This window comes from Drosophila kikkawai, chromosome 4 (assembly GCF_030179895.1).
Source record: "Drosophila kikkawai strain 14028-0561.14 chromosome 4, DkikHiC1v2, whole genome shotgun sequence".
NCBI classification, from domain to species: Eukaryota; Metazoa; Arthropoda; class Insecta; order Diptera; family Drosophilidae; genus Drosophila; species Drosophila kikkawai.
This window is the reverse complement of record NC_091732.1, coordinates 610,925-755,103: the sequence shown is the minus strand read 5'-3', so window position 1 is coordinate 755,103 and position 144,179 is coordinate 610,925. Positions and strand designations below refer to the sequence as shown.

The following is a 144,179-nucleotide window of genomic DNA, read 5'->3' as shown; positions in this document are numbered from 1 at the left end:
ATGAGCAATAGATTCAATGAAAATTTAAAATTAGTCCCATGGAAGATTTAATTCTCAGAATTGTTTTTTCATAACAGAAATGTTGAAAATTTTGGGAGTTTCAACTTTGGCGTCGAATTCCAAAGACATGGGCAATGGTCCACGATTGGGACTATTTTTTAGTAGTGCCGTGATGTATTGAGAGTAGGTCCTACCAAAAATAATAAAGGTAAGTCCAATTATATAGGCCACGTTATTCAAAATGTCGGCAAACATAGGTTTTTTGTATTCTTAGGTATACCGCGAAACCTGTAGGTGATGGAAAATAATTTTGTATGGGACTTTTACTCAGGAGCACCCAGATATCATGGAAAACTTGAAATGGTTCGTGGAAATTTCACAAAGTTTAATTTTGTGTTCCTGTGTAATTTACAAATTATTTTATTGATCTGGACTTATGTGATTGACCGGTGCTGTATTTTGGAACCAATACGTGTGTATGTCTATTTGTGCACTTGTCGTATGCAAGTGCAAAATAGCGGAGATAAGGAGAGGCGGAAAAAATTGCCAAATATTGGAGCGTCGACTTGCAGACGATTATGTATGTATGTACATATGTAACTGCAGCTCTATCCTGAGGGATAGCAAGGGAGCAAATAAACAAATATATGTACGAATTAAATCAATTTATAATTTTAGTAGCTGCGGACAGTTATTGTTGTAAATTTGTAAATATAAGTTTCGGAGTGAAGTGGACTGTATTTATAGTTTTTCTTTTTGTTTTAATTTTTTGTTATAAATATGTAGATATCTTTATGTGTACTCAGATGTTGAGGAAGTAGTCGGAGATCAGTAGTGTTGACTGTAGTGGAAATATATGTACGTGTGTACATATAAAAATGTAAATAAATGCAAGCGGAACACAGCGAACGTAAAGGAATTTAAAACAATTCGGAACTGAAAGTTTCACTGTGGCTTAGGCATTCATTTAAACAAACACTTTCGGAATTTTGGAACACGTAGATCTTGTATAGAAATTATTTGGAAATAATTTCTCGATTTGGAGAAATGTCAATGTTGACAGCGATCGTAGTCTTATGGAGGGGACTGTATTGAATATGTATGTAAATGTAAATAAATGCTAGCGGGAACATAGTTAACGAAGAGGAATTGAGAACTATTGGAATTAAATTCTCACTGTGGATATTGCATTTATTTAAACACACTTTTGGATTTCGGCACAGACATTTGACACAAATGTAGCAAATTTGGAAACCGAATTATTTTGAATTTGGAATTGGAAGTTATTATGCTGCCGTGTGTCGGATCAATCGTACTTAGGATTTGGACAGTAATCATACAGCGAAGTTAGACGAATTGAGCTTCGCAAAACCTAACTGTATGACCGGCAGCAATAATGTATTAAAACTTATCTTGTGCGGTGTTAAAGCCACCGGAGCTGCTGGTGGATGATATCCGGCTCGAAGGACCAAATGTTGGAGGGGGGCGGCTTTAAGCTGAAATGCACTCGATAAGAAAAACACGTAGAACTTTTCGTGGTTTTGCGCGACGTGCGTCGATGTCTTTATTGTAGAAGGTAAATTGGTACTAAATATACAAAGGAAACTAATGCTAGGGAGAGCGGATTGGAAGCTCTAGGACTGGAAGTTTGGAGGAAGAGGGAGAGAAAAGGAGAGCGTTCGGGATCACACTGCCTCCCGAAATTGAGCGCCTTTCTGGCGTGAACAGTCTTGCTTTTGAATATGCACCAGATATTAACTACTCTGCGCATGCAAAAATTGCTATCGGTGGAATGGACAAAGTATGTCAATATTGTCAGGCGTTTAAATTTCGGAATGAAACTGCCGGTATGTGCTGCGCAGGAGGAAAAGTCGTGCTGCAACCTCTATCTGCTCCGCCAGAACCTTTATTATCCCTTCTTGCTGGAAATTCAAATGACTCAAAATTGTTTTTGCGTAAAATACGCAAATTTAATTCTTGCTTCCAAATGACGCCATTTGGGGCCACTAAAATTTGTGATCTTGCATCCGATGGACGTAATTCTGAAACTAAATTTAAAATTCAAGGCCAGGTGTACCACAAAATTGGATCATTGATGCCAATGCCTGATGATAATCTGAAATTTCTTCAAATATATTTTATTGGTAATTGTGAAGAGCGCGTAACGACTCGGTGCCAGTATAATTTTATTGAACAAGCAGAGGAAGCGGTTTAGGAGTCTATAGCGAACAAACATAGTGACAGGAGATTTTTAAATATAAACATTACTGTTTAATATTTTACTTACGTCAGTAACTCTGTAATATGCTCATTGTTTTTCTATTGTTTCCTACAAATAATATACATGACAAAACAGTGTTTGCCGGGTCAACTATAATTAGTTCGGGCCCAGCAAAGCGGGTCGGGTCTGCTAGTTTTACTATATTTTACTGTATCAAAAGCAACGGTTATCACCAACCAATATTGATGTTTCCAAAATCTTTGTTTTTATAGATGTTTCTCCACACTGTTATGCGATTCTCTCAAAAACTGAGATGATTACCTTAAGTTGGTCCAAGCAATAGTTTATTTCAGTGACCTCATAAAACAATTTTTTACTTATGTTTGTAATGTAGTGCATTTATTGAAAAGGCGGGTTATTAAATCTCTTTTGTCTGACACATTTGCAGCAACGTGCTCCGCATTTATGGTTCATAAAAAAATAATAAATCAATAAATAATTTTTTAATAACTTAACAAATAGTAAGCTCTTGGTATTCACTTGACGACTCAATTACTGAAACTATTAGGGATGTACCGACAGACTTATCAGTTTGTATGGGAGGTGGATAAACATCGATGTTTTACTTTTAAACATCGATGTTTAAATATTTTTTTTGGCTTCAAGAAAAATCATATTGCTTTAAATAAAAAGGTTTTATGGAAGTTTCCCATTGCAGACATCTACTCCCTTTTCTGATGACTGGATGACTTGTAAGCGTTGCGATATCTATACTTTGGGTTTTGGGGAAATGAAACAGTTAAACCAGGTAACTATTATGCCTCTTTTTTATACCCTTGCAGGGTATTATAATTTCAGTCAGAAGTTTGCAACGCAGTGAAGGAGACGTTTCCGACCCTATAAAGTATATATATTCTTGATCAGCATCAACAGCCGAGTCGATCTAGCCATGTCCGTCTGTCCATCCGTCTGTCCGTCTGTCCGTCCGTCTGTCCGTTTCTACGCAAACTAGTCCCTCAGTTTTAAAGCTATCTGAATGAAACTTTGCATATAGTCTTCTATATACTCTCACTGCTATATATGTCGGAACGGGCCGGATCGGATGACTATATCATATAGCTGCCATACAAATGTTCGATATATTTTTCGAAAAAAAATTATAACATTGCTATTTTTAAATATTTTTGCACCATTTTTTAGATGTGGCCTTTATATATTATTTCTGAATTTTGGTCAAAATTTTATGAAAATCGGACGACTATATGATATAGCTGCCATAGGAACGATCGGGAAATTAATAGGAAACAAATTATAGCTTCGTTGTTTTTCAACGAATGTTTATCTACTCTGAGATATAAGCTTTTTTTTATTATTCTAGAATTTTGGTATAAATTTTATAAAAATCGGACAACTATATCATATAGCTGCCATAGAAGCGATTGGTAAATGTATAAAATATATAAAGCTGGGAATGTAAAACTGTAACTGTCAAACTGTAATGAAACTCTGTTTTGTGAGTGTTTTCAGCATTTAAATCTATAATATAAACCTCAAAACCAATCTGCAAGGGTATACAAACTTCGGCGTGCCGAAGTTAGCTTCCTTTCTTGTTTTTTTTAATATTCCCTAAATTCTTTTTATGCAATTTTTAGGTATTAAGATATTGCCTACCTGTGACAACCTAAAACCAAAGACAATAAAGCTATAAGATAAGTAACACCACACGATTTTTTTGCACACGAATTTTTCGTGGTGGCTTTTGAACTGGCTCCAGGCTCTCTTAAATTTTGTTCAAAAGCCAGCGAAGAGAGCGCTCTAGAGCCAGCCGTTCTCCTCTACGCATTCAGCGACGCCGCCGGGTGTTTGTGTGCAAACGGGCCTCAAGAAGGCCAATTTATTTTTTTATTTTAACATCTCTTTTATTTCATATATTTATTGATCTATGAATCTATTTTTTATAATTTATGAAATGAATTATATAATTGTAAATACATATAATTATGTATCAACTATTTTTATTATTTACAATACTTATTTAATAATTAAAATATATAATATACATACAGATTTATGTATTCTATATGTACGTACATATTATGTAAATTATCCATTTGTAGTATTCGACATGAAAATAAAATGTAGTTAAATGATTTTCTGGAATTCAAATTTGTTTTGATTTGCGCGCCCAAGAATTCGGGGTAAGAAAAGCGCGCCAACTGTTTTCTTTCCCCTTTTTGTTTCTCTTCTTGCGTTCGCTTAAAGCCTACAAGTTCATAGAGTGCCGATTTCTACGATTTTTTGTTATTTAAGGGGGGGTAAGGTATTTAATTTTTTTTTTCGTAAATTTTTTTTTATTTTTTATTTTGAAAGTTCAACATCTTAAGAATATTATGTCCAAGTTTTACATCGATCATAGGAATATTGACAAAGTTATGCGGAGTTGAACGAAGGTCGGTTGGTGTTCAATGCATGAGAATCGCAAAGTTTAAAGCGCTCTCCTGAAAAATGCCATTTTGAAAATCGGTGTACACGATAACTCAAAATCTACTGAACCAATCGGTTTGAAATTTGGAACATAACTTCTTTGGATAATTCTACAGGTATTCACGTGGAGTTTTTTTAATTTTTAATTTTCTTATATTTTTTATTTAAAAAATTAACTTAATTTTTTTGTCAAAAATCGGGATTTTGACTTCAAATTTTGATAAAAAATAGGGAAAAAATTTTAAAAATAAAAACTCTTCGTGAATACCTCGGGACACTTATCCTTTAACGAATGAGGTATAAATTTTTTAGATCGGATGATCCTGTGGACTGTTAGGATGTACACCGCAAAACAACTTTTTTTGGAGGCGACTCGGGAGATTCCCTATAACTTCTCTACCTCTAAATATTTTTCAATACAAAATTTATTAAAAATTATTCAAATGTTGTGTTATTATATGGTATTTAATTCATTAAGCTAACGTAAGCCATTCCGCCACAATAACTTTTTGAAAAGTGGCCTTTTTTGCACCGAATTAACCTTAACCCCCCCTTAAACGCTTTTCCATCGCCCAAAATTAATGCCGCTGCAACAGTGACATAAGTGGCAATAGAAGCCTGAATAAATTGTTGTAAATAGTGAAAAAATAAAAAAATTACAAATTATTTTTGTGTGCGTTGATTTGGAATTTTCCGCGCCAATTTTACATGCTGCTGCTGCTGCTGACTATTGCCACAGGTTTGAGTCTTTTTATATTGATTGATTTATTGAATGATAATGGCAGATAAAAAAAGAGCACAGATCAGCGGAAACAAGTGCAGCCTGCCCCACTGCCAAAAATCTAGGCGTGATTTTCCCGCCCTTAAATTGTTTAAGGGGGTCTTCTCATTCAAAAGCCGTTTTTTGGACCCTTTTTACAAAAATTCTTATTTGAAAACGCAAAAAATAATTGAAAACTTTTTTTATTTATTGTATTCAAAAATGTTCAAAGTAACTAAAAATGTTGTTCTTGCCTCGATACGGGTTGTTCAAAGAGTAATGAGACTTCAAACTTGGTGGTCGAAAAAAAGGTGTCGTCCTGGCGGCCACGATTCAGGGTCTCCAGAGCGTCCAAAATGAAAAATAAAAACGGGGTTATAATCAGAATAGATGTCATTTTCGGGTGACGGAACAGATTTTTTTTTTAATTTTTTAAAACAAAATGGCGGCTATTCAAAAAAAAATTTCGATTTCGGGCTTTTTTTTGTAGTTTAGTGTAAAAAAAAAATATTTAAAAAAATAAAAAAAAAATCTGTTCCGTCACCCGAGAATGGTGACAATTCTGCGTCGATTCCACTTTGTTTCATGAAAATTGGTTGAGTTGAACTGGAGATATCAAGGCCGCAAGTTCGAAAAACGTGGTTTCGAGATAAACGCGTTTGAAGTTTAAAAAAAAGCTCATTTTGCATAGATCTTGCTTCACAAAAAAGGCTGTATCTTCTAAAGTATTTCGAATTTCTAAAAATCCTTTTGGGGACATATACACACCATCCTAAGCTATAAATAAATGCAAAAAAAAATCGAAGAAAAAAAGTTGCCCAATGAGAAGACCCCCTTAAGTTCCCAGAAAAGGACCCAACAATTTTAATGAAATGGGCAGAAAAATGCCATTTTACTGAAGATTTTGTGGCTATGTAGCGCTGGTAGATCCATGTAGAAAAGACAGAGCAAGCGCCATCTATGGGTCAGTTGAGAAACGCGATTCGCTGGCTAAGAGAAGGCAGCATAGGTCAACAGGGCGAATTGTCAGATATGTTCTGGTGAGAGCGGGTTCCAGATCGGCTGTTAAGGGGTTTGGCGCCATGGGCGAGCGGCATCAGCGTTCTTTTCCATTTGAACCTTTCGCAGTGAAAGTAGTGATAATCCGGGAAAAATTAAAAGAGATCATTGCTGGCGAACGAGACTTGGGTGCAGCGTCTCCAAGCAAGCAAAGAGGCAACCTGATCCGATATTTGTTTTCGTTGGCCAAATCCTATAGATTAGGTGAGTTGGGGAAAGTGAAAAGTGACTCCGTTTCCGATTAGCCGATTTTTGTATAACTTATAGGAGTTTGGCAGCGGAAAAGAATAAAACTCAAGCTACGATATTGGTGGCCGACCAGCAGCCGAGCAAACAATGAGTTCGCATTGGAGCGACTCGGCGGCGGAGAGGGGGACCAGTGTCTGCGCAACTCACGTTCGGCGAAGAGCGTCGAGGGATCGCCCAAAAATCGGGAAAATAAGGCAACCGCGGCGGCCGCTGTTTACGTGATGTGTCCCTGCCCCTGATCTAATTTTTTTGCTGTGAAAATTATCGAAAATTTGATGTAAAAATTCCCGAAAATGTGCTGTGAAAACTCCCAGAAAAATGGAGAAATAATGAGAATTTGGAAGTGAGAAAAAGAGAAAAGAAAAGGAGGTTTAACCTCACATAACTGGCCAAAGGGAAAAGAGAGAGAAAAAAAAGGAGGAGGGAGAATATAATAGAAAAAATGTCTAATATTTGGCCGTATTGGTTTTCATTGTTTTATCCAAAATTGATTTTTGTTTAATTATTTTTTTCGTGGGTAATTTCGTCTCGTCAAAATGTGTTTGAGTTCGGCGCAAGTTTCCAATAATTAAAATTAGTTTGTTCGATAAAATTAACCTCTGAAAAAACAATCTTAGCAGGCGACTGATCCCATACAAAAGAAAAGGGGAAAAAGGTTGAAAGAAAGTGATCAAAAAGAATATCCCATGTCTCTGGAAAAAATGTAAATCTTTCCTTTCGCAGCAATTTCAGGTGTCCCCGAACAAAGCGCTTTCTTTGTTGGATGCTGAATAAAATTTGTTGGTGAGCGTTTAAACAAAAAAAAAGAGAAAAAAAATTGGTTTATTATTTTTAGTGGCTATTTTTGATTTTAAATTTTTTTTTGTCATTGGAGTGAGTTGTCTGGCTGAGAAAGAATAATAAAAAAAAAAAAAAATTCCAAAAAAAAGAGGGAACATAAAAATGCGTTGAAACTTGCCAAAAATAATTGAGATTTTTTTTGCTGTTCAGAAAACAGCGATAATATAACTGATTTAAAGTAATGAGCAATCGTTGAAGGCGAGCGCAGAACTCACTCAGCGAATACCGTATTGAGAGCGTTTGCTTGTACGCTAGCGGCTTATCGAGTCTTGAGCGAAACGAATTTTAATATAGAAAAAGAATATAAAAAAAATGTATGAAAATCAAAAGGCCATAAATTTGAAGGAAATTATTTAAATTAAGTTCAAATATATTAATTAAATTAAATAATATTAAAATTAAGAGAGATTAGGCATGCCGCATTTTAATTAGAATTTATATATTTATTTTATTGCACATTTTATAAATTTTAAGCTATTTATTCGATTTATTATATTTATTACATTTTGGTCTAATTATGTTTATACACTTCGCTCATAATTAATGTGGATTTGGATGGATATTTTAGGCGATGTTATTTTTGAGGATTTTATGTTTGTTAGCTCGTAAATAAATATGTTTATAATGTTTTAAATTGAGTGTTTGTCCTCGGCGGACATGAAACCCCCATAAAAACCAGAACCGCAAAGGGGCCGTTCTTAGAGAAAGGAGATGGAAAACGAACGGCCAATGGAAGGGTGGGCCGATGGCGCCTCATTAACAGCTGAGGTGGAAAAGCGGTAGACCCGATCGCAGGTGTATAGGGCTTTGAGCCCAGCAATAGCCCAAATGTGGGAGTGTGTGTTTCTCACCGGTTAGAGTGTTTTGTTATTGGTTTGTCGTAGCACGCAATCTGAGTGGGTATAGTAATCAAAGAGGCGTTGGTGGATTAGAGCAAAGATCCACACCATTTGCTGACGAGCCATAGCCGAGGAATATTTTTGCGTGCGCTCTAGTCCACCCGTAACATCCAGCCTTGTTATTGTTTATAGATGTTCGTTACATATATAAATAATTATTATTTATGATTATTATAATTATTCTGGCGCCCAATCGTGTGGCTGAAGTTTTCTTCAGTGCACCACCCACACACACCTACATCTACCAACATTTTAGTAGAAAAAAAAAAAAAAAAAAAAAAAAATTCACTTTTCCTTAGAGTAAAAGAAATATCGTTCCGACGTATTGTTTTTTATACTTGTCCCGCATTCACTTTTGTTTTTGCAGCAGTTCAATCAGGCGTTTGGAAAACGTTAGCCTAGACTCTAAGAAGTTGGGCAGCGGCCACGGCTGACGAGATGCAATTACAATATTTTTATTTATACTCTTATTTTTTGAGTACTTTAAATTTTGCATTCTGCCGCATAGGATTTATAGGCTTGCAGTTATTAATAACGGCTTGCCTAGCCACGTCAGATGTCGAATATTGGGTATTCATTCCGTCAAATATTGAAAAAAAATTAGTCCACGGTCGAACGCTTTGGATGCACTTAAAAGAACAATAATTTTTTTATAAAAAAGTTAAGTGACCACGTTCAAAGGCCAGCTAATATGATCAATAAAAGGGTAAATGGGCAAAGTCGTTCGGAACGCCGCTCGAGCAGACCGCTCGCGGACCACGATGTGCAATTCGGCTAATTATGTTGTTGTTGTTTTTTAGAGATAAGCGCAGCCCATATGCATGCCCTTTGTCAAACATATTTTTTTATCAATTCCTTTATACACTTGTCTGGTCGACGTCTCAATTTGGTTTTTTTTGCAGGGGAATCAGTCTCGCTAGAGGCAAACGATTTTTTCTGAGAAATTTTGTTTTCGATTTTTGTTTTGCGTTTGTTTTGTTTTTAGTAGTTCTCTTCAGCGCTTAGAATCTTGATTCGCTTTTAGTTCATGCTGATATAAAATAAATAAAACAGCTGGCTGTGCGTTTGAGGGCATTGAACTTTGAAACAAGAAACCCAAAAGAGGGAAAAAAAAGAAATTTAATTGTTTTTTTTAAGAATAGATTATAGTTTTATTTATTTATTACTATTATACGTATTAATTGTCTTCTTTCATTAGGATTATTTTGTGTTGAATGTACCATTGATTTATTTATTTATTATTTAATTGCCTTGCTATTAATATAACAAAAATGGCAGATCAGGAAAATGATTCGACTTCACCACCTCCAGAATGCGTTCTGTGTGGAAAAGAATTGACAGCTTCAACAGTTTTTCGAACCAAATGCTCCCACGAATTTCACAAAAATTGTATTGCAGTTTATGCTAAAAAGAAACCAACTTGTCCAACCTGCAGCACGGTTTGTTTTGAAAAGCCTGCTACGCCGAATACCAGATCACAAAGCAGACTTAATGTCGATAGTCCAGGAACCTCAGCCGGCTTGAACCAGTCGGTTAAACAGTCGTCAGATGCAAACATGGGGCAACCCGAATCAATTACAAGCGCTATATCTGAGGCTGTTCGAGCAATGCAAGGCGAGTTAATGGCCCAATTATCGAGGGAAATGGGACAACTGATTCGCTCAAGCATAGCAACGCAGTTGCAACCAATCAGTGACCAGCTATCTCAACGCGGAGGTCTGTTAGGCACCACCCAACCTTCTCCCAGTGGTTTTCCAGAGATAGAGATAGATGCTGCTCAAGGTTTTGGCCGTAGCCCCGGACCTGGACCAGGTTCACAGCGAAGTTTTGTCTCCGACTTAGCGCAGAGGCCAGATAAGGTTGCGCATATACTAAACGGTTGGAAGATTCGTTTTAGTGGAAATCAGGATGGGCTCAGCATCGATAATTTCATATACAGGGTTGAAGCTTTAACTCGTCAAACACTTGAAGGGAATTTCACTATTCTTTGCAGCAACGCGAACATGCTATTTGAGGGCAAGGCCAGAGATTTTTATTGGCGATTCCATAAAACAGCCCCAGTGCTAAGATGGGATCTGCTATGCCAAGCCTTTAGAAAGCAATTCAGGGATACCCGTACCGATGTGGGTATTAGGGAAGCCATTAGAGATCGCAAGCAAAGCGAGAAGGAGAGCTTCGATAGTTTTCACGATGCGATCATGCAGATGATGGATGGACTGGAAGTGCCTTTAGAGGAATTTACAGTGGTAGATATCCTGAAGAGGAATTTGAGACCAGAGATAAGGCATGAATTGCTTAACGTAGCCATTCATTCTGTAGATCGTTTGAGAGAAGTGTGCCGCCGACGTGAGAGTTTCCTAGACGATGTAAGGAAAAATCAAGGATACCAAAAAGTAGTTCCTTTTCGGAGGCAAGTGGCTGAGCTGGTAGAAGAAGAAAAATTCGAGGAGCCAGTTGAGTTTTCCGATGTGGACGAGGATGAGGAAGTTGGTGCTCTGGCTTTAATCTGCTGGAATTGCCATAGAGATGGCCATCGCCACCAAGATTGCCAGGAAAAGAGGAGAATTTTCTGTTGGGGTTGCGGGGCCAAGAATGTTTTAAAGACTTCCTGCGCTCGTTGCCAAAAAAACGGAAAACAGAGCACACAGTACCGTCAGCAACTGGGTGCTCAGAAGAACAAAGCCACCAACACAGAGCTGAGCCAATAAAATCGAAGGCGTCTATCCAAGGAAAAAACAATTCATTCATTTCGGGCGAGGAAACAAGGCAATTGAAGTGTTGGCCTCAACTTTGTAAGCAGCAGTTTTCTAATAATATTCCTAAGGCTCCATGTAGATCTAGATCGAGAAACGCAAGACGCATGAGATCTTATTGGAAAACCATAAAAACAATAAATACAATTAAATTCAAAGGAAATGATAAGCGACCCTATGCGGAGGTTCGACTTTTAGATAGAATAGTTATAGGACTTTTAGATACAGGTGCAGCAATCAGTGTGATAGGAGGAAATTTGGCTAAGCAGTTAATTCAAAGCAATCATCCGTTTAAACCAGTAGCGACTGCAGCGTGCACAGCTGATGGTAAAAGACAAGAAGTGCTTGGACGTTTTAGTACTCCAATCCAATATAAGGGAGTCGTCAAAGATTTGGATCTTAATATAATACCATCGCTGAGCCAAGACCTCTACTTAGGGATTGACTTTTGGTCCAAATTTGATTTGCTACCGTCTGCAATGCAAATTAATGAAATTGCGTCAGATTCACACGAACTATCTGGCGAGCAGAATTCGGTTTTGGAGAAAGTAATTGCTAAGTTTCCCTCATTTGCGGTGTCAGGACTTGGAAAAACAACTCTAATATCTCATTCAATAGACACAGGAGATGCTAAGCCAGTCAAACAGCGGCATTTTCCGGTGTCTCCGGCCATTGAAAAATTATTATATGCTGAGATAGACCGAATGCTGAAACTTGGGGTTATTGAGGAATCTGATAGTCCTTGGTCGTCTCCTGTGGTGTTAGTCCAGAAGCCTGGAAAGGTTAGACTCTGCCTCGATAGCAGAAAAGTCAACGCAGCCACCAAGAAAGATGCCTACCCCCTTCCGCAAATCGATGGAATACTAGGTAGACTTCCCAAAGCAGTCTATATTTCGAGTTTGGATTTAAAGGACGCTTATTGGCAGATTCCTTTGGAGCCCGGAAAACCTCTCTACCAGTACAAAGTGATGCCGTTTGGACTGACGAATGCATCCCAAACTATGACCCGTCTCATGGATAAAGTAATTCCAGCGGCATTGAGAAATGAGGTATTCGTATATCTGGATGACCTGCTGGTGGTATCAGATACCTTCGAAGGCCATATGAGGGTTTTAGGTTTGGTTGCTGACCAAATGCGAGCCGCTGGTTTAACGCTTAATGTTGGCAAAAGCAAGTTTTGTATGAAGTCGGTTAAGTATTTGGCCCACAGTGTGGGAGAAGGCGTCATTCGTACAGACCCTGAAAAAATATCAGCCATGAAGGACTTCCCATTACCAAAATCGTTGAAGGCTCTTCGAAGTTTTCTTGGCATGGTCGGATGGTATAGAAAATTTATCAACAATTTCGCTTCGGTGGCAGCTCCACTCACAGATCTGCTGAAGCCAAAGAAAAAGTTTGAAATGACACCTGAAGGCAAAGAATCCTTTGAAGCGCTAAAAGATATGCTTTGCTCAGCGCCAGTGCTTCGAAGCCCTGATTTTTCTAGACCTTTCTTTGTTCAATGTGATGCAAGTAAATCTGGGGTCGGTGGTGTCCTTGTTCAGGAAACAGACGAAGGCGATGAATATCCCATCGCATTCGTTTCGAAAAAGTTGAATAAGGCCCAAAGAAATTACTCAGTGACAGAACAAGAATGTTTAGCAGCCATAATTTGCATAAAAAGGTTCCGAGCGTATATTGAAGGCCATGATTTCACTGTGATTACGGATCACGCGTCTCTGAAATGGCTCATGTCTCAGACCGATTTGCACAGTCGTCTGGCGCGTTGGTCATTAAAGTTGCAAGGGTTTAGCTTTAAAATTGAGCACAGAAGTGGCAGGCTCAATGTGGTTCCCGATGCGTTATCGCGAGTGAATGAGGAGGAATTGGCAGCAATAGATGCCAGTCATGGGCTCTTGGTCGATTTGCAATCTGCAGCGTTTAAAGGTAGCGAATATATAGAACTACAGGAAAAAGTTAGCGCAAATAGCGATAAGTTTCCGGATCTGAGGGTTACTGATGGCTTATTGTATCGCAGGACTGATCATGCAACTGGGGATTTGCTTCACGATACTTTTGCATGGAAGTTGTGGATTCCAAGTGAATTAGTGCCTGAGATTTTAAAAAAAGCTCATGATGATCCGCTTGCGTCTCATGGCGGAGTGCACAAGACTCTAGAACGTATTCGCAGATATTATTTTTGGCCAGGATTAGTTTCGGATGTCAAGGAATATATAGGCAATTGTGATATCTGTAGAAAGACAAAGGCACCAAACAGAGTGCAACGGCCACCCATAGGAATTGCTCCCGAGTCGCAAAGATTTTTTCAGAGACTTTACATTGACTTTTTGGGCCCATATCCTCGATCCCGTTCGGGAAATGTGGGGATATTTATAGTTTTGGACCACTATTCAAAGTTTGTCTTTTTAAAAGCGGTGAAGAAAATGACTGCGGATTCGGTTGTCAAGTATTTGCAGCAAGAGTTATTTCATACTTTTGGGGTGCCGGAAACAATTGTATCCGATAATGGCTCCCAATTTAGGTCCGAGCCATTCCAAAAGTTGTTGAAGCAGTACCAAATTGCCCACAGCTTGACTGCTGTTTATGCTCCACAGGCAAATGCATCCGAAAGGGTGAATAGGTCGGTAATAAGCGCGATACGGTCATATATTAGAGAGGACCAGAAGGATTGGGACGAATACCTAAGCAGTATCTGTTGTGCCTTGCGGTCATCGGTACATTCGGGAATTGGCGCAACGCCCTATTACATGGTTTTTGGCCAGCATTTTATTTCGTCTGGTTCGACTTATAAGCTATTGAGGGCTCTAGGTATGCTGGAAGACCAAACAGCCAGGTTCACGCAGGAGGATTCGTTGGAATTGGTGCGTTCTAAGGCTCGAGAGGTTATGCAAAAACAAAATGAGAAAAATGAACGGCAGTATAATCTACGGTCTCGAGAGGTAGTATATCACGAAGGTCAGGAGGTCTATCGCAAAAACTTCAGGCAAAGCAATTTTCCAGGGGGCTATAGTGCTAAATTAGGCCCGCTATATCTCAAAGCCAGGATTCAGAAAAAGCTTGGGAATTCATGCTACGAACTAGAGGATCTGCAAGGTCGGTCCTTGGGACGCTATCACGCCAAAGACTTAAAGCAGTAGTCAGGCGTAGCTACCAGCTTTGTTGGGATCTGTTTTGGGATGTCAAACCCCATTCCAGATCTTGAGGGGGGGATTTTGTAGCGCTGGTAGATCCATGTAGAAAAGACAGAGCAAGCGCCATCTATGGGTCAGTTGAGAAACGCGATTCGCTGGCTAAGAGAAGGCAGCATAGGTCAACAGGGCGAATTGTCAGATATGTTCTGGTGAGAGCGGGTTCCAGATCGGCTGTTAAGGGGTTTGGCGCCATGGGCGAGCGGCATCAGCGTTCTTTTCCATTTGAACCTTTCGCAGTGAAAGTAGTGATAATCCGGGAAAAATTAAAAGAGATCATTGCTGGCGAACGAGACTTGGGTGCAGCGTCTCCAAGCAAGCAAAGAGGCAACCTGATCCGATATTTGTTTTCGTTGGCCAAATCCTATAGATTAGGTGAGTTGGGGAAAGTGAAAAGTGACTCCGTTTCCGATTAGCCGATTTTTGTATAACTTATAGGAGTTTGGCAGCGGAAAAGAATAAAACTCAAGCTACGATATTGGTGGCCGACCAGCAGCCGAGCAAACAATGAGTTCGCATTGGAGCGACTCGGCGGCGGAGAGGGGGACCACTGTCTGCGCAACTCACGGTCGGCGAAGAGCGTCGAGGGATCGCCCAAAAATCGGGAAAATAAGGCAACCGCGGCGGCCGCTGTTTACGTGATGTGTCCCTGCCCCTGATCTAATTTTTTTGCTGTGAAAATTATCGAAAATTTGATGTAAAAATTCCCGAAAATGTGCTGTGAAAACTCCCAGAAAAATGGAGAAATAATGAGAATTTGGAAGTGAGAAAAAGAGAAAAGAAAAGGAGGTTTAACCTCACATAACTGGCCAAAGGGAAAAGAGAGAGAAAAAAAAGGAGGAGGGAGAATATAATAGAAAAAATGTCTAATATTTGGCCGTATTGGTTTTCATTGTTTTATCCAAAATTGATTTTTGTTTAATTATTTTTTTCGTGGGTAATTTCGTCTCGTCAAAATGTGTTTGAGTTCGGCGCAAGTTTCCAATAATTAAAATTAGTTTGTTCGATAAAATTAACCTCTGAAAAAACAATCTTAGCAGGCGACTGATCCCATACAAAAGAAAAGGGGAAAAAGGTTGAAAGAAAGTGATCAAAAAGAATATCCCATGTCTCTGGAAAAAATGTAAATCTTTCCTTTCGCAGCAATTTCAGGTGTCCCCGAACAAAGCGCTTTCTTCGTTGGATGCTGAATAAAATTTGTTGGTGAGCGTTTAAACAAAAAAAAAGAGAAAAAAAATTGGTTTATTATTTTTAGTGGCTATTTTTGATTTTAAATTTTTTTTTGTCATTGGAGTGAGTTGTCTGGCTGAGAAAGAATAATAAGAAAAAAAAAAAATTCCAAAAAAAAGAGGGAACATAAAAATGCGTTGAAACTTGCCAAAAATAATTGAGATTTTTTTTGCTGTTCAGAAAACAGCGATAATATAACTGATTTAAAGTAATGAGCAATCGTTGAAGGCGAGCGCAGAACTCACTCAGCGAATACCGTATTGAGAGCGTTTGCTTGTACGCTAGCGGCTTATCGAGTCTTGAGCGAAACGAATTTTAATATAGAAAAAGAATATAAAAAAAATGTATGAAAATCAAAAGGCCATAAATTTGAAGGAAATTATTTAAATTAAGTTCAAATATATTAATTAAATTAAATAATATTAAAATTAAGAGAGATTAGGCATGCCGCATTTTAATTAGAATTTATATATTTATTTTATTGCACATTTTATAAATTTTAAGCTATTTATTCGATTTATTATATTTATTACATTTTGGTCTAATTATGTTTATACACTTCGCTCATAATTAATGTGGATTTGGATGGATATTTTAGGCGATGTTATTTTTGAGGATTTTATGTTTGTTAGCTCGTAAATAAATATGTTTATAATGTTTTAAATTGAGTGTTTGTCCTCGGCGGACATGAAACCCCCATAAAAACCAGAACCGCAAAGGGGCCGTTCTTAGAGAAAGGAGATGGAAAACGAACGGCCAATGGAAGGGTGGGCCGATGGCGCCTCATTAACAGCTGAGGTGGAAAAGCGGTAGACCCGATCGCAGGTGTATAGGGCTTTGAGCCCAGCAATAGCCCAAATGTGGGAGTGTGTGTTTCTCACCGGTTAGAGTGTTTTGTTATTGGTTTGTCGTAGCACGCAATCTGAGTGGGTATAGTAATCAAAGAGGCGTTGGTGGATCAGAGCAAAGATCCACACCATTTGCTGACGAGCCATAGCCGAGGAACATTTTTGCGTGCGCTCTAGTCCACCCGTAACATCCAGCCTTGTTATTGTTTATAGATGTTCGTTACAGCTAACACTTCATCACTGTTTTTATGCCAAGATCATTTCTGCCCAGATGACATTGGGATAAAATATCTGAGGCGAGGAACAATCCCGGATCGTAACCTAGTCAAAGAGAACAGTTACGATGTTGAAATTGATTTCAATGCTGTAAGCTCGCCTCCACGAAAAAGACCCCGCTCACAGTCACCTGCTGAAATTTGTCGCCAGTGCCATAAAAGCACAAAAACACTAAAATGTTTCCAAAAAAAATACGTAGCTTTTAAAAAATTAGCTGATGATAGGCAAAACAGAATAAAAATGCTGCAAAAAGAAAATTCGAATTTAAAACGAAAGGTGATTAGCTTGGAAGTAAAATAAAAAAAAAACCTACTTTCTGAAATTGAGAAAATGAATCTAACTGGAAACGAAAAAATGTTGGCAAAAATGCTTCTTAAAGAAAAAAAGGGAACAAATATGAGATGGAATGATTCCGAAAAGTTGTTTGCTCAGAGCATTTATTACAGGTCGACTTCAACATATATGTTTTTAAGGCACTCTTTGGAATTAAATCTTCCTAGTCCCTCGACTTTACAAAAGTGGAACAGCATAAAAAAAGAAGGAAGCTAACTTCGGCACGCCGAAGTTTATATACCCTTGCAGATATTAATTCATTACATTTCACCTATATTATTATGTTTACAGTTTGACAGTTACAGTTTTGCATTCCCAGCTTTACATTTTCTCTAAATTTACCGATCGTTTCTATGGCAGCTATAAGATATAGTTGTCCGATTTTTATGAATTTTATACCAAAATTCTAGAATAATAAAGAAAGCTTATATCTCAGAGTAGATAAAAATACGTTGAAAAACAACGAAGTTATAATTTTTTTCCTATTAATTTCCGGATCGTTCCTATGGCAGCTATATGATATAGTCGTCCGATTTTCATAAAATTTTTACCAAAATTCAGAAATAATATAATAATATAATAAATGGTCATATGTAAAAAATAGTGCAAATATGTTGAAAAACAGCCAAGTTATAATTTTTTTTCTAAAAATGTATCGAACATTTGTATGGCAACTATATGATATAGTCGTCCGATCCGGCCCGTTCCGACATATATAGCAGTGAGAGCATTTAGAAGACTATATGCAAAGTTTCATTCAGATAGCTTTAAAACTGAGGGACTAGTTTGCGTAGAAACAGACAGACAGACAGACAGACAGACAGACGGACAGACGGACATGGCTAGATCGGCTCGGCTGTTGATGCTGATCAAGAATATATATACTTTATAGGGTCGGAAACGTCTCCTTCACTGCGTTGCAAACTTCTGACTGGAATTATAATACCCTGCAAGGGTATAAAAATTACAGCCGGGAGACAACGAATGTTTGTACTCAGCCCTTAAAGATACTATTAAGGAAATAAAATGAAGGAAATGACTGAATCTGAAAAAGAATGCATAATAGCTTGTGATGAAGTTGCAATAAAAAAAAATTTAACATATAATTTCTCTGTTGACGTTATTGATGGCTTAGAGCATTTAATTGAACGCTCTAATAAAATTGGAAGCCACATTTGCGTTTTTGTTATACGGGGTATTTTTAAAAAATGGAAATTTATATTAAATTATTTTGTGCCTGAAACAAATATAAAAGGAGAATGCTTGAAAAGCCTTATTTATAAAAATATTGACATTGCTGAAAATATTGGGTTCAAAGTAAGAGGCGTTGTTTATGATCAAGGAGGTAATAATAGAAAATGTACCTCATTACTTGATGTCACTAATGATAAGCCTTACTTTATCTTCAATAATAAGAAATATTATATATTTTATGACATTCCGCATCTGTTTAAATCTTTAAGAAATAATTTACTAAAAGCCAATATTGAAACCCCTGACGGACTTGTTAATTTTGATGTTATACGAGAGGTATACGAACTAGAACAGGGATCAGTAACGAGAATGACTAAGTTAACAAGAAGTCACGTTAATCCAACTAGATTTGAGCTAATGCGGATATGTTTGGCAACCCAGACATTTAGTCACACTGTTGCAGCGGCAATTAAGGCTTGCAACAAAAACAAGCAACTCCATCGAAATAGTTATGAAGTGGCAGAGTCTACGGCTGCATTTGTCCAAAGAGTTAATGATTACTTTGATTGCTTGAATAGCAGAGTTTTAACTGACAAAAACCCATTGAAATGCGCACTTCAAATTGATAATGTCGTTTGGAATAAACTAAAAGAAATGTAGGAATACCTAAAGAACATAAAATACCAAGGAAATATAATATATTGTCTTGATGGCTTGCTCCAAACTACTGAAGCTAAGTTTGGACTCGTCAAAGATTTATTTAAAGACCACACGGATCACTTTTTCTTTTTAACTAGTCGAGTAAACCAGGATCCGCTTGAAAATATATTTGCGTGCGTTCGTGTAAAAGGTGGTAACTGTAGAAACCCTTCAGTAAATGAATTTAATATAATAATTGCCAAACTTATATCTTTGCACATTTTTAAATTTTCCCAACAGACGAATTGCGAATCAGATGATGATGTTATGTTGCCAGTAGAGTTTGATTCAATTATATATCAGCCTGGCACTGAAAAAAAAAGAAATACAGGAACAAGAATATTCTGTATCATTTTCAGAAATTGTACAAGACAATGAGAGGTACTTTAACCAAAATATAGATAATTTTTTGAGCAATGATGTACCTATTGAATTAACCCCGAGTAGATATTTCTGTGGATATATTGTAAAGGCATCCACTTGTGATAATTGCAGATCGTTACTCATAAAAGAAAACGAGCAATTAACAGCTCCATCTGAGCTTTTTATACATGAAAAAAACTACTCGAGTTCCTCAGACTTTGGAAAATTAAAAGCACCATCTGATATTTTTTTTTAATGTCTGTAAAATTCATATAAAAGTGTTTGAAAATATTTTTAAAAATAATAAAAAACAAGTTCAAATTAGAAAATTCATTGTGGAACAATGTATCAAATGCACAAATGAAAGTATAGAATACTCATTATGGTTTGATAAAAATAATGAATGTTAGGTGCATAAGATTGAACTTTTAAACAAACTTATAAAAGTTTTACTTTTTAAGCATTGCAAATGGACTGCGATAGCGGATAGACAGAAAAAACAAGCTAAGCTTAGCATTCTGTCTCATAAGTAAGAAAGAGCAAAGATTTTGATTATAAAGATAATATGTATGGGTAAACGGAGAAAAACAACTGCGGCCAAAAAATGCAAAGTTCTCTAAAGTTTTTGTTTTCAATAAAGTCACATTAAGAAATTTTCCAATTCATCAAATTTGAGAATTCGAATATTATGAAAACTTTTTTAGAATATGCCGATATTTTTCAAATTTGATGAATTTGAACATTTTTTAATGTGACTGTATTGAAAACAAAAACTTTAGAGAACTTTTTATTTTTTGGCCGCAGTTGTTTTTTCTGGAGAATTACGCAATATTGAATGTGGAGTAGGCCTATTGAGGAATACCACAATAAAAAAAACGCGCCAGAAAGTCTACCTCTATGGTGGTGTGGAAACGACTTAAGCCAATAAGTATTATAACATAAATATAAAGATATATATAGAATTTAAATATTGTATTACATACAAAAATAAATATGAAGGCATTCAAGCAAACTAAAATCAAAACAAACAAACGCATTGATATGCACTTGTATACAAATACAATCCATATTTGAGATCAAGTGTTTTTGCTGCCGCTACGCTACCATAGCCCAAGCGGTCACCAGCACAAAACATAAAAATTACATTTTTTGGTGCTTGCGCGCTGGCGCACACATATTCTCGCACACATACGCGCTTGCGTGTTCCCAGCAGACAAAAACTCCGTAAAAAATATTAAAAACTGAAGTTTTGCGGACCGCAGGCGGACAAAACGTCCGATTTTAGGCTCAAGATCGGTAGCAAAGTAAATTACATGTCCTGGGGTTTGTGGCACCAAAACCTCTCATTTTCGGAGCACGAACTAATAGCGTTTGCGGACGCTGTGGCGAGACCGGAAACAGTACCGATAGCAACCCCTTTACGATACCCGAAAAAGGATCGTTTGCTGACCTGTGGCAATACCGCAGGAAGTACTGTTTGCGGACCTTTTGACGATGCGTTTCAGATACGTTTTTAATATCTATTTCCAACTACATTTTTTTAGAATTTCGGGTTTTTTAAATGTAAATAAAACATACATTTATTTATGTTCATTATTTTTTATTATTTATCATTATTTAACTTAAAAAATAAACATTTTACTTAAGATTTGTTAATTTCCTTAAAACTAATAATACTTAATACTAATACAAACCGTCCTGTGCATTCTGCTTTTGTGTCTGCTTGCATCCTCCAACGGAAATTTGTTTATAAGAGCGGCTGTAAAAATATAAATTATTATAAGTATATACGTATTGAAAAATATACGAAAAATATACATACCTTTGACGGATGACGTTATAAGCATCCCTCGAATGCACATTTTGGACTCTGTCCCAAACCAGGACCATTGGCGCGCCACTTCGTCGGAAATTAAGTCTCGCCAGCATAAATAAATATAAATCTAGTCAATATTAGTTCATTAGTATGAGATTGTACATATTAATCAATTTAAATTTAACACTTACCGATGAAAACACGTGCGTCTTGTAAAAAACTGTTCACTCACGTCCGCACAACTCGCCGGTCAAAAGGAAAAGAGTCGCAACGGGAAAAATTCCACAAACCAAAAGAGTTAAAAGATGGTGCAATAATATTTGCCTGTCGCTCATTTGCAGCGAAATAACAAAAAACAGGCAAGCGACAAAAAAAGGAAGGGGAAGAACCGTTCATAGAGTTCTAGAAATTTCGTTGGCGACAAGATTTTTAACGCGTGCAGTGCGTTTTAGTGTCCGTTAGCGGGACATTTGCGGCATTTGCACGGGTCCCAGTGTTAGCCCGTTTCAGTATCTGTTTTCGGACCAGGTTTCGACAATTAGGCAAACCTATTGCGGTAAGTCCGCTTTTTGGCCGCCCACTGTACGTTTCAGTGTCCGTTAGCAATACGTTTTCGGTACATTCACGGGGAACGCCACAGTTTTTCTTTTCGTCCGTTTGCGCGTCCGTTTTTGAGCATTCCCCGAACCTAATGCGGAAACTCAGATTCTTTGTTCGCATTTAATATTTTTAGCGGACATTTCTCGGATCCATCCGCACTGAGACCGCTCTTTGCCTGCTGGGATTCTTGCGTTTACTCATACAAGCATACGCATTCTATTTTTAGATTTTTACGCTCTCGACTTTGTGAGAGCAAGAGAACGCGATTGTCGTTGCCATCAAAAATGAAGCCCCATATTGCAAAACGAATGTATGGGCGTGAGGCATCTTGTTAATTGTATTGTCTTTGCTAAAACTATTTTGTTAGCTACAAAAGTGATTTCAGCGTCTAATTTTTTTCTTCAAAAAGTAATTTATTTTCTCTTTTGGAAGTATAATTTACCTACTATCAGGTGTAATTAAAAAACCTCAAATTTCATAACAATTCATTTTAAAGGTATGTTTGGTTATACAAAACAAAAAAACCGACAAATTCAAAGAGCATCAGGAAACTTGTCGCTACAAGGATTCGGGCACAGTTCAATTGGTCGAGACATGAGCAGTACATCTGACTACATGGTACCCAGAACGTGCCCGGATGTAGACACAACAGTATTCATGGGACCAAATGACTGGAAGTCAGGCCAGGACCATGCTCAATACCTCAATATATACACCGACGGCTCCAAGATGGATGGAGGAGTTGGAGCGGGCATATACTGTCCAGAACCTGAAATGAGGCTGTCGTATAAGCTACCAAGCTACTGCAGTATATTCCAGGCGAAAGTATTTGCCATCAGGAAGGCAGCAGAGCTTGCGCAGAGCATAAACCGTCCGCATGAGGCGGTCAATTTGTTCGTAGACAGTCAAGTGGCGATAGGATCCATGCAATCATCAGCGGTCAGTTCCAAAAATTTACTGGCAAGCAGGGAGTCACTAGATAGTCTGAGCACGACTAAGTCAGTGAGGATCTACTGGGTTCCCAGTAGTAGTAGTTTTGATTTAAGCCATTGAAGTTCCCCAAAGGCATCGCAGTTGATGATTTTGGTCCAGAAAATATCCATGGAGGTCGTAGTTATGTGTAGTGTAGTCGCTGCCCTTCCCCAGCCAAAAAAGTTATAGACTACTTTAGTGGTTTACAGTTTATGAATGTATCTATTATTTAAAGCAAATAACATGACGATAGGTAATCTATTTTTATGTAATTTTACCTGCAAGCCAATAAATTTTTATAAAAAATCACACAATTGATTTATATTGCAGATTCTGAATCCTTGGAAAATTTTTCTGTCGAATAATCGTTTTAGCGAACATGACATTTTCGATTTTTGCAACGCTAATTGTTCGAGAGGCGGTACTGTGCGTCGCACATTCATCACATTCATTTTACTTTGCAAAAATCATAACTTTTGAACAAAACAAGATAACTAAATAATTTAAACGCCATTTGACAGGTAATTGTTGTAAAATGTACATAGGTACTGGATTCAGAATCTGCAATAAAATCTATTTTGAGATTTTTTTTTGTAAAAGATATGAGCATTCAAAGTTGAACTTTCTTTCGTTTTTTGCATCCTACAAAAAAAAAATGGGTAAATTGGTCGATTTTAAGGTAATATTACAGAAAAACCATAAAACCAATGGTCATGGTTTTTACTTTAAATGATAGATACATTCATAAACTGTTAATTAACCCAAAAAACGGCACTTTGGTTTGGGCTTGTACAGGTAAATCGTTACCTGCAGGTGTCCATTTTTTTCACCTTTTTCTGCCTAAAGTAGTCTATAACTTCTGAAGCCAATGAAAGCCACCGACTACACTATGTCTACAAGTTACGTGGATCTTTCCTGGACCAGAATTAACTTTCATCGGCTGCGTCGAGCTGCGTCTGCGGAAATGCAACGACATAAACCAAAACTACTCAGGGTTAAATATACCAAAATACCGACACAATTTCAAACAAACCAAAAAATATATCAACTGTAGCTCGTGGCGGTTACACTTTGAATAAAAAAATATTTTTTTTTAGTTATCAAATTATTTTTATTTCAGCAAATACATAAAAATAAAAATAAAAAATTAAACAAAAAAAATATTTTTAAAAAATTGCCTTCATTGAAAAAAAATATTTTTTCACTTTGACAACCTATAAAAAGGCGAGTAAGTGGGCGTGGCACATTTTCCAGTACCTATGTAAATTTTACAACAATTACCTGTCAAATGGTGTTTAAATTATTTAGTTATCTTGTTTTGTTCAAAAGTGCTGATTTTTGCAAAGTAAAATGAGAAAAGGCGCTACTGTGCCACGGCTGCTTATTGACGACTTGAACGACGACGTTTCCGACGATTGACCCTTCGACGCACCGACTTTTATGCCCGAACTTGATCCCTCGACGACTATATTGACTACTTGACGACTTAACTCCAACTTGACGACCTTTTTTTCAAAGAAAAAGCTTAAAATAAAACTAAAAAATGTTAATTATTTTTTCCCACTGATGTTCTTCATATTGAAATTTACTTTCAAGTAATATATATCCGTAATGTTTTCAAAGCTATCACGGGGTAGCTTTGATTTAAACTCAATAATTGCAAGTTTAAAATTTTGAAGCCGATTTAAAAATTTTTCATTTAAAAAAATATATATTTTCAAGTTTTAAGTCCATTCTTTTCATTTCAATAATTTGAACCTTTTAATTTTTTTAAGGATATTCCTGTATCTATTTCTTATACCCAGAATTCTTTAAAAATATATTTACTGTTTGCAACACCAGTTAGATCTTTATACCCTTGCAGGGTATTATAATTTCAGTCAGAAGTTTGCAACGCAGTGAAGGAGACGTTTCCGACCCTATAAAGTATAAATATTCTTGATCAGCATCAACAGCCGAGTCGATCTAGCCATGTCCGTCTGTCTGTCTGTCCGTCTGTCTGTTTCTACGCAAACTAGTCCCTCAGTTTTAAAGCTATCTGAATGAATCTTTGCATATAGTCTTCTTATACTCTCACTGCTATATATGTCGGAACGGGCCGGATCGGACGACTATATCATATAGCTGCCATACAAATGTTCGATAAATTTTTAGAAAAATAATAATAACTTTGCTGTTTTTAAACATTTTTGCATAATTTTTTAGATATGGCCATTTTATATTATTTCAGAATTTTGGTAAAAATTTTATGAAAATCGGACGACTATATGATATAGCTGCCATAGAAGCGATCGGTAAATGTATAAAGCTGGGAATGTAAAACTGTAACTGTCAAACTGTAAACATAATAAGTATAGGTAAAATGTTATGAAACTCTGTTTAGTGTCTGTTTTCGGCATTATAATTTATAATATAAAGCCTAGTACTCTGACGAGAAAAATCCGCTGTATAAATTTAGACAGCGCCAAACTCCATATAAAAAAAACGGTGTCGAAAAAAGAAGAAGAAGAACTTTTAGCCACGTCGTTTTTTTCGGTACTCTGACGACGAAAATGAAGCCTGCGAAAATTGAATGGCGTTGCCAGATCAAAATAGTAAACAGCTGATATCGCGCTGTCTAAATAATTCATTTGATTTATTTAGACATCCCTAATGGAGGGAAAGTTAAAGGAAAAAGGTGGCATTGATAGGGGCTGTTAAGGGGAAGCCCATAATATGGAATTTAACCCACAAAGGACATTTTGATGCCATATTTATTAATATTTTAAATATTTTTTTTGCATATTTGTTTACAAACAGCTGTCCAGTGTGACCAAAGAAAATCCTTAAACGCCATAAAAAGTACATTTTCATGGCATTTCAGGATTTTCCTTAATTTTTGTTGGTCACACTAGCTCGGTAGCGAAGTAAACAGCGATTCCGCTGTCTAATTTAGACAGCTGGTTTTTCTCGTCAGAGTACTAGGCTTAACTATCAAAACCAATCTGCAAGGGTATACAAACTTCGGCGTGCCGAAGTTAGCTTCCTTTCTTGTTTTATTTCTATTCGCAAAGGTTTGGTGTATTAGCGAGTTCTAGGTGGTGGCCAATAATCAAAAGAACTTTTAAAACTTTGTCAGTAGTCTTGATAACTATTTGCAGCTGGGACACGCTCGGTCGCCTGTTATTTATAAGGGGAAAACAACAAGCCTTGAAAAAGGCGTCTGGTGGTCAAGGAAGCTGAAGTTTTATCATCATTTTTTGATGGTCAACTGTAAGCGTTCCAGGCTGCGGATAATAACTATGCCGGAAACTGGTTAGGAGGCGATGGTGACCAGGATAACTGGCTAGAGCTTTAAGGACACTGTTCAAAGCTGTGCCATTGAGGCTGTGGGTGGTCCATCGAGGGGTTCGCGTCCACGGAATGTTTCTAGTCTTATACAGCGGTCTGGTACTTTTGGTCGCTTATGAACGAAAAGTCTGGCATCGACGCGTAATACACTAAAAAATTATTCAAATTAATATTTTAAAAAATAATAAATTAATTCTAAAGAAAAACTTACCAAATATAATCAATTTTTTTAGACAAAAAAAAAACGAAATTATAAATATTTAAGATTTTTAGTTGCCTATAATTCGGAGCTCTGCAAAAAAATAATAAAAGATAATTTAAATTATAACGATTTTGTGGGTACACACTTGTTTCATTTCTTATTACTTCTTTCGTGCGAGGCATACACTGTTTTGCCAACGTATTGTTGACGGATATTGTTTTCTGAGAACTCACCACACCTGCGTGTGTGTTGGAAGGTAAAAAGGAATTGAAAAGGAATGACACAGCGTTTTTGAGTCGCAAGCAGATTGGTTGTGAAATCGAGTCTAGTTGAGGACTCCGATGATGGATTCGTCGTCATATGTATATATAAATAATAATAAAAATATTAATTTAATAATACTTACTTTCCTGTCTTTCCGCGACAAGTAAGCCGATTATTCGGATAACGCCGCCAATGTCAGAAATGCTGGCTTCCTTGAAAGCCATTGCTATAGAGTACCTCCATAAAATTCCAATACTCTGCAATTTGGCCTTGTTCGCCTCGCTAAAATCTATGAATTGTTGCTTCTTCATATTTTCCAGCACTTTCAATCCTCAAAAATCTTTTTAAAAAATTCTATTGCTTTTTGCGGAATTCTGTCAATGTACGTATTAATATTGGGATTCGGATTCACCTTTACATCCTCAAAAAATGTTTGCAATTGTGTATCAACTATATTGAAACGACGATATATCGTTCCAATGAGATGCAGATAATCTGGGATCATTGGTAACGTGAGAACCCGCTTACACTGTACATTGATTACATTTTGATTTAGACATTTCTCAGCGTGAATCACGTCTGTTAGGTCAATAGCGACCTGATCCGCGCTTAATTTTTTTCCATTTCCGTATACACGTACTGAAAAGAAACGGCTCAACTGGCCGTCCACGCTCGTCCCGGTTATTGCTAGAGCTTTATAATGATTTTCGACTGTAAAATGTAGATCGTCGAATATTATAAAAAATGGCTTAACAAATTCCTGTAAATTGCTAAATATTGACAGGAAGCCTTCGTCAAGCTCGCTTCTCTTTTCCGCTCTTTGTAGGCGATTTTCTTCATAGTCTGTGTTCATCAGGCTTTTATATAGATTTGTGATTCTAAGTTTTGAAAAATCAAAAGAATTCTGTGGAAAAAGTAAAAAATACCAAAATAAATGCCACGGATATGACAGGTGGGGAACTACGACCATACTGAATTGCCAAAAATCTACAAAGCGATGTCGTCTTTTAAAAAATTAATTCTTCGAAAAGATAAGGTTATTGTAACCAAGTTTAATGGCGATTTGGTCTCTAAAAGACCAAGAATGGACCTAGTGGGCAAGAAGGAACCGAAGCAGCAGGAGATGCTGCAGCTACAGCCGGAGCAGGAGGAACCGGAGCAGTGGTATCTGCGGTAGCCGCAGCCGGAGCTGGATCAGCAGGAGCCGGAGCAGGAGGATCTTTTTTTTGTGTACCGGCACTTACTGAAAGCCCACCAGTGCGGTAAGTGCTTTCAATTTCGACGCCACAACTGTGAGCAGGAGCTGGAGCGTCACAAAATGTGCGGGGAAGGGGAGCACCCATGCCCCTTCTGCCCAGTTGTGGCAAACAGCGACAAAGAGCTTCGCCGCCATAGATGCTCCAATTTGTTCTCAAAGAAAATGGAGTGGCCGGATACAAACTCACACAAATCTATTAACGGCAGCACTGTGGATTTTCAAGTTTTCGTCTTAGGAAACACCCGCACATGGGTAAAGACGAATTTAATGAATGAGCCGGAGGAACTAGCCCGTATTGTCCTGCCGGCGAAAAGGCGGTACTCCGGTAGCTTCACGGAATAATTTTAATTTTAATTAAAAAAAAAAAAACAAACAAAATTTCGCATTTTTTTATTGTTTTTTTTTTTTGGAGGGGATGCAGACACGCATTCATTAAATTAATTAGTTTACTTACGTTTTCGCCCATTTTTAAGAGTTTCGACGAATTTCGACGTATTTTTATACCCTTGCAGGGTATTATAATTTCAGTCAGAAGTTTGCAACGCAGTGAAGGAGACGTTTCCGACCCTATAAAGTATATATATTCTTGATCAGCATCAACAGCCGAGTCGATCTAGCCATGTCCGTCTGTCCGTCTGTCCGTCTGTCCGTCTGTCTGTCTGTCTGTCTGTCTGTCTGTCCGTCTGTCTGTTTCTACGCAAACTAGTCCCTCAGTTTTAAAGCTATCTGAATGAAACTTTGCATATAGTCTTCTATATGCTCTCACTGCTATATATGTCGGAACGGGCCGGATCGGACGACTATATCATATAGCTGCCATACAAATGTTCGATAAATTTTTAGAAAAAAAAATATAACTTGGCTGTTTTTCAACATATGTGCACTGTTTTTGACATATGACCATTTTATATTATTTCTGAATTTTGGTAAAAATTTTATGAAAATCGGACGACTATATCATATAGCTGCCATAGGAACGATCAGGAAATTAATAGAAAAAAAATTATAACTTCGTTGTTTTTCAAACTATTTTTTTCTACTCTGGGATATAAGCTTATTTTATTAGTTCAGAATTTTGGTATAAATTTTATGAAAATCGGACAACTATATCATATAGCTGCCATATAAACCGATCGGTAGGTGTAGGGAAAATGTAAAACTGGGAATGTAAAACTGTAACTGTCAAACTCTCAACATAATAAGTATAGGTAAAATGCAATGAAATAATATCTGCAAGGGTATACAAACTTCGGCGTGCCGAAGTTAGCTTCCTTTCTTGTTAAGTTTTAATATGTTTTTTGTTTTTACAGTGACGTTTTACGTTTCATGGAAAGGAAAAAATCCATTTAATTTACATAAATATTTAGAATTTTTGTTGTATTTTTTGTTTTCACAGTGACGTTTGACGTTTCATGACACACACAACATTTGAAGGATAAAGTTTTCATTTTTAAATTTTTTCCGATTTTTTATCAAAATTTGATACATTAATTTGTTAAATTAAAAATATAATAAAATTAGAACAACTTTCAAATAATAAATAAAAAAAAATTTTACGAAAAAAAAATTAAATACTAAAGTTTCGGAAAAATACTGTTACCGACGAAAAGATTAGCGCACTGCTTCAAGTCGGTAAGGAGGTACAATTCACTGCTTGAGGTCGGTAATACCGACTTGAAGCAGTGCGCTAATATTTTCGTCGGTAATACAGTATTTTTCCGAAACTAGCTACCGGAGTACCGGTATAGCCTTTTCGCCGGCAGGACAATACGGGCTAGTTCCTCCGGCTCATTCATTAAATTCGTCTTCACCCATGTGCGGGTGTTTCCTAAGACGAAAACTTGAAAAACCACAGTGCTGTCGTTAATAGATTTGTGTGAGTTTGTATCCGGCCACTCCATTTTCTTTGAGAACAAATTGGAGCATCTATGGCGGCGAAGCTCTTTGTCGCTGTTTGCCACAACTGGGCAGAAGGGGCATGGGTGCTCCCCTTCCCCGCACATTTTGTGACGCTCCAGCTCCTGCTCACAGTTGTGGCGTCGAAATTGAAAGCACTTACCGCACTGGTGGGCTTTCAGTAAGTGCCGGTACACAAAAAAAAGATCCTCCTGCTCCGGCTCCTGCTGATCCAGCTCCGGCTGCGGCTACCGCAGATACCACTGCTCCGGTTCCTCCTGCTCCGGCTGTAGCTGCAGCATCTCCTGCTGCTTCGGTTCCTTCTTGCCCACTAGGTCCATTCTTGGTCTTTTAGAGACCAAATCGCCATTAAACTTGGTTACAATAACCTTATCTTTTCGAAGAATTAATTTTTTAAAAGACGACATCGCTTTGTAGATTTTTGGCAATTCAGTATGGTCGTAGTTCCCCACCTGTCATTTCCGTGGCATTTATTTTGGTATTTTTTACTTTTTCCACAGAATTCTTTTGATTTTTCAAAACTTAGAATCACAAATCTATATAAAAGCCTGATGAACACAGACTATGAAGAAAATCGCCTACAAAGAGCGGAAAAGAGAAGCGAGCTTGACGAAGGTTTCCTGTCAATATTTAGCAATTTACAGGAATTTGTTAAGCCATTTTTTATAATATTCGACGATCTACATTTTACAGTCGAAAATCATTATAAAGCTCTAGCAATAACCGGGACGAGCGTGGACGGCCAGTTGAGCCGTTTCTTTTCAGTACGTGTATACGGAAATGGAAAAAAATTAAGCGCGGATCAGGTCGCTATTGACCTAACAGACGTGATTCACGCTGAGAAATGTCTAAATCAAAATGTAATCAATGTACAGTGTAAGCGGGTTCTCACGTTACCAATGATCCCAGATTATCTGCATCTCATTGGAACGATATATCGTCGTTTCAATATAGTTGATACACAATTGCAAACATTTTTTGAGGATGTAAAGGTGAATCCGAATCCCAATATTAATACGTACATTGACAGAATTCCGCAAAAAGCAATAGAATTTTTTAAAAAGATTTTTGTGGATTGAAAGTGCTGGAAAATATGAAGAAGCAACAATTCATAGATTTTAGCGAGGCGAACAAGGCCAAATTGCAGAGTATTGGAATTTTATGGAGGTACTCTATAGCAATGGCTTTCAAGGAAGCCAGCATTTCTGACATTGGCGGCGTTATCCGAATAATCGGCTTACTTGTCGCGGAAAGACAGGAAAGTAAGTATTATTAAATTAATATTTTTATTATTATTTATATATACATATGACGACGAATCCATCATCGGAGTCCTCAACTAGACTCGATTTCACAACCAATCTGCTTGCGACTCAAAAACGCTGTGTCATTCCTTTTCAATTCCTTTTTACCTTCCAACACACACGCAGGTGTGGTGAGTTCTCAGAAAACAATATCCGTCAACAATACGTTGGCAAAACAGTGTATGCCTCGCACGAAAGAAGTAATAAGAAATGAAACAAGTGTGTACCCACAAAATCGTTATAATTTAAATTATCTTTTATTATTTTTTTGCAGAGCTCCGAATTATAGGCAACTAAAAATCTTAAATATTTATAATTTCGTTTTTTTTTTTTGTCTAAAAAAATTGATTATATTTGGTAAGTTTTTCTTTAGAATTAATTTATTATTTTTTAAAATATTAATTTGAATAATTTTTTAGTGTATTACGCGTCGATGCCAGACTTTTCATAAGCGACCAAAAGTACCAGACCGCGCGTTCATAAGGATTTCTGGACGACAAAAAAACTTTTCCGCGAGCTGTGAATTAATTACTTATTCAAACTTTTGTGTTTTTTTTATATATTTGCTATATTCAAAAGCATCGTGGCATATTGTCTAACACTTGAAATCACGATTTATTATCTCATATATAAAACGAATAGAGAGGAAAAAATCCATTTAATTTAGATAAATATTAAAAAAATATGTATATATAAAAAATTAATTTTAATGGAATTAGTTACAAAGTTAATAAAATTGTATTTCTTTTAAAAACTTTCCCAAAATTCTTATTATCCTAAGCCCCCTATTTAGAGTTACACACAATAATACCTGATAAACCAGATCGCATTTGACAGACAAATGAATACTTTGTTAATATCGTGAGAGCCAAGCGCATTTTTACTTATAATGAAATTACATAGCAAATAAAATGTCTTAGTTTTTCCGCACAGTTCTTTTTTCGGGCAATTAAACTTTGAAAATATAATAACAATAACAGCTCAAAAAAGGTCAAATCAGAAGCTGGAAGGAATACGGAGACAAAGAAAGGAACAGTGGACTCGTCAGTTAGAAATACATTTTAAAATAAAGAAATACGACACAAAAGGCAACCAGAAAAAAGTGGAACAAATTTGTGGCATTCCTTGTATCCCCCAGAAACTTTTTCTTTTCTTCACTCTCCGCGTTTCTGTTGATTTTTCTTGCTCTATAGTGGTCCGATTTTCATAAAATTAAAACCCAAAATCTAAAATAATATAAATTGGCTATATCTAAAAAAGGCGCAAAAATGTTGAAAAACAGCTAATTAATAATTTTAAGTCCAAAAGGCTCATTTCGCGAAGTGTAGTAATCGTAATCGTCATTTTTTTAAATCGTGTACGTGTAGTAGCTAGATTTGGCTATATAGCTGAGATTTTTAGCTATATAGCTAAGACGGTTTTAGCTATATAGCTAAGTTTGCATCTCCAGTTTTGATTAAGCTATTTCAAGCAGTTTCGAGCAGTTCTTGATTTTCTTATTGGATACGGCAACCTTGTTTCGCAGTTAAAAAAAAAACGATTTTTAGCCTTCAGTGGTTCGGGAACAGGTAATTTTTTACTCTTAAAATTTTACTTTCTCGAATTTCTTTGTTTTACACTCTTTTTTTTAACCGAAAAGTCTTTGTTTAGTAAAAATATTTCTTAATCTTTTGTAAAAAAGAAATAATATTGAATTATTATTTATATATGATCAAGATATCCGCTGAAACATTTTTTTTTTAACTTTTAGTTGTTTTATATGTATAAATTGCTGCGTCCAATAAAATTAAAATAATAATATGTTGCTATGAATCCAAAACCTATATTGGTAGGAGTGGCAAAGACAACAGAGGGCCACAGCGATTGGCTAACAACCAAAACCTCCATTTCATCAAATCAATGGTGGCGCGAAGAGAGATCTGCTATTGAAAGAGAGGAAATTCTCTCTGAAGTTGTACTCTTTTTGAAGAGTGTGTTAGCTAAAGTTGAGTTCTCTTTTTTTGTGGTGGATTTGTATGCAGTACCAGGCCAAGTTGATTTAAATGGATTTAAAATGTCCTGGTGCTCGGGTGCGCGTGTCGGATCTTTCATGATGATTTTAAAAAATTTGGCTAAATCTCGAATATGATGACCATATCGCCAAAAAAATGTAAACAAAGCGAAAATCTTAAGATATGGTCCTTTTATTTATCGGTTTAAAATATAAACCGCAATGAACGCGCCGTAGTTGAAAATAGTGCCATATATGTATATTCATATTAACTTTAAATTAAATTAAATAATAACTTCAGAATATTCAATAATATTTTGAAAGTTAAATTAATTAAATTTAAACACACCACATTAAGTAAAAACTTTGAACAATGAAAGTTAGTCAGTGTTAGCCCATGTGACGCCGCATAATACAACTGGAGTTTACGAAGTGCCATATAAAGTTTATGTAAATAATATATTTAATGTAATAATAATAATATTTCTATAAGTAGCACAAACAAAACTTGTGCAAGCGGCTAGTCAAGAACAAAGTATGATATAGTACATATGGTATGTGTACACCGGAGCCATCTCATATTGAAAGAAAGGAAAGGACAAGCAAAGGTTAGTGCCAATATGATAACCGTAAACTGATATCTCTTGCCACGTTTGAGATTTTCGACCTGTCTCTGATTCATAGTTGTGCCGGTTGTTGTGCCCGAGCTGATGCTGCATACAAGCATTGGTCGCGACAGGTGCACTTGCCACGCGAGTATATCTCTTTAGTGAGCTAAGGGGCTCCGGGGCTGGGAGGAGAGAATTCGGAACTGGAATTGAAATTTGCGCTGTGCGTGTGGCACAGAAAAAAAAATTTAGGTATTTGAAGACAAAAATACGATGTCTTCGTAAACAGACTATGAAACGAGATATGTATGTAGATAGTGTCGATCAACGTTCGCAATCGGACTTAGAACACCTTATGTACCCTTAAAGTCCGGCTTTACCATATTTAGAGCCATTTCTTGGAATAAATCTCATACGATTTGTTCAAGTTTTTTATAATTTTGAACCTCTTCCATCGACAATAAATGATTGCCGACGACCTTGGTCTCAATGTATGAATATAAATAAGGGACCAGATACATATATATATATATATTAATATTTTGATTTTCAATTGGTTTTCTCTGTGTACTGGGAGCCAAGACATCTCATCAGTAGCTGGAAGAAAAAGGAGTTAAAGTTGTGCTGGAGTTGGTAGATCGTGTGTATGAGATGGCTTTCAAGACTGGACTGGTTTTTTGAGCACACGCATAAGTAGTATGTTATGTGCTGTTGTGTTCAAACATGTATTGCACATATGCATCTACATATACATTCGTACATATGTACATATATGCACTTGTTTACATTATTCTGCGCAATTACAATTGCGCCTAAAATTTAAGTTTTGCTTAGTATTTTGAGTAGGATTTTCATCCTTCTGCGGGCTTGCATAAGAAATGTCATTTTCCCATCTCGCAATCTAGTTTATCTCCCGTGTCCCCTAATGATATTGCAGCATACATATATGTATGTACATATGTATGTATAAGTATGTATGAATGTGTGTCTCTTTTGCTGTTTGTCGATTGTCCACTTGGTTTGATTTTGTTTACTTCTTGTTTTTGGTGTCACTGTTGAACGCCATAAATTCTGGGGGACCGTAAGGAGCAGAACGGTGCTGCATAATAAGCTCCACACGGTTACATCAAAGAGACAATCAAAGGCTGAGAAACAATGATACACTCACAAATTTTGCTTTGTCTTCTGCAGCCCCTAGGTTTCCTCGTGCTATAAAAGATGTGCAAACGGAAGAGAAAATATACGTTATTTCTAGTCGCATAATTTTCATCAATCGGTATTTGACGCGATGTTCGATATGCATACATATATGTTGTATAAATAAATGTAATAATAGTTTAAGATATTTTTTAGATATTGATAATTATGAGTAATTATAAATGCCGTATTTTTCGATTTTAAAAATGTATATTTTTTTTTAACTTGCCGATATTTTATGCCGATATATAATATCAGAGTTTTGCTTTTGACAATGCAATATAGATGATCGCCTAATACTTAAAATTTGATAAGGGACAAGGTCTTTGGTGTGTATTTTACATGTTCCTATTTTTTATACCATTACAGGGTATTATAATTTCAGTCAAAAGTTTGCAACGCAGTTATGTAAAGTATATATATACTTGATCAGCATCAACAGCCGAGTGTATCTAGCCATGTCCGTCTGTCCGTCTGTCTGTTTCTACGCAAACTATTCCCTCAGTTTTAAAGCTATCTGAATGAAACTTTGCGTATAGTCTTCTATATACTCTCATACACTCTAATTTAATAAAAATCGGACGACTATATCTTATAGTTGCCATAGGAACGATCGGGAAATTAGTAGAAAAAAATTAGAACTTCGTTGTTTTCTATCTTCTTTTAAATATGGGAAAAATTTTCCTCAAATTGAAGGTGAATTTTTTCTTACATTTAGAAAGATTTTTCTTGAATGTAGAAAAATTGAAGGTAAGTGCAATTGTTTGTTGTTGCTGCTGCTATTATTATTGTATATTAACAAAGGCGGCCAAAATGCTAACACTTTGGTGTTGCAAAAGAGACTTGCTCTTATTAAGTGTTGGCCGGCCACCGTCACCTCATGCCAGAGACGTTTGAACCAGTTGGGAATTGTATGCGCACGCGTGCGGAATTTGCCCAAAAAATCCGCCATAGTTTTACGAAAAGTTGACCAGCAAAACAAAGAAAATTTTCCCGTAATTTAAGAAAATTTGCCCGTAATTAAAGAAAGAAAATGAACGAAGCAAATCCGAAAATTTTGCCCTAAATTTGAGGAAAATATGTAAATTAACCCTAAAAAAGTGTATTTATGGGGGGTGTTTTTTGATTTTACGGTGCCTTGCCTTAAATTCATGAAAAACTTTTCTTAATTCCAGAAAAAATTTCTTAGTTTAAGGGCGATTTTCTTTTATGGCGATTTTTCTTAAATCTAGAAAAATATTTTTATGAGTGAATGAAACTTTGTTTTCTGTGTGTTTTCAGCACTTAAAGGTAGAATATAATATATATATCGGCGTGCCGAAGTTAGCTTCCTTTCTTGTTAATTTTTAAAATTACAAAAATGATCACCCAATATCGCAGACCTGCATGAGGCACAAATTTGTGCGCCAAAATGTTAAATTTGGATATTTATTAAATTTAGGTCAAGGGTCACATAATTGCTATTCTGGTCATTTCTTGATTTTTTCTCATAGTCATACATTTTATTTAAAATGTTTTAAAACGATATCAGGAATTAATCAATCAGCTTTGAAACTATTTTTCTAAGATCTCTGATAAAAAATATGTTATTAATTAAATTTCTACCTATAATTGTGGTTAAATTTTGCAGACTGGTTTTATCAATACCAATACCAAGTCAAAACAAGAAACGAAGCTAGCTTCGGAACGCCGAAGTTTGTATGTACTTGTACTTTGCAATACGATTCATTTTTATACATCTACTGATCCCGATTATTTAAAAAATTAATAAATTTAAAAATTAAATAAATAAAATCTGGAGTTATGCAAATTGACCATATCTAAAGTATATGAAAATATGATGAAAAGCAGCGAAGTTATCATATTTGTCTATTCATTTCCCGATTGTTCCTATGTCAGCTATATGATATAGTCGTTTGATCCGGGCCATTCATTGAGATAGCTCAAAAACTGAGAGACTAGTTTGCATAGAAACGGACAGACGGACATGGTTATATCGAGAATTCGAGAAATTGCGACTTTTCGTTATTTTGGTAAAAAAGACATAATAATGGGGGAATACTTTGACTTTTCCTAAACTTGAAGGAGGTAAGCAGTGTCCTATTTCAGGTTGCTTATCTAGTTCTCTGCCTGCGCAGAGCTGCCCTTACTCGCGAAAAAGACAGAAAAATAAGGAAGAAGTAAACATAAACATCTATATAGTATATAAATATAATATAAATTAAAGTTACCTAAAAACGCTATGCATCTGCTTCCAGATTTCCCAGTAACTGTTCCGATTGCTTCATTTGCATACGATACGATTACTTCTGTAATCTTTCCTAAGACCAGTTTCGGTATTCTCTTCTTCTTTATATACTATTAGTAAGTCGACACAAAAAGAAACATTTGGGAAAGCAATACAAGTTGCACTCACAAATAATTGATCAACGTCCAGAAAATGATGCGAATAAATTAAATATGTTTTTGAAGGTATATTTCGATGTTAAATTTTCGATATATCAAAGCTTTCGAGATGGTATGTACAATGCAAAGGGAAGAATATACATATATATTGCAATTTCAGTGGATTTCAAATTACTGAGCTTCTTTTTGTACAGTTTTGAAATGTATTATTTATTTATTTATTATATTCGATTTTATTAATAATTTAATTTACAGTTTTAAACATCAGATTGGAATCCTTAGCCAAGTCTGCGTTTGCATATGTACGTCTGTCTGTCTTCGGGGGAAAATGCGAACGTGAAAACATGTTTTTGGGGTAATAGTCAAGTCCGAGCCAGTGCAAGTAGCGTCGATCCGCCGGGGACGACATAGTAAGGCGACACAGTCGACGTCGACAGTCCGACCGGAATGCAGGCATGGAAAACTAGTTGTTATTGTCGACGCTGCGATTCTGCGTTTCTTTTTTGGTGTCGATGCAAAGGCAACAGAAAAAGAAAAAACAACAGCACACTTGAATTAACAACAGGTGAATGCGAATCAAAGAAATCAATAAAAATAAAACAAGAAAGGTGAGCTAGGAGGCGGTTAGGGGAGACAAGGAAGCCTGCTGCTGCTAAGCTAAGGAAACATCTGCAATCTGCTATCTAGCCGGTTTTTTAGCTGTTTGAATTTCTTTGTCTCTTTTAAAGAAGAAAACCTTTTTTCGATCAAGCACCGGATCGCTAAGCCGAACTGGAGGTTCCGGTTTTTAATACTAAACTCTATGGACTATTACTCGGTGAACGATACAAAACCGAAAATATTATTATAGATCATCAGCATAATGTGAAAATGTTATTTAGTTATGTCCGCTTGTCCGTTGTGTCGCTTCCCCCCTACGTTATTACTTGCCTGAATAAATCAGTGTTGCCAGATGCCAATTTGGCTTTCACCCTAAAACAAATCTCAAAAAGTTCAAATTTCTTAAAAAAAAAAACCAAGTGTTTTTAAATATGTCGTAGAAACACTTCGAAAATGAATAGAAAAAAATTATTGCTTCTCCGTTTTTCGAAATATTTTCATTATCTTTAAACCTTTTAATTATTTTAGAATTTCATATAACTTCAATAATAACGATAGAGAGAACAATTTAAATATGTGAATGTAAAACTGTTTATATAAATGTAATAGGCTGTTTAATTAACATTACTTTGCTGTTGTTCAGCACATATACAAGTAATTTATATTAAATTAGATTAGATCTTTAACATAGATATTTTATCTACGATAAATTATGAATTCCATATCTGATAAAAAGATAATCAAGGTAATTAACTTTTCAGCTTTCAATGTCCTTTTCTGTACGCTTTTTTTCAAAGTAATGAATGGTTTGTGTACATTGATCAATCGTTATTGCTCCAGAAGCAAGCAAATGTCATTGTTATCATGAAAGATTTCCTTTTTTGTTTCTTTTTTGAAGTCAAGTTTCAAGGGAAACAATCGCATCGTCTGTTGGGCAGAAAAAAGAATGGATTTCAAACAGAAGAATAGCTTCTGTGTTCGATTTTGATATTTGGCCTGATACTCTATTTACTGATCCATGGCTTGCGTATCTGTATCTATACAACACGCGTTTTATCAAATGAACATATGTATAATCTATGCTCTTTTTATGGATTTTCAAAGGATTTTGCCAATTATAAAATAATTATATTAAATATATAACTTTATAACGTATAACTATATAATATAAATAATTAAAACTATTTATCTCGCTAAGATATATGTATGTACATATGTAATCAATCGGCTCTAAAAGTATAAATGAATTATTTTTGCAAGCGCAATACTACTATTTACACTAACACGATCAAAAAGGAAATACAAGAAGACACAACTCAAAAAATACATAACTTCCAGCTCAAGTCAACGACTTCCACTGAGGATTGGCACTTCGCCGAGTAATGTGCTCTCCCAGAATCCGTAACTAAACGAAACAAGGGGAGAAACCCTCTCTGCCCCGCACTCTCTTCGCTCTTATTGTTAGCTATGTTTATGCGCAGACAATGTCATGTATATAACATAATATACAATAATTTTTATTATTACACCCATGCAGGGTATTATAATTTGACTTCGAAATTTGCAACGCAGGGAAGGAACCAATTCACCAAAAATAGCCGAGTCGATCTAGACACCTTCGTCAGTCCATCCGTTAGTCCGTCCAACCCTTCGATTCTACAACTCTTCTTTCAAACCGTTGGAATTTTTGTTTGCATTCCTGTCGGTTTATAAGAAGAAACACTTAAGCCTAGTACTCTGACGACGCTGTTTAATTCGTTACCGAGCTAGTGTGGCCAAAAAAATGAAGGAAAAACCATAAAACGTCATGAAAATGTACTTTTTATGGCGTTTAAGTATTTTCTTTGGACAGCTGTTTGTAAACAAATATTCAAAAAAATATTAAAAATATTAATAAATATGACATTAAAATGTCCTTTGTGGGTTAAATTCCTTTTTATGGGCTTCCCCTTGACAGCCCCTATCAATGCCACCTTTTTCCTTCAACTTTCCCTCCATTAGGGGTGTCTAAATAAATCAAATGAATTATTTAGACAACGCGATATCAGCTGTTTACTATCTTGATCTGGCAACGCCATTCAATTTTCGCAGGCTTCATTTTTACCGGAGTACCGGAAAAAACGACGAGGCTAAAAGTTCTTCTTCCTTTTTCGACACCGTTTTTTTATATGGAGTTTGGCCGCTGTTTAAATTTATACAGCGGATTTTTCCCGTCAGAGTACTAGGCTGTAAGATTGAACTTCTTTAAGCGTGGCACTACGTTATTTAATGCGTTTGCGAATAAAAAAAACTAACTAAAGATTTTGATCTGTAAAAAATGCAATCAAGGAAGAAATATTTTTAGAGTAAAAATATGTTCTCGTCTTTAGCTTCCAAATTCAATCCGTTCTAATTTATTTTGATCACTGTATAAAGTTTGTTTACAAAAAACATTTGGAAATAACTGTCAGTCATTTTCATGTAGTTTTTTTTTGTTTCTTTGGTCACACTGGTTCCCGAGGAGAATATATAGCGATGTAGCAAAAAATGTTTACAGCGGATTTATCCTAGTACCAGGCTTAAGCGTAAGGCTACATATATGCATATATACTAAATAAAGTTTTAATTTATAATTGAAAAACATTGTTTTTCGTGTCAAAAATATCGTACGAGAATATATTATATCTGCTGAACCAACGATCTGTATATGTATGTATAAGTAGATGTAGTGTAAACATGTTATAAGCGTTTTCGGGCGATATTTTATTTTATAATTATTTTAAAAAATGTTTTAAATTTAACCAAAATTCGAAGAAAAAATGGAATACAAAATATATAAAAAAAAATGAATAAATTTCTTCGCCTTGTTAACAAATTTTCATCATCATCACTTCTGAGATATAAAATTTTTTTACTTAGGTTTTATTTTTATACAAATTTTTGGTTTAATGTAATCAAAAAAAAAAAAAAAAAAAAAAAAACGATTCTTAATAATCTAATTGTATACTTAAACCATTGCAGTTGCAATTAGATTATTATTATTTTTTTATTACATCAAAACTAAAAAAGAACAAACGTATGCAATTATTTATAAAGAATCAAATCATTTTATTAAAGCGAAAAGAAAACACTCACATGAGATGCACAAAACATTTATAAATATAGATTATACAATAATTCGATTTTTGTTTTAAAAATGTGTACTTATAAGAATTGATACATTAATATCGCAAGATGTAATTTTAAATATTCAACTACAGAAACAACGTAAAATGAGTTTTAGCTCAAAAGACTGCCTTTGTGATCTCATATTTGGTACATTTTTATTTTTATGAAGACAAAACTACATATATTACATAATATAATATCTTTTATAAATTAACAATAATAGCATAGCTATAAAATGACTGATTTCTAATTATATGCTCATGTAATTATTCCACAGATTTTATAGAATTGGGCATTGCATAAACGCCATATTCGTAGAGATTCGACTCTGGCCGCGGTCCTGGTGCTCATCTATGTAGTTCCTGAACCGTCACACGCTCGACTCGCTCAGGCAAGTGCAACACATATGTGCTTGCAAATCACTCAGTTACCAACACATTAATGAAGAGTCTCTCGCATTTCGATTTTCCTGTCCGTGCGTTTTTATTATTTTGAGAAAAATATAGTAGTTGGTAATGCAGGTTATAATACAAGTTTTAGTTAAATCAATGTCATCCGACGCAGAGATATGTGTGCGGACAATATGCGAGAATGTGAGGGAATCTTTTAGAAATCGTACACTTCCTCAAGCTATGTTCCAGTCCCAAGTATATATGTATGTACATACAGATATACAAATAATGGCTAGGCATGTGCCCGGCAGATGTGACTCAGATGTTTGGTTTATAAGCTGCAATATTATTACCTCATTGTCAATCGTTTCATAAGTTTTTCGTGCGTCCAAGACTTGTGGATCCTGGCTTGTATGCCTTGCTGTTTCTATAAAATATATATATTCTTGATCAACATTAAGAGCCGAGTCGATCTAGCCATGTATGTCTGTCCGTCCATCTGCCCTAGTCTCTCAGCTTTAAAGACATTTGCAACTTTGCGGTTAGTCTTCCTTCTTTTTTCATTAGTATATCAGCCAAAGCGGGCCAGATCTTAAGACTATTATTATAAAGCTTATAATATCATTTCATACAATTTAAAATAATTTTTTTTAAATGTTCAAAATCGATGTATCAAATAATATTATAAAAATTAATTATTAATCATAAAATATTATAATATATGTTTATAAATGTTTTATATATCTTCTTCATTTGACGAAAATAAATCGATTCATAATAATCTAATTGCAAACTGCCAGGGTATACAAACGTCGTCACGCCGCTGTGAGCTTAATTTTTTGTAGCTGTATAAAACTGGAGGGGTCGTGATATTTAACCCCATTATCTGGTTTCCAATTCTCACTGGTCAAAGTCGAAGGACTTCTAATAAAACCTCATGCATATTAAATTTATTTATGTCTTGAGTGGCCAACCTTTCTTGTAATTCAATATCAATAAAAATCACCATATGGAGGCAAGGGCAAATGACTCCAGTATACAACATTTAAAATGAAATTGCACACACAAAATATTGGAAAAGTTAAGGATTATTTATACATCAGTCCTTTCGAGACCATTGTACAATTGAACCTATTTCTGATGGGATAGGAGAATGTCGTTGCCGTTTTCTTGTGTGATGATGAAGGGTTTGAATTAAATTAAACATTATTTGGACTTTGGAAACTCTATATATTATATGCATATTTTAGTACAACTTGAGTCGAGTTGAGTGTCGAGTATCAATAAAAATATAACAAGAAATTAAAAAAAAAAAATTTAATATATTAAAATGTGAAAATATCTATAGATTTTACTTTTAATGAGAGCATAAAAACTTCTTACCTCTTTTTTATTTGAGTCCATCGTCCCTTAAATACTGATAGGTATTCCCCCTAAGCGGATTAGCAGAGAGTATAGACTTTGTACAATCCAAAGACGTGTGAGACTGAGATGATGATGCGTGGGGGTTATGTCCAGCAAATCAGTATGGTATTAGGCACAGCTTTATATTTCTAGTTTTTGAAGCTCTTTCAGGAAATATCATAAGCCCTAGCAAAATTTCATTGCATTTACGTGTTGCTACAAGTTGACACAACAATAAGTACACACAACAGATGATGATGATAAACCAGGCAAGACTGACTCCCTAATAATAAGGGTGGGTTCCCAGTATTGTGTCGTGGAATTAACCCAAAATGCGGAGCGACAAGTGTAATAATCACCATATAAGGTTTGATGGCCTTTGACCTTCTGAAAGCTTGACATTTTGTTCTGAAAATATATAGAATATTTACGCGATAAGTCGATATTTTCTTTGAAATATTATGATGGAAAATTCTAAGCTAAGATGAGAAGGAAAGCTACAATTAGTTGTTAATTAGGAAAAACTATAATTAAACAAATTAACAAAAAACTTAAATGGGGCTAGTGACGTGGTAAGCAACGCCAAACGTTCGTTGGAACGACCAACAGATATGTTAAAAATACAAACTAACAATATTGACTAATAACTCCCATGCCTATTTTCCGATTTTACTCAAATTTTCAGAGGACCCCAGCCCAGGTCTCATTATTCATTATTAATATATTATTAATATAACTTAGTTACGATTTCACATTATTTGTAATAGCGAAAATGGAACTTTTTCTCAGTGCAACAGAAATAAATATTGTCACCAAATTTGGTAGCTCAAGCCCTAAAAGCCTCCGAGATCTATTACTTTGCTCGACATGGCTAAATCGACTCGGTGATGATGCTGATCACGAATACACGTACCTGTTTATTTTTGTTTGCTCTATAATATTGGCCGCAACTGTATGTACATATGCATTTAAAAGGACAATAATGTATTTCTATTTTCCTGGACAAGAGCAGAAAGTATAAATAATACATAAACCTGTCGGACGTCTGTACGGGACTGGTAAACGGAGCAGAAGCTGTAGTCCTTTTGTAAGCTCCTGCGGTGGAGTCGCCTTTTGTTTGCGGCTTTTTGACCAAACAAGTGCACCATCAACACAAACACAAAACAAACAATATACTTTTATAATCAAAGCGCATTCAGCAACAACAAAACCGAGTCATAGAGACACAAAGGCAGGCCCTAGCCCTCTCTTTGAACAGAGATTTCTAAGAGAACCAAAACCCCATTGATCCATTCACAATCCCTAGACCTAAAACCGAATGGATCTGCCAAATTTAAAATTTCCGAAATAAATATCTCATCAAAACCCAAGCCATACACTTTGTTAAAGCGCTGGAAAGCATTTCATAATATTTTAATATAAATATAAATATATATGCTTGTATTTAAACATTAATTTATGTTTGGATGTAGCTTCGTAATCTAAGGAAAATTGCCGACCCATTTGTGTAAAAAAAAAACTGTTTGCAGACGGAAGGAATACCTATTTAGTCTTTTAACAGTATTTTTACAGGCTACTACTAGAATGGAGTGGCCAACACGAAAAGACTGATAAAGGGTTAGACATGACCTCGTCTGGGTTAAAAAGATTAAGAATATGTATCGAATGCGTTTTGGAATGCGTTTTTCTGGCTATTTCACACATTTTCGGTATGCACTAAAAGATATACTAATGTTCCGATGATGCTTTAAAATTGTTAGAAGCCTAAATAGACTTAGGTAATATTTTCTTCGTTATAAGTCCGAATACTTTTATATTTCCATAAAATTGTGATATCCCAAGAATCAACATATTTGTTTGACAAACTCATATCAGCTATCTCAAATAGAACAAATAATTATATATGCCCAAGATTTAATTCGAATAGGCAATTCTTCATTAGCGCTATTCGTCTGTGAAACAATCTGCCACAAGATATAAGACATTTATGCTCGCAACTCAGTTTAAATCTCAAATTAAAGAATATTTAAAGTAAAATGAAAAGTATAGTATAACAAGCCAAAATTAGAAGAAAGTGTAGTAATAAGTAATAGTTATAGTTTTGTAGCATCGACCAGTTTTTTGTTAGCATTCGTAATTGCAGACTTGCCTTAAAAAGCCCACGCCAGCATACGTAGAAGCTTTTAAGCTTGGCTTATGACAAGTCTGATAGACTTGAATGCCAAACAACTGGTTAAAAACAACAAAAAGAACTATTGCCGATTTTCGGGGTTTGTTTTTGCCTTTATATCGAAGCTTATGATTCCCAACGAGTTTAAGCCTAGATTGAAGGTAAAGTACCAAGAAAATTAGCAATAGTTAGCAAGTGGTCTGATGAGTTGGGTAGCGCCAACGAAACGATCGTCACCACAGCTGCTACTTGTCTATTGACAAGTTCTTTTTGTTGTTTTTAGCTAAAGTCGAACCTTCGATTTTTATAAAATCGAAGCCGGCTATGACCTCAAGTCTGCAATTACGAATGCTAAAATAATATATATATTTGAAACTCTATGTGACAAGTGCTACAATTATAAGTGTAAACTTGCGCTAGGATAATAAACAAATAATTAAATAAAACAAGAAAAGAAGCTAACTTAGGCACGCCGAAGTTTGTATACCCTTAGATTGCAATTAGATCATTAAAAATGAAGCCATTCTGGTTAAATAATTAGAAAAAATATAAAAGACAATATATAAAAGTTGTAAACGCACACAAAACAGAGTTTCATAACATTTTACCTATACCTATTATGTTTACAGTTTGACAGTTACAGTTCACATTCCCAGCTTTACGTTTTCTCTACATCTACCGATCGCTTCTATGGCAGCTATATGATATAGTTGTCCGATTTTCATAAAATTTATACCAAAATGCTGAAATAATAACAAAAGCTCAAAAGTATATGAAAATACGTTGAACAACAACGAAGTTATAATTTCTTTCTATTAATATCCCGATCGTTCCTATGGCAGCTATAAGATATAGTCGTCCGATTTTAATTAAATTAACAACGAAATTCTGACATACTACAAAATGGCCATATCTCAAAAACTATTAAAAGGTGTTAAAAAACAGCCAAGTTATATTTTTTTTTTCTTAAAATTTATCGAACATTTGTATGGCAGCTATATGATATAGCCGTCCGGTTCCGACATATATAGCAGTAAGAGTATATAGAAGACTATATGCAAAGTTTCATTCAGATAGCTTTAAAACTGAGGGACTAGTTTGCGTAGAAACGGGCAGACGGACATGGCTAGATCGACTCGGCTGTTGATGCCTTCACTGCGTTGCAAACTTCTGACTGAAATTATAATACCCTGCAAGGGTATAAAAATGCTTTAAGTTAAGCTTAATTAGTCAAGGATTTATCGATTTAGTAAAAATGTATTGTAAAAATACATAATTTGCATATATGAATTAAATGTATTAAAAGAGATGAACAACAACCAAAAACTACATATATACTACATACATATATGTAGATCTAAACACTGTCTCCTTGCCGCCTCTCAAGAATAAATGATTGTTTCCCCGATTTGCTTTCAAATGAAACATTTTATTTATAATGATGACTTCCGCCGCTCTATCCGTTGCGGGCACATAGTCTTCGTTCAACCCCTTGTAGTTGCACAGAGTCGCAGAAAATATACAAATATTGACTCGGAACACTTACAAATAGCTTCCGCAAATTTCGCTTCAATGGATAGCGTGCTCAGCTCTCTCTTTTCAGGCCTTGTGCTCACATTTTCCCTTCACATGTAAATATCAATATTTATAGACACATACCACTCATACAATAAGATTTTAAAACATTACACCACACACTATTAAATAACAATTTTCAAAGATACATGGCAATGCGTCATGGGAAAACAATAAATAATAATAATAAATAACAACTATATTAGTTATCGCATGCAGGCGGAATAGGGGGTGGAAGCAATACATTTCTATACACATTGTTAAAACAATAATCCATTTGTGTTAGTAGGACCACGGACTTTGCAATTATATATTTTATTTCTCATTATTTCATTTATTTATGAAATATTAAATGTATAGCTAATAAAGCATTTAGCGGCAGTTGTTTGAATTTAAAAATTGAAAACATGTAAATGGTAGAAAGAACTTTGCTGTATAACATGTTATACCCTTGCAGGGTATTTTAATTATATGATATATTTTTTTATTTTTAAATTTCCCTATCCTTCTCATGGCAGCTATATTTGTTCCATCTCGTTCCGACTTATATACTGGTCAGAGGACTGTCTGCAAAATTTCGCTCAGGGCATTAATGGAGACGGACATGGTTAGATCGACTCGGCTGTTACTGCTGATCAAGAATCACAGCGTTGCAAACTTTTGCTTAAAATTTAATACTCTGGTATGAGCGTACAATAAAGCACCACAGTACAAATTTCGACTTATTCCGGGGGGCAACGTGGCTCTAGCTGCGAAAATCCGAATCGAACTGGGTGACGACATGGGACTCCAGGCTTTATGGGCTGAATCATTCTGCAGTAATCTATTGACTCAGGGCGAGATAAATTATCTTGATGTGCATAAACCATAAATGTAATATTCAATATTTTAACATTGTTGCATTAGTGTTTTATAATCATATTTCCTTAAAAAACGTGACCATTTTCCGAGTTGGTCCCAAGAAATTGTGTTAGTTAGCTAATAACTAAGACCCTAGGTATTCGGATATACATTCCGTATTTATCCATTTAGGTATTCTGTTTCATTTTGCAAAGTGGCAAGTAGTTCATGGTGCACGTCACTCGAAGGATTTTTTTTAAATTCCAGCGGTATACAATTGGTTTGAGAGTCGACCCCAAATTCATTTTTAATGCCAGCAGCACGTGCTCTTTGAGCAGCCACATTAAGGTTACTGCCTACCAATGGCTTGTATACATTGTCCAATGTATGTAATCAATACAATTGAAGGGTGTAAGGACACGGACCTCTATACAAATCGCAATATGGGGACGGACTGGCTGGGCTTTATATGGTTATTTGAAAACCTAAAAAATAAATATTTATTGACTCCACCCTTTTACACCGCGTGCCTACCATAACTGACTGACGAACATTTTTCATCTAACCGGAATTGATAACTTCGTTCAAATCTAATCCGCAAAGGTATACAAACTTTGGCCTTTAAAACTTAAATATATATTTAAAGGTAAAGATGGAACCTTGAAACTATCTTTGAAGATTACTCTACTTTTGCTGAACAGTCATTAAAGTTTAATTGAACAAACTTGTGTAAAATATATTTTTACAGGTAGATGAAGTCCCCACATTTCGAAAAATGTCAACGAAACGTAAATCGCTTCCAAATAAAGTTGACATCGACCACAATAAAACCAAAAGAAGAAAGGCAGGCCACACGACAGCCTTCGTTCGTAAAAGACATCATCTGTTTCCGAAAAGTAAAATAAATGCCTCCAATGTTAGCCCAATTGTTAATAATAATGAGGTGGATGGTATAAGGGACTGTGTGATCATGGTTTCGGGAAATCATTTCGATAAAACATACGTGGATATGGACTTGGACATGGACTCCAGAAGCTCTTCGAGGGTCTCCAGCTCAAGCTCAAGTCATTTGGATATGAGTACTAATGATATTACCATGGGCAATAACAGGAGCATAGAAAATATTGGAAATAATCGAAGGAAGAAATCAAGTCCAGCTATAGGAAATGAGGAAAACCAATTAAAAGTAACTGAAAATACTGATGAAGCTTGGGATACGGATCCAAAGACAGATACGAAATGGATTAAACTTGAGACTGACCTTAAGTGTTGCAATATTGAAGTTGTTTCAGAACACCAGCAGCTATTCCCTAAACCCAATATTCATAATAGTGCGGTAGACTCCATTGGAAGCTTCGATACAATACCTATTAATCTGGACGCAGGTCCATTATCAATCTATGGGAGCTCCACAAATGTCCCGGAATACACCACCGTCCAACAATCAAGCTATCTTCAAAGGTATGTATGCTCCAAATAAAACCGTTCATTATTTTCGCCAAGTGCACAGCCTCACTATAGTAGGAAATGTACCTATAATAAGAATGGAAGCTTACTTACCCTTGCAGTGGGCTACTTAATTTAATCTTAGTTTTAATTCATGACCAGCTTAAACAGTCCGCCTATCCGTTAACAACTCTCGGAGTTTTTGAATTATCATTGCTATTTGTTAACGTATTCGATCGTGAAATAATATTTTTAGCTTTATCACAATTGGAGAACTATATAAAAGTTAATTTTAAATTTAACAGATTTTACCAAAAAGGTTACACATATATCATTTATTGGTGTCTCTAGGCTTGATTGGCTTGAAGGCTGAAATCCATTAAATTTAAATGCCCCAATACATTTGTAAATGCTAAACTATCTTGTAAACAGTGACAATTTGCGTTGGATCCCCCTTTACCAACCAATAATCTATGTCCATTAAAAGTGTCTGCATTCCAGATTTCCGAAAGCGATTGCCAAATTTCCGGAAGGTCCTACGGCAAAGTATTTATTTATTCTGTGCACAGTTGTGCGCTCCTATAGCGTATTTTATTCTGGACAAATAGCAAAAGTATTTTTATATTTCTATACGTTTTATTTTAAAGTTTTTGCGAGAGAAATTTGGAGCAAGATGTGTGCTTCTTAGCTTTTTTGTTTGTTTTTTTAGATGCTGGATTTTTAAAATCCATGATTTAGTTTGAGTGTTTGTTTACCAGAATCCCTTGTTAACCTCGAGCCAGCTAAAACAGAACTCTTAATATGTACCCAGAAGAAATTCCTGCAGTAGCTACAACCAATTTCACAGTTAAAGTGCCCCAACCCAAAAACATGGGTTGATTTTACTGTAAACTACAGTAACGACGTAACGCGTTACGTCTTATGACTGCTCTACAGTAAATCCAACCACGATTCTGTCGTAAAAAGTACAGTTTCACTGTAAAAAACTGCAGGTTGGCCCACGATTACAGTATACAGTTCCGTTAAATACCTTTAACGAACAGTTTCTTGACTGCAGGGTTACTGTATTTGGCTGTAACAACAGTTTTGTACAGTTTCGTACAGTCAAAAATCCAACAACAAAATACATTGACTTACTTTACTGTAATTCAACCCACAAAAATAGAATATTCAACCTACGAAAATGTTTTCTGTATAGAAAGGTACATAAAATAATAAATATGCACTATTATCAAGTATTAATTCATTAACTGCCCTATTTAGCAATTGGGCAATATATATGTACCTATTTTATATTAATTAATTATGTTATTGATCTAAATTTACAGAGAATGTAGGCTGCCCTCTTCTGAAGAAAATCAAACACATGCCAAGGAATATTTCGATTTGGAGATGATTAAGAATTTTCAGTTAATACGAAGTCGATTACTTGGTCAGGTGAGTTTCCTAACAGCGGGTGGCTTCTTTATCAGTATAGGCGCCAGCAATTCGTCCCAGACGGTAGTGAAGATTTACAAGAGTTTTCAACAACAATACCCACGAATTTTGGGGCGTACATGAAGATCGTTCTCCCGCGCATGACGAAAATAGCGGTTACTTTTTTTTGGTCCGACTGCTCTTTCCGTTATATTCTGTGCCCATTCGTGGTATACAATAATAAAGTCGACTAAGCTAACATCTAATTCATTTTCAATTATATAGCATTTCATGCCAGCCATAGGATATCCTTTTTAGTTTTTTTACCTTCAAAATATCATACGAATTGGCATTAGTCACGTATTCAAAATACAGGTTTAAAAATCTATTCTGCAGTTATCAAAGGATTTTGAGCAGCCTAAAAGCATTTTTCTTTTAATAATAATACGTACAATGTTTACTTTACTTTGGCATTATATTTGGATTCTCTGAAACAAGTTTTATATTATTATTCATTCTTTCTTTTGTGTAGCCAGTGCCAGCTTTCAGTTTTTCATTCTTTCATTATAAGCATTTGAATGGCAGGTTGAATCGCCGTCTTTGTAGTCTTCCCGCCATTCAAAGGAACTAACAATGGGCTTTTCTTTTCCTTTTTTCCACAAGAGGCTCGTACATTTTCACTTCGCATTAAGTTTTCCCTTAGACAAATGTACACCCTTATGCATCGCTGTAGTCCCTATAAGTAATAGTTATTTTTTATTTAAATATATTAGGCTTAAGACAATTATATAGACATTTACTCTTTTACCCGGCATTGTTTGTTATTCTTTGTAGGATATAGGTTAAAAATAAAAGTTTTTTTTAATAAGCTTATGTTCTTACTGTTGATATTATGGATCGAATTGTTTTGGCCGTACTATAAATCGTCGATGGCCTCACTCGACACGGGAGTACTCGTACACTTCTCGTTGGTAGTAGCAGAGCATTGTAATGTGAGTTTATTTCGCTATAATAATAATAATGACATTTCGGATCTCAGCATCAGACTCCGGTCATTGAAGTTTTGAGTCCATCCATTTTTCCAAACACGTTTAGGGTATGAGTATGACCTAATTAAAAGGGTTAGATCTGTTTTCCTGTGGGTTTCAATTTGTATCGCTCCTACCACCAAAGCTGACTGACATATTCTTGTTATTGGGAAAACGTGAGCCAGCATATCCCCAGTAAAGACTGAAGCTGGATATGATAAATTTGGAACTTTCAGATTCAGGAACTCCCAGCTTAACGCAAATAATCGGCTTGGAAACACGCTAATGTGATGTTTATCTACCAAAATACTCTGGCTAACATAAGAAAGGTGGATGATTGACGATGATGTCAGAGATTCAAATGAAATCTGCATTTTTCGCTTCTAGGGTAGTTTCCACTAATAAAAAAAGGCAATCACAGCTCTCCGCCACAATGGAGATGCAGATATTATCTCTTTATCGTGCTTAGAAAAGTTCAAAGGTTTTGTCATTAAATGCATATTTTTCACACATATAGAAAAGTATAGTATCATGCTAATTGACTGTTCCTATATTCATATATTCATTTGGAGTGAATACTACACTTTTGAAAATAATAAAAATAAATAGGCCTTCAACAGGATTGTCATGAGGTTGAAATACTGTCTACACTTCCGGTTTTCAAATTTAATAGGAATTAAGATTATGAAGCTTATATGTATAATCCCAAGGCAGGCTGAGGTACACGTCCTAAATGACTACCTCTCCTGGCAGGTAAGGAGCCTCTTTAACAGGATTTGATAGCCAATGCTGTTGCTGGTATGTCAAAGTCCACTTTGCTTAGCTAATGACTCCTGAAAATGGCAAACAACAAATCTGTGGTGAAGTGCGTGTGCTTGTTGTATGCAATTAGCTTTAACGAGGTGCCGAGTGTCCGGTAACAAGGACAGTTGGGTCGTGTTAACATTTTAATTCCAACAAATTCAGCCGCTGTGAGGACGCTGTTAGTGTTATTTAATCTTGTTTCTATTCCCACAAAAAAAAAAATCCACGTAATTGCAATATTTTTATACCCTTATAGGGTATTATAATTTTAGTCGGTAGTTTGCAACGAAGTGAAGGAGACCTTTCCGACCCTTTAAAGTATATAATATATATTCTTGGTCAGCATAAACAGCCGAGTCGAACTAGCCAAGTCCGTCTGTCCGTTTCTACGCAAACTAGTCCCTCAGCTTTAAAGCTATCTGAATGAAACTTTGCATATAGTCTTCTGAATACTCTCACAGCTATATATGCCGGATCGGACGACTATACCATATAGCTGCCATACATATGATCGACCAATTAAAAAATAAAATTATAACTGAGCTGTTTTTCAACATATTTTAATAATTTTTGAGATATGACCATTTTTTATTGTTTCAAAATTTCGGTTTTAATTTTTTGAAAATCGTACGACTATATCATATAGCCACCATAGAAACAATAAGTAAATATGCAGAAAAATGTAAAGCTGCGAGTGTAAAACTGTAACTGTCAAACTGTAAATATATATACGGGTAAAATGTAATGAAACTTTTATTTTGTGTGTGTTTTCAGCATTTATATTTATAGTGTTTATTATATAAGTTATTTAAATCTAAAATATATTGTTTTGTACGATTACATTTTTTTTTTAATTTTATCAAAATCAAATTTAATTTATAATCTGTTTAATATACAACTTTTATATATTTCCTTTTATTTTGTTTCATTAATTTGACCAGAATGGAACGATTCTTAATGTTCCAATTGCAAACTGCGAGGGTATTCAAACTTTGGCGTACCGAAGTTAGCTTTCTTTTAAGAATTGTTTTTTATTAGTACTTACTTATAATTAACTTCGGTACACCGAAGTTTGTATACCCTTGCAGTTTACGATTGAGGTATTACGAATATATACTTGTACATTTCTTTATTATATAAGTTCATATTTATTTATACGTTAATCAACCAAATCAATAATTATAAAACGTAGGGACTAACACTAGCCCCGTTAAAAATCCCTGACTTTGTAGATATATTATAATCTTACCCGTCTGCCATATGTCCGGTCGTCCCTTAGTTTTCAAGTTATCTGTAGGAAACTTATCAGATAGTCTGATGGGCCGGATAGGGTGTTTATATCATATAGCTGCCATAAGAACGATCGAAAATTTTGTACAAAAAATTATAGATTGGCTAGTTTTTAACTTATTTTCAATTACTTTGAGACACATCCATTTTGTCCCATTCTAGAATTTCGTTTAAAATTTTTGAAAATCGGACGACCATATCTTATAGCTGTCATAGGAACGATCGGAAAATTAATAAAAATAAATTGTAATTTCGTTGTTGTTTAGCTCAATGTAATGAAATTGCCAATTATTATTTGAATACAAATTTAAGTAAATACATGTATATGTTGTTTAAATAAATATAATATAAATAAATACAAAATATAAATATACATGTTCTCTAACTTTTCTAGTAGAATGCCAAACAGTTATTTGTAATTAAAATATAAATTTATTCATAAGAAAGGACTTAAGATTAAAACCCAAATCGACGATCGACCGAATATAAATGAATCGATACTATACATGTTAAATTCTTCCAAACTATATTCCGAAGTAATTTCATAGATAAAAGAAGGAAAGGAAAAGAGTAAACATTGTAGAAGTATTGCTTTCAGAAATAATCTGAACTGGGAAACAACTTTCAAACTATTTTCAAGCGTATACCATTTTTTTTTTTTATTAAAGAATGTAATTTTAAAGAATTCTACAGTGGTAAGATTTCGTTCCGACCCTGTAGAATATACACATATATATTAGCCATGCCTCTCTATCTCTCTACTTGTATCAATATATTTCCAAAACGTATCATAAATATCATATATATATTTCGATTTTCTATGACGTTATTGTGGGCGTCGTGAGGGTGTCGAGAACAACACATCTTCCAGATAAATTGATCAGCCAGTTCATATTTTATATAGACGACAACACCCAAATGCCGAATGCTCATCCATAAATGTCATAAAATTCATAAATATTGTCGTAAAATGTTTCATTGTCTTCTTCGTCTAAGTGATTTAGGTCAACATAGTATATTTTTGATTATTGTGTGGGATTTTCCTATTTTATCCATCGATTCATCGGTCACATATGGTAGCATATATAGCAGAAGATTCAATATTTTCTAGTCTATTTTTTAATTGTTTTAATCAAAGTATAAATATATATTTTTTGATCATTCAAAATATATTTTTTAATAGTAAGGATTTATATTTGAATTATTCTTTGTTCTTCGATATTAATATAATAAGCTATATTTCCTTATTATTATTATTTTTAACATGACTCTCCAATCTATAAATATTAAAAGTACATATTTTCAAGTTTTAGCATAGATACATATTTCTATGTTTGGTATGTTTAATGTGGCGGCGCACCCAAAGAAAACCAAATAACAGAAAAATTATGCACGATCTGTGTGTTGGATGATACAATTCTCCAAAGCATATCTTTCAGTTTTACTGTCGTTTGAATTTGCTGCTTCTTCTGTGTTTTCATTCATAAATTTAAGATTTTTATAAATAGAATTTCTGTGTACTTCCTTCCTTTTTCTTATTCCCTCGCAATAGAACCATCGCCCTAATACGGTGCCTATACACAGATACTTTTCCGTCTCTCATTTGCACTTTTTTGTGTGTTGTGTCAAAGCTAATGCAACGATGCAAGGTTAGCACGATTTTAGAATATTAAATTATTTGAAGATACATTTTTAGATATATTTCCGGTGGGTAAAATATGTGAGATTAGATTGCCAATGCTTGCAGAATGTTTCAGCTTCGACGCGTACACAAGTGGGACTTAGGGCTTGAGAATATTGATAAATTATTTATTACTTTGTTGAATTTAACATCTCTAAAGTATTTTCAGTTGGATCCAGCTTATACTTTTAGGGATAAAGTTTAGCAATCAAATTTGTCAACGTATTTTTTTCTTCAAGATTTCGCGAACACGATTAAATTTACCACAACATTCACGAAATTTTGACCTCACATTTTCTATACCCTTGGATATATATATATTCTTGATCAGCATCAACAGCCGAGTCGATGTAGCCATATATATATTCTTGATCAGCATCAACATCCGAGTCGATCTAGCCATGTCCGTCTGTCTGTTTCGGCACGCCGAAGTTAGCTTCCTTTCTGGTTTTATTATGCCTTTCATTCTGTCCGTCTGTACTTTTCTATATGAAAATATAAATTAGTTAATAGTAATAAGAACAATGTATGGCTTCGCAGTTTTTCACAATATTTACAACGAGGTATAAAAATTGTTCATGATTTCGGGTTTTCGGCCTTGTTCATAATCAACAGATGAGTTGATCTCGCCATGTCCGTCCGTTAGCCTTATAAAGTATATAATATCTTGAGTAGCATCAACATCCGAGTCGATCTCGCCATTTTCGTCTGGAGCTATTTGAACAAAACTTTAAAGATAGTCTTCTGACTGTTCTCACTACTAAATTAATACGGCGAAAAGGTAGTTTTTGGAATGAAATCGAACAAGAAAGCAGCTAACTTCGGCACGCCGAAGAAGAGTGGATCATTATAAATCTATCCAATTCGTTCATATGAATTAAAAAAAAAACACAGAAGATTTATAAAATACATATATTTATACATAATTTGGTTTTAGTAAAATTTTAAAATCATAATTTTTAATTCTTAAAAAGGACTTTTTTTTAGATTTCAAATATCTAATATAATATAAATTATAAATATAAATGCTGAACAAAAACAAAGTAATAATAACTTTCATAACATTAACGTACACGATAAAAAAATAAACATTTTGGTTACGAAGTAGCGGAAGCATATTTTGGTCTTTTAAGATTTTTGTTCTTTATTCAAGAGTTTTTGAGTCCTAATTCAAGATTCAAAAGAGTTAAGTTTTAGCCCCGAAAAATCTTGATTTATTCTCGAGTTATATATTATTATATATTAATACTAAACATTCTTAGTACCACCAATTTTCCAATATATGTATATATTAATATGGTTATATATATATTTATGTATATAAATATATACATATATATAACATACATATGTTTGTATAAAGGATAATCAGAGACTCGTTGGCGTTGCGAATGTTTTCTACCATAAATAATTTTTAAACTATTATTGAGACACATATTGTTGTGTTTGTGCCTTCCTTAGAGTAATGGATGAAGATTGATGGGCGTTATATTGATGATGATGATCGTTATTACCCATTTTATTGGGGGTGCTTCCATTCAAAGGTTATGTTTGTGCCTTCCCCTTAAATATTTTTAGATCTGAGACACTTCCGGGGGGATTCTATAGGCCTCAGCCTCAGCCTCTCTTCATTTGTGACCCCATTGTGCTGGGAAACAATAAGAGAGATGAGGGAGAGAGAGCTGGGGGTTCGATACCATGGGCGCTACTTTGGCAACAAAAACACATCTCGACAATGAGCTTCTAATTTGAATGCTATTTTGTCTTTTGTTGTCACAGATTTAATCATCTATTTTACTTGTAAGGACATGTAGTCCTGGCCTGGCATTTTTCCCATCATTAGAGTCGCCATTGTTTTCATGGGGCTCAAATGAGAGCTTTATTCTCTTGCTATGATGGGCATAACAGAAGATTATTCAAATACGAACGAAATTTCTTTAAAAACTACAATATGTACATTATTTTTTAATGTTAAATGCTTTTTGATTTATAGTAAGGTTGGTAACTCATATTTCATGTAGTCTTTTCGATTTTGATCAAAGTAATTATAAACAAGAAAGGAAGCTAGCTGCGACTTACCAAAGTATGTGTACTATGATTCATTAAGAACATATATATTTTTTTTTCACGATTTAAAAAAAGCGCTTTTAAAATTGTATCATACCTTATGATGTACAACATATTTTTTACAAATCTCTTGTAAGTTTTTTATGCATTTGACCGATATGGATTAATCTTAATGATCATATTGTAAACTGCAAGGGTATACAAACTTTGGGGTGCCGAAGCTAGAAAGCTTCATGATTTCTCCGTTTAAGATGCTTTCCATAAAAATAACGAAAATACGGGTTTTCTGAAATTCGCCTTCGAATATTTTGAAATCAGTTTTAGAATATGGTAAATTCTTTAAATTTTTATTGATTGGATCTTTTTTTAAAGTAACTATATTTATGAATCCATTTCAGAGAACTTTCAAGCAATCCTTTCTAGGAACCTAAATTATATAATCTTATTATATTACATTTGCCAATTACCTTTAGCAAGGGGTCGAAAGTGTGGTAACCTATGATTTCACTGTCCAAATGGCAAGCAAATGACGACTTCAACGCGCTTGAACGATGGATCTCGGGGAGCGAAGGAGATCTGTCGGATGCAACTGCACGTGCAGCTCATTGAAATGGGGTTTTGGGAATACAAAAAAATACAAATAAAATTAATATTATATTGTACATGCTGGGGGTTGGCAGGGAGACTGCCACTCAGCTCCTGACTTCATTCTAATTACGACTACAAAAGCCGTCACAACGAGAAGAAAAAGCAACCCTCACCCAACCAATGCCCACCCGTGGCTGGCGTGGCTGAATGTCAAGTGCAAAAATGCCTTTTGGTCAAAGGTCGCGCGATTTATACGAGAGTTAAGATGGAAAGCAAGAGTAACAGCATTATTTTCTTGAATTCAGAAGGATATTTCATCTCGGACCGCCCATCGTTTGCTAGGTAATTGTTTTTTCCTTCTTGCACACGACAATTTGTAACTTTGTTCAGGCCTTCCCTGTCATATCCTCCCACAATACTGTGCCCTGCAGCCTGAGTTGGCGTCAATTCAATTATGAGTTATTTCACGGGACACGCACGAAGCTTCCACATGTCTGAATCCGTACCTACCATCGTAGTCGTTCAGGAAATTCTGCAATAGATTTGGGAAATTGCAAATTTAAATTGAAAGCCTGACTTTGAACAAAGAATAATTATAACCGGGGCTTCATTGTACATTTTTTTAAAGTCCTACAAGGTTTATAATGAAGCTTCCGAATGCTAACATTCAAAAGTTTGATTATGGCTGTTTTGTAAACAAACATACCTAAATCAGTCTTTAAAAATTCTATATTGTATTGCTTGTAGAAATGTTTGATTAACACCCAAAAACGACACTATTTTCGAAATAACTTTTCACGAATATACCTTCCTGAAATCGTGACGAAAGTGTCCTTATATTTTTATACCCTTGCAGGGTATTATAATTTCAGTCAGAAGTTTGCAACGCAGTGAAGGAGACGTTTCCGACCCTATAAAGTATATATATTATTGATCACCATCAACAGTCGAGTCGATCTAGCCATGTCCGTCTGTCCGTCTGTCTGTCTGTCTGTCTGTCCGTCTGTCTGTCTGTCCGTCTGTCTGTCTGTCCGTCTGTCTGTCTGTCTGTTTCTACGCAAACTAGTCCCTCAGTTTTAAAGCTATCTGAATGAAACTTTGCATATAGTCTTCTATATACTCTCACTGCTTTATATGTCGGAATGGGCCGGATCGGACGACTATATCATATAGCTGCCATACAAATGTTCGATAAATTTGTAGAAAAAAAATTATAACATTGCTGTTTTTCAATATTTTTGCACCATTTTTTAGATATGGCCATTCTATATTATTTCTGATGTTTGGTAAAAATTTTATGAAAATCGGACGATTATATGATATAGCTGCCATAGAAGCGATCGGGAAATGAATAGGAAAAAAAGTATAGCTTCGTTGTTTTTCAACGTATCTTTATCTACTCTGAGATATAGGCTTTTTTTATTGTTCTAGAATTTTGGTATAAATTTCAAAAAAATCGGACAAATATATCATATAGCTGCCATAGAAGCGATCGGTATATGTATAAAATATGTAAAGCTGGGAATGTAAAACTGTAACTGTCAAACTGTAAACATAATAAGTATAGGTAAAATGTAATAAAACTCTGTTTTGTGAGTGTTTTCAGCATTTAAATCTATAATATAAACATCAAAACCAATCTGCAAGGGTATACAAACTTCGGCGTGCCGAAGTTAGCTTCCTTTCTTGTTAAATTTAAAATATTTTTATAATACCAAATAAGTAATGTTTTTTAAAATTCTATCAAAACCAAACAAATATATGCTATATGACAAACTTCAGCGGTTAGCTTTCATTCTTGATTTTTGTAATGTTCGCCACAATGCCAACCAACAACAATATCACAAATAAATTGATGCCAGTAAAAGCGTAAAAAAGGTACATTTATAATTAATATAATTGAGTTGCCAAGCATTTGAATTTTACGCACTCTGGGTTCAGAAAAAATGTGCAGATTGCAGATCTGAGAAAAATTAGTTTTTCGTTATATTAATATATTTATTTTCGGGCAATATTATTTCTATCAACAACAAAATGTAACTTTTTATTAAAATCAATCCGGAAAGGAAACAAAGAAAAAGTTCCCACTGGGAAATCTCTTCCCAATGGGGTTTCAGAATATGTTTGTTTTTCGAAGAAGACCAGTATCGATTTTTATTTATTTCTTAGCAAACAAAACACTTATTTACCCATTAACAACAAAAGAGGTTAGCAAATTATTCATAGAAAACTTTTCCTTGAAGTCATCTTTCTGAGTACAAATTCCCCATCCCCAGTAGCCAGGAGGAGTTGGAGTCAAGTCAATGAAGCGATGGATGACACAGCGTGTCATCGGTGTAATTTGCAGCCTTGTCACTCCCTCTGCTCCTTACTTACTCTGCGGTGTACCTCTTGTTATTGGGGATATTAACGGCTTGTGTTACAGGCTTTCGGCGACAGGAGCTGAGCTGAGCAGCCGCTTGGGAATTCGGATTCGGATTCGGAATGTCTCAGCTGGTGGTTGTATCGAGGTTAAGGCATTGTGGTTACTTGAGTTTTTATCAGATTTTCTGAACAGGAACGGAGCGTGCCAATGAATTTTAATAGAAACAGCAATTGCAATTGTCAATCTTCTTCAGTGTCTCCTTTTGCCTAAGTTATATATTCTTTTCTTCTACCGTTTTCTTGACAGTTTGATAACAATTCTATATAAAGTTGGGAAAACATCGATATTAGAAACACAATCAATTTACCATGTATGTAAATACTCGAGAAAAAGTTAATTCAGCATGATGCATATATTGTTAAATGGCAAAAAGTTATAATATCCAAAGGAAATGTCCACCTGACTGCTTGGCAAGAGAAGAGTAATGTGCTTTGTGGGGTTAAAACAATTGTGTTTGCCGGCAACAAAACCATAAAGCCCATTTCAAGTCCTCTGCCCGTAAAGTCTGAGGACCCACCCCTGTCAATAATGTGGACTTTATAAAGAGGATATACTTGAAAACTCGACATTGTGTCGAGTTTGGTTTTGCGGCGTTAATGAGGTGCCTGAGCTGTGCCTTTGCAGATTTTTTCTGGGAGATAAGAGGTTTTCCAGCATAGAAAGCCTGAAATTTTTAATTGAAAAGATATTAGAATAACATTTTACCCTAGACGTAGACGGGGATGACTTATGCGATATCGTCGCGCAGAAGCGCCTTTTCTCATTTTTTGTTTCAAAAATCATAACTTTTTAACCAAATAAGATAGTCAAATAATATGATAGGTAATTGTTATAAAATCTACATATATATACAGCACAATTTGCCACGCCCACAAATTCGCCTTTTTATAGGGTATCAAAGTGAAAAAATCAATTTTTTCTTACAAAAATGAATACAAAAAATAAAAAATAAAAAATAAAAAAAAAAAATGTTTGTTTTATTTTTGTTAATTTAAATAAAAGTATTTTGAGCACTAAAAGAATTGTATTTTAATTTGGTGTAATTTTGACTACTATGCCTACATTGGGGAATTATTAATGGACTAAACACTTCTGGACTGTAATCACTAGATTCGATATCTTTTCGTGACTTTATATGCCGTAGAGACGCAACAAACAGGTCAGATGATGCAGCCAACATGTTGAATGGGTCATTTTTTGCAGATGCAGTTGCTATCATTTTTGGTAGATTCTGGTATATTTTACCCTGAGTTGTTTTGATTTTTTTTTTTTCATTTCCGCAGACGCAGCTTGACGCAATCGATAAATATTAATTCTGGTCCAGGAAAGATCAACGCAACTGTGTTAACTATATAATATTGTCGTCCGGTAATACAAAATAGACATATCTTAATGGAGAATAGAATATGTTGAAAAACAGCGAAATTATCATTTTTTTCGACAAATTTTCCGATTGTTTCTATATCTATATATATACCCGTGCAGTTTTTAATTAGATCAAAATTATATATTGTTATTTTTACAGGTTTATATTTTCAGCTTTTCATTTCTCTCTACATCTGCCAATCGTTCCTATGGCAGCCATATGATATTGTTGTCCGATCCGGCACTTTCCAACCTATATACTTGTGAGCCTAGTCAAAAGACTATCTATAAAGATATATTAAGATAGCTCCAACACTGAGGGATTATTTTGCGTTGAAACGGACAGACGGACATAGCTAGATCGACTCGGCTGTTGATGCCGATCAAGAATATATGTACTAACTAGGGTCGAAAATGTATTTTTCAAAGCGTAAAATTATAGCACCCTGAAAGGGTATAATATGTTTTCTATAAATAGTTAGTTAGTTTGTTTTTTAAAATGATATCGATTCTTAATGATCCAATTAAAAACTAAAAGGATGTACAAAGTTAGCTTCCTTTCTGGTTTTTTGTATCATGCAATTATAATAGACTACTAGAATATAAAAAGCGGCCGTAATGTGAGTCAAGCCTCTAAAATTTCGTTTCAGAGAAAACAGCCTGTGTGGACTAAAAAACGTTGCTTAAAACACATTTGAAATCTCAGATAAAAATATATCTGCTTAATAGGGGGAATTACCTTCTAATACCCCAAAACAATGCTGTCGAATAAGATGAAACAAATAAGAAAGGGAATATACAAATGAAGTACAATTTGATAATGAAAATAAACAAATAAATAAATAAAGTCTGACCATGCCTAGTCGGGTGGCTTCGCTGTAATAAGGGAGGCAGTGGAGGGCAACTGGGCTGACTCTGTCAAAGTAAACGAATTGAATAAATAAATAAGCAAAGACAACACAACATACGCCCAAAAATCAACAATACAAAACGAAGCGGGGGCAACGCAACGGCGAAGAGCAAACAAAATAAAATAACGGAATAAAACAATCAGGAAATTGTCCTTTGATCTTTTTTCCACCTTCTTCTCCCAGGCTTGAACGCAAAGCCTAATTTTTCCAGCGGTTTATAGAGCTTCCTTTGAAGCCCATTCACTACCCAAGTCATAACATGATACCCAAATAAAATCACCGAAAAAATTGTCAAATATAATCGAATGCGACCAATACGGTTAGGGTTCCAATGGCCAGTTAATGCACTATGATAGTTTAAGCCTAAAATTTCGAATGAATTTAGTGGTAACTTAATTTATTGATCTTATCTTATTTTCCTGTGCTACAAGCTATTCTTTGTACTAATATGATCAAAAAACGAATCTCTGTTCAGTTTTTTCATATATTTTCAAGGCAATTTCGCTTTACTACTTTTTTTTTTTGTCTACTTGGGTGTGAAATAAAAAGCACTTGGTATTTGGGTACCAAATGGTGGTTACTCGTTCAATAGATACTGCACACAAGTTCGTGGCATTATTACCAACACCCGACAGCATAAACCTTGTAAGGTCTTTAATGCCATTTGAAACGTCGAAAGAAGTACACATACGTTATTATCCTTTCTGGCTTTTTTTAAGACCCAAGTTGCGCCTCAGACATAGTCTCTTTGTATTCTTTATTATTACGAACGCCTTTGCCTCCAGCTGATAAATAAATAACGAATGTAAAGGAAACCAACAAACACCCTCTTAGAAAAAGCTAACCACTCTCATATACATACATATGTATGTATACACATGCTGGGTTCACCTGTACAAGATGCTGTCTCTTGACTGATTTAAAGGCTTCCAAAATAGGCAAGGAATATTTAATATACAAAGGAATATGCTCTTTAAATTTGAAGAGCAGAGTAATAGAGTATAGTTAGGCTAAGCTAAAATTGTGTTCTACAAATTTTCCGGACGGGCGGACAGACTTTGGGCTAGACGACCATGGCAAGACCGACACGGCTGTTGCTGCTGATCAAGAATTTCTATATATTCTTGATTAGCAACTCCAGCCGAGTTGATTTAGGCGTGTCCGTTCCATAGTCTTTCGTCCTTGTAAAACATTAGTATCTATGGTCTTTAAAGGGAAGGGCTAAAATGTTTTGTAGCGGCAAAATATATATTCTCTTGAAGTGCGACCGCTCTTTTCACTTGTTCTTCGGCATTTTTGGGGGGCAAATGCGGTCATACTGACAACCGCCTACAATATCTGAAAACACATTCATCTTTTATGCATTTTTTTGAAATAATATTTGGTCATTAGCGACTGCCAAGCATCCTGGCTTCGACTGATGTCTTGGATAGTTCCCAGTCGTTTAATATGACAGCAATGGAGCACCTGTATAAGGAACTCGGGTGACTGGATATGGGCTCTATAGTAAAGGTGCAAAAACAACGATGTATGGCATTCGCAAAGCGTCCATCTATAGCATAAAAGGCTAATTTGCATGTCGCAAATCATGGAAATAACTAAAAAGATCGTGGGGTACTTCAGACCTGAAATTTTGTTTTTTTGTCCCAAGGACGCAGTAATGTACACAAAACCTCGAGCTCCTCTGCACACGGCAAATGGGACTTTGCAGTGCCCATCAAAACAATGATTAGTGCATCCTTAGTGGTCAAAATTCGATCGATCGTTCGGTCGTTGTTAACAAAGAGCCGTTTGAAACTATTTGCCTCACGCTCTGTCTCACCGCTTTGCTTTCAAACCTTGTTTTACTCTCTCGGTACCGTGCTTAAGGGGTTATATACCTTTTTGAGCGAAAAAATTGAGGGAACTTTCGATTTTTTTTCAGGTGTGTAGCAATTATTTTATGACACTGAAGTTATTATTTATTGGTAGTACATGTTTTTATCGAAACAACAAGCGTTTGTTCTTGAAAAAATATAAATAATTTACGAAGTTATGGCGATTCTCTCGGAACCCTTTTTTTTATAGCGGTTTGCGGTGACCACGATGGAAGTCCAGCAGGTCAACGGAAATAAAAAAACCAAAAAATTTTTATTAGTATAGTATTATTTCCAGTTCGTGAACGATTATTTTCAAGAATATTTGGTTTTTTCTGCATACAGTAACGATTTTTCCAAAAAGTTGATTTTTCGAGTTCTAAAAATTTTATTAAAAAATTCTGATCTGCAAAATCAAAATTGGCGCATAGAAACTGAATCATTCACGAACTCGGCACAATCATTACGAATAATTTAAAAAAAATGAAGAAGATCGATCAAATAGTTCTTGTGCAATCGCGGTCACAGCAAAGGTACTTTTGGAAAAACACGACTTTGAGATAATCGCATTCAAAGTTTTACGTTGAGTATATGCAACTATTGAAGTCGCGCCTCAAAGCGCTGTTTTCCTATCGAACTATTATTCGGATCTCTATGAAAATTTGGGAAATACTTTAGGATTCAGCAAAAAAAATTTTTTCGTTTTTTTGAAAAAATAAAGTTATATAACGCCTTAATGTAACATAAGTCAAAGGCTTTTTGGAACCAAGAACCTGAATAAAGTTTTCCGAAGGTTTTTGATGCGCTAAACCCGAATCCGACCTCTGAAAATTTCTTATACGTCAGGTTTTTGAGATATTCCAATATAAAAGTGAAAAAACGTTGCCCATTTTAAATATATTTTCATATAATCTGAGATATGGCTATAGATCTATGAACATCTTTATCAGCTATGTACAAATGTACATAGGTATGTATATTCTCTATTTAGATTTTATTCACTGAAATGTCTGCCATTTAAGCTCCCCTTTAGGTTTAAATGTAGACCCCATTGAATATGCTTCTGGGTATACCTTGAATACGCCTCTGCGCCAGTACATACATATCTATGTACATCCATACATACATTGTCGAATGTCGTTGAAATAATTTTGGAAAACGGTAAAAGGAAGGTGGAATGGCATATGTACATACAAATGGATGTACATACATGATATTCACAAATACGTTCATACATATAAACCCATGCTCTCATTTTAATGAGTATGCGTGTATGTGTAAGTTACTAGCGTTCCGTAATTCTCCAACCGTAACGCAATGCTGCAAAATACAATGGGAAATAGAGTTTTGACGGAGACAATTGGCTGCTGAGACACACGAGCGTAACGTAGCGATAAACACAACCACCACTTGCGAGACATCGCTGCCGCTGCAGAAAAAGGGGCGGAGCTAGAACGTTTATATATAATTGTGTTGGTTGGACAATGCCCTTTCTTCCCATCATCGATTTCCGGAAGAAACAAAAAGGTTTTTGTTTCCTTCAGTATCTCTAGCTGGCGAGAAGGAGACAGCGAAACTGCAGTCGAAGAGCGAAAGAAAAACCAATGCCAGAGAGTAAGGTGAAAATATACATACATACGTTGCGAGAGCGAGACACTACCTCGTAATTCGTTAAACAATATGTATGCGAGCGAGGTGAGAACAATAAAATCCACGCCCACACACTTTTACGTCACTTGTGCCAACAACCAACCGCTCAGCGTCGAGCTTATGAGTTCACAGGGTGGAAAGAGAGAGCCGAGAGAAAGTCACGCAAAAGAGAATCGGGAAAACTGAAAACAGCTTCTCGTGCTGACGCCAGCTTTGCTCCAGCATCAGTTGCTCGCGATGCCTCGACGGGAAATGGCAAATGAAAATTCTACAACGGAAATAAGAAATTTCTGCTAAACGTTAAACTTCTTTTTAATTCTCTCATTAATTGAATTTGAAAAACAAAACAAAAGTGAAATGTTAAGCCCTTAACTGTACATGTATGTATGTATAAGTACACTTCACTCCGAACTACCTAATTCAGGGGCGTGGCGATGGGCGATTGGATAGCTCAATTGAAATAATTGGTTGCGCAAGAGAGAAAGCCGCCTTTTAGAAGAGAACCAAAAAATTCCCTTAGTGAGTTGAGGGCAAATGTAAATGCATACGTTAGTCCAGTGCATGTGAACTGTAAAAGGCGGTTTCGCCTCTGTTAAGAACGGTACTGCTATGGCAATCTTTCTTTAAGAGAGAGGTGACCATGGTTATCGTCGCCAAGAATGATGATAAGATCTTATCTATGTAGTTGCATCGTGGACCATGGACACCCGCTTGGGAGAGTTTTTATTCGCTCCAAAGAGTTTGCTTAAGTTACAGTTACGGATACCGATACGGATACGGATACGGATACGGGATACACGCGATTTGTCCATTGTCTCATCGCACTTCGTTGGCTCTCTGGCCAATCAGGCGCAGTGACTGATTTTCTGGGGCCACATCCCCCTTATGTTTAACATTTTGTGCTGGCAGCAAGATTGACTTACTTGTGTAATGGCGCAACATACATATGTATATGGTATATATATATATGTATGTATTCACTAAGATATATGTATATAAATATATATGTACCTTGTTTGTGGGAGTGAACGAAAACTTAACCTTTGAAATCAAGAAATTCTGTAAAAAACGTTTTTTGTATTACATTGTTAGCACTGCTAGAAGCTAATGATAACAGAACTACCGTGTCTACAATATACAATTAGCAGTTAAAATAGCAGTAAAACGTGTCGAACGGTGTTTTGGTACTACTGTGGTAAGCCCGGCATTATCTTTTAATTGAAATAAAAATAAATGAAAGTGCAAATAAAATTTTATTTTTAATTGAATTTGCTTTTTCATAATCTAGGTCCTTTAGGTCGTATTTTAGACTTTAAAACGAGCTTGAATGACACATAGTAGCGTACTTTCTTATTTTACTTTGCAAATCTGTATAATTCTTTTGAACCAAATTCGATAGTCAAATAACTTAAACCACATTAAATGTAAGGTAATTGTTATAAAATTAATATATGCATTGCACAAAGTGCCACGCCTGCCCATTCGCCTTTTTATAGGGTATCAAACGGGTCAGATAATGCAGTCAATATGTTGAATAGGCTTTCATTTCCAGTTGAAATTGATTTACTTCTAGGTATATTCTGGTAGTTTTCGGCAGCCGCTATTATTAGTGTAGTTGTTGGCTTTCATCGGCTTCAGCTTCTTGATTAATTTAGTCAGAGCAAAGTAAAAATAAGAAAGGAAGCTAAATTAGGCACACCGTAGTTTGTATACCCTTGCCGCTTTCAATTTGATCAATTTTCATACATTTTTTATATGTACCGACTTAAAATTACGTTTTACATTCACAACTTTAGATTTTTCTCCACACATCCCGATCGTTCCTACGATACTATACGATATAATCGTCCGATTTTCATAATATTAATACTGAAATTCTGAAATAATACAAAATGACCATTCTGGTTAGTTGAGTCAAGAAATATGCAATATTCAAGATTTTTTTTGACAAAGAATAAGACAGGTGCTTAAAACTCTTAAGGTATATTTCTGATATAATACCCTTTCAGGGTATTCTAATTTCAGTCAGTTTACCTCAGGTTTAAAGCTAGCTGAATGAAACTTTGCTATAGTCTTCTATATACTATCACTGCTATATATGTCGGAACGGGCCGGATCGGACGACTATATCATATAGCTGCCATAAAAATGTTTCATACATTCATACAAAAAAATTATAATTTGGCTGTTTTTTCAAAATTTTTGCATAATTTTTGAGACATGGCCGACTTATATTATTTCAAATTTGAAGTTTAAATTTTATGTAAATCGGACGACTATATCATTTAGCTGCCAAAGGAACGATCGAGAAATTAAGAGAAAAAAAATTAAAGCTTCGTTGTTTTTCAACGTATTTACATCTACTCTGAGATATGAGCTTTTTTTATTTTTCTAGAATTATGGTATAAATTTCATAAAAAGCGGAGAACTATATCATATAGCTGCCATAGAAGCGATCGGCGGATGTAGAGAAAATGTAAAGCTGGGAATGCAAAATTGTAACTGTCAAACTGAAAACATAATAAGTATAGGTAAAATGCGATGAAGTAATATTAGCAAGGGTATACAAACTTCGGCGTGCCGAATCTTTGCTTAAAGATGATTTAAAAAAATTGTATGCATTTCCGGATGCAGAACACAGGGCGCAATAGGCTAATGCACGAAACAGGAACCCCACTGGCAACTCTTCCAGAGGTCGAAAAAATCGTCTGATCTAGAACGACTAGATCGACTCGGCTGTTAATTAACTTTCAACCAATACATATTCTATTATAAAATTTTATTTTAAAGATTACATTTACTGATGTTTTTTTATGTTATATAATATAGTAGGACGGTTTTTAAAAAATTCTAAAATTGTTATATCTCAAAATAGATGAATTAAAAAAAAACATCGAAATCCAGTTTTTTCCATATATTTTTCTGAACTTTTCTCTGGCAGCTACATACATATATTCTCATTTAATGCATATTACTCTTTTATTTTCCTTATAGTCCCATTACGACGGCATGACAGACATTGAACAGCAACAACATTTACAAAATGTCCAAAGGTTACAGCATGAAAGTTGTTTTCAGGAGTTGCATAACCAGCTAAGCAATCAGTTTGGAGCGTCGGTTCGACTCCCAGCACCACCTCCCCATCAACATCAGGCTGGAGTTACTGCCGTGTCTTCCGGTAACTTGGTACCATTCCTTCCCGCCTTCTTGCAGCCACAACCAATACCTAGCCAAGCACAACAACAGCTGCTGCAGTTAATTCCGTCGGGACCTGGTCACACGCATTATGATCACCTGAGCGGACACAAAATAACCTCCATGACACCAACAATGTGGTCCACAGCAGCGGTGGCGGCGGCGGCTCATATACAGGCTGCTCTCGCGGCTGCAGCCGTTGCTGCGGCTTCGAATAATAATAACAAAAATATTACAAAAACTAATACTAATATTAATAATAATGAGCCAGCGGCAACAACCATTGATCTCGAGGGTGGAGGAGGAAACGATGGAAAACGAAGAGGTGGCAATGGTAATGGTTCATCGTCGTCCGCTATGTCAAGACCAGAATCGCCACAATATGAGAATCATCCGTATGCCATATCCATCTCCTACAGTCACAACACACCGCCCGAGTCACCTACGAACAATCGAGCTATCGAGTGTTCCAAGGTGCACAATCTCTGCGAATCAGAGTCTGAAATGATGGAGGCACCACTGAATCTAACTAAACCAAAGGGGTCACCATGCTCTTCGCCGACAAGTTGCCATCACCACAAGGAACATAGTCACCATCATCACTGTGAAAGTCTGCCAACAACAGCCTGCCTTGTGTCTAGTCCGCCATTAAGCTGGCAATCCCAAGGGCCAGGACATCATTTTAACGAGATCGAATCGTCTCTGATCAAAAGTCATGTATGTATTATCTCAAAATTACTTAAAAACCTTCCCTCAACGCTTATAGCCCAATTACATTGCTACATATTATCACATATTGAATATGTACGTGATTCCACAGAAACATCGACAATAATCGGCGACATGTGTTTGAGCTGATCCGGCTTTGTTTACATTTAAATGGGGGGCAATTTGCACATGATTTTTGATATTCTGAAGGTTGCGGAATTACTCCTCCACCTGCTTTTTGCGCTTGCGTCAGCCCGTCTCTCTAGCTCTCTGCTCTTTCACTCGCCTTCCTTTGCAAGTTCGTCCGCGGTTTCGTTACCGTATATGCCTTGGTGGCTGGGAACCCAGTAAATCCTTACTGACTTAGTCGTGCTCAAGCTATCTAGTTATTCCCTGTTTGCCAGTACATTTTTGGAACTGCCTGACTGTCTCCGAACAAATTGACCGCCTCATGTGGACGGTTTATGCTCCGCGCAAGCTATGCTGCTTTCCTGATGGCTAATACTTCCGCCTGGAATATACTGCAATGGCTTGGTAGCTTATACGACAGCCTCATTTCAGGGTCTGAACAGTATATGCCCGCTCTTACCCCTTCATCCATCTATTGAGCATGGTCCTGAGTTCCAGCACTAACCTTACAACATACAGACTACTCATTTCATACAACGAAAATGGACACCAAAATTTCTTAGCGACAGGCCCCAGAGCTGTTCGCGACGGGCGCCGAGCTTCGTGTGCGCTCGTTTTTTTTCGCTCTCTCGTTCTTATGCTCGCACACTGATTGCGAGAGTTCAGTCGCAGAGTGAGAAGGTTGCTCTGCGCTTGAACACTTCTTTATATGTATGCGTGTTCATGCATTCACGTACACGGGTGTATGTGTGCGATCATTTCATTTCTTTTGCTACTTTTCATACAAGGTACCCTAACAATATGGGCATATTCACTATTGGGTTAATGATAGAAATAAGAATGTTATTAATGTTAATTATAACATATAAAGAAGAGTTCAAGCGCAGAGCAACCTTCTCAAGATGCGCCACTCTGTGATTGAACTCTCGCAATCAGTGTGCAAGCATAAGAATGAGAGAACAGCCCTGGTTCCTGTCGCTAAGAAATTGTTGTGTCCATTTTCGTTGTATGAAATGAGTAGTCAATATGTTGTATGGTTAGTGATTCCAGTCATTTGGTCCCATGAATACCGTTGTGTTTACATCCGCGCACGTTCTTGCTATCATGTAGTTAGATGTATTGCTCATGTCTCGACCAATTGAAATGTGCCCGAATTCTTGTAGCGACAAGTTTCCTGATGCAACCAGACGTTGTGCCGCCTTTCCTGCTGTCAGTTGCATTTTGATATCTAGGGGATATATACCGATTATGGTTTCGAGTGCTTTGGTGAGGGTTGACCTCAACGCCCCTGATATCCAGAGCAGTGCTTGTCGCAGGGTTCTCTCCATAAGCTTATTATACGTTTTCTTCTCCATTGCTTGCCACCACACTAAGACTCCATACAGCAGAGTCGGACGCACCACCGATATGTAGACCAAATGCATTTGAGCGGGTGAGAGGCCCCATGTGCTGCATGTTCCATGTTCTTCGATGCGTATAGCGCTATGGTGGCCTTTTTCATCTACATTGGCCTTCCACGTCAGCTTGCAATGCCCAAGTATTTGACTTGTGTTTTCGGGGTCAGCTTGGTTTTGTTAATTTTTGGGGGGATCCATTGCGCCACCTTATATCTCTTGGTAAAGAGAAAAAGGTCCGTCTTATCCGCATCGATATTGAATCTTACCTTCTCCCTGAGCGAACTTTCTATGATTAAGCTGAGGGTCGATGCCCAGAATCCCGTGATAATAATGCTTATGTCATCCGCAAAAGCTGTTATCTTTGGTGCTTTCCTCTCGAATCTTTTGATTAGATCGTCTACCACTAGATTCCATAGGAGGGGCGATAGGACCCCACCTTGCGGCGTGCCTCTGTGCGCTTCTCTCACCATGGAAGCGGTGCCCCAATCTGATTGTACCCGCCGGCAACTTAGAAGATTTCTTATCCACAAGTTGATAGCGGGGGACGTGTTGGTCGCTTCTAGGCGATCCATTATAGCGTCCGTGCTAATGTTGTTGAATGTCCCGGATATGTCCACGAACACTACAAGTGCATATTCCTTATTGTGTAGGGCTCTCTCAATGCTGGCTACCAACGAATGCAGTGCCGTCTCCACTGATTTCCCCTTCATGTAGGCATGCTGGTTGGTCGACCGTAGTGTTCCTACATCGTTCCTGATGTATAAGTCCAGCAGCTTATCCAGCGTTTTAAGTAGAATGAAGCTTATCGGTCTGTAATCCTTGGGGCTCACATGGTTGCACTGTCCTGCTTTGGGCAGGAAAACAATCCGAGAGGTCCTCCATTGGATAGGGATATAGCCCGTGCTTAAACAAGCTGTATATATTGCGTAGAGCCATGGGTGATCACTACCTTGGTCACCTGCAGCATGGCTGGGAATATTCCATCTAGTCCTGGTGCTTTTATCCTCGCAAAGGAGTCTATAGCCCAGTGGATTCTACTAGAGGATATTAGATCTTTTGGAAGATGCTCTTCTTCAGTTGCTAGGTCCTGGTGCTTATTCGCATCGGGTACCTCAGTGCATCCTGGGAAATGCACATGCATTAGTGCTTTTAGGGCCTCTTCGCTGCCCTCAGTCCACTGTCCGTCGTCGCGTTTGAGCTGACTCTATATTGTTGGCTGCTTCGATAGCAGCTTCCGGAGTCTAGCCGTTTCCGGGGCAGTCTCTATATTGGAGCAGAAGTTTTTCCATGAGTTTCTCTGCGACTTGTGTATTTTCTTCTTGTAGTCCCTTAGTAGGACTTTGTATTCCTCATTGGTGATATCATCTTTCGCCTGCTTGTCGATTTTAAAGAATTCTTTGAGTTTGTTGCGTCGGAGTGAAAGGTCCTTATTCCACCAGGGTAGCCTGGTCCTCTTTCTCGTGTCCGATATAGGGCATGATGCGTGGTACGCATCTAGCACTTCTTCGGACAGGGTCTCTAGGGACTTGTCTATGTCTTCCGCGGACTCTAATATACCCCGAGAGGTCGGGAGCCGTGTCGCGATAGTCTCCTTGAACTTTCCCCAGTTAGTATTCCGAGGGTTCCTAAAGACTGATTATTTTGGAGAGTGTTCGAATGCGTATTGGAACCGTATGTATTTATGATCTGATTAGGATGGTTTCTCAAGGACTCTCCATTCTGATACCAAAGTACCTTGTCCCCTTACAATTGTAAGATCTAGCACGTTTGAGGAGGTGGGACCTACAAAGGTGTGTACGAAGGGTTGACTACTATGGTCGGACTCATCCAGCGTCATTCCCTGGGCGGCATCCACGATGGTTTACAGACCTAGGTCTTTCTCCACCACGCCTGCCTTCAGGGTGTGAGTATCCCCGGGATGGCGCTTTTTGAGGGGCAGGTATACGCTACCCATGCCCCACGCCATCTTCCCGCATCTTGGATAGAGGATGTCCTCTGCTCACTTGTTTATCTGAAGGACTGCACTTTGCCGCCCCTCCTTGGGTGATGGGGTCGCAACGTGCAGAACCTTCCAGTCCGCGATTGGTATATCTGGATTCTGTGGCTGCTACAGGTTCAGCGCCCGCTTGGATTGGATTGGATTGGATTTCGATGGGGAAGAATACCTTCGCCCGGTTCACCACCTCCATCTTGGCCCCCTCCCTCAGCGCCTCCAACTGGCAGACCGCTTGCGTTACTCACTTTCTCGTCGTGTCATTCAAGCACTCAGGATTTTGATCCCATTTAGCCAGCCAGCACCATCAAAGGTGGGCATGAGAGCTTCGGGATCTTCCTCCATCCGTGCAATGACTCAACGAGCCGCGCATGCACCATCTTCTACCGCGCCTTGGCCACCTTGCCGGCTTCATCGCTTCTGTTAATGAGGGCCACGATCAAGTGTCGTTTGGTCACCTCACTGATTTTGCGGTTTTTTTGTGCTTTTCCGCCATTTGGGAAGGGCCTGCCTCCTTAGGCCCGCGTTGCCGCTTGCTCTCCGCTGCGCCCATAGAGGCGCTTTCGGCTGAGCGTTGCCTTTTGTTGGCAAGCGTCTCCTCCACCTTGTTGGCGAATCCGCCAGTCGATCTCATGGGGGGGAGTTTGGCGAAGTGAACCCTCCCCTGAGCGATCTTCTCCTCGGCCCATGTAAACTTTACCTTATCCTCTGGGGATAGGGCGCTTTTTTTCTGGAGCCGATTCTGGATGCGGGGGGCAGCCTTGTACTGCGCCTTGGCCTTTATTCCCTCGCTTGATCGCTTTGGCTCGTCCCTGCGCTGGGAGCTGGTTTCGACGAGTGGAGAAGGCTTTCTTCCTTCTCTTTGGAGGCTGCACGCTCTCAAGGTCTGAGTCTGTAAAGACTCTGGCATGTTAGCGGCTTGACTTCCCATGCGTTGTTTTTTCGGCAGTAGCGTTGCAACTGACAGGACCTGCTCCCGTCACATCAGAGGTGTAACTGCTGGCGACACGCAGAGAGGATTGCTCCTCCCCCCCCCCCCCCCCCCCCCCTTGCCCGCCAGTGGTAGCGGTCTTCACCGACGTTTGGGCTGACATCCCAGCCTCGGTTTCTTTCTTTAAACCCTTCAGATTGTTTTATTTTTCAGGGATAACACACACTTGCGTTTTTTGCCTGCCGCTAGGCACCTCCAGCCATGCCCGAAAGTTATACAATATCCCAAATGTTATACAATAATTTTGAAGTAGGTTTTATTTAAAAAGTAGTAAGTGGTAACATTTTGGGGCAGCAATATACAGGAAAACACCAACGAGTTTTTTGGCATGCTTACAGCTTTGGCGCCACATTTTAAATTCCATATATCAATTGATCCTTGCCATATTTGTTTACATTTTCGTAGAGATTGGTCAAATTTTTACTGTCAAGAAGAATAAATCGCCGAGCAAACGAAATTGCTGCACTTCCCTAACGTAAAAGGTAAAGTGTTAAGTCAATAAAATGTCTTTAAATATTTTCTTTTCTTTTTTATTTAAAAAAATATGAAGTTTTTACTAGTCTAATAAATAATGAAGTTTTTATTAGACTATTAAAAACTTCATTACTTTTTAAATAACAAAAAATAGCATGTGTGAACATTTGACCATGTTAAAAATATCAGCTTACATGATTGCTATGAGGCCTTCCGCAAGGTGAAAAGGGTTTAAAGACATTTTTTTGAGTTTTTGTAAAACTTAAGATATGTTGGCACTCTCAATTTAAAGGCATTAATCTATGTCTCCTAGGCGCAAGAAAACCGCAATTGCACCATCTAGGCGGATCCCAACCACCAGCGGCGGGCTCTCAAAAGCAGCTTCCCTCCGCACAGCCCTCGAAATCAGGACAAATTCCTAGAATCCTGAAATCGAGTGCTAAAAAAGATTCGGAATCCGTTTCATTCCCTGGGGGGTCCCAAATAATGACCGCTCAGAGTCCCAGTCATGTTCCTGGCCAGGGTGTCAGACCCGGACTACCGGGCGAAATTGGCATACTGCCTTGCCAAAAGTACCAGTACCACCTATGAAACAGATATTTGTTTCGCGGCTCTTCCCTGCTCAAGCATCGGAAGATGTGGGAAAGATCAAATTTTCATCCTTTCAAATAATTCTTTGACCAGTTCTGGTCAGCCTATGTTGTGGTCAAGGAGGCTAGAAAAAAGAATAAACGGACAGTAGGACTTTGTCTTCTTAGACCCAATTTAACCACGGCACCCTCTTCCTCCTCGATTTTTGACCCAAAAAACTAACCATCTCCCTTGGTATCTCCTATCAGGGGCTTATGTATTAAGTCGACTCCTTCTGGCATCCTTTTCTATTTATTTCCCTCGCGCCTACTAATACCTAACACAAACAACCACTTGTATGTACTGTCCATAGTGCATTATCGTCCAAATAAATAAAACAATGCATTACATAAATATCCATGAAAGGTTAGTCTTAATATTATTTATTTATTTTGTGCAACTCTTTTCAGGGCCGAGGAGGTTGGAATACTGCTGTTGGTGGATCACGGGCAATGCGGTTAAGCCGAGACTCTATTAATAGTTGTGGCACAAATTCCGAAAGATCAACAGCTCTAGATCCCGAAAATGTGGTCCTTGGACAACCTATAGCTCCGCCGCCACTGCCACCGTCGACTTCTTCATCACTGCCACTGAGGCAGGGCAGTAATGGACATGGTCACGGGCATAGTCATGGACATAGTAAGCCACATATTAAACGACCGATGAATGCGTTTATGGTTTGGGCCAAAGATGAGAGACGAAAGATATTGAAAGCATGTCCAGACATGCATAACTCAAATATATCGAAGATTTTGGGTGCTCGTTGGAAAGCCATGTCAAATGCCGATAAGCAACCATATTACGAAGAGCAATCCCGCCTCTCAAAGCTTCATATGGAACAGCATCCCGACTATCGTTATCGCCCGCGCCCCAAGCGAACCTGTATTGTTGATGGAAAAAAAATGCGCATATCGGAATATAAGGTCTTAATGCGTAATCGACGGGCCGAGATGAGGCAACTCTGGTGCCGAACGGGCAGCGTTGGAGGAGATTCAGGTGCAGGAAATGCCTGTGCTGATCCCGGAGAGGGAGGACCAGGACCCAATGTACACGCAGCGGCTGCTGTTGCTGCCGTAGCCGCATATCATTTGCAGGATGTGGGCCACGCCATAGCACCTTCTTCTCAACAACTTTTTTATCCACCGGAAAGCTTATCACCTTCAGGCTTTTCGTCCTCCGATGACGCCGAGTTGGCGTCCACACAGCGTGAACTATTGGACGATTAAAACAACTAAGAATATACAAATATTAAGCAAAGCTTGAACATGCGCCAACAAGAAAGTAAGCCAACTTCGAGAAGCCAAAGTTTTTATACCCTTGCACTTCATAGTTTTTTTTAAATATCGTAATTTTGGAATCATATTATGATATATATATTAAGAGATACTACAAAAAAATAAGATTATAAATTAATTATTATTATTATTCTCTATACGACTGAAAACCCAATCCCAGAAATAGTTTTACCTTTTCTATTCTTCTAAATATATTATTTTTTAATAATCGTATAGGGATTCCCGTGGATATATTCAGCGAAATTTTGGGATTGCTAAAGGATTAAATCTTTCAAAAGTGCAGATGCCAATACTTTAGTTGATTTTTTGTTTGTTTTCTTTTTTTAACTATTTTTTGGATCGGTAATATAGAATCTCCTACATGTATAAAAATCGTTGGTACCAATACTGATCGATGTGTTTCGAAAATCACGATAATATCGATATAAATAATTTTTTGTTAATTAGTTATATTATATGACTTTGTAATTATAAAACGATTAAGATTAAGTTAAGAGATTTAAGATTAGAATTAAGTTAGGAAAAATAAAATATAAATAATAGGGTTTTTCTTATTAAAAATTAAACTTATAAATTTCTGATGAATGGAATCTTTACATATTAAGCGATAGAATTTGTATAGTATCGATAGTATCCCTCACTAGAATTGTTTTTCACCTCTAGGTAGACGGCTACTAGAGGTCAGGACTAAATGTGGAAAAAAAATCGAATAATAAATCGATTTAAATCAAAAACGAAAGGACTTATAATTTAATAGTTCTTTACATTTATCCATCGATGTTTATAGATAAATATGAGCTTTTTGGTTTTCTTTATCTTTCATAAGACATCGGAAAATCGAAAAATCGATTTTATTTCCAGCTCTAGTCATGGTCGTATGACACAGTAATGCAGTTTTTATTTAATGTCTCTTCATTAGATCCTTGAAGGGGACAACTATATGTTATTTTTCTTACATATTTTTTGCAATCTGACCATGGTCACACCGATCGAAAAAGGAAATAATAAAAAATGCCACAGTTCTCAGCATATAAATTAATTTTGCAACGCAGAAAGCTCGTCACCGAAAACAATTTTATTATTATTATATTTATATTCTAAAAAATGTTTAGTTTATGAAACCAGCAAAAATTAAATTCTCATTACGTGACCGTTTTTACTTTTTGATTTTTCAATTACAATTTTTGTCATTATGGCAGTATGCATTGCCAATGCAACTTGCATTAGAAGTATCATATAGTCGTCTTAATCGCAATTGTGTATAACGCTATTGAGCTGTCATATCTTTAATAAAATCTCTAATTAATACGGTAGTGTTATAACACTATCAGGACCGTGGGGTCACCATTACTTTTATATATTTTAGATGGTACTATCGATACTATAAAATATAAATATTAGGGGTTTAAAAGTCAAAATATTAATGTTAGGGAACATTCAAAACATGTTTAGTTTAAGAACGGTTTATTTATTTTTTATTTGCAATCTTTTATTAAACATAAACTTTTACGTTTTCCGTCTTTCTTAAATAAATCCAATTTCCATTTAATGATACGGTTGGAAAAAAGTAAAAAAAAACATATTTTCGATTGTGTCGTCCCTTGACGACTTAATTAGCCAATATGACCCAAAACAAACAAAATCTCAGTTGCAAGACAAGGATATACATTTTGTATTTTTCACAAAATTTATTTATTTTAAGATAATGGACCTTTAATTAAGCTAAAAAAGATTTAATTTATAAGAACTAATTAGTCTCACTGACTTTTTAGTCATTTAGTCAATGTTTCCAACGACCTCAGAGTCGCAGAATGACTAAAAATATCTTCTAAACCATTGGTATGGGAACAACTGTTTTCAATGGCCGATATTTTCAGCCATTCAATAGTCAAGAGAATACCCTAATCGAAAGGGCCGCGAAAACCTGTACGATAGTATCGATACCATCGAATTTTTTAAATCAACTTCAGAACATCATTATGATTCCCTGCAAGGGTATAAAAACATCTTCCCCCTTTGGAGTAACGGTTGAATGTCCTACGTTGAGGATTTTTGGTTTACGATCTTCGATACCAACGTGAGCGATGCGATTTGGTTAAGCAAATTGACTTATATTTTATTCTATGCAAATAACCAGAATAAGACGAAAACACTATCCATGTGGAGAAGAATAAGAATAAAAATAATCTAATTCATCAGCTTTTGTAAATATAATAACAATGATTTCGATATTTAAGTTTCAGTTCAAGTGCCATTACTTATATATATGTATGTATATATAGTATATATAGTAAATTTGTGACAAACCATATACTTGCAATTTTTGTGCCATTTTATATATGCACCAAAAATGCTGTTAGCCATAGAAAAAAATAAAAAATACTATAATATCCCAATTTATGTAATACAGAAAATATTAGATAGCTAGTTTATAATCGTTTATTATTTGCAAAATATATGAGGAATAAAACCTAAATAGATTTTTTAATTTAAAAATTTATTTTGTCCAAAATTCTTTTAAATGCAATACAAAAAATGTATTTTAAATAGAAATATATATCCAAGTTTGGGTATAAAATTTATATAAAATAGGTAGGTAAATAATTTATTAATTTGCAATCTTATTTTCTCGTATATACAATAAATAAACATACGTTTAACAAAATCTTGTGCATATGTACTTATTTACATTAAGACCAGGGTTTGCCTAGCAGCAAAATTTATAAAAATATTGATATGCTAATGCTACCGCTCTCACTTTGACGAAAGCCGAAGCAGAAGATCGGCTTTACAATTTAAAAAATTAAAAGCTGTAGGAAAAAATTGAGAGCTGTGTAGCCGTAGCAAGAGCGAGACAGGAGCAGAGCAAAAGGAAACAGAAAACAGAAAAACAAAACGCAAGAGGACAGAAAGAGATTGAAACAGGGTCATATGACAAAATTCCTTTTCGTCTTGCTTCGGACTTACAGTCCATAGAGCTTATTTTACGTTTTATGTAGTTATAGGGTCTTCCCACACACCGTCAAAGCGCATCCACCGTCCGTTAAACAAACGGTCCATAAGGTTTTGCCGTTCCGAATTTTCTCAAATGGACCGGCATCAAAGCGCATCTAAATCTAATGACCGTTTGTTTGGCGATAGTTTGGCGATAGTTTTTCGGTGCAACTCTGATTTCTTCTTCTTAAAGCCTAGTACTCTGACGAGAAAAATCCACTGTATAAATTTAGACAGCGACCAAACTCCATATAAAAAAACGGTGTCGAAAAAAGAAGAAGAAGAACTTTTAGCCACGTCGTTTTTTCCGGTACTCTGACGACGAAAATGAAACCTGCGAAAATTGAATGGCGTTGCCAGATCAAGATAGTAAACAGCTGATATCGCGCTGTCTAAATAATTCATTTGATTTATTTAGACACCCCTAATGGAGGGAAAGTTGAAGGAAAAAGGTGGCATTGATAGGGGCTGTCAAGGGGAAGCCCATAATATGGAATTTGACCCACAAAGGACATTTTAATCCCATATTTATTAATATTTTTAATATTTTTTTTAATATTTGTTTACAAACAGCTGTCCAGTGTGACCAAAGAAAATCCTTAAACGCCATAAAAAGTACATTTTCATGGCATTTCAGGATTTTCCTTAATTTTTGTTGGTCACACTAGCTCGGTAGCGAAATAAACAGCGATTCCGCTGTCTAATTTAGACAGCGGGTTTTTCTCGTCAGAGTACTAGGCTTAACAGTGAAAATTTGACCAACACTACGAAAATGTAAAAAAATTTGGCGAGGAACAAATGAAATATGGAATTTAAAATGTGGCGCCAAAGCTACAAACATGCCCAAAATAGTTGTTGGCGTTTCTTTTGTATATTCTTGTGAGGAACGGTTGGAATTTTTAAAAAAAGTGAAACTCGTGTTCCCACAGAGCTGCGTTAAAGTGCATCCGCATTCAATAACAGCTGATCGATCAGCTGTGGCTCGTGAAAACGTAAACAAAGATGGCTGAAGCGGCCGATGTGGAAGTGAAGTATTTTATTAACTAAGCCTGTTTAACAACAGCAAACCACAGATTGCGTCAGATTTTATAGACACAACATTTAAATGAATTAAATGACAAGGAATTTGAGGTTCTCTAATGATTTTTTTAAAATGGTTCCGTTGCCTGGTTCAGCAACTGGTTTTGTGCAGGTTCACAGCTGGCTCCATTTTCATAGTTCGCTCCTCTGTTATAAACCCTCCCACACCACCCACTGTTATGCGATTTTCTAAATCACTGACGATTCAGCCTAGTACTGTCCGCTGTCACAATTATAATAGCAAAATCGCCATATATGGCGATTATTTTCATGGCGTTTGGGTTAGGTTAATCCGGACGGCCCTCGAGGACCACAAATGGGCCAATATGGCCCATAGCTATCCGGGGAAATTCCTCGATGGATCTAGAGTCTATTCATGCGGGTTTCGAGATCCTTGAAGATCAGGGTGTTTTTCGCAAAGGCAAGGAGTTCGCCTGGCTTCCTCCTCGAGGCATCTTCTAGCGATGCCAGAACCGGAGAGCCGAGATATCTCATTCTTGCCCTCATTAGGGCCGGACATTTGCAAATGAGATGCTCCATGGTTTCGGTTGCCTCGGATTCATCACATTTCCGGAATTTGGCGTTGTCGGTAATACCAAGCTTGACTGCATGTGCAGCAGACAGGCAGTGACCTGTTAGAATACCTACTAACATTCTGCAGTCCTTCCGCGGAAGATGCAGCACGGAGTGGGTGAGTTTCTCGTTGTTCTCTTTGCACATGATTTTTGATATTCTGCAGGTTGCGGAATTAGCCCGTCTCTCCAGCTCGCTTTGGAGCGATCTTAGGGAGACAGGGACGTTTTTTGCTCTTTCACTCGCCAGTCCGACGCCTTCCTTTGCAAGTTCGTCCGCGGTCTCGTTACCGTCTATGCCTTGGTGGCTGGGAACCCAGTAGATCCTCACTGACTTAGTCGTGCTCAGACTTTCTAGTGACTCCCTGCTAGCCAGTACATTTTCGGATCTTGTCGCCGCTTGACTGTCTACGAACAAATTGAACGCCTCATGTGGACGGTTTATGCTCTGTGCATGGTCTGCTGCTTTCCTGATGGCGAATACTTCTCCCTGCGCGCAGAAAATTATTCGGTCCTACACATATTTTTTTCCTTCAACTTTCCCTCCATTAGGACTGTAAGAATATATAAAATTAATTATTGTGATAGCACGATATCAGCTGTTTACTCTCTTGATCCCTTCAATTTTCGCCGGTATCATTTTCGTCATCACAGTACCCGCACAAACGACGTGGGAAACCAAGAGGCCAACGACACTTCCGCCTACTCTCGTCAAAACTTACTCGGTCGGTATACAAGATGGCTCAATCTGCATTAGACATCGGCCTCCGAAAATTCATTTCCACAACGGACCGTGTTAGCCAGTTCGAATCTAACATCTACACTCCGAGCGGGCCTGAAACAGAGAGATTTTCCCCCGCCATATGGCAGGTTCATCGGGAGCCAATCCGTGCCTGTGGGATAAGGTGGAGAAGAGCTATGAAAGCTGCTACGAACTTCTTTTCGTGTCCGCCGACAGTGCAGCCACCTCGACAGTCCTCGAATCGAAATATATCTACTGCTATTCCGTGTATTCGAGGTGTGTTTTCCAGCTGGAGGACATAATCGTCAAGGCCGCCTTCCAGTCCATTCAGGCTTCTGTCCTTGTGCGCACACCCCCATCTACGGGTTGTCGATTCCCACCAGTGGACATCGTTTGTTGGTGATCTTCGTGAGCTCGTTAAGTCATTGTATGCACGGATGAATGAAGATCCCGAAGCTCCCATGCCCAACTTTGATGGTGCTGGTCAAAACTCTGAAGTGCATGGATGACCCGACGAGAAAGTGGCAGACGCAAGCGGTCTGCCAGTTGGAGGCGCTGTGGGAGGGAGCCAAGCTGGAGGTGGTGGACCGGGAGCTAATCGCATCCATTCCAAAGGCGAAGGTCGCAATCCAAGGGAACCGGGCGCTGAAACTGGTGCATCGTCAGAATCCGGATACCAACCGCGGACTGAAAGGTTCTGCACGTTGCGACCCCATCACCCAAGGTGGGGGGCAAGGGCAGTCCTCCAGATAAACAAGGACTTACTTTTACTCTTGTAAGGGCACAAAGAACTTTGGTATCAGAAAGGAGAGTCCTTGAGAGACCATTATTCTCAGATCATTCATCGAACATTCTCCAAAACAATCAGTCTTCAGGAACCCCCGGAATACCGGAATACCCCGTACCACGCATCATGCCCATGACCAGGCCACCCTGGTGGAATAAGGACCTTTCACTCCGACGAAACAAACTCAAAGAATTCCTCAAAATCGCCAAGCAGGCGAAAGGTGATATCATCAATGAGGAATACAAAAGTCCTACTAAGTGACTAGAAGAAAAAAATACGCAAGGCGCAGAGAAACTCGTGGAGAAATTTCTGCTTCAATATAGAGACTGCCCCGGAAACGGCTAGACTCTGGAACCTGCTATCGAAGCAGCCAACCATACAGAGTTAGCTCAAAGGCGACGATGGACAGTGCACTGAGGGCAGCGAAGAGGCCCTAACAGCACAAATGCATGCGCATTTTCCAGGATGCACTGAGGTACCCGATGCGAATAAGCACCAGGACCTAGCAACTGGAGAAGAGCATCTCGCAAAAGATCTAATAACCTCAAGTAAATTCCACTGGGCTATAGACTCCTTTGCGAGGATAAAAGCACCAGGACTAGATGGAATATTCCCAGCCATGCTGCAGGTGACCAGGGAAGTGATTACCCCATGGCTCTACGCCATATATACAGCTTGTTTAGACACGGGCTATATCCCTATCCAATGGAGGACCTCTTGGATTGTCTTCCTGCTCAAAGCAGGACAGTGCAGCCATGTCAGCCCCAAGGATTACAGACCGATAAACTTCATTCTTTTTAAAACGCTGGAAAAGCTGCTAGACTTATACATCAGGAACGATGTAGGAACACTACGGTCGACCAACCAGCATGCCTACATGAAGGGGAAATCAGTCGAGACGGCACTGCATTCGTTGGTAGCCAGCATTGAGAGAGCCCTACACAATAAATAATAGGCACTCAGAGTGTTCTTCGACATATCCGGGGCATTCAACAACATTAGCACGGACGCAACAATGGATCGCCTAGAAGCGACCAACACGTCCCCCGCTATCAACTTGTGGATAAGAAATCTTCTAAGTTGCCGGCGGGTACAATCAGAATGGGGCACCGCTTCCATGGTGAGAGGAGAGCACAGTGGCACGCCGCAAGGTGGGGTCCTATCGCCCCTCCTATGGAATCTGGTGGTAGGCGACCTAATCAAGAGATTCAAGAGGAAAGCACCAAAGATAACAGCTTATGCGGATGACATAAGCATTATTATCACGGGATTCTGGGCATCGACCCTCAGCTCAATCATGGAAACTACGCTTAGGGATATATGTGAGTGGGCGTAGAAGGTAGTGCTTAGGAGTGGGGTGGCTAGGATATCCTCCGCAAAAGGATCAGTAGAAAAATCCGTCCCACGAAGAAGAAACGCAGTAAAAAGGTCCAGAAATTCGGGGGACGAAAATTGACGTTGGCATGGAGCGCCCTTTGCATGCATTTATTGACATTCGTATTGGAACTAAACTTAGCTTAGCCTAAGGGCCCGCTGCCGGCCGAGAAGCCCAGCTTAACGGCGCGAGAGCGGGAGAGCCGGAGAACCGTGAATTAGAGCGGCGTAGCCCTCCCTAGAAGCGAGCGACGATCGGGAACACGGGAGCGTGCGATCGGTAATACCGAGGAGCGGAGAGCGGGCGAGCTTTGCTAAGCTGGGAGCGCTTAAGCTTTTGGACGCTCGGTGGGCAGAGGGGGAGCAGGGGCCTCCCGGCGTAAACATTCTCCCCCCCCTTGCAATCACTCGGGTTGCAATGCTATTATGATTGTGACAATATCGATGCGGATAAGATAGACCTTATTCTCTTCACCAAGAGATACAAGGTGCCGCAATGGATCCCCCCAAAAATTAACAACCCAGGCTGACCCCGAACACACAAGTCAAATACCTCGGCATTTTACTTGTCAGCAAGCTGACGTCAAAGGCCAATGTAGTAGAGAGGGTGAAAAGGCCACTATACGCATCCAAGAAGAAGCTTAGAAGCACATGGGGCCTCTCACCCGCTCTAATGCATTGGGTGTACATATCGGTGGTGCGTTCGACTCTGCTGTATGGAGTCTTAGTGTGGTGACAAGCCATGGAGAAGAAAACGTATAATAAGCTTATGGAGAGAACCCAGCGGCAGGCACTGCTATGTATAGCAGTGGTGCGGAAGTCCTACCAAAGCACTCGAAACCATAATCGGTATATATCCCCTAGATATCCAAGCGCAACTGACAGCAAGAAAGGCGGCACAACGTCTGGTTGCATCAGGAAACTTGTCGCTACAAGGATTGGAGCACAGTTCAATTGGTCGAGTCTTGAGCAGTACATCTGACTACAGTATTCATGGGATCAAATGACTGGAAGTCAGGCAAGCACCATGCTCAATACATCAATATATACATCGACGGCTCCAAGATGGATGGATGAAATGAGGCTGTCTTATAAGCTTTCAAGCCCCTGCAGTATGTTCCAGGCGGAGGTATATACCGTCCACATGAGGCGGTCAATTTGTTCGTAGACAGTTAAGCAGCGATAAGATCCATGCAATCATCAGCTGTCAGTTGCAAAAATCTGATGGCAAGCACGGAGTCACTAGATAGTCTGAGCACGACTAAGTCAGTGAGGATCTACTCCTTGGGTGTGCTAAAAACACCTTGATCTTCACGGATTTCGAAACCCGTATAAATAGTCTTTAGGTCCATCCAGGATTTTCCCCGGATAGCTAGGGGTTATATTTACAAATGCGTGGCCCCACTAGGGCTGTCTGGATAAACCTAACCTAACCTAACCATCTTCGTGGTCAACAACTCGCGCCTCACCCCGGTGGAGAAGTTGTTCGACTTGTTATCTAAGTGGCGATGCGCTCGCCATAGTATCCAAAACCCCGCTGACCAATGAAGGGTTAATTTCCGCATGGAGAAGCCTCACCGACCGCTTCGAGAATCGGCGGCTATTGGTCAACAGCAATTAAAAAAAATCAAATTTGCCTGAACTGTTTTGCACGAGGGCACCAGCAGCGGGACTGCACTAGTTCTCATAGCCGCTTGACATGCCACAGCCGTCATCACACTCTCCTGCACCGCGGTAATCCATAAGCGACTGCACCAAGTCCGCATGCGCCAGCCAGTTCTCGACCCGCGCCCATTCCAAGAGGCCCCATGCACGAGCCTTGATCGACTCTGGTTCCGAGGCAACCTTCATTATGGAAAGGCTGTTCAATCAAGTCAACCCACCATTCAAGCCATGTCAGACCCTAGTTTCCGGTATCAATGAGACAGGAGCCGCTCAATCCACCAAGCTCTGCAAAGAGCATCCATTTGAGTGCCTTCCAGACCCGGGGTGCAGCTAGAAACTGCAACTTATATTTTTCCGCAGTTGGTCGGGAAGCTACCCTCATATCCGATTCCACGATACCTGCTTAGGGAACTTCCTGACATCCCCCAAGCTGATCCAACGTTCTTCGAGAGCTCCGAACGTCCGACGACCTGATTGGGGCTGGCATTCTTCCAAGAATAATTTTTTTTGGGTCTCTTCTGGCGCAAGAGACGACTTTCGGATGGGTACTCTCAGACCCAGTGTCAACAGAAGCCACGAGCGGCGTGTCGGTGTTCTCAACCCGAATTTCCATCGCGGCAAACCGTTCGTTGGACAAAGTCCTTCCCACTCGCAGTGCTGCTGCCTTGGCAAGCACGCGGCGTAAAAGCACGCAGTCATACCGTTGCCAAATCCACCCGCTCCGGAGATGCCAACAGTTCCTCAGACTTAGCGCAGATAAGAGACTCCGGCGGTTCTCGACAACCGCTACTGTTCCAACTGCTTGGCCCACAAACATTCCGAAGAAACCTGCCGCAGTGGGACCTTTGCAAGACGTGCTATTAGAACCACCACACTCTCCTGCGTATGCATGACCAACCAGTACATGCACCACGCTCGCAACATCGGGCCTTTCCATACTTCCAGTTAGCGCATGGAAGCGCCCGCCTGCCAGCAATAACCAGTTGCCCTGTCACTGCGACGTTTTATGTTACTGTAGTGTCGTAGCTCTATTCCGTGTTTCAATTCGTAAGTTATTTATAGTACTGATGCCGATTTTTTTTCTCCGCCATATTCCGTTAGTCATATAAGGCACGATGTCTTCACGTCCACACAGCGTCATCGCACTGGAGCGCAGATGTACTCAAGGTTCACAATCCTACCGTTACCGAGTCTGCCGGATCCATCTGTGTTGTCGATTCCTCAGACTGAGTGCCGAGTAGAGACTGCGGCCCTCCGCCTCCACTCTACGTTCAGCCGACAATTTGCGAAACTCCTTAGGCGCTCCTCGGACCTCGTCCACCGCTTCTAGGCCATTTTCCGCCGCACGCTCCACGTCTACTGCTTCCGTGTGCTCTAAGACCGACAGCACTACGGCTGGAAGTCGTCTTCAAGATCGAGCCTCACGTGCGCATCCGCACGCCAATTAGGAAGCTGAGCTACGCTGTGCGGACCCACATCTGGGATATTACGCTGGCTGACAAGAGCTTCTACCTCTCCGCGACGGTCTCCATGGTCTTGGGCGCGGATATGTACCCGAGCGTAATGCAGCCGGCCTTCTTCAAACTCCAGGACGGTTTACCGGTGGCCCATTACACCGTCTTTGATTGGGTCGTGTCCGGAGCCCGCCACCAGCCGTAATACGAACCTGTTGCAACCCGATCAATTGCAAGGGCGAAGTGTTTAGGTACGCGGACCATTGTACCGCCGATGCTGGCTGAGATTTCCGCTCTTGCCCCTTTTGCTCTTCCGTAATCGCTCTCCCGCGGCGCTGAGCGCTTCCGCACTCTCAAGCGCGGGCCTCGGGTTTCGATGCCAAATTCCTAGATAGGCCGCTGCCGATCTCCCGATCTCGCTTTAGCGAAGTAAAGCGGGCGGGAGCCCGACCTTATGCTTAAACTAGAATTAGTTCCATGTATACAGCCAATAAAGCTGAACCTTCGATTGAATTTACCCACGACGACCCCGATCTACTTATTTCAATTCCGACAACTTTTACGCTTGCGCCGTGGGTATGTTCCTCCGTCTACTAACCACCACCACTTCCAAGGAAAGAAGTGCCGCCCCAAACAGATATGAATATGTAGGCATCCAACTACTCTCACTGATATATAATTCAAAACTGGCCGGATCGGACGACTATATCATATAGCTGCCATAGACAAGAAAGGAAGCTAACTTCGGCACGCCGAAGTTTGTATACCCTTGCAGATTGGTTTTGATGTTTATATTATAGATTTAAATGCTGAAAACACTCACAAAAAAGAGTTTCATTACATTTTACCTATACTTATTATGTTTACAGTTTGACAGTAACAGTTTTACATTCCCAGCTTTATATATTTTATACATTTACCGATCGCTTCTATGGCAGCTATAAGATATAGTTGTCCGATTTTTATGAAATTTATACCAAAATTCTAGAATAATATATCTCAGAGTAAATAAAAATGCGTTGAAAAACAACGAAGCTGTAATTTTATTTCTATTAATTTCCCGATCGTTCCTATGGCAGCTATATCATATAGTCGTCCGATTTTCATAAAATTTTTACTAAAATTCTGAAATAATATAGAATGGCCATATCTAAAAAATGGTGCAAAAATGTTTAAAAACAGCAAAGTTATAATTATTTGTTCGGCTGGGGGAAACTTGGTGTCCGTTCCGTAAGATGAGCACAAAAAATTATTATAAAACACTCCCGCGCCGCAGTCAGCGAAAACACCGTAGAAATAGCGAAAAGTCACCACCAAACGAAGAGAAATAGTAGTAGGCCGGGGGGGCGTGGTTAATTTCAAAATATAAAATCGTGGACTTGGTCCGCTTTATTAGACTTCAGTATAGGAATTAAAAATACAAGTTGGAGTGAGAGATCAGAACCGCCGATCGCCCAGAGTCGAAAGCCTCCGCTAGAAGAGCGAGAGAGCAAGCTGCGCAAGAGCGCAAGCTGAGAGCGAGAGCGCGCTGAGGAGCTTTGCAGAAGCGGGAGCGCTTCGGAGTCGCGCGGGGGGGAAACGAAAGCTCCTGACCTAAACATTCCGCCCCCCTTGCAATCACTATGGGTTGCAATAAAGTCTGCTCCTCATTACGGCGTGTGACAGGCCCCGGACAGGACCCATCCAAATACGGTGCTTTGGGCCACCGGCAATCCATCCTGCACTTTCAGGAACCCAGGCTGCATAACTTTGGGGTACACATCCGCACCCAGGATGACGGAGATCGTAGCCGGAAGGTAGAACCGTTCATCAGCCAAGGTGATGTCCTTGAAATAGGCCCGCACAGTCTCATCCAACTGTCGGATCGGAGTGCGGACGCGCACGTGAGGCTCCACTTTGAAAACGAGGTCGAGCCGGACATGGGCGTTCGTTTTCGAGCCGACGGTGGCTGAGCAGATCTGTTCAGCACCCACCGCTGTCGTTGAAAGTCGCAAAGAAGTCGCCAGCGACGCGTCAATGCAGCTCATAGGCGTGCATGGGTCGATAAGCGCCGCTGTGTCGAACACTCGCATCCCGGTGTCAATCCGCACCAGCGCGGTCGGGAGGAGGTTCACGCGGTATCGCTGAAGCAACGTGGCCAGTGAAGGCCCTGTCAGAACTCCCTGCGGGGCGAATGCCGCGGTTCGTGGAGAGGCCGACGAATGCCGTGGAGAGGCCGAAGAATGCCGAGGAGAGGCCGACGAAAGCTGAAGAGAGGCCGCAGAGCGCCGAGGAGAGGCCGAAGAGCGCCGAGGAGAGGTCGAAGCGTAGTGAAGAGAGGTCGAAGCGTGGTGAAGAGAGGTCGAAGCGTGGTGAGCAGAAGCTCGAGCGCGACGAGAGGGCGGCGTCAACTGACGCGAACGACGTAAATACAGCGGCTGCTCCTGCATATGCAGCAGTGTGTGGTGCTTTCCGTTGCAGATCTTGCACCTATCGCCACGGCGGCACGCTCCATCCGAATGCTCGTGAGCCAAGCAGTTGGCGCAATAGCGATTCGCGAGGACCGCGCGGAGCCTCTTTTCGATGCTCAGCCGCAAGAATCTGCGGCACTTCCGTAGAGGGTGGACTCCGTGGCAGACTCGGCAACGGTAGGAATTTATACCTCGTGTACGTCTGCTCTCCATTTCGACGGCGCTACGTTGACGTGGGAACAATGTTTATAATCTGGAGTAGGATACAAAAAAAAAGAATTAGTATGGAGTCGAAAATATGACTTAGAACTAGCGAAAGAAGCAAACTACGGAGTGAGGATACGGCTAGTTATTGAGATTTTTCGGAGGTCGCCCCCGGAAGCAATACGACTTCTGCGACAGGGCGCTTAACGATTCCCCGAGCAGTACGAATATTCACTACTCGGACATGACCATCGGGTCCGGGAAACACGGAGTCAATCCTGCCGAGCCGCCACTCATTGGATGGCAGATTATCGTCCTTGATTATAACCATCTCGCCCACCTCGAGATTTCTTGTGAGGACTTGCCACTTTGTTCGCTTGTGGAGCTCCTTGAGGTACTCTTCCTTCCATCTCAGGCGGAATTGCTGATGAAGGGCCTTAAGGTGCTGCCACCGGTTGATAATAGAAGTGGACGCACCCTTAATTTCGGGTTCGACGGTGGCGAGAAGGGGTCCCCCTACGAGAAAATGACCTGGCGTGAGTGCTAACAAGTCTGTGGGGTCTTCGGACATCGGGGCGAGTGGACGCGAATTTAGACAGGCCTCAATCTTGGCCAGCAATGTGGAAAGCTCTTCGAACGTATACTTTCGAGTGGCTGTGGATTTATAAAACAGCGTCCCAGCTTCCCATAATCCTCCCATGTGCGGGGCTTCTGGTGGTATGAATTGCCACAGGAGTTCCTGGTGACTATAAGCATTCGTCACGGATTCCTTGACCGCTTGCAGAAATTCACGCGACAGCACTGCGGCTGCACCAACAAAGGTCTTCCCATTGTCTGACTGAACTTGTCGAGGGCACCCTCTTCGCGAGACGAATCGGGCGAATGCTGCGAGAAATTTCTCTGTTGTGAGGTCAGAAGTAGGCTCTAAATGGATGGCCTTCGTGGAGAAACATACAAACACCAACACATAGCCCTTGGTAATCAGGCAGGCTCTCCCGGTGTAGTTCTTTATATCAAACGGTCCGGCATAATCCATGCCCGTGTACGTAAAAGGCCGCGAAAAGGACGTTCTTTCTTTTGGTAACTCGCCCATGAGTTGGGTCTGCAACTTCTTTTTGTGGATCACACATATTTTGCAGGAGAAAATTACAGACTTGACTAAGTTCTTGACCCTTGGTATCCAGAATTTTGAGCGGATTAGGCGTACCATTAGCTGATTACCGCCGTGCAAGGAGATGCGATGCGTAAAGGATACAAGGAGACGCGCCAACTGACAGTTGTATGGAAGAAAGATCGGATGCCGTTCATCATATTGGAGGACTTCGGAGGCCGTCACCCGACCACACGCCCTGATGAGGCCGTGAGGATCAAGGAAGGGATTCATGTTCTTAATAGAACTGGATGCTGGAATTGGCCGCTTTTGGCTCAGGCAGGCATATTCAAGCGCAAAGTATCTGCGCTGTGTTATGAAAATTAGGAGTCGCTCAGCTGTGGAAATCTCTGTATTGGATAGCTGCAGCTCGCCTGGAATAGGTCGTTTTTGCGTTTTTGGATGAAGCGCTGAACATAGGCGAAAACTCGTAGTGCCTTATCGAGCTTGGAGAACCGCTCAAGCATGTCCTGCTCCGGGCATGCTAAATGGCAACGTATGGGTCGCTTCTCGATGTCGATGTCGGAAACAGATTCATAAGGTGCAGGCCAGGAGTCTTGTGGCTGAGTTAGCCATAAAGGCATATGCAACCATAGCTCACTGGTAGCTAACTCTTCAGTCGCTACTCCACGACTGGCTAGATCTGCTGGGTTGTGCTCGGAACGCACGTGAGACCACTGGCTGGCATCAGTATTTTGAGCGATTTTTGTGACTCTATTTGCGACGAAGGTCGTCCACTGACATGGTGGCTTGTTCAACCATGCCAGCACAATAGTGGAATCAGTCCATAGAAAAGATTCTATACGACCGAAAGGAATCTGAGGCAGAATTGCAGTCCACAAGTCTGTCAGAAGGACGGCTCCACACAGTTCTAGACGCGGGAGCGAGACGGTTTTTACCGGAGTGACTTTGGTCTTTGACGTTAGAAGATTTGATGAAATGATTCCATCACGCTGGATGCGCACGTAAATCGCTGCGCCATAAGCCTTTTGGAAGGCATCGCAGAAACCATGGATTTGGACTTGTACACCTGGACTTGTACCCTGTACCCAACGCGGGATGCGAACTTGGTGGAGGAAACTGTAGCTCCGAAGGAAATCATGCCAGCGATGTAGTAGTTCTGCAGGAAGAAACTCATCCCATTCGACGCTGGCTAACCAGATATCCTGCATCAGGATTTTGGCCTGAACCACAAATGGGGAGAGCCACCCAGCTGGGTCGAACAATTTCGTGATTTGGGATAAGACGCCGCGTTTCGAATAGTTTGCCTGAATGGTGACCTCTGTTGGGACAAAATAGAACTCATCCGTCGTAGCGTTCCACCGTACTCCCAATGTCTTAGTGGTGCTGACCTCTTCGAGATCAAGAAAATCAGTCGAAAGTAGATGCTCTTTAGGAAGTGCTTTAAGGAGTGCACGTTCATTCGATGTCCACTTGCGGAGAGGGAATCCAGATGAGTCCAGAGCTGCTTGCAGCTCCCGAATGACTAAAATAGCTTCAGCCTCTGTATGGGCTCCTGCTAGCACATCGTCGACATACATATAATTTGAAATTATATGCGACGCCCGTGGATATTGGGCGTTGACATCGTCGGACAATTGTTGCAGTGTTCGTAGGGCCAGGAAAGGGGCACAATTCACTCCAAACGTGACCGTCTGAAGCTCGAAGTCGGATATATCCCCTTGGCCATTTCGAAAGAGAATTCTCTGAAACGGAGTGTGCTCTTGGTTTAGGAGAATTTGCCGATACATCTTGGTGATGTCGGCATTGAAAACGAATTTAAACGTCCGCCACTTCAGGATTTGAAGAGTGAGATCGGACTGCAGTACTGGCCCTGGATACAGAATGTCATTAAGGCTGTTCCCATTGGAAGAAGGTTGATGCGTTGAAAAGTACGCGAACTTTCGTGGTCGCAATTTCGGGCTTAAATACTGCATGATGGGGGAGATAGAAATTTATCTTGTCGGTATTCGGAGGCACCGGCTTCATATGTCCAAGATCGATATATTCTTGGATCACTGAGTCATAAGTGTCTTTGAGAGCGGGCTCCTTCTTCAAGCGAGTCTCATTCCTCAGAAACTGTGCGAGTGCGGAACTCATGGAATGCCCCAAGTCAATGTGCTCTGAATCTTTGAAGGGCAGGGGTACTATATATTTCCCGTCGCAGGATCTGGTAGTTGTTCGGACGAAAAAGTCTTCACACAACTTGTCCGTCTCCTTTACCAGTCTACATGGAAGGTCCTCCACCTCCCAAAATTTTGTGAGAAGTGTTTCCATGTTTGCTTCGGACTCTATGGATATCTGTGTGGTAAAAGACGAAACCCTACTAGTGGTTGAAGACAATGGGCCGGTCAAAATCCACCCGAAAATGGTCTCTTGCGCTAATAAAGACCCACATACGTTTGGCCTCCAGCCCGATAGCAGGACAGACGGAAGAATATCCGCACCTAGAAGAAGGTCTATCTGAGACGGCTGGAAAAACGACGGATCTGCCAATGGCATATTTGGCAGCTTATCAAGAATGTTTCGATCAATTATGCTTGTCGGAAGATTGCCGGCCAGGTTCGGCAGCACAAACGCCGTCGTGTCGATCTTGAGCATAGGTTTGGCCGGAGTGCCCATATGGAAATGACACATTTTTTGTGAGACACCGGAATTGGCTTGGTTGAGCCCTGTGACTCTTGTTGTTACGGCTAGAAATGGAAGTTTAATCCGGTTGGCAAGCCTCTCTGAAATGAAAGTGCCTTCGGAGCCTGAATCTATCAGGGCACGTGCTGGAAAATTCTCTCCTCGGTCGCACACATGAACTATGGCCGTACCTAGAAGTACTCCTTGTTGGTTGGAGGCGAAATGAACTGACGTGTTTGAGATTGGCTGCTCTGGAGGGTGAGCCGGCGCTGTGCTAACAGCGTTAGACGGAGTATCTTTGTGCAAGAGCGTATTATGCCGTCCCCTGCATGTGAAGCAACTATGCCTGCTCGGGCATTCACGAAGATTATGTCCCCTTGCAAAGCAATTAAGGCACAGTCTCTTTTGTTTAATATATGATGCTCTTTGTGGTTGAGTCATCTGCAAAAAACGAGGACAAAGCCGAACTGGATGAGGCTCTCTGGAGCAGAGATCACAAAATCGTGCGCGTGGCCCGACTTGTGTCTCGAAGGTATTTACCCTCCTTGGTTGTGCACTTCTGGGCTCCCTTGAATGCTGTGTGCTGGAAGAATTGGGTCGGACATCCTCAATTGCTTCTAACGTCCGATATCTCTCCTCGAGAAAGGAATTAATTTCTTCCCAGGCTGGGATCGCGGACTTATTGGTCAAGGACTGCTCCCATAACGAGAGAGTGACGTTTGGCAACTTGGAGGAGATTAGAAAAATTAGAAGGCAGTCCCAATTTTCCGTGGAAATTTGTGAATGCTCGAGGGCTATCAAGCACCCTTGGATTGTGCTCTGCAGATCTTTCAAGGCCGTGCCTGATTCACTGCCTAGGGTCGGAAGACTAAACAGGATTTTTAGTTGGCTGTTTACCAACAATCGCTTATTTTCAAAGCGATCCTGAAGCGCTGACCACGCGGATTGGAACCCATCATTAGTCAGCGGAGACTTGGCCACAATGGCGTGAGCTTCGCCGCTAGTTTTAGCGTTTAAGTGGAAAAGCTTTTCCACTGGAGTTAACCTGGAATTGTTTACATAAATGGCCGTAAACAGGTCACGAAAGGTGGGCCAGCGCAGATAATCTCCGTCAAAGATCCCTGTATCGCATGGCGAAAGACGGCAACCCCTCGAGAATGTCTCTGTCGGCGGAGCTGTTCTTGGCGGTGAAGTGGGGGCGGACATACGGTCGATGTCGTCATTTAGCTTCGCAGCACATCTTTCGAACACCGCATAGCAGTGCTCATATTTGTTTTGCAGTAACGGAAGATTTCCGCTACCTCCTTCGCGAAGAGCTGCTTTGGAAGCGGTTTCATACTCCCGTTCAACCTTTTCCCATAAGGATTGTATCTGATCCAGACGGATCCTTAAGGTAAACAAACTAGGCTCGGAAGAGGATGCCGTAAATATCTGGCTTTCAAATTTGCTAAGACGGTCGCTAGTTGAACTCAAGCAAAATAACGTCTAAAGTGCTCTTGGCTTTGGATCTCAAATTACTTGACGGTCCCGCGTCCGTGTTTCTCGGACTCGGTTCCCGCCTTTGACTTCCATCTATTGAAGGCGCTAACTGCGCTCCCTCCCTCTTCTGACTCGCGTCTTGCAGAATTGGTTCTTGTCCTTCCGACATTTTTTTTTTTTGGATTGGATTGGCAAGAATATGCCGTAGAATTCGAATGTTAGACTTAGTTGTGGTCAATACCGTCAACTAAAAACGCCGAAGTAGAAATGTGAGACGGTAAAAACGAAGCGAATATGGATTGCAAGAATATGCCGCATAACTAGGATGGTAGATGGTAGATGGCGGGATTAATCAATCTCAGAATTGCAAGTAAATAAACTGGAAAAAATTTACTTGACGTAGAAGCGACGATAACCGAAAATATGTGTAGCGGACTCACTATCAATTGGAGCAAATGCGACGAGAATTTAAAATTTATTTGTAGTGGAGCCAATATTAATTGGAGCAAATGCGACGAGAATGGAAAATTTATTTGTAGTGGAGCCAATATTAATTGGAGCAAATGCGACGAGAATGGAAAAATTCAGTTGTAGTGGAGCCAATATTCATTGGAGCAAGTGCGACGAGAATTTAAAAATTTATTTGTACCAAATAACTCATTGCTGGACGGAACTGCCGAGTTGTTTATTATTTTCGTATTTAATAATAACCCAATAAATGCAAAGAAAATATATATGGAGTACCCTTGACAATTGCGGTTATTTAATCGCGTGCAAAACTTTAAAAAGTATTAAATGAGCAATTAATTGATTAATTATTAATTAATAAAAAAATATTAATTATAAGGAAAAAATAATTCGATCGGAATGGTGGGATCGGAACACCTGACACCTTTTTCCTCAACTCAATGTTCGTTGGGATGCGCTGCCGGCAATATAAAGCTCTTAGTCATGATAGAATTATATAATGTATAATTGTATCATGCTCTTAGTTATGTATGTATGTAAGTATGCAGATGTCGCGACGGCAGCGGAACTATGTATGTAAGGCGCGCCAATAAAATGCAGAAAAAAGACGGACACTGGCTTACAAAATTTTGAGGAAAAAATAATTCGATCGGAATGGTGGGATCGGAACACCTGACACCTTTTTCCTCAACTCAATGTTCGTTGGGATGCGCTGCCGGCAATGTAAAGCTCTTAGTTATGTATGTATGTAAGTATGCAGATGTCGCGACGGCAGCGGAACTATGTATGTAAGGCGCGCCAATAAAATGCAGAAAAAAGACGGACACTGGCTTACAAAATTTTGTTTAAATATTTTATTCTTTATTTATTATGTTTTATTTTCTTGGTTTTAAAAATGTTGTATGTAAATGTATGTGGATGGGGAAAAAATATAATATGGAATAATATATGTTTTATCTGGAGAAAATATAATAATATATGTGTATATATGGATGTTAGCAGCGGACTGTATTATTTATTATTAGTAATTTTTTATTATCGGAATCTTACTATTTTTTTTTTTATATTGTGTGAAATAAAATCAATGTCTTTCTGTAGACCGATGTATGGACATATGTATGTATGAATTTTATTTTTGTGTCGGAACCGTTTTGTACGTTGATGTACGGATATGCCAATATGTATAGAGGAAAGCGGACGAAAAAGAATATGGCGACGTTTAAAACGGAGACGGATTGAAAAAAATTTGCCAAATTTTATGAAATGGAAAATAGTAAATGGAAAATTCCTCAACTGCCGTTGTCAGGAAAACTCGCTCTTGGAGTCGACACGGAAAATTAATCTTGCAGCAGAGTGACCGAAATTAATTGTTCGGACTACTGCTGAAGACCGGCAGTGAGGGGGCGACGGAATAGTTCGTACTTATCTTGGGAAATAAGAAACGCTGAGAACTGCTGGTGAGGGGTTGAAAAATCCGGAATCCAGAAAAAATCCAAAAATCGGGCTCCGTAGGACCAAATGTTCGGCTGGGGGGAAACTTGGTGTCCGTTCCGTAAGATGAGCACAAAAAATTATTATAAAACACTCCCGCGCCGCAGTCAGCGAAAACACCGTAGAAATAGCGAAAAGTCACCACCAAACGAAGAGAAATAGTAGTAGGCCGGGGGGCGTGGTTAATTTCAAAATATAAAATCGTGGACTTGGTCCGCTTTATTAGACTTCAGTATAGGAATTAAAAATACAAGTTGGAGTGAGAGATCAGAACCGCCGATCGCCCAGTGTCGAAAGCCTCCGCTAGAAGAGCGAGAGAGCAAGCTGCGCAAGAGCGCAAGCTGAGATCGAGAGCGCGCTGAGGAGCTTTGCAGAAGCGGGAGCGCTTCGGAGTCGCGCGGGGGGGAAACGAAAGCTCCTGACCTGAACATTATTTTTCTAAAAATTTATCGAACATTTGTATGGCAGCTAAATGATACAGTCGTCCGATCCGGCCCGTTTCGACATATATAGCAGTGAGAGTATATAGAAGAATATCAGGCCTGCTCCGGTAATCGTAAAATTTTTTCGATTTCGTTTTGGGCGAAAACGAACCGTTTTCGTTTTTAGCTGCTCCGGTTTTCGGCAAAGTTCTGCTATCGGAATGTTTCGTTTTCTCATCGTTTCTCACTGCTCAAGAAGCTAACTTGTGTTTTTGGTAATAAGCAAACAACGTAAAGTACTGCCTATTATATTTACAATTGCCTTTTCATAAGCCAGAAAAAGGCAAAAAATGTTAGAGTTAAGCAAATCTAGGCACCTAAGATGCTGCCACACTTTTCACAGTTTCAATTCCGGTGGTCTCAAATAATTATTTGGTTAATTTGGACTATTTAAGTAATCACATTAAAAAACATTAATTATAAACAATCATTTTGGCGGTTCTTTAAAGTTATTAATGTATTCATTTATATTTTATAAGTATTTTTAACTGGATGTTTCGTTCCACCAACAATATGGCAACCTTGGCGATAACTTTTTGCGGTTAACCTATCGACCTATCGCCAAAACGAGAAAACTGGTTGAACACGGCAAAAATTTTGTTGTCAAATCTGAGGAGGGGTCAGAAATAAATTTTTTATAAAATAGCTACCTGCAAGAATGATCTTGTGGTGGTGTGGAATAAACATCAATAGACCACCGAGTAAACTATTTTTTTCCTTTTGTAAATAAGATCTGATTTCATATAAAAAAAGCCATTTACTTTTCATTCCGGCCAGAAAAAGGTGCCCGTTTTTTAAATCAAAAAAATCTTTCGTTTTCGATTACCGGAGCACCAATTTCTCGTTTTCAAAAACGAAAACGAAAAAATCTTGCCGTTTTCGGTTACCGGAGCAGGCCTGTATATGCAAAGTTTCATTCAGATAGCTTTAAAACTGAGGGACTAGTTTGCGTAGAAACGACAGACAGACAGACAGACAGACGGACAGACGGACATGGCTAGATCGACTCGGCTGTTGATGCTGATCAAGAATATATATACTTTATAGGGTCGGAAACGTCTCCTTCACTACGTTGCAAACTTCTGACTGAAATTATAATACCCTGCAAGGGTATAAAAATTATAGCTTCGGTGTTTTTCAACACATTTTCATCTTTTTAGGATATGACCGTTTTTTATTATTTTAGAATTTCGGTTTTAATTTTATGAAAATCAGACGATTATATCTTATGGCTGCCATAGGAACAATACGAATATTAATAGGAAAAAAATAGAACTTCTTTGTTTTTCAAGTGTATTTTTATTAAGAGATTGTTACAAATGTTGTTGCTGTTGTCATGGAAGTTTGGACAAACTCCGCAAAAGATACTTGTCAGTTTATCGTCGTTGTTTTGGACTCCTACTTCCTGTTCCTGTAATTCTGTCCGCGGCTTTAATTGTCCTTCAAGAATATAATGGGTTTGTTGAGATTAATAGTGTCTTCCCACACACCGTCAAAGCGCATCCATCATCCGTTGAACAAACGGTCCATAAGTTTTGCCGTTCCGAATTTTCTCATGTTGGACCGCACCTAGAGTGCATCTAAATTTAAACACCGTTTGTTGGCGATAGTTAGGCAATAGTTTTTCGGTGCAACTCTGATTTCTTTTTCTTATACGGTCTTCCCACACAGAGCATCTGAGAGGAACGGTTGGGATTTTTCGCAGATGCGAAACTCGTGTTCTCACAGAGCTGCGTCAAAGTGCATCTGCAACCGAACAGCTGATCGATCAGCTGTGGCTCATAAAAACGTTAACAATGGCTGTCGAATTGGCTTTAGCTAAATTGAAATGAAGCATTTACCAACTATTTTGACAGTTGTAAAACCGCAAAAGCACAGATTGCGTCAGATTTTATCCGCACTAATTTAAAATGAATTAGATGACGAGGAATTTGAGTTTCTCGAATGGTTTTTCTCTAACAAAGAGTAAATTCCCCGATGAGTATGTATAGGTGGTATAGGCTTCCCAAATCTATAAAACAAAGTAGGGGTAGCGGGTTTATATTAAATAGTAGCAATTGGGGACACTTTGGGGCAAGAATATAAAAAAAAACGCTAACAACTATTATGGGCATGCTTGTAGCTTTGGCGCCACATTTTAAATTACAATTTCATTTGTTCCTCGCCAAGTTTGTTTACATTTTCGTAGATTTGGCCAAATTTTCACTGTTAATAGGGTCTGCCCATACACCTTCAAAGCGCATTCACCGTCCGTTGAACTAACTGCCCATATGGTTTTGCCGTTCCGAATTTTCTCAAATGGACCGGCATCAAAGCGCATCTAAATCTAATGACCGTTTGTTTGGCGATAGTTAGGCGATAGTTTTTCGGTGCAACTCTGATTTCTTCTTCTTAACAGTGAAAATTTGACCAACACTACGAAAAATGTAAATAAAGTTGGCGAGGAACAATTGAAAAATTAAATTTAAAATGTGGCGCCAAGGCTACAAGCATGCCCAAAGTTGTTCGTTTTTTTCTGTATGTTCTTGCCCTGGAATGTCCCCAATTCTACTTTATTGCACACTCTGTGGGGCATTTTCTTACGGTTAGAGAAAAATCATTAGAGAAACTCAAATTCCTCGTCATCTGTCTCATTTAAATATAGTGCGTATAAAATCTGACGCAATCTGTGATTTTGCTGTTATTCAACAGACTAAATAGTTGGTAAACTCATTCATTTAATGCCCCAAACGGCCACTTCGGACAACTTTGTTTATAGTTTAGATATGGCACAGCTGGTCGATCAGCTGTAATTGGCTCTGTGTGAACACGAGATTCACATCTGCTAAAAATTTCAACTGTTTGGTGGGAAGATCAGTATTATACTGTCTTCCCACTCAGCGCATTTGTGTGGAACGGTTAGGATTTTTCACACATGCGAAACTCGTGCTCCCACAGAACTGCGTTAAAGTGCATCCGCATCCAATAAGAGCTGATCGAACAGCTGTGGCTCATGAAAACGTATACATAGATTGCTGAAGCGGCCGATGTGGGAGTAAAATGAAGAGTTTATCAACTATTTCGGCTGTTTCACAAAAGCAAATCCACAGATCGCGTCAGATTTTATCCGCACTATCATAAAATGAATTATATGACGAGGAATTTAAGTTTATCTAATGATTTTTCTCTAACAAAGATCAAATGCCCCGAAGTGTGTGTATAGGTGGTATAGGCTTCCAAAATCTATAAAATAAAGAGAGGTAGGCGGTATATATTAAATAGTATCGATTGGGGCATTTTGGAGCAAGAAGAAAAACCAACAACTATTTTGGGCATGTTAGTACCTTTGGCGCCACATTGTAAATTTCATTTTTCAATTCTTCCTCGCCAACTTTGTTTACATTTTCGTATTGATGGTCAAGTTTTCATTGTTAAGAAGACATCAGAGTTGCACCGAAAAACTATTGCCTAACTATCGCCAACAAACGGTGGTTAAATTTAGATGCACTCCAAGCGCGGTCCAACATGAGATAATTTGGAACGGCAAAACCTTATGGGCAGTTTGTTCAACGGACGGTGGATGCGATTTGCTAACAATTTTTTAGTAGAGGTTTAATAAAATACTTATAAATTAAACTGAGAATTTCTCTTTTTTTAATTACAAAAAACAAATAATTTGTTTAAATTTTGTTAAATTAAAGAATTATATACAAAGTGGTTTTATTATATCCAACTACAATATTTTGCTGCAATGCGTAATCCGCACCATAAGATATGCACCAGTGTAAATAGTCTAGAATATATCAATATAATACTAAAGTAAAATGCTATCGATGTTTGCAATATATCGTCAAGGCATCACCACTGACAAAGTGCAGCTGTAAATGGTGAAAATGGCGAATTGTGCTAGTGTCGGAATATTAAAAATGAAATATTAATTTACTGAACATTTTGCGTTCGATATATTTAAACACATCTGAACAAAGCAGAGGCTTGTCGATAACGGAAATATAATTTGAATGTGCAAACTATATATTGTAAGGGGTGTTTTTGTGCTGCAATTTGTGTGTGTGCGTGTGTGCCATTCATTAAATGTACAATATTTGCTTACAAATTTTCTAAATTGTCTTGGGGTTTTATAATAACTACTGTTGGTAATATATATACATATATATATGTATATATATGTATTTTTTTTTGGTATATTTTGTATAATTTTTTTTGTTGCCAGCCGTCGTCGTTGGAGCTATAAATGAACCAAAACCAAATCCAGCAACTCACCTCTCACCTATCCCAGGCACTTGATCAAAACTACGATGTGAGAACAATCCTGTTAAAAAAACTGTGTTCTATACTTATTTGTATCCCTATTTGTTATTCAGGTTGTTAATATGGAGACTGTGCTGTCGGTTATATGTGCTTTGGAGGGTACAACAATTACAAAGGAGCAACTGGAGGCCACCCGACTGGCCAAGTACATCAACCAATTAAGGCGGCGAACTAAGAACGAACATTTGGCGCGACGCGCCAAGTCTTTACTGAAGAAATGGCGTGAAATGGTGGGGATACAGCAGACTGTCAATGAGTCACAGTCGCATCAGCTGAGTAGTGTAAGCCTGCAGCAGCAACAGCAGCCCTCCTCAGATTTCGTCAAGACCGATTTAGATCAAGAGTCGATCCATTTGCCCTTATCGCCGTCACAGCAAATTATACATCCAGAAACACAGAATTCATCTGATACTGTGCATCATACCAGTTTCTCCAACTTGGTTAATAATGTGCACAGGGAAAGCAAGAATAAAATGAGAAGGCACGAGGCAGCACCCATCGCAAACACCGAGAACGAACCTGCTGTGGTCATTGATATTGCTTCTGATTCGGATGAGACGGATTACAATAGCAGTGCGGTTGCACCGTCGAAGCGCGGAAATGCCCAGAATTCAATACTTGCTATCCCCATACCCGTAGCAAGTCCGATTCCTAAACAAAAGAAATTAAAAAAGGCCAAAAAACATAAAGATAATGATGTACAGAATGTACGAGTTCATGGAAAAGTTGCAGAGACATTGTCACAAGCAGACTCAGGTAGGATGCCTATATATCTCAGAGTAGAGCCGTGAAAACATTAATAGTGGCGACATCGGTTTTTTTTTAATTCTCGGGATAACTTCTATACATGTACATAAATGGTAACATTAGGGGTATTTCTTTAATGTGATTTGTAAATGTATGGTATTCCAACATTTTTTTTATATAACTATGGTGGTTACATTTGCATCGATAAAAATATAAACCTACAATTTTCTATAAATATTTAGTAAATAAAAAGGATATAGAAAATATTTTTCTATATCTGTTGCTGAAACGTTTACTAAGAAGTTTTCTAAGTTGGTTGTTGATTGCTCTCGGACAACCAGGCGGAGCCACGAGCGTTGGTCTTGCATCTTTTTGCTCCGATTTTAACTTTTTTTGTTTTTAGTTTGGTGACGCTTTGTGTGATTTCGCTATACAAGGTAGTCCCGTCGGAAAAATAAGCCGAACTAGGCTATCAAAGTGTGTGTGAGACGGGTATAGCCTGAAAGTTTGAATAAAATAACTCAATGAATAGGCACGAGCTGTCAAAATAAGCCCTAAAGTCCGAACAATTTTGCCCCGACGGGACTATAATTGTATAATTCTATCATGCTCGATTCCAAACCGAAAGAATAATGTGAAAGTGAAAATGGGAGCAGCTATGTATTTTGGTTTTCCAAATCGAAAACCGGAGCAGGCCTGATAGATTCGAATTTTGCATTTGATAAGTTATGAGCCGACAAACGGAAATCTGTAGTCGAATATTACAATAATTCCATTACTGTAAGCTACAGATATATTATGCCTCATACTGGTCTAAAAACCTTTGATTTACCTTTTTATCGATGCAAATGCAACCATCTAGTCATCCTTTTAAATAACTGTCGACGGCTTTATGTGACTGTCAGAAGAAGAATAATCCACCCCTTAGGTATACTTGCTCTGATATCTCTGCGTACAGTAACTCTTTGAACAGATGAGTGCGATCTGCCAATGGTTTTTCCAATCTCCCTGTAGCTTTTGCCTTCAAGATGCAGTTTAAGTATGATTTTTGTTTCGTCAGCGCAAATCTCCTTTCCCTTAGACTCCATAGTGACAAATGCATATATTACCCATAAAAAATTGATTAACCAAAGACGCAAAGCCAACTTTGGACAACAGCATTGGACATTAAATGGCGATCTTCTTTGTTGTACGCTTTTGAGGCTGATATTTTTAAGAGGGGTTTGGGTATAATGGTCATTATAAGAAAACCGCTAGGCTCATAATTCCGCAAAAATAAAGAGGCGAAGTCAATTGAATGACTAATAGAATGAACCAATTTTTATTCGCAGTGCAAAATATTAGCAGAATTATTTTACGTTAAAGTCAATGTTATGATTTTTATTGTCCTGCACGCAGAGATATGAGAGCAAGTGTATGCCTAAAAAATATTGATCAGCTTAACCAGCTGAGTCAATCTAGCCAAAGATATTTGATATAGATATGCCCGTCTGTTGATTTTTATGCAATATAGTCTGAGTTTTCAGCTATTTCAGGGAACTTTGTATAGTTTATAGCTGACACAGAAACGATCAATATGTTTTTATCTACTTTGAGACAGCCATTTTGTATTGTTATACTATATATACTATGACAGTGGAACGATTGCTACATGTAAATAAAAACCTAAAGATGTGAAACTGTAAAAGGCCAGTGTGAAATATTCTCTACTTCCCCAAGTGTGTTCCTTTTACATTTATCTTTTCTTTACTTTGCAGAAATCTTTTCCCTCTCAAACAGTTCAATGAGCTCGATATTTTCCGCGGAAGCCATTACCACATTGGGAAACTCGCAGCATAATAAAACGAGATTAAACGCCAGCGAATTGACATTTACGGGCAGATTCAAGTCTGCATCCAGTCACAATAATAATTCTGCAGGCCTTTTCCCCGTACGAAGCAATGAACCGTCTAGAAAACAGGCTGGAAAATATGATGATTATAATAATATATATGATTCGAGTGGTGCCTCTTGCAGTCGACTGTCTCCTTTAAATATGGAAGATAGCAGCAGGAAAATTGAGACTACAATAGATGCTAGTATGCATCAAGCTGTACTTGTGGGCAGCAATGATTTGGAGAACACAACGTCTCAGTCTCGTTTGCATATTCCAAAAAAACGCGGTCGAAAAAGAGGCTCTAAAGGGGTTGACTCTTTGATAACCAAGGATACATCGGCTAGCCTCTCCCAACAAATCTTCTTTGGTCAAGGCTCGACTGTGAAAAAGGTGAAGACCACTAAAGAATTATTTAATGAAATTCAAAGCAGGAAATTGAGTGTTTCCACAACGAGCAATCTTTCAAGTTCTTCAACAACAAATCGAGCAGAACAGGGATCAATCATGGCTGCTATGTTTCCTAGACCAGCGTCATCTTGTTCAGGTAAGGTTTTTGAGAAAATGTAGTTATATATGGGCATACCCACGGGCCGCGAAAGTACGTTTGTACGTTCTTATTTAAAAAAAAAATATACATGAAACGTTTTCTGAAACTTTTTTTTTGCCTTTTAATAGTATGTTAGCTCTTTGCTTTGTGTAAATGGTGGGGTTTGTTGAGTTTGTATTTTCATAATTAATGAAATTAATATGAAAAAATGTTCGAATTGTAACAGAATATTCTGAAGCAATAACTTATCTTTTAAAATGGATTCAAGGGTATACAAACTTCGGCGTGCCTAAAAAAATTTTGAACTTAAAAACTTGTTTTAAACAAAAATGTTTCTTCGCTACATTTCGTCATACAACATGTAATATTTTAAAAACACCCACAAATACCCTCAAATAGTTGTCTAAATTTGTTTTTATTTGTCGAAAACAGCGTTTGAAAAACTACGCTACTCCCGTAGTATTTCGTTTTGCTATTGCTACCGCTCTCGCTATGACGAGAGCCGTAGCAGAAGATCGGCAAAGCCTATGCTCTGCTCTGCTCGTAGTTTTCTCGGATCAAAAACTACATAGTACCACTAACCATACAACATATAGACTGGTCATTTCATACAACGAAAATGGACACAAAAATTTCCTAACATGCGGTCCCATGTTAACTGTTTGCTGTTAGCGACAGACCGTCTGTTAGATTTTAGCTGTTAGCGTCCCGTCCCATGTTAGCTGTCAGCTGTTAGGGTCAGGCCTTTACATGTATGCGTGTTCATGCATTCACGTACACGGGTGCATGTGTGCGACCATTTCATTTCGGGCCAGCAAGAATATTTGGTCTTTTGCTACTTTTCGCGCTAGGTACCCTAACAATATGGGCATATTCGCTATTGGGTTAATGATACAAATAAGAATGCTATATGTTATAATATATTTCTAAATGTTTCAGCATTCATTTCATATTTGTTTACAATTCAAATCAGTGGCAGCAGTGAAATGTGTTGCATATATGTACATATGTATTCGAATGAATAACAATTCATCTACTGAGATAAGAACAGGGCATATTGCAGTCGGTGCTCGCGATCGCTTGCACATTCTGTGTGCTGCAACGCGTCGAGACGCTGGGGGTTGTTGTTGTTTTTTTTTTTTTGCCGAGCTGCTACCCAAAGCGTTAGATCTCGTGCCCGTCTCTGTTTTAAACGACACCGACTGCAATATGCCCTGTTCTTATCTCAGTAGATGAATTGTTATTCATTCGAATACATATGTACATATATGCAACACATTTCACTGCTGCCACTGATTTGAATTGTAAACAAATATGAAATGAATGCTGAAACATTTAGAAATATATTATAACATATAGCATTCTTATTTGTATCATTAACCCAATAGCGAATATGCCCATATTGTTAGGGTACCTAGCGCGAAAAGTAGCAAAAGACCAAATATTCTTGCTGGCCCGAAATGAAATGGTCGCACACATGCACCCGTGTACGTGAATGCATGAACACGCATACATGTAAAGGCCTGACGCTAACAGCTGACAGCTAACATGGGACGGGACGCTAACAGCTAAAATCTAACAGACGGTCTGTCGCTAACAGCAAACAGTTAACATGGGACCGCATGTTAGGAAATTTTTGTGTCCATTTTCGTTGTATGAAATGACCAGTCTATATGTTGTATGGTTAGTGATAGTACATACAAAAACTACATAGTATATATAGCCCTTGGGTGCCCAATCGAGCCATGCGGGTTCCACGGTGAAAATGCGGGTTCTACCGCTGGAAGATGTCCGCTCTATTTAGTTCTATACTCTTTGGTAGTAATCTCAAAGTTTTTGTATATTTAAAATGGTAACAGCAAAATGACTTAACACGAAGTTTCATACACATGCTTGCCCTTAAGGGGGGATATACATGTAAACCAAAACTTTTTAGACAAATTTTTTTTTTTGGTTTAAAACATAGTTTATTACTTAAAGAATATACTGTGTAAGTTTTAATATCGAATTCCAACTTTAAGTGCCTCAAGTCAAGTATGCACGCAAGGTATACAAGTGTTAACGTGGGCGCATTAAAAACTTAATAAATTTTAAATTTAAATTTAAATTTTTTCCGGAAAACGACTGAGATATGCTATGAATCCATTGTATTATGAAAATAGGGACATTTAACCCTCTAGTGCCCAAGACCGCCTCTAGACGGGCAATGTTAAAAACACCGTTATTTTATTATTTTCATTCCTTTTCACACGGTTTTCCGTTTTTTCTAATTCAGGAAAGTCCAAAAATTAAGTTCGTTGCGTTTGGAATACATACTAGAGCTAGCGCAAGCTGCTGTATTCATTTGAAGCTGAAAATTTGTGCAAATCGGACAAAATAATTATTTTGAAGGAAATACAACATGTAAATACTTTTTTTTTTAAATTGGAAAAAAATTAGAACAAAAAATTGTACTGTGTTGCTGACAGTCTCAATGACATTTATAATAAACATTTAAACAAAAAAAATTTTTTACCTAATTTTTTGTTGGCCTATATTCCCAGAACCGCCTTCATGCGGTCCAAGGTTTTAGTCATATAAAACTCGATCCGAGCAAAAGTAAAATTTTTTCCAAAACAAACATTCACTTTTGATACATACTGAATCCAAAAACAATTTTTTTTTGAAAAAAAAAAAAAATTGGGGCACTAGAGGGTTAATAATGAAACTACAAAAAAAAAAGTTAAAAAGAAACTTTTTTTCGGCCCTGGTTGACCATTTATTTTTTTCATTTATTTCGCCAACGGTAAACCTTAACTTAAACTTAAGGGTCCATTCTGGTTAGTTAAAAAATAATCGAATTTTTTTGTTGCATTTTTTGATAGTTATAAGTGTCTAGAATATCATACTAAAACGGCAAATCAAAATACGTAATAGTTTAAAAGTTATGAGCCTCCGAGTCGGCCGACTATAGGAGGTACAAAGCAAACATAAAACTTTAAACGCGTGTTCTGGAAAACTACATTTTTCGAGCTGGCGACCGTCCTATCTCAGTTAATTTTTAACGAATCTTAATGTTTTTTTTTTAATACGCGTAATGAAGCTGTCCATGGAATAGACTATAATTATATTGATTGCTTATACATTGGATTTTTAATCAACTAAAAAGTGAAGAAAATTTTCACGAAAACGAAAAAACAATTTTGAATCGCCGCCATTTTTTTATTTTTTATTAAATTTTTATAATTCTAGTCTATTCCATAACCACATTCATACTAAACAAGAACATTTTTGAATTATTTATTAAAGATAAATAATGGCGGATATGCCCATATTTTATATAATTTATATATATATATATATATATTTTTTTTTGTTTTTTTATAGATACATCCATACATTCGCCACAAATTATGGAAACTTGTTCGGGCAATGTTACTTTAATGGGCGCCGATACATTCTCGAATAAATTAGGTAAGAATCTGCAGTATACTCAAAATCATTATCCGATTATTTCAAAGGAAGATTGATAACATTTGCCTGTGTTATTCAGTTAAAAGAAAATTCTGGGTAGATTTATAAATTTTTTTGTTCGCACTGAGTACGAATCTGTAGTCCAACATACATATTTTGGCCATGAATCTTTATCTAAGAAATAAAACATGATAATTTTAAACAGAAGTTGCTTCTCCAGTATACATATTAGACTTCCGCTTGAATTTACTCATAACGGAAAATGAAATACTTTGGGTATAGCTACACTTTTTTCTTTGCACAGTAAATTCCGTATTGACAGAGTGTTTTCACTCACTCCGTAGTTGTATAGCAAATTTGGTGTACAGAGTTTTGGTGTTCAGTTTATTTACTGTAAAATGAAAGAAACTATTATATGATATATGATATGCAGAAATAATAATAAAAAAAACAACGGTTTTTTATTTCTTTTAGTGCATTTATTACATAGTTTATTGCATTATTTATTGTAAAAAAATCTTACATTTGCCTATTCGTTCATTGCACTTGCTTCGTTTACCTTGCAATCCATGACACGTGTTAGAAAATACTGTGCTGAACTGTTCAGGTTAAACATAACAAAGAGTGTGTTAAACAAAAACAACCTTTCCTTTGTTTATATGTTGTTGAGCCGGCTTGTAGTCAGGGAGGGGGTGGAATACCAAAATAAATGAAAAGCTTTTATTTTGATTTGGTCCAATATATTTCGGTTGACCTAGATCTTCAGGGCAAATTGTTTTAAACGTCTGCTCTGTTCGACATGGAGCTAATGACCTCAAGCCGGCTCAACAACATATAAAAGTTGTATATTTATAGCATAAATAAAATGCTAAACACATACAAAGCATAGTTTCATAACATTTTACCTATGCTTATTATGTTTTCAGTTCTACATTACTAGCTATACATATAGTTGATATATGATATAGTTGTCCGATTTTCATAAAATTTATACCAAAATGATGAAATAAAAACAAAAGCTCATATCTCAGAGTAGATGAAAATACGTTGAAAAACAACGAAGTTATAATTTTTTCTTTAATTTTCCGATCGTTCCGATGGCAGCTATAAGATATAGTCGTTTGATTTTTATAAAATTAAACCGAAAATCTGAAATGTATTTATCAATTATTTGTATGACAGCCCAACATATATAGCAGTGAGAGTATATAGAAGACTTTATGCAAAGTTTCATTCAGGGACAAGTTTGCGTAGAAACGGCTAGACGAACGGACGGACAGACTGACGGGCGAACGGACAGGGCTAGATCGACTCGGCCGTTGATGTTGATAAAAAATAAATATACTTTACTAAAATTAAAAACGAAATTTGAATATCTCAGATTTGATAAAAATAAGTTGAAAAATAGTGAATCCATAATTTTTATACCCTTGCAGGGTATTATAATTTCAGTCAGAAGTTTGCAACGCAGTAAAGGAGACCTTTCCGACCCTATAAAGTATATATATATTCTTGATCAGCATCAACAGCCGAGTCGATCTAGCTATGTCCGTCTGTCCACCTGTCCGTTTCTACGCAAACTAGTCTCTCAGTTTTAAAGCTATCTGAATTAAACTTATATGTCGGAACGGGCCGGATCGGACGACTATATCATATAGCTGACATACAAATGTTCGATAAATTAAAAAAAAAAAAAAAAATTATAACTTGTCTGTTTTTCAAAATTTTTGCATCAGAATTACGGTAAAAATTTTATGAAAATCGGACAACTATATCTTATAGCTGCCATAGGAACGATCAGGAAATTAATAGGAAAAAAAATTTTAACTTCGGTGCTTTTCAACGTATTTTTATCTACTCTGAGATATAAGCTTTCTTTATTATTCTAGAATTTTGGTATGAATTTCATAAAAATCGGACAACTATATCATATAGCTGCCATCGAAGCGATCGGTAGATGTAGAGAAAATGTAAAGCTGGGAATGTAAAACTGTAACTGTCAAACTGTAAACATAATAAGTATTGGTAAAATGTAATGAAAGTGAGTGTGTTCAGTATTATAATCTATAATATAAACATCAAAACCAATCTGCAAGGGTAGACAAACTTCAGCGTGCCGAAGTTAGCTTTCTTTCTTGTTTTTTTTATTAATTTCCTGGTTCCCAGATCCTTCATTTCAATATTGACTATAAATGCGATACATCTGACTGCGTATGTTGGCAGTTCAATTATAATTTTGAAAGAAATTAGGGTTTATATATTCTGGTGCTGATTTCTAGGGGACATTCGGTACAGGCTTTAAAGGATTTGCAAAGTGGATAGCCCTTTCATCGTCACGGCAAGTCCGGGCCCCTTTTTGTGATATGTATATATATATATAGCATATTACAGAGTTGTCAGTAAATAAAATATTAAACCTTGAACAGTAATGTTTATATATAAAAATCTCCTGTCACTATGTTTGTTCGCTATAGACTCCTAAATCGCTTCCTCTGCTTGTTCAATAAAATTATACTGGCACCGAGTCGTTACGCGCTCTTCACAATTGCCCATAAAATATATTTTGTGGTACACCTGGCCCTGTATTTTTAATGTAGTTTCAGAATTACGTCCATCGGATGCAAGATCACAAATTTTAGTGGAAGAATTAAAGAAGAATTAAATTTGCGTATTTTACGCAAAAATAATTTTGAGTCAATTGAATTTCCAGCAAGAAGGGTTAATAAAGGTTCTGGCGGAGCAGGTAGAGAGCACGACTTTTCCTGATGCGCAGCACATACCGGCAGTTTCATTCCGAAATTTAAACGCCTGACAATATTGACATACTTTGTCCTTTCCACCGATAGCAATTTTTGAATGCGCAGAGTAGTTAATATCTGGTGCATATTCAAAAGCAAGACGAACGAATGATGTACGAACTAATGACGACGACCTTCTGCTGTCCTAATTCTTTGAGCTCTATTTCTTGTATTAACTTGTTCTGGGAACTGATGAGCTCTTTCGAAACGTCTGCGTCGTGCCACTCTGCTGCTTACGTTGTTGAGAGTCGATCTTTTCGGTGGCATTTTGCTGAAAATAATATCTTACCTTCTTAATGTATTTTAAATGAGAATTTAGAGACTCACCACTTATAAACACAAAACAATAATTATGAATGACAAATGACAATAAAAGAAAAGACAATCTGACAAAATGCGATTTATTGAAATAATTTATTACAAAATATGTAATACGTGAAGAACCGCTCAACCAATTTGGTGCAAACTCATCAACAAAATAGCCCGAGCACAGCATAAAGATTTGGTTAAATAAGCACACTAAATTTCATGAGAATCGGTAAAGCCGTTTCGGAGGAGTGCATAAAAAAATAAGATTCCTCCTTTTCCTGCCCAAACTGCCAAGATGTAAAAGATCTTAGCTATCCTATCTCTCAAGTTGAACCAAACTGCATAAGCACACTAAATTTCATGACAATCGGTAAAGCCGTTTCGGAGGAGTGCATAAAAAAATAAGATTCCTCCTTGTTCTGCCGAAACTGCCATGATGTAAAAGATCTTAGCTATCCTATCTCTCAAGTTGAACCAAACTGCATAAGCACACTAAATTTCATGAGAATCGGTAAAGCCGTTTCGGAGGAGTGCATAAAAAAAGAAGATTCCTCCTTGTTCTGCCGAAACTGCCATGATGTAAAAGATCTTAGCTATCCTATCTCTCAAGTTGAACCAAACTGCATATTGCCTGCAAATTTGATAGAAATCTGTTAAGCGGTTTAGGAGTCCATAGCGAACAAACATAGTGACAGGAGATTTTTATATATTAAGATTATGTTTACAGTTTGACAGTTACAGTTTTACATTCCCAGCCTTACATTTTCTCTACATCTACCGATCGCTCCTATGGCAGCTATATGATATAGTTGTCCGATTTTTATGAAATTTATACCATAATTCTAGAATAACAAAAAAAGCCTATATCTCAGAGTAGATAAACATACGTTGAAAAACAACGAAGCTATAATTTTTTTCCTATTTATTTCTCGATCGTTCCTATGGCAGCTATATCATATAGTCGTCCGATTTTCAAAAAATTTGTACCAAAATTCTAAAATAATATAAAATAGCCATATCTATAAAATGGTGTAAAAATGTTGAAAAACAGCAAAGTTATAATTTTTTTTCTACAAATATATCGAACATTTGTATGGCAGCTATATGATATAGTCGTCCGATCCGGCCCGTTCCGACATATATAGCAGTGAGAGCATATAGAAGATAGCTTTAAAACTGAGGGACTAGTTTGCGTAGAAACAGACAGACGGACAGACAGACAGACGGACATGGCTAGATCGACTCGGCTGTTGATGCTGATCAAGAATATATATACTTTATAGGGTCGGAAACGTCTCCTTCACTGCGTTGCAAACTTCTGACTGAAATTATAATACCCTGCAAGGGTATAAAAATAAAATTATTATTCGTTAAAAATTGACTGAGATATGACGGTCGCCATCTCGAAAAATTCAGTTTTCCACAAAACTCTCTACCTGCTTTGAGTCGGCCGGCTCGGAGGCTCATAACTTTTAAACTATTACGTATTTCGATTTGCCCTTTCGGTATGATATTCTAAAGTTCTAGATTCAATTTTTTTTTACATAACTAACCAGAATGGACCCTTAAACGAAAATGTTGTCAAAATCACACAATCACATATCATAATGATTGTAAACGATAACATACGAGTACGTTAGTTCGCCTAATGCTTTCATTACCGCTCTCTGAAATACTGAAGGCACGTTCTTTAGACCAAACGGCATTGCTAACTCGTACAGGCCTTCTGGAGTCAGTACTGGAACCTGTTAATATCCACAAGCCAAATAAGGTAATCGAATAATTTAAACGGCATTGGAAAGGTAACACAGGAACACAAAATTAAACTTTGTGAAATTTCCACGAACCATTTCAAGTTTTCCATGATATTTGGGTGCTCCTGAGTAAAAGTCCCATACAAAATTATTTTCCATTACCTACAGGTTCCGCGGTATACCTAAGAATACAAAACACCGATGTTTGCCGACATTTTGAATTACGTGGGCTATATAATTGGACTTACCTTTATTATTTTCGGTAGGACCTACTCTCAATACATCACGGCACTACTAAAAAATAGTCCCAATCGTGGACCATTGCCCATGTCTTTGGAATTCGACGCCAAAGTTGAAACTCCCAAAATTTTCAACATTTCTGTGATGAAAAAACAATGCTGAGAATTAAATCTTATATGGAACTAATTTTAAATATTCATTGAATCTATTGTTCATTGTATTCTTTAATTTCGGTTTAAAGCGTTTTCATGAGGACATTTTATTGGATTTATTAAACGAATAAAACCGCTTTTTTGGTTTGATTATCTACTACTATTTTCTGTCAAAATTCAAATAAGTCAAGGCAACCTATAGAATGCGAGTAAATATGTATCTTTTTATATATAATATAAATTTAGATTTTTTACTCGCATTCTATAGGTTGCCTTGACTTATTTGAATTTTGACAGAAAATAGTAGTAGATAATCAAACCAAAAAGGCGGTTTTATTCGTTTAATAAATCCAATAAAATGTCTTCATGAAAACGCTTTAAGATTTAATTCTCAGAATTGTTTTTTCATCACAGAAATGTTGAAAATTTTGGGAGTTTCAACTTTGGCGTCGAATTCCAAAGACATGGGCAATGGTCCACGATTGGGACTATTTTTTAGTAGTGCCGTGATGTATTGAGAGTAGGTCCCACCGAAAATAATAAAGGTAAGTCCGATTATATAGGCCACGTAATTCAAAATGTCGGCAAACATCGGTTTTTTGTATTCTTAGGTATACCGCCGAACCTGTAGGTGATGGAAAATAATTTTGTATGGGACTTTTACTCAGGAGCACCCAAATATCATGGAAAACTTGAAATGTGTAATTATTGTAAAATGTACATATGTATGTACTGCATAATGTACCACGCCCACAAATTCGCCTTTTTAAAGGGTATCGAAGTGAAAAATTCCCTTGTATTCCCATGCAGTTTACAATTGGAATTACAATCAATAAAAATTAAGCCATTCTGGTTAAATATATAGAAAAAACAAAAAAAGGGAATATATGAAATTTGTAAATTTATACATAGCATATGATAATTTGGTTTTGATATTTGTATTACAATTTTAAATGCTGAAAACACACACATAACAGAGTTTCATTACATTTTACGTAGACGGGCATGGCTAGATCGACTCGGCTTGATGCTGATCAAGAATATATATACTGCAAACTTCTGACTGAAATTATAATACCCTGCAAGGGTATAAATACAATGTTATTAAAAGTATAGACCAATTAAAATTACTGTATATAACCTTCAACTCTAAGCTATATTTTAAACACCATTGTATAAATCTAAGAAAACAACTTGAATCCCGATTCAACAGTATTAAATATTTAATTTCCAAGTACTCATGTATACACACTAATACGCTCATAAACATAACCTCCGCCGTAATGCTCTCAAAAATAGACTGGCCTTTCCATCCACGGATGGTGCGCAAAATCCCACATACGAAAAGTACACCCACCTTACCACGGAGCTGTTCGGCGAGCCATCAATGCATTCCTTACCTCTCCCACTCGCTGCATTTTGGGAGAAGCAGGACCACCCGGCGTATCTGATTGTATATTGGAATGCACCATGCACACCAAATATCCTTTTAAAAAAAGATTTCTATGCTATATTTAAGGAGAAACGTAATACAAATGCCCCTCTACGCTTCGGCCATGTGCCAGCTACTTGTGCTTGTGAACTTACATTAAGTTGAGTATTTAATACTAGATTTAATCCTGATGTGATGCCGGAATAACAGACCTGCGATAATCACTGTGATGCGCTTTCTTCCTGGGACTTCGTTAACGCCAAAACTAATGCACTATCTTACAGCAAGGTCTCACTCAAGATAATGTTTACTGCAGCTCCAGCTACGGCTGAATTAAATTTCAACAACACAATGTCGCCATTTTTTAAGGGACGACGCACAGTAGCGCCTCTCGAACAAAAGCCGTTGCAAAAATCGAAAAAGTCAAAATCGCAAAATCGATTTAAACTATAAGAAATCGACAGAGAATTTCCCAAGGATTCCGAATCTGTAACCAAAAAAATTGTCAGATTTTTTTTGAGGAAGATATGAGCATTCAAAGTCGAAATTGTTTTCCGTGTATGCGTCATACAACAAAAAATAGGTCAATTAGTCGACTTTCAGGTAATATTACACAAAAACTACATATCCAATGGTCTTGAATTTTTTTTTAAATGATAGGTATATTCATTACCTCTTATTCAAATTAAAAAAAAGGTAGTTTTGTGTGGGCTTGTACAGGTAAATCGCTACCTGCCAGGTGTCCATTATTTTCACCTTTTTCTGGCTAAAGTAGTCTATAACTTCTGAAGCTGCCCAGAGCCGGCGATACACTGCGTGTATCTTTCCTGAATCAGAATCCGTTTAGAAAGTCTGCGTCCAGCTGCGACTCTGGCATTGCGAAGCAAAACACTGAAACAACTCAGGGTAAAATATACCAAAATACCGACACAATTTCATACAAACCAACAAAAAATACTAACTGTAGCGCTCACGGTTCTGTGGCGGTTAAACATAGAACAAAAAAAATTTTTTTTCCAGTTTTCAAATTATTTTTATTTAAGCAAATACATTAAAATAAAGATAAAAAATTAAATAAAAAATATTTTTAAAAAATTGTCTTCATTGAGAAAAAAATATTTCTTCACTTTGATACCCTTTAAAAAGGCGAATGAGTGGGCGTGGCAGATTTTCCAATACATATGTTAATTTTACAACAATTACCTATCAAATGGCGTTTAAATTATTTAGTTATCTTGTTTTGTTCAAAAGTTATGATTTTTGCAACGTAAAATGAGAAAAGGCGCTACTGTGCGACGGTCGCAGCGCTCCCGCAAGTTGTAAAAATGTTTAGTTCTGTTGCTCTAGCAAAACACGAAATTGTTTTTTGAAAGTTGCAAATCGGGGGTTGGATCCCACTTCTAATGACGGAAGGCTCTTATTGCCTTGATGATTTAAGTTGTTGTGTCAGTCATTGTACGAGCGGAGCGAGTCTCACCGAGTGCGTTTTCTTCCAATTTCTAAATCCAACTACACTAGCCTCTTCATCTCGTTATCTACCATATTTCTCTCAACGCAACACTGAGTCACACTGACGACTGCATATAAAGTCGTCCCACTTTTTTGGTTCTAAACAATTCAATAAGAATTCACCTTTCGTAACACTTTTACATTCGCTTCAATAGTTGGGCACGCAATTAAAATAATTAATAATATATATATAGATGTTCTTAAAGCAACAAAATAATGATCCTAGTTAGTTAATAATGATTGTAGCTTTAAGAACATTGTCAAGAACAATAAAAAATATTATTTTGTTTTAAATATCTCTTTTTAAGGGGTTATCCGCCTCTTGAAGCACAAAAAAGGCCAATTTTCGAGAATTTTTTTAAAACTTGGTTAAAAAATGTTGGAAAATTTTTATGCTCTAGTATATGGCCGACAGTTCTGGCTTTTTAGACTGGGTATTCCCTTGACGACTGAATGATTGAACTACTAACAAGAAAGGAAGCTAACTTCGGCACGCCGAAGTTTGTATACCCTTGCAGATATTATTTCATTACATTTTACCTATACTTATTATGTTTACAGTTTGACAGTTACAGTTTTGCATTCCCAGCTTTACATATTCTCTACATCTACCGATCGTTTATATGGCAGCTATATGATATAGTTGTCCGATTTTTATGAAATTAATACCAAAATTCTAGAATAATAAAATAAGCTTATATCCCGGAGTAGATGAAAAAACGTTGAAAAACAAAGAAGTTGTAATTTTTTTCTATTAATTTCCGGATCGTTCCTATGGCAGCTATATGATATAGACGTCCGATTTTCATAAAATTTTTACCAAAATTCAGAAATAATATAAAATGGTCATATCTACAAAATGGTGCAAAAATGTTAAAAAACACCAAAGTTTTAATTTTTTTTCTAAAAATTTATTGAACATTTGTATGGCAGCTATATGATATAGTCGTCCGATCCGGCCCGTTCTGCCATATATAGCAGTGAGAGTATATAGAAGACTATATGCAATGTTTCATTCAGATAGCTTTAAAACTGAGGGACTAGTTTGCGTAGAAACGGACGGACGGACAGACGGACATGGCTCGATCAACTCGGCTGTTGATGCTGATCAAGAATATATATATACTTTATAGGGTCGGAAACGTCTCCTTCACTACGTTGCAAACTTCTGACTGAAATTATAATACCCTGCAAGGGTATAAACATGTAGACTATGTATTGCGATAGTTAGCCGATATTTTCAACCGTCAAGGGAACGACTCAATAACGACAGCAGCTAAATTTTCAACAAGAACTTGATACATTATATACATTTTGTATTACCCTATATAATCTTAAATTTTTTTTTTATACTACTGGACCTTTCATGTAGCAGTCTAAAACTTTGAAATTTACGAATTTTTTTAGTCTCACTGTCTTTTCAGTCATTCAGTCGATATTTTCAGCGACTCCAACGCTAAATGACTGAAAATATTGTATAAGCAGTTTGTATTTGAAAAGCTTGGAAAACAAATATCAACTTTCTCGCCCGAAAACAGTTTTCCTTTCGAAAACGAAAAGTTTCCGTCACGTGGCAACTTTTGAGAAAAAGCGGTTTTGGTACATTAACAACATAGCTATTAGACTTAATGTTGGGGCTAACTGAAACTTTATACTTTAATACTAAAAAGCTTCATCTTCTGATCTTACTTTTACCCCATATTTTTGCTATGCTGTAGCTGTTATCGTTTTATTAGGATTTGAAAATTCCCAAAACAATCAGTTTATGAGACTTTGACCGATATTTTCTCAAAAATTGTTCGAGATGGAAACTTCGTTTTCTTTCGTTTTCGAATAAGATAAGACCAAGATCTTTCAAAATCCGCTGCGTTTACTCTGCCTATATTTTTGTTTGTTTGTTTTGCTTATAATTTTTTTTCTTCAAAATGCGTTGAGAAAGTTGCTACAGAAATAAAAATAATAGTAAATTTCCCAATTTAATAATTAATTTACTTGCAGATGCTGCAATTACGGACAGCGATACTGTTACCTCAGAACCTTCTCGTGACAGTAATAAATCGCAGGAAATCAAAGGTACTTCCTTGGACAATAGCAATAGCAATTCATTTGGAACCTTTGGAAAGAGCAACATGAACATCAAACAGGAGAATCTAAATGACATCACAACACAACTTATGCACTTGATACATAGCTTGAAGAGTCCGCTGAGCGTGTACGAAATTGAGCAAATGTATCTGGCCGAACTCGTACCATGTTCATGTGTAATTATGGAGGATGACTATACAAATGCTCTAAAGGGAGAGCCAGAAATTGCAGTTTCCGATAATATTTCTACAAGTGAGCAAAAATTCAATTTGAATATGGATAATACTACGACGGTGCATAGAAAGGATCAGGATCTACAGGATATACGACCATCGATAAAACGATTGGATAATGATCATGAAATGGTGGAAAATCAACTGAAGCCTGTGAGATCGATCTTTGATTTAGACTTCGATGATGATAACGATTTGCATTCAATAATGCTTGAAACTAAGCCGGCTGTTAAAATGGAAGAAATAAAGAAAAAATTGGAAGTTCTGAATGTGTCTCAACTTGATATTAACTATACTCAAGAAGTGGAACAGGAAAATAGTGAAACAATTGCAGCCAATCTCCCAATTATTCCCTCTCTTGTCGTTCAGGAAGATCCCCACTGCCTGGCAAAGCAACGATTTTATGTACAAACAAACCAAGTGACCAGTTTTCATATAAATGCCTTGCATAATTACTACATACCAAATATTAATGGAAATTGGAATGATTTGGAAAATAATTCGATGCAACCCTGGGATTCCATGTATACGGTCACTAATGGAGCTGATGTTGTGCCTAAATATGGCTTAATAGCTTCGGACCGTATCAAAAAGGATCTAAGTTCTTTAAAGTTCTTAAAACCTTTTAAGGCGAAACCTTTCAAATCATTAATAGCGCCATTTCTGGGTGTGGCCAAATGTTTGCCTACCTGTCGACGTGCTAAACGAAGACTCAACATATCGTTTAATCGTTTTTCTCACAATCCAGGTGGTAATTATAATGTTCCCATGGAAATGCCGCCGCTAAATGTTAATATTGATGGAACGGACAGCGGCCATAATGAAAATGCGGTGCCAATAAAAAACCTACAAATATCATCATCATATGATGATACATCATCAAGATACTTCATTTCAGATATCCCTAAAAGTAATAATTTATTAAAATTAGTCGAGGATCAAGTGGGGGCTGAAGAAATTATGAAAGAGAAAAAGAATGATTGGAATGGTAAAAACTTTAATAATAAAACTAGTGATAATAACAGCAGTAGTGACAGTGATAGTGAAGACAAAAATGAGAATGATTATGAAAATAACGAGGAATATGCCATTGTCCAACGCCCAACAACCACGAGTCGCGATCATATTGTGTTGACAATAAAGAAAACCCCAAGTAAAGTAAACTCGCCAGCAAATTCACTGATAAACACAATGACTTCGCCAGTTATTACATCAAATACTTCACCAACAACATTTACAACAAACATTAAAGCAAACACTGAGGAAAATGGTGTTCAAAAAGTAACAGTTCCAGTACCACTCACTAAATTTCAATTGATGAGACTTCCTTTTCGTCCTCATCGTTATCGCAAGCGCACCTTAAACACAAAAACTGACTTGGATCTTAAGCATGAATTTTATTTAAAAGAGACATCTGTGGCCGTGGACATGACGATGCGTGAGAAATTATTTTTTCAGCACGAGTTGTACGGTGAGCCTGCTTTGGATATGAAAGAAAGAACTTTAAACTATAGTAACAGCAGCTCAAATTCCGAGGAAAGTGAAGGGGAAGAAGAATCATCGAAAGCTAAAAACCGCTCTACGATAACCACTTTCGATAAGAACCGATTTAATTTGCAAAGTGAGACTGAAACCAGAGAGGGTAAAATCGATAGCGATGTATTATCATCAAGTGATACAGATATAGATGGAGGCGATGAAAATTTTATTTTTGAAGACGCCCAGCTCGATTTAGTAAACAATAGCTTGCTAAAATCATTCAACTTAATTCAAACTGATTCACAAAAGGATTATTTAAATGGAAGTAATAAACAATACTGTAACAATAATCACTTGGGAATCTCTACCGAAACTCCGCCCGTCAAAAAATTGCCTCTTTTAAACCTTGAATATCGTACTGGCTATCGATCCTTACCCGAAAATAATGACACATCAACCAATGCGGCCGGTTATCAAGAATTTAAGGAATGGCATCAAGTTCTTCAACTAAAATCATACAACAACGAGCCGTTAATCGTTCTGCCTTACGTCGTGCTTGAATGAACATAGAATATTCAACAAAATGTTTTCAATTTTACGCCGCAATGTGTGATAACATTTCCAAAAAAAAAAAAAAAAATTTATATAATAAAAAATACAAATATATATAAAAAAAAATAATTAAAAAAAAATACAAATTAAAATAATTTTAAATAGTTGTAACCTGTTGTTGATAAAATTCAGTTTCAGATTAATTTGTAGGCGTTTCTTTAAAATACAGTTCCAGTTTAACTTGTAGATGATGAAATAAATAAATTTTTGTTATATTTTATACATATATTGTTAAAAGAACATTTTTATTTTTTTATTTTAATCTTTTCCAATTATTTTTATTAAATAACAATAAGCCCAAATAACACACAAAGTTATGTAAAATAAATGTAAATAAACTAGCATAAGATTTCCAATTGTTTTCTTAGCGTGTTATTGAGAAATAATGGCTACCTAAGTTGAGTCTCTTATGTGATTCTGCAACGAACGGACGTGTTTCTTATTGCATTCCAATAACTAAAAAACAGCACTCACATTTCCAATACATAATTTAGTACAACTCTTACCCTTCACTTTAAGCGTTCAAGAGATCAATCTTAAAAACCCTCATGTCAACATTTTCGAGAGAAATTACACAGTAAAAAATGCTATTGACGTAAATTCATAGAGCCATAACTATTATGACACTAATAGCCTATTTACACCAAGCTGCGTTATTGAGTTAATATCGAAAACGACAGATTTCTTCAATTTTCATATCGATTATAAAAAATGTGTTCGATTTCTACTCGATATTCGGACTATCAAACAAGTTCCACCACCAAATCGAAAAAACTGTGACGGTTTGTCGTTTCCGGTGGCTCAGGGACGGCCAGGGTTCGTCTCAGAAATTTGTATTTTTTGTCAGAGGTGGTTGCTGAAAGAGATACCGACCCAGTCCCAGAGTAGAACTCCGAAAAATATGCCGTAACTATAATTATTTGTTTATTGTCTCGAATATTACAAGTGTTTAGAAAGATTAGGTTTAGTCTGCTGCCGCCGGTAGTCGCTCTGGAACGCCGCACTTCAGGATCAGGTACTTCCTTCTGGCTTGGGTCGACAGTGTCGGTGAAACGCCGATGCGCGAATGCCCCTCAGATCTCCTAGAGTGAGAACAACTTGTGGAGGCCCTAAGGTCTACCAGTTAGCGGAGACCCTGAGATCTACCAATATATAGAGACGTATGAGGAAGCCCTCCCAGCAGACAAAGAGGGGTCTCGGTGCGGATGGATCCGAGAAATGTCCGCTAAAAATATTAAATGCGAACAAAGAATCGGAGTTTCCGCATTAGGTTCGGGGAATGCTCAAAAACGGACGCGCAAACGGACGAAAAGCAAACTATATGGCGTTGCTCGTGAATGTGCCGAAAACGTATTGCTAACGGACACTGAAACGAACAGTGGGCGGCCAAATAGCGGACTTACCGCAATAGGTTTGCCTAATTGTCGAAACCTGGCCCGAAAACAGATACTGAAACGGGCGAACACTGGGACCCGTGCAAATGCCTCAAATGTCCCGCTAACGGACACTAAAACGCACTGCACGCGTTAAAAATCTTGTCGTCAACGAAATTTCTAGAACTCGGTGAACGGTTCTTCTCCTTCCATCTTTTGTCGCTTGCCTGTTTTTGGTTATTTCGCTGCAAATAAGCGAGAGGCAAATATTATTGCATCATCTTTTAACTCTTTTATACCGTCGCGTCTCTTTTCCTTTTGACCGGCGAGTTGTGCGGACGTGAGTGAGCAGTTTTTTACAAGACGCACGTGTTTTCAACGGTAAGTGTTAAATTTTAATTGATTAATGTGTACAATCTCTTACTAATCAACTAATATTGACTAGATTTATATTTATTTATGCTGGCGAGACTTAATTTCTGACGAAGTGGCGCGCCAATGGGCCTGGTTTGGGACAGAGTCCAAAATGTGCATTCGAGGGATGCTTATAACGTCATCCGTCAAAGGTATGTATATTTTTCGTATGTTTTTTAATACTTATAATAATTTATATTTTTACAGCCGCTTTTATGAACAAATTTGAGTTGGAGGGCGCAGATTTCGATAGAGTGACACAAAAGCAGAATGCACAGGACGGTTTGTATTAGTATTACTAGTTTTAAGTTTTACAAATCTTAAGTAAAATGTTTATTTTTTAAGTTAAATAATGATAAATAATAAATAATGACAAACATAAATAAATGTATGTTTTATTTACATTTAAAAAACCCGAAATTCTAAAAAATTTAGTTGGAAATAGATATTAAAAATGTATCTGAAACGCATCGTGAAAAGACCGCAAACGGTACTTTTTCGGGTATCGTCAAAGGTCCGCAAACAGTACTTTTTTGAGTATCGCCACAGGTTCACTAACGGTACTCTTTCGGGTATCGTAAAGGGGGTGCTATCGGTTCTTTTTCCGGTCTCGCAACAGCGTCCGCAAGCGCTATTAGTTCGTGCTCCGAAAATGAGAGGTTTTGCTGCCACAAACCCCAAGACATGTAATTTACTTTGTTATCGTTCTTGAGTCTAAAATCGGACGTTTTGTCCGCCTGCGGTCCGCAAAACTTCAGTTTTTAATATTTTTTACGAAGTTTTTGTCTGCTGGGAATATAGAGACGTAGGACAAGGTCGGGGTCCGACTATTACACAACTTTACTGAAATACCTTATTTAACCTCCTATCCGATCCAGGTGATGACTCCTTGGTTGGTTCCTTACCGCTGCTCATCCGGAGTACTTGGCCGATCGCCGGCCGAAACTAAATGAGCTCCACAGGGCTGGGGCTCGTCTTATATAGGGCCCTGGCGAGGTTAAGTGTGCGCGCGTTTTTAATTCAAATTCAAGTCTTCATAATTTTCTTTTCTATAATATAGTATCATCCTAATTCTATATCTTACGTATAAATTTGTGCGCGTTTGCGCGTCACAAAACTAAGCAACTGACTGTTGATAATAAAAATTAAATTTGTTTTGTGGAGAGCTGCCCTTTGGGCACTTCTAAGGGAGTGGACGGAGAATGTCTTAGACAGACTTCCCTTTCTGAGACTGGCTTATAAAAAAAGACCAATTAGAAGAACTGGTAGAAGAGAAAAAAAAAGCATGCGGTAATGAGATGGCGGAGGACTCTGCTTAATGACAGAATCGCATATTTAAAATAAAAATCTCTTACTTGTTAATGTATATGCAAATCAATAATTATTTACAGAAAATATAGGCCAAACGCTTGCCGACTGCGCTCGCTTGATCAGTTTGTCCACTACACAGATAAAAATTGTATATAACAAGAAAGAAAGCTAAATTCGGCACGCCGAAGTTTGTATACCCTTGCAGATATTATTTCATTACATTTTACCTATACTTATTATGTTTACAGTTTGACAGTTACAGTTTTACATTCACACCTTTACATTTTCTCTACATCTACCGATCATTTCTATGGCAGCTATATGATATAATTGTCCGATTTTTATGAAATTTATACCAAAATTCTAGAATAATAAAATAAGCTTATATCTCAGAGTAGATAAAAATATGTAGAAAAACAACGAAGTTATAATTTTTTTCCTATTAATTTCCTGATCGTTCCTATGACAGCTATAAGATATAGTCGTCCGATTTTCATGTAATTTTTATCGAAATTCTGAAATAATATAAATTGGCCATATCTATGGTGCAAAAATGGTAAAAAACAGCAAAGTGGCAGCTATATGATATAGTCGTCCGATCCGGCCCGTTCCGACATATGGACATGTCCATGGTGTCGCACGCGACATTCGTACGCATTCAAAGCAAAAAAAAAGTATGGTACATTTTATTTTTATATCTTTTAAAAATATTAACTTATAGCTCTTGCCTAGGGCTATAATTGGTGTTAGTGTTGGTTTTGAGTGTATGCTCAAATTTAAGAAATTAAAAAATAAAATTGAAGGGTTCGCACGCGACAAAAACAGAAGTCACTTTACGCGGCGAGCTGTTTAAACACTGATTTTAGCGAAACAGCTGGGAATATTTTAATGAAACAAATTGTAAAATGTTATGCGATAATGTCATTTTCATATGCTTTTATTTACAATCAGAAATTTAGCGTAGTTTATTATACCCTTGCAGGGTATTATAATTTCAATCAGAAGTTTGCAACGCAGTGAAGGAGACGTTTCCGACCCTATAAAGTATATATATTCTTGATCAGCATCAACAGCCGAGTCGATCTAGCCATGTCCGTCTGTCCGTCTGTCTGTCTGTTTCTACGCAAACTAGTCCCTCAGTCCTGCCATACAAATGTTCGATAAATTTTTAGAAAAATAATTATAACTTTGCTGTTTTCAAACATTTTTGCATATTTTTTTAGATATGGCCATTTTATATTATTTCAGAATTTTGGTAAAAATTGTATGAATATCGAACGACTATATGATATAGCTGCCATAGGAACGATCGGGAAAATAATAGAAATAAAATTATAGCTTCGTTATTTTTCAACGAATTTTTTATTTACTGTGAGATATAAGTTTTTTTTATTGTTTTAGAATTTTGGTATAAATTTCACAAAAATCGGACAACTATATCTTATAGCTGCATAGAAGCGATCGGTAAATGTATAAAATATATAAAGCTGGGAATGTAAAACTGTAACTGTCAAACTGTAAACATAATAAGTATAGGTAAAATGTAATGAAACTCTTTTTTGTGAGTGTTTTCAGCATTTAAATCTATAATTTAAACATCAAAACCAATCTGAAAGGGTATACAAACTTCGGCGTGCCGAAGTTAGCTTCCTTTCTTGTTTTTTATTTAATTTTAATAAGTTTTCGCACGCGACAGGTCGCGCGCGACAGTTTTTATCATCATACTTTGCATATAATTTTTTACTATTTAAGTAAATTAGAAGAGCATATATTCATTTTATTTCGACTTTTTGCATTCTTCTTGTGATGTAAGTAAACAACAGTTAAAGCATAATCGACTCGGCTGTTGATGCTGATTAAGAATATATATACTTTATAAGGTCGGAAAGGTCTCCTTCACTGCGTTGCAAACTTCTGACTGAAATTATAATACCCTGTAAGGGTATAAAAAGTGTACAATAGGTCGAGATGACAAAATTCTCTCGCAGTGCGATTTTATTTTTCCCGGTTTCTTGCAATTATTATTATTGTTATTTATTTGTTTTTTGATTTTCTTAAGGCCTCTTTAACACTTAAAATGAATCCTTGCACAAATTCCTTTGTGTGCACCTTCCTTCGCTAGCACGTCAGTTTTTTCATTTATCTCTATCCCTTTAAGCCCTGAACACCATATATCATATCTACTTCTGAGTCCTCATTTTTATCCTATATAGCTTTAAGTATGTAAGAGTCAGTGTTTTTATTGCACACTAATTTTATTGCACCTAGCCCATCACAAATGGTCACAGCCTTTTGTATTTATCTTTTTTTAAGATAACGCATCCTAGCTTTATTTATTTATAATATTTATAATTCTGCCCCTATCGTTGATAATGATATTTCCGTTTCCTAAATTTCCCTAAAATTTCATAAAAACCTAACCCTAATTTCCTCATCATATTTATTTTTGTAGGTGTATAATTATTTCTTCTTTACATTTATGTAAAAAATGGTAGTGGAACACGGCAGGCTAACAGCAGAGAGGGTGACAAGGGACACAGAAAAAAAGTAGTAGGCGAGTGGAGAAAAGTCAATCAGCAGAAAGAGACGACAGAGAAAGGAACGAAACGAAAGCTCTGAAAGTAAAAAGCAGGAACTAAAACTTGCAACTTCATAATAAACATAAAAACAATTTACTATTATAAAGAAACAGGGGTATAAAAAGGTTAAGGTTTGGTATGGTCAAAAGTCGGTTAATTCGGTGCAAAAATGCCCACTTTTCAATAAAATGTTGTGGCGAAACGGCTAAAGCTAGCTTAACGAATTAAATACCATATAATAACACAACATTTGAACAGTTTGTGATAAATTTTGTATTGAAAAATATTTACAGGTAGAGGAGTTATAGGGAATCGCCCGAGTCGCCTCCAAAAAAAGTTGGTTTGCGGTGTACATCCTAACTGTCCACAGAATCATCCGATCTACAAAAATTATACCTCATTCGTTAAAGGATAAGTGTCCCAAGGTATTCACGAAGCGTTTTTATTTTAAAATTTTTTTCCTTATTTCATATCAAAATTTGAAGTCAAAACCACGATTTTTGACTAAATAATTAAGTTAATTTGTTAAATAAAAAATATAAGAAAATGAAAAATTAAAAAAAGCTCGACGTGAATATCTGTAGAATTATCTAAAGAAATTATGTTCCAAATTTCAAACCGATTGGTTCAGTAGATTTTGAGTTATCGTGTACACCGATTTTCAAAATGGCATTTTTCAGGAGAGCGCTTTAAACTTTGTGATTCTCATGCATTGAACACCAACCGACCTTCGTTCAACTCCGCATAACTTCGTCAATTTTACTATAATCGATGTAAAACTTCGACATAATATTCTTAACATGTTTAACTTTCAAAATAAAAAATAAAAAAAAATTTGCGAAAAAAAAATTAAATACCTTACCCCCCCCCCACCCCTAATGAATTCTAGTGTTTAACTACTGCAGGACGCATTGTCAATCTTACGCGAAATTAAATGAGTCTTTGCAAAATCGATTAATCTACTTTCACCGGGAGTATGCTTGTGGGACTTTGGACCGTTTCCTTTAAGTGTTTAATTGGTGGAGGACACACATTTATTCCAGGGTTACCAACAAATCAATCAAAAAGATAGTTACACAATTAACACACATGCATCGTAAATAAAGCGCTATATAATTGGCTTTGACGTTATCTTACATTTACTACACACTCTATTTAGCTCTGGTCTTTTAGGCTTGTTCAGACACCACGATGCATAACGTAGCTCTTCAAATATCTCTATCCAGAAGCAGCGTTTCGGTTGTAAATATGTTCTTTCATTAGTTTCTAAAACGATTCTAGCATCCGGCGGCAACGAGTTAGAAAAAGATAAAGGCTTCGCTTTGTAGTTATATCGAAAATTAAACCAAAACTCAAAAAGAGCAACAGCGACGGCAACAATAATGCCAGCAAATAGCACGACAAACACGCCACCTGATTTAAATAAAGATGTTCTTATAAATCGCATAAAAATAATCATAAATTTGTACCTATGCTCTCGAGTCCCAGGGCATTGGCTTTTGATTGTTTGCTTGGGCTCTTCCTGGTACAAGTCTCATCTGTGTTCTTCCACCATTTATCGTACAGCATTTGAATCTCGCCTTTTTCCTGAAGCTCCAGTATGGCTAACGAAATCTTATCTCGCCAGGGCGATCCTTTTGGTGTAGCAATTCCATATCCTTAAAATATCACAAGCAATTAAAAAAGCAACAAAATATATCTTAATATATAAAAATCTCCTGTCACTATGTTTGTTCGCTATGGACTCCTAAACCGCTTAACAGATTTCTATCAAATTTGCAGGCAATATGCAGTTTGGTTCAACTTGAGAGATAGGATAGCTAAGATCTTTTACATCTTGGCAGTTTGGGCAGGAAAAGGAGGAATCTTATTTTTTTATGCACTCCTCCGAAACGGTTTTACCGTTTCTCATGAAATTTAGTGTGCTTATGCAGTTTGGTTCAACTTGAGAGATAGGATAGCTAAGATCTTTTACATCATGGCAGTTTCGGCAGGACAAGGAGGAATCTTATTTTTTTATGCACTCCTCCGAAACGTTTTTACCGATTCTCATGAAATTTAGTGTGCTTATGCAGTTTGGTTCAACTTGAGAGATAGGATAGCTAAGATCTTTTACATCATGGCAGTTTCGGCAGAACAAGGAGGAATCTTCTTTTTTTATGCACTCCTCCGAAACGGCTTTACCGATTGTCATGAAATTTAGTGTGCTTATGCAGTTTGGTTCAACTTGAGAGATAGGATAGCTAAGATCTTTTACATCATGGCAGTTTCGGCAGGACAAGGAGGAATCTTATTTTTTTATGCACTCCTCCGAAACGTTTTTACCGATTCTCATGAAATTTAGTGTGCTTATGCAGTTTGGTTCAACTTGAGAGATAGGATAGCTAAGATCTTTTACATCATGGCAGTTTCGGCAGAACAAGGAGGAATCTTCTTTTTTTATGCACTCCTCCGAAACGGCTTTACCGATTCTTATGGAATTTAGTGTGCTTATTTAACCAAATCTTTATGCTTTGCTCGGGCTATTTTGTTGATGAGTTTGCACCAAATTGGTTGAGCGGTTCTTCACGTATTACATATTTTGTAATATATTATTTCAATAAATCGCATTTCGTCAGAATGTCTTTTCTTTTATTGTCATTTGTCATTCATAATTATTGTTTTGTGTTTATAAGTGGTGAGTCTCTAAATTATCATTTGAAATACATTAAGAAGGTAAGATAATATTTTCAGCAAAATGCCACCGAAAAGATCGAATCTCAACAACGTAAGCAGCAGAGTGGCACGACGCAGACGTTTCGAAAGAGCTCATCAGTTGCCAGAACAAGTCAATACAAGAAATAGAGCTCAAAGAATTAGGACAGCAGAAGGTCGTGCACAAGAATCCCAGGAACAGCGTAGCGAACGTCTGCAGCAGAATATTACGAGAATCAGGGCGGCTCGAGATAGAAACATAGATATGTATAGTACGAGCACAAGTACGACAAAGGCAGCGGAACAGTCGCTCATTATTTCGTACATCATTCGTTCGTCTTGCTTTTGAATATGCACCAGATATTAACTACTCTGCGCATTCAAAAATTGCTATGGGTGGAAAGGACAAAGTATGTCAATATTGTCAGGCGTTTAAATTTCGGAATGAAACTGCCGGTATGTGCTGCGCATCAGGAAAAGTCGTGCTCTCTACCTGCTCCGCCAGAACCTTTATTAACCCTTCTTGCTGGAAATTCAATTGACTCAAAATTATTTTTGCGTAAAATACGCAAATCGTCCGATTTTCATAAAATCTTTATCGAAATTCTGAAATAATATAAAATGGCCATTTCTATGGTGCAAAAATGTTAAAAAACAGCAAAGTTATAACTTTTTTTCAAAAAATGTATCGAACATTTATATGGCAGCTATATGATATAGTCGTCCGATCCGGCCCGTTCCGACATATATAGCAGTTAGAGTATATAGAAGACTATATGCAAAGTTTCATTCAGATAGCCTTAAAACTGAGGGACTAGTTTGCGTAGAAACGGACAGACGGACGGACGGACATGGCTAGATCGACTCGGCTGTTGATGCTGATCAAGAATATATATACTTTATAGGGTCGGAAACGTCTCCTTCACTGCGTTGCAAACTTCTGACTGAAATTATAATACCCTGCAAGGGTATAATGACGAACTGTAAACGTAAAACTATAACTGTGATGTATATTTTTCTTTTCATTTGATTAAAGTGAATTAATTCTTAAATATCCAATTGCAAGAGTGTATATACAAACTTTGGCATGCCGATGTTAGTTTTCATTCTTTTTTAGTTTCAACTTATCAAAGCTTAGGATATTTTCGATATTGTATTAGGCTCGTACCTTTGGTATCTAGCAAACCCCCAATTTGTGTCAAATTACAATCTCGCTGAACGATATAATCAAGCATTGTGGATTCCATCAGATAGGCGTAATTGCCCTGGTTAACCCTGCGAATTCCGTCTTCATATGTAGTCGTAAATGCCGATGGCTTTTTGTTGTCCATGCTCCGCCACATTTTTTTATATGTCTCAATCATGGAGTCCTTTGTTCATTTAAGAAATAGTACAAAATCAGAAAGAAAAACTAAAATAAATAATAAAAATATAAATGTATTTTAATGTCAAGCTTACCCGAAAGAACGTCATCGTAGAGCCACTATCCAAAGTTCCATATGATATCTCTGTTTGACTGGCCAGATCCTCGGCGTTTTCTATGGGATTAATCATGCGTTCAGTGGTTAAAAATGCCGCCAAATTGGCGGTATATGAGGCTACAATAATTAACGAGAAGAATCCCCAAATACTACTAATTATACGTGTCGAGATCGCTCTCGGATATATATCGGGTGACTGCTGCATTAACGTTCCAATTGTAAACCAGAAACTATCCGACAATGTAAACTGATTACCGATCGTAATGTTATTTAAATCGCAGGGATTTATGTATTTCCACTCGATGGGTGATAACTTCCCGACCAAATATATACAAATGGACACGAGGAAATATGCCATCAGTACATAAATCCAAATTTCTATAGCCAAAGGATTCATAAATGAAAATAATCGGGTTGGCTCTGAAGTAGGAACCTAAACAAAGAAGAGAATCGAAATAATTTAAAGAATTCTTAGCAAATATGTGTTTGAACCTTAAATAATATGCTTATTCCCAGATTCATAAAAGGTTTAGTGAAATCAATAACACTCTCTCTCGCATAGGTAATAGTCATTGAGCCCACAGCCAAGTCCGCTTTCTATAAATAAATATTGGTTAATGCTAATAATAGAATATAATATATAATTTGATATGTATATTTCCTAATCAACATACGTATTGCATTAACTGTGCAACCATTCCATTCCATTCACCAGACTCTGGATCTTTGGCTCCGTATTTGCGATCGGGAACCAAATCTAAAATATATCCAAAACCGACCTCATGTGAAATTGTTTCCAAAATATCTACGCAGAATCCATAGAATCTTTCGTTGCCCGTAAAATTTTTTCCATAATGCATCATTACATACGGCGTTTCCTGTTAAAAAAAATAAATAAATGAATGAATAAACAAGAAGCAAGAAAGGATACTAACTTCAGGACGCTTAAATTTTGGTACCCTTCCAGCTACCCATGTGGACACTTAAAATGTATTCATTTTGGTTAAATGATAAAAAATACAAAATACAAATCTAAATTGGCCTATCGATCCATTGGTAGTGATGTGATATAGTATTCCACTTTGATAAAAATTAAAAGCATATTGTTACAGGGCTATGCATATACTTACTTAAAAAACCGTAATTATTTTTATATATATTTACATTTATGATTAAAAACCATTAAATAACATTTACCTATTCATTTTACATTAATTTGTATGCCTTTTCTATATGTTTACTGCCAGTAACTTACTGGTCATCTAATGTTAATAAAATTAGAAATATTATTTTAAAATCGGAAATAATAAGTATAACCTGGATTATCTGAAAATAATTGAAAAAACAAGAAAGGAAGCTAACTTCGGCACGCCGAAGTTTGTATACCCTTGCAGATTGGTTTTGATGTTTATATTATAGATTTAAATGATGAAAACACTCACAAAACAGAGTTTCATTACATTTTACCTATACCTATTATGTTTACAGTTTAACAGTTACAGTTTTACATTCCCAGCTTTACATATTTTATACATTTACCGATCGGTTTATATGGCAGCTATATGATATAGTTGCCCGATTTTTATGAAATTTATACCAAAATTCTAGAATAATAAAAAAAGCTTATATCTCAGAGTAGATAAAAATACGTTGAAAAACAACGAAGCTATAATTTTTTTCCTATTAATTTCCCGACTGTTCCTATGGAAGCTATATCATATAGTCGTCCGATTTTCATAAAATTTTTACCAAAATTCTGAAATAATAAAAAATGGCCATATCTAAAAAATGGTGCAAAAATGTTGAAAAACAGCAAAGTTATAATTTTTTTTCTACAAATATATCGAACATTTGTATGGCAGCTATATGATATAGTCGTCCGATTCGGACCGTTCCGACATATATAGCAGTGAGAGTATATAGAAGACTATATGCAAAGTTTCATTCAGATAGGTTTAAAACTGAGGGACTAGTTTGCGTAGGAACAGACAGACGGACAGACAGACAGACGGACAGACGGACATGGCTAGATCGACTCGGCTGTTGATGCTGATCAAGAATATATATACTTTATAGGGTCGGAAACGTCTCCTTCACTGCGTTGCAAACTTCTGACTGAAATTATAATACCCTGCAAGGGTATAAAAATTAAAGCGTCGACGGAAATGTAGACGGAATTTTTTTTAATATCTTAGCTTTTAAAGAACATTGTAGAAAAAAATGGTAATTCAGAAATTATTAAAAGTTGCCATATCTTGGACTCTATGGAAATGTTTTGTACAAGAACAAGGTCATAATTAAAATTTTTGATCATTTTTATGACACCCAAAAAATATGATGCAGTGATTCGTTTGGATGTTGGATATTCATTAAAAATATTTAAGAAATGGAATATTGTCCAGTATTGTTTATAAAATAAACTAACCAATATAGTTATGACAACAAGTGTTACATTCATGGAGCCGGAATCAAAAAACATTGATGGATCGGTTATATTGAGGTGTCCATGGGGCGTCCATTCGCCAACTTTAACTATCGAGTGTTGCTTTAATTTTATCAAGTCTAATTTGAACTGAATTCGCTGTCCTTCTTTAAACTGAATGGGTCCTGTCAGACCTTTCCATTCAACCTGTTTGAGAAGGTACTCATTTTAAGATTTATATCAAAGAAATCAACTCAATATAGTAGTACCGCATTTAAGTAATTAATAAGGCTCAAGCCACCGTTCCATGGTATTTCCTCATCGCAGGTCACATTATATATATCCAAAATATGTGATTGTTCCAATGTCTGCAAACCCATAGCAAATACGAAAACGGAATCGTACATTAAAGCTGGTTCGGACTAAAAATTATACAATTGTATTTTTAATATTATTATTATTTTAGTTGTTATAAGTTTTATTTTACCTCGAAGGAAAAGGATTTTCTTGAATGTTGGCTGAAATCTGGCGATTGGTATATATGATGGCCGTAGTTCTTAATGTCTTTTAAAATTTGTTTAACAGCCACATCACCTATGTCCACCAAACGAAATGATGTTATATTCACAAAATTATATTTAAAGTCTTCCATATCATAGGTTTCCAGATCGAAACTGGTAAAAAAATAATGGTATTTATATTCATTCATTTGTTGTTGTAATATCTAAAAAAATATATTTATAGAAAAAAGATAGGAAATAAAATATATAGATATATATATATATAATGTAAATTAAAACAAGAAAGGAGGCAAACTTCGACATGCCGAAGCTTTTATACCCTTGCAGTTTGCAATGTAATAATTAGAAATCGATTGAATGAAAAGAAAAACTAACAGGAGTTATGCAAAATATATATACATATTTATAAAATGGCATATAACAAATGGTTTTTGATCAAAATTTAAAAATATTTTTAAATTGTATAAAATAACTATAATTTGGATTTTAAATATCTAATATATATAAATTATAAATATATATGCTGAACTAAAACAAAGTAATAACTTTCTAAACATTTATCTGTACAAATTATATTTACAGTTTATATCTACTGATCGTCCATGTGTCAGCTATATGACATAGTAGTCCGATTTTCATAAAATGATAACCGAAGTTCTGAAAACAGCGAAGTTATAATTTTTGGTCCGACCTACATATATACTTGAGAGTAGTCAAAATATCTGCAAAATATTCACTTAAATAACTCTAAAACGGAGGGACCAGTTTGCGTAGAAACGAACAGATGAACGGACACAAATCTCTGCGGCTTAATCTGATCAAGAATATATATACCTTATGCGATCGGAAATGTCTCCTTCATTGCGTTGCAAACTTCTGATTAAAATTATAATAGCCTGCAAGAGTATAAGAATATATATTCTAGCTCACGTTTTTTAATAAAATTGATATGCCATCAGAGCTTGTATCAATTATAACATTATGTATTTCTTTGTTCTTAAAATCGTTCAATACAGAAAGGTATGAGCCTCGAGATACTTGTCGCATGTGGACTTCCGCTTGAACAGAGCGCGCGATTTGATGTAAATCTATAATTCCTGAAATATATATTGTGTGTAATATCTGTTATCTGTAATAGGGTCTTCCAAAGAGATCCATATGACTTCCTCCATCCGTTGAACAGATGGGTCATAACGTTTTCTCGTTCGGAAATTTTAAATTTTGTTCTCCATCTGTTATTCATCTACATTTAATGCACTTTTAGCGATAGTTAGAAAATAGTTTTTCGGTGCAACTCTATTTCTTCTTCTTGACAGCTCATCCAAAACATAAACAAAGATGACTAAGTGGCTTCTGGGGAAGTAAAATCACTAGTTTATCAACTATTTCAGTTGTTCAACAGAAAGACCTCAGGTTGCGTCAGGATTTCAGGATTAATTGGCTTATTCTGCTCCCCGAAGTTTGTAATTGGATCACTAAGAATCGATTCCCATTTATTTCAAATAAAGAGGAAAATTAACAGGAGATACATATATATACAAACAAGAAAGGAAGCTATCTTCGGCTCGCCGAAGTTTGTTTGCAGATTGGTTTTGATATTTATTTTATAAATTAAAATGCTGAAAACACACACAAACAAGAAAGGAAGCTAACTTCGGCTAACACGCCGAAGTTTGTATACCCTTGCAGATATTATTTCATTACATTTTACCTATACTTATTATGTTTACAGTTTGACAGTTACAGTTTTACATTCACACCTTTACATTTTCTCTACATCTACCGATCGCTCCTATGGCAGCTATATGATATAGTTGTCCGATTTTCATGAAATTTATACCAAAATTCTAGAATAATAAAATAAGCTTATATATCAGAGTAGATGAAAATACGTTGAAAAACAACAAAGTTATAATTTGTTTCCTATTAATTTCCCGATCGTTTCTATGGCAGCTATAAGATATAGTCGTCCGATTTTCATAAAATTTTTACCAAAATTCTAGACCAATATAAAATGGCCATATCTAAAAAATGGTGCAAAAATGTAAAAAAACAGCAAAGTTATAATGTTTTTTATAAAAATTTATCGAACATTTGTATGGCAGCTATATGATATAGTCGTCCGATCCGGCCCGTTCCGACATATATAGCAGTGAGAGTATATAGAAGGCTATATGCAAAGTTTCATTCAGATAGCTTAAAAACTGAGGGACTAGTTTGCGTAGAAACGGACAGACGGACGGACAGACGGACAGACGGACATGGCTATATCGACTCGGCTGTTGATGCTGATCAAGAATATATATACTTTATAGGGTCGGAAACGTCTCCTTCACTGCGTTGCAAACTTCTGACTGAAATTATAATACCCTGCAAGGGTATAAAAAGAGTTTCATTACATTTTACCTATACTTATTATGTTTACAGTTTGACAGTTACAGTTATACATTCCCAGCTTTACATTTTATCTACATCTACGGATCGCTTCTATGGCAGCTATATGATATAGTTGTCCGATTTGCATAATATTGTTTTCCAAAATTCTGAAATAATACCAAAAGCTCGTGTCCCAAATATGAAAATACGTTGAAAAACAACGAAGTTATAATTTTTTTTTTATTAATTTCCCGATCGTTCCTATGGCAGCTTTAAGATATACAGGCCTGCTCCGGTTTTGGGCAAAAATGAACCTCTGTTGTTTTTAGCTGCTCCGGTTTTCGGAAAATTTCAGCTATCGGAATGTTTCGTTTTCTCATCGTTTCTTACTGCTCAAGCATCTGACTCGTGTTTTTGGTAATAAGCAAACAACATAAAGTACTACCTTTTTTATTTACAATTGCCCTTTTTCTAAGCCAGAAAAAGGCAAAAAATTGTAGAGTTAAGGGGGTCTTCTTATTCAAAAGCCGTTTTTTGGACCCTTTTTAAAAAAATTCTTATTTGAAAACGCAAAGAATAATTGAAAACTTTTTTTATTTATTGTATTAAAAAATGTTCAAAGTAACTAAAAAAGTTGTTCTTGCCTCGATACGAGGGTTGTTCAAAGAGTAATGAGACTTCAAACTTGGTGGTCGAAAAAAAAGGTGTCGTCCTGGCGGCCACGATTCAGGGTCTCCAGAGCGTCCGAAATGAAAAATAAAAACGGGGTTATAATCAGAATTGATGTCATTTTCGGGTGACGGAACAGATTTTTTTTTTAAATTTTTTTAAACAAAATGGCGGCCATTCAAAAAAAAATTTCGATTTCGGGCTTTTTTTTTGTAGTTTAGTGTAAAAAAAAAATAGAAAAAAAAATTTTTAAAAACATCTGTTCCGTCACCCGAGAATGGTGACAATTCTGCGTCGATTCCATTTTGTTTCATAAAAATCGGTTTAGTTGAACTGGAGATATCATGGCCGCCAGTTCGAAAAACGTGGTTTCGAGATAAACGCGTTTGAAGTTTGAAAAAAGCTCATTTTGCGAAGAACTTGCTTCACAAAAAAGGCTGTATCTTCTAAAGTATTTCGAAAAATCCTTTTGGGGACATATACACACCATCCCTTGCTATAAATAAATGCAAAAAAAAAAAAATCGAAAAAAAAAAGTTGCCCAATGAGAAGACCCCTTAAGCAAATAGGCACCTAAGATGCTGCCACACTTTTCACAGTTTTAATTCCGGTGGACTCACATAATTATTTGGTTAATTTGGACCATTTAGGTAATCAAATTAAATAGCATTATTTATAAACAACCATTTTGGCGCTCCTATAAAGTTATTAATGTATATTTATACCCTTGCAGGGTATTATAATTTCAGTCAGAAGTTTGCAACGCAGTTGATCAGCATCAACAGCCGAGTCGATCTAGCCATGTTCGTCTGTCCGTCTGTCTGTCCGTTCCTACGCAAACTAGTCCCTCAGTTTTAAAGCTATCTGAATTAAACTTTGCATATAGTCTTCTATATACTCTCACTGCTATATATGTCGGAACGGGCCGGATCGGACGACTATATCATATAGCTGCCATACAAATGTTCGATTAATTTTTAGAAAAAAATTATAACTTCGCTGTTTTACAATATTATTCCATCATTTTTGAGATATAGCCATTTTATATAATTTCAGAATTTTGTTTAAAATTTTATGAAAATCGGACCACTATATCTTATACCTGCCGTAGGAACGATCGGGAAGTTAATCGAAAAAAAATATAACTTCGTTGTTTTTTAACGTATTTTAATCTACTTTGGTACATGAGCTTCTGGTATTATTTCAGAATTTTGGTATAAATTTTATGAAAATCGGACGACTATATCTTATAGGCTGCCATAGGAACGATCCGTAGATGTAGAGAAAATGTGAAGCTGGGAATGTATAACTGTAACTGTCAAACTGTAAACATAATAAGTATAGGTAAAACGTTATGAAACTCTATTTAGTGTCTGTTTTCGGCATTATAATTTATGATATAAATATGAAAACCAATCTGCAAGCGTATAGAAACTTCGGCGTGCCGAAGTTAGCTTCCTTTCTTGTTTTAATTTTATACCGACGCAATCTATAGTTTTTCTGTTGTTCAACAGCTCAAATAGTGCATAAACTGTTAATTTTATTTTTACAACAGTCGTTTCGTCCATCTTTCTTTATGGTACAGATGTGGCATTACTGATCGATCAGCTGTAATCGCGGATATAGGATGCAGATGGAGCTCTGTGGAATCCCGAGTTTCACATCTGCGAAAAATATCAACTTTTGCTTGCAAATGCTCTAAATGGGAAGACCAGAATTATTATTATTTTTTTGTCATTCTGGGTATTACTTTGACGACTGTATTACTGAAAATATCGGCAATGAATCGCAACAGTTAGCCGATATATACATCACATACACAAAAAAAAAATTTAACCCAGGAAACATACTCTCTGTATGTCAAGAATTGATTTTAATTTTACCAAATTTAAAACTTTTAGCTCTTGGTTAGCACTATAATTGGTGCTAAGATCGATTTTGGACAATTGCACAAAAATGTAAGCCATTCGCACGCGATCGTAAATAATTTCCTTTTTTTAAAAATAAAAGATTTTAATGCAATCAATTTTAATGTATTATGCATAGATTAATTTTCATAATGTATTTCGTTTTTTTCCACTGTACTTTTTATATTGCTTTTTACTTTTTAGGTAAATTAGAAATATATACAAGCTTTTTTCTACTCTTGCATTCTTCGAGTCAAACCAAAACGGCATTTTTTCATCAAAGTAATAAAAATTGCGTTTCCTCGAATTTTTATTTAATTATTTCGAATTATGTTTTAGAATATACTAGATTCTGTCAATATTGATCAATTGAAACACTTATTTATATGAATATATTGAAAACAAGGACTTTAAAGGAGTCTTACTATAGTGGCCCCAGTTGCTGTTTCTGGAGAGTTACCAATATGTACATACATATTTTATAGCTCAATACATTCGCAAAGGTGAAACCGGAGGAATTTAGGCTGCACAACTCACCATATTCTCTTTCATGTAAGATGCCAAATCGTGTCCAGTTTAGGTAGCGTATGACATCAATGAAGGCCTGATTCACATATTTCTTAGATGGATAAACATTAATGGAAAAATCATGGGCGCTACGACCTATATTGGGAATATCCAAAGCATCGCATATCGAATGTATATGCGCTGCCAAAACGGAATCAGTTGGACTAAAAACAGCTTGGACACCAACTCGTAGCAAATTGCACACTAATTATTAAAAATATTTTTTGTATATATTTGAAAATATATTTTTACTTAAATATATGTGTAGATACATACATACCTTTTCGAACAGTCTCAAACGAGTCAAGGTGGCTTACATATTCCACTTCGTAGTCAACGATTGTTTCTGGTAATAGACTTTTGTCATCATTTAATCTATGAATCGCGTACCGAAATGCCAACTCAGAATTATATTTGACTGGTTGCTTAGGAAATATTGCTCCTTAAAAATATATTTAAAGATTAATGGCTATACTGGTTAATCAGATGCATAAATATTACCTACTCTGATAACGGGGGGGATACTTGAAGCACAGTAAATTAACCGAAATAGAAGCAAACTCTTTGATATTAATAACATTGTGAGTACAGCGAATGTTTGACTTATTTATTTCCTTTTATTGTGCTGGAGAAGCCAAACAGGTGCACATGAAAAGAAAAAAGAGCCCAAGAGACTAAGCAAAATCGAATTTTCTTATTTTAAAAAAATTTGTTAAGATCAAAAAAGTAATAATATGGGCTTCAAGACTGGCCTTCGATGCAAGCTTGTTAAATTTAAGATATAAATATAACACTTAAAACCGTTTTATGTTTTTCAGTATTTCGTTATCGAAGTTATCGATAAAACTGGACGCGAAAGTATTTCTAGTAGAGCTGGAAATAAAAACGAGTATCTACATTCACACAACGAATTTTTTATGCTCGTGCCTCTAAGCACCGTATTAAAAAATTATGCGGTGTTTTTTATGCGCTTTTTCTATGTGGTGCCAAAAATAAGCAGCACCTAATGCTTGGTAGATTTTTTACTCATGTGAGCGGCACCGTATATACTGAGTAATTTGTACAAATATGTAAAAGCAACGTGCTAATTGTAAATTTCAAATTCTTTTCTAGCATATTCTCATCCTTTAAAAAAATATTTACTTTGGTCGAGTTTGGGTGTAAGAAAAACAGAACTAATAAACTAAGAGAGACTCTGTACATTTTTGAGTTTGTCTTTTTTTATCGCATATTTTTAGGCATTGTCTTTGCCTTACTCACAAGCAATGTGGTGCTAAAACACCGCAACCACATATTAAGCGGCGTTAGTAGCACTGCCACCGCACTTTAGGCGAGTAAGCATGTAGTGCTCAAATCAGGCACCGGTGCCGATCTCCAATCGATATACATTTTCAAAATCGATTTAAACGAGATTGTAATATTTCCCATGTCATATAAAAGCTAAATAGCACCAAAAAGAGCATATTAATAAACAAATATTCATTTGTTGTTTTCCAGTTGTAATATCCATACTATATATACATATCATTTAAATTATTTCCGTTTTTGATTTTGATCGCTTATAAATTATTTACTTTTTAGAAAAAAAAAACGATAACTGAAAATCTAATCTCTAATTTATCACAAAATGCGACCAAGTCGATGCCCATAAACTGTAGTAGGACTCATGATACAATTAGTAGTCCCGTCGGAAAAATAAGCCCTAGCTCGTCTTATCAAAAGGTGTGTGAGACGGGAATAGCCTGAAAGTTTTAGTGAAAAGACTCAATGAATAAGCACCAGCTGTCATAATAATAGCAATCCTCTTTGCGTGCAGCTCTCCAAAGAGAAGGACGAGCGCCTTCTGCACTCGCCGAAACCAGGCACCAGCTTCCAGCGCAGCGACGGTCCAAAGCGGTCAAGCGAGGGAATGAAGGCCAAGGCGCGGTACAAGGCTGCCCTCCGCATCCAGAATCGGCTCCAGAAAAAAGCCGCCCTATCCCCAGAGGAGAAGGTAAACTTTATATGGGAGAGGAGAGGATCGCTGAGGGTAGGCTTCACTTCTCAAAACTCCCCCACATGACTCGACGGGCGGATTCGCCAAGAAGGTGGAGGAGACGATTGCCAACAAAAGGCAACGCTCAGCCGAGAGCGGCAACACGGGCCTAATAGCGAAAAAGCCCAAAAAAAAACGCAAAAGTCAGTGAGGTGACCAAACGACATTTGATTGTGGCCCTCATTGACAGAAGCGATGAAGCCGCAAAATGCCAAGGCGCGGTGAAGATGGTGCATGCGCGGCTCGTTGAGTCATTGTATGCACGGATGGAGGAAGATCCCGAAGCTCCCATGCCCACCTTTGATGGTGCTGGGCGGCTAAATGGGGTCAAAATCCTGAAGTGCATGGATGACCCGACGAGAAAATGGCTGACGCAAGCGGTCTGCCAGTTGGAGGCGCTGTGGGAGGGAGCCAAGCTAGAGGTGGTGGACCGGGAGCTAATCCCATCCACTCCAAAAGCGAATGTACTCTTCCCCATCGCAATTCAAGCGGACCGGGTGCTGAAGCTGCTGCAGCGTCAGATACCGGATATACCAACCGCGGACTGGAAGGTTCTGCACGTTGCGGCCCCATCACCCAAGAAGGGGGGCAAAGTGCAGTCCTCCAAATAAACAAGGGAGCAGAGGACATCCTCTATCCCAGATACGGGAAGATGGCGTGGGGCCTGGATAGCGTATACCTGCGCCTCAAGAAGCGCCATCCCGGGGATAAGGATGCTCACACCTTGAAGGCAGGAGTGGTGGAGAAGGACCTAGGTCTGGAAACTATCATGTATGCTGCCCAGGAAATAATGCTGGATGAGTCTGACGAAGGAGATGACGGTGACCTGTCCGTAGTAGTCAACCCGTCGTATGGAGGTGAGCCCAGTACCCATGACACTCAGGGTGCTGCAGCTCAACATCCATAAGAGCAAGGTGGCGTAGGCGGAACTCCTTATAGCCATGGAGCAAGGATCCGTCGACATAGCTTTGGTCCAGGAGCCTCAGGCAATGCCATCGCCGGACTAAAGTCCGCAAACTACAATTTGCTCCATCCACCAACGATAAGCAGGAAAATAACCGCCGTACTTGTACGGAAGGGTATACCTTATGTCTCATTACAGCTCTGATGAACTGACTGTGGTGATGCTAGAGTGCGAAAAAAAGCTCCATTTGGTAGCTTCCTGCTTCATGGCACACGACAGGACGGCCCCACCAGAAGAACTCATGAGCCAGGTAGAAGCCAACCCGAAGGACCAGCAACTGCTCGCAGGTGCAGACGCCAACGCGCGGGTGTACTTATAGTGTGGTGGCAAACCATGGAGAAGAAAACGAATAATAAGCTTATGGAGAGAACCCAGCGGCAGGCACTGCTCTGCATATCAGGGGCGCTAAGGCCAACTCCTACTAAAGCACGGGATAATCTGTATATATCCTCTAGATATCCAAGCGCATCTGACTACTGGTTGCATCAGGAAACTGGTCAGAGCAGTTCAATTGGTCGAGACATGAGACATGACTACATGATACCCAGAACGTGCCCGGATGTAAACACAACAGTATTCATGGGACCAAATGACTGGAAGTCAGGCAAGGACCATGCTCAATATCTCAATATATACACCGACGGCTCCAAGATGGGTGAAGGAGTAAGAGCAGGCATATACTGTTCAGACCCTGAAATGAGGCTCTCGGATAAGCTACCAAGCCACTGCAGTATATTGGCCATCAGGAAAGCAGCAGAGCTTGTGCAGAGCATAAACTGTTCACATGAGGCGGTCAATTTGTTCGTAGACAGTCAAGCGGCGATAAGATCCATGCAATCATCAGCGGTCAGTTCCAAAAATGTACTGGCTAGCAGGGAGTCACTAGATAGCCTGAGCACGACTGTTAGTGTGGATATACTGGGTTCCCAGCCACCAAGGCATAGACGGTAACGAGACCGCGGACGAACTTGCAAAGGAAGGCATCGGACTGGCGAATAAAAGATCAGAAAGCGTTCCTGTATGCCTAAGAACGCTCGAAAGCGAGCCAAGCGCATAAAGCAGGTGGAGAAGTAATTCCGCAACCTGCAGAATATCAAAAATCATGTGCAAAGAGCACTACGAGAAACTCACTCACTACGTGCTGCATCTTCCGCGGAAAGACTGCAGAATGTTAGTGGGATTTCTAACAGGTCACTGCCTGTCTGCTGCACATGCAGTCAATCTGGGTATTACCGACAACGCCAAATGTCGGAAATGTGATGAATCCGCGGCAACCGAAACCTTGGAGCATCTCATTTACAAATGTCCGGTCCTAACGAAGGCAAGGATGAGATACCTAGGCTCTCCGGTTCTAGCATAGCTAGAAGAGGCCTCCAGGAGAAAGCCAGGCGAACTCCTTGCCTTTGCGAACAACACCTTGATCTTCAAGGATATCGAAACCAGCATAAATAGTCTCTAGGTCCATCCAGGAGTTTCCCTGAATAACTAATTGCCATATTGGCCTATGCGTGGCCCCATGAAGGCCGTCCGGAAAATCGTAACCTAACCTAACTTCGGCACGCCGAATCTTGTATACCTTTGCAGC

At 37.5% G+C, this 144,179-nt stretch overlaps 3 protein-coding genes, 1 long non-coding RNA gene and 1 pseudogene across 10 annotated transcripts; 3 read left to right on the top strand and 2 right to left on the bottom strand.

Moving 5' to 3' along the window:
- Positions 1-33,585: 33,585 nt before the first annotated feature.
- On the top strand, positions 33,586-79,203 carry Sox102F (transcription factor Sox102F). 4 transcript variants are annotated; one of them, XM_017180752.3, is made up of 5 exons: positions 33,586-33,657; positions 48,137-48,849; positions 50,163-50,271; positions 68,910-69,827; positions 75,843-79,203. In XM_017180752.3, the coding sequence occupies exons 1-5, from the start codon at positions 33,601-33,603 to the stop codon at positions 76,656-76,658; spliced, it is 2,613 nt and encodes an 870-aa protein (XP_017036241.1). In that variant the 5' UTR covers positions 33,586-33,600; the 3' UTR covers positions 76,659-79,203. The 4 variants fall into 4 exon arrangements, with proteins under 4 accessions (XP_017036241.1, XP_017036243.1, XP_017036242.1 ...); XM_017180754.3 differs by lacking the exons at positions 33,586-33,657; positions 48,137-48,849; positions 50,163-50,271 and adding an exon at positions 66,167-66,295; XM_017180753.3 differs by lacking the exons at positions 33,586-33,657; positions 48,137-48,849; positions 50,163-50,271 and adding an exon at positions 66,941-67,110.
- An 11,448-nt stretch (positions 79,204-90,651) lies between these two features.
- Positions 90,652-95,475, bottom strand: LOC138929045 (uncharacterized; annotated as a pseudogene).
- Positions 95,476-101,591: 6,116 nt separating this feature from the next.
- MED26 (mediator complex subunit 26) lies at positions 101,592-121,383 on the top strand. Of its 2 annotated transcripts, none has more exons than XM_070287636.1 (6): positions 101,592-101,763; positions 101,958-102,044; positions 102,109-102,811; positions 104,560-105,222; positions 108,592-108,678; positions 115,231-115,397. In XM_070287636.1, exons 2-6 carry the CDS (start codon positions 101,979-101,981, stop codon positions 115,380-115,382), a joined length of 1,671 nt encoding a protein of 556 aa, XP_070143737.1. In that variant the 5' UTR covers positions 101,592-101,763; positions 101,958-101,978; the 3' UTR covers positions 115,383-115,397. The 2 variants fall into 2 exon arrangements, with proteins under 2 accessions (XP_070143737.1, XP_017029088.1); XM_017173599.3 differs by lacking the exon at positions 115,231-115,397 and adding an exon at positions 118,871-121,383 and having other exon boundaries at positions 101,593-101,763.
- Positions 121,384-127,933: 6,550 nt separating this feature from the next.
- Ekar (Eye-enriched kainate receptor) lies at positions 127,934-140,436 on the bottom strand. Of its 3 annotated transcripts, XM_041776695.2 has the most exons (13): positions 140,097-140,436; positions 139,876-140,037; positions 139,566-139,799; positions 135,007-135,173; positions 134,043-134,279; positions 133,825-133,977; positions 133,559-133,762; positions 131,808-132,011; positions 131,626-131,730; positions 131,111-131,566; positions 130,821-131,022; positions 128,428-128,616; positions 127,934-128,371 (listed from the first exon to the last, which is right to left on the bottom strand). In XM_041776695.2, the coding sequence occupies exons 1-13, from the start codon at positions 140,173-140,175 to the stop codon at positions 128,067-128,069; spliced, it is 2,697 nt and encodes an 898-aa protein (XP_041632629.1). In that variant the 5' UTR covers positions 140,176-140,436; the 3' UTR covers positions 127,934-128,066. The 3 variants fall into 3 exon arrangements, with proteins under 3 accessions (XP_041632629.1, XP_070143841.1, XP_070143842.1); XM_070287740.1 differs by lacking the exons at positions 135,007-135,173; positions 139,876-140,037; positions 140,097-140,436 and having other exon boundaries at positions 134,043-134,229; positions 139,566-139,686; XM_070287741.1 differs by lacking the exons at positions 139,566-139,799; positions 139,876-140,037; positions 140,097-140,436 and having other exon boundaries at positions 134,043-134,229; positions 135,007-135,085.
- Positions 138,960-139,775, top strand: LOC138929059 (uncharacterized). Its single transcript, XR_011445480.1, has 3 exons — positions 138,960-139,079; positions 139,368-139,580; positions 139,653-139,775. It is a non-coding gene; the product is annotated as an uncharacterized lncRNA (long non-coding RNA).
- Positions 140,437-144,179: the final 3,743 nt, after the last annotated feature.

Excerpts from the sequence above, each read along its gene's own strand:
- Sox102F (XM_017180752.3), top strand. The coding sequence starts at position 33,601 with ATGGTATGTGTACACCGGAGCCATCTCATATTGAAAGAAAGGAAAGGA. Across the intron at positions 33,658-48,136 it reads AAAGGAAAGGACAAGCAAAG|GTAGATGAAGTCCCCACATT; the intron begins GTTAGTGCCAAT and ends ATATTTTTACAG. Across the intron at positions 48,850-50,162 it reads CAATCAAGCTATCTTCAAAG|AGAATGTAGGCTGCCCTCTT; the intron begins GTATGTATGCTC and ends CTAAATTTACAG.
- MED26 (XM_017173599.3), top strand. The coding sequence starts at position 101,979 with ATGAACCAAAACCAAATCCAGCAACTCACCTCTCACCTATCCCAGGCA. Across the intron at positions 102,812-104,559 it reads ATTGTCACAAGCAGACTCAG|AAATCTTTTCCCTCTCAAAC; the intron begins GTAGGATGCCTA and ends TTTACTTTGCAG. Across the intron at positions 105,223-108,591 it reads ACCAGCGTCATCTTGTTCAG|ATACATCCATACATTCGCCA; the intron begins GTAAGGTTTTTG and ends GTTTTTTTATAG.
- Ekar (XM_041776695.2), bottom strand. The coding sequence starts at position 140,175 with ATGTTATTAATATCAAAGAGTTTGCTTCTATTTCGGTTAATTTACTGT. Across the intron at positions 135,174-139,565 it reads CTTACATGAAAGAGAATATG|GAATTATAGATTTACATCAA; the intron begins GTGAGTTGTGCA and ends TATATATTTCAG. Across the intron at positions 133,978-134,042 it reads GAAAATCCTTTTCCTTCGAG|TCCGAACCAGCTTTAATGTA; the intron begins GTAAAATAAAAC and ends TATAATTTTTAG.